The sequence below is a fragment of the Lepidochelys kempii genome, chromosome 14, assembly GCF_965140265.1.
Source record: "Lepidochelys kempii isolate rLepKem1 chromosome 14, rLepKem1.hap2, whole genome shotgun sequence".
Classification (NCBI taxonomy): Eukaryota; Metazoa; Chordata; order Testudines; family Cheloniidae; genus Lepidochelys; species Lepidochelys kempii.
This window is the reverse complement of record NC_133269.1, coordinates 28,244,011-28,388,189: the sequence shown is the minus strand read 5'-3', so window position 1 is coordinate 28,388,189 and position 144,179 is coordinate 28,244,011. Positions and strand designations below refer to the sequence as shown.

The 144,179-nt window shown below is 47.5% G+C and overlaps 3 protein-coding genes across 3 annotated transcripts; 2 read left to right on the top strand and 1 right to left on the bottom strand.

Annotated features, from left to right (window-relative positions):
* The first annotated feature begins 11,262 nt into the window (after window positions 1–11,262).
* LOC140898102 (uncharacterized) lies at window positions 11,263–21,529 on the top strand. The gene is made up of 3 exons (XM_073311555.1): window positions 11,263–11,296; window positions 19,824–19,937; window positions 20,266–21,529. The coding sequence occupies exons 1-3, from the start codon at window positions 11,263–11,265 to the stop codon at window positions 21,291–21,293; spliced, it is 1,176 nt and encodes a 391-aa protein (XP_073167656.1). The 3' UTR covers window positions 21,294–21,529.
* A 42,950-nt stretch (window positions 21,530–64,479) lies between these two features.
* On the bottom strand, window positions 64,480–114,067 carry LOC140898213 (uncharacterized). The gene is made up of 4 exons (XM_073311725.1): window positions 113,983–114,067; window positions 67,310–67,436; window positions 66,579–66,692; window positions 64,480–66,214 (listed from the first exon to the last, which is right to left on the bottom strand). Exons 1-4 carry the CDS (start codon window positions 114,028–114,030, stop codon window positions 64,593–64,595), a joined length of 1,911 nt encoding a protein of 636 aa, XP_073167826.1. The 5' UTR covers window positions 114,031–114,067; the 3' UTR covers window positions 64,480–64,592.
* On the top strand, window positions 90,908–137,065 carry LOC140898206 (uncharacterized). The gene is made up of 8 exons (XM_073311694.1): window positions 90,908–90,931; window positions 91,322–91,448; window positions 92,037–92,150; window positions 92,516–93,493; window positions 113,797–113,803; window positions 117,927–117,971; window positions 128,613–128,619; window positions 132,601–137,065. The coding sequence occupies exons 1-8, from the start codon at window positions 90,908–90,910 to the stop codon at window positions 134,032–134,034; spliced, it is 2,736 nt and encodes a 911-aa protein (XP_073167795.1). The 3' UTR covers window positions 134,035–137,065.
* Window positions 137,066–144,179: the final 7,114 nt, after the last annotated feature.

Sequence of the window (144,179 nt, the reverse complement as noted above, 5' to 3'; positions counted from 1 at the left end):
CCATCCCACGTTGATGTTGGTGAAACGTCCCTTGTGATCCACCAGAGCTTGCAGCACTATCGAAAAGTACCCCTTGCGGTTTATGTACTCGCCGGCTTGGTGCTCTGGTGCCAAGATAGGGATATGGGTTCCGTCTATGGCCCCACCACAGTTAGGGAATCCCATTGCAGCAAAGCCATCCACTATGACCTGCACATTTCCCAGGGTCACTACCCTTGATATCAGCAGATCTTTGATTGCGTGAGCTACTTGCATCACAGCAGCCCCCACAGTAGATTTGCCCACTCCAAATTGATTCCCAACTGACCGGTAGCTGTCTGGCATTGCAAGCTTCCACAGGGCTATCGCCACTCGCTTCTCAACTGTGAAGGCTGCTCTCATCTTGGTATTCTTGCGCTTCAGGGCAGGGGAAAGCAAGTCACAAAGTTCCATGAAAGTGCCCTTACACATGCAAAAGTTTCGCAGCCACTGGGAATCGTCCCAGACCTGCAACACCATGCGGTCCCACCAGTCTGTGCTTGTTTCCCAAGCCCAGAATTGGCATTCCACAGCATGAACCTGCCCCATTAGCACCATGATGCATGCATTGCCAGGGCCCATGCTCTCAGAGAAATCTGTGTCCATGTCCTGATCACTCACACGACCACGCTGACGTCGCCTACTCGCCCAGTATCGCTCTGCCAGGTTCTGGTGCTGCATATACTGCTGGATAATGCGTGTGGTGTTTAATGTGGTCCTAACTGCCAAAGTGAGCTGAGCGGCCTCCATGCTTTCCTTGGTATGGCGTCCGCACAGAAAAAAGGCGCAGAACGATTGTCTGCCGTTGTTCTGATGGAGGGAGGGGCGACTGACGACACAGCTTACAGGGTTGGCTTCAGGGAGCTACAATCAACAAAGGGGGTGGCTTTACATCAAGGAGTATTTCAGGCAGGACTTCACGGAGCGTTTCAATAAGAAATGATGCACCTAAGTTATTGTTCTTATTGGAACAAGGAGGTTAGTCTGGCCTCTGATTGATACATGGCTAGATTTACCTCGCTGCACCTTCAGTGTGACCTAGAGGAATGAGTCCCCTAGACGGGGGGGGGCAGTAAATGAGTACAAAACAAATCTGGTCTATTTCTTGTTTTGATCCACTCCATCTATCTTTTACATCTTTGGCTGGCAGCAGACGGTGCAGAAGGACTGCATGCCATCCACATCTCAGGGCTGCTCGGCAGAAGATGGTACAATACGACTGTTAGCCACCCTCATCTCTTGCCTGCCTGGCAGAAGATGGTACAATACGACTGCTAGCAATCCATATCGCCTGCCTGCTCACCATAAGATGGTTCAATAGGACTGACTGCAGGACTAAAGAGAATGACTTGATCAAGTCACTCCAAATTTAGTCCCTGAGCCCATATCTGCCCAGGCGCTCCTGGCCGACGTGGCCAGGAGCACCTCAGACATGACAATGACGGCTGCCAGTCCTATTGCACCGTCTGCTGCCACAAGGCAAGGGGTTGCTGCTACTGTGTAGCAATGTAGTACTGTGTCTGCCAGCACCCAGGAGACATACTGTGACAGTGAGCTGAGCGGGCTCCATGCTTGCCGTGGTATGGCGTCTGCACAGGTAACTCAGGAAAAAGGCGCGAAACGATTGTCTGCCCTTGCTTTCACGGAGGGAGGGAGGGAACGGGGGCCTGACAATATGTACCCAGAACCACCCGCGACAATGTTTTAGCCCCATCAGGCATTGGGATCTCAACCCAGAATTCCAATGGGCAGCGGAGACTGGGGGAACTGTGGGATAGCTACCCTCAGTGCAACGCTCCGGAAGTCGACTCTAGCCTCGGTACTGTGGAAGCACTCCGCCGAGTTAATGCACTTAATGCACTTAGAGCATTTTCTGTGGGGACACACACACTCGAATATATAAAACCAATTTCTAAAAAACCGACTTCTATAAATTCGACCTAATTTCATAGTGTAGACATACCCTAAAAGTTCAGAAAGATTTAGGAAGTCAATGACTGTGGACAGCATAATTACTGTTTTCTAAAACACTGAACTCACTCCATGAATTTCACTCCATGGATCTGAAGAAGTGGGTTTTTTACCCACAAAAGCTTATGCCCAAATAAATCTGTTAGTCTTTAAGGTGTCACCGGACTCCTCGATGATTAATAAAGAGGTTGTTTTAAGAATTGCTACATTGTATAGTTCATTTTATTTACTGTTTTTTAATCTGGTTTCTCTTATGTTGATAATCTGTCTTCATTTAATTGTTTATTGGTTTCTTTTATCATTTTTGATTACTTAAATAAAAGTCTCTTCATTTCATGGTCAAGTTCAATTGTTTATTTTGGGACATCCCTTAGTGTATAAGAAAAATAATTCTTAATAATTTTTTTTGTGTTTTTGTCCTGTGTGCAGTCGTATTAATAACCATAATCAATAAATCCATCTTTGTTTGGGTTTTCCTCAGCCACTCATATGAGAAGCAATTAATAATCCTTTCTAATTAATTGTTTCTCCCAGTTATCATTTTTGATCATTATTTGGTTATTTTGATCATTTTTCTTTGAATATTACTTGTCATTCTACCCCTTTCTGCCCCGCACCTCTGATAGTCTGCATCTCTGTCTTATGAACCATTTTCCTGGCCACTTCACAAGGACAAAGGAGCTGTTTAACTTTGCTCTGAGTAGCTACACATTGGCAGTGGTGTGGGCATTTGTAGGACTGAAGGGAAGGAGGAGGAGTTCCCTGACAAGGTTGGCGGCTGCTGAGCAACATTTGCCTCACGTGATAAGCACTTGCTGTATTTGGCACAACATCTGTGAGAGCCAGTGGGAGATCCTCACCAACAGCTGCTAGGTGCAGGTGAAGTGATTTTCTTTGTTACGAACAGCCAGAAAGGGTGCCTCTAACAGCTTCCCCAAGTAGTCAGGGACATGGGGCAGGGATGTGGTGTGCTCCTACTTTGATGTCAAAGTATAATGGTAGAATATGAATGTCCTACAACCCAGGAAATGAATGCAGTGTATCCGGGTAAAGATTTAATACAGAATTTATGTTATTCTGAGAGGCCGTACCTCAGTGAAATTTTTCAGCTGAGTTGTACACGATAAAACCTTTAGGGATTTAACATAACATAGGGCAAACTTAAAAGCAATGGAATTGTGGCAGAACATGCCCAAAAGGTTGTGCTGATGGATTTACAAAAGTGTGTAGATGGGAACTGTTGTTCTTTCCTTGGTGGGTGGCATGCGGGGGAGCGAAAGGAGACTCCCAGCGTCTTGTGTTTTCCACAGGCTTCAGGACATGGCTAGGTTCTGGTGCCAGACATGATCATAGTGCCACAATGTTCTACAACAGAGCTGTATCACATCCAGCATCCTGTCCTGCATGCCCTTTCCTTTGTCAGATGCTTCCTTGACAGCAGTGGACAGGATGGTAATTTCATGTGCACCTCTACAGGCTATCAATATACTGAAAAGTATTACCTTGAAGTGAGGCACCGAGAGGCAGAGATTTGTCTTTTCAAACATGCAGTGGGCACACCAGAGAGACATGCAACACTGCCCTTTACCAGGCTGTGCCCCCCACCACACACTACCCCTCCCAAACTGGTGCAGGAGTAGAAGGTAAACACCATCTATGCAGCAACACTGGGAAGGACTCAAAGGGGTGCAACTGGATGGGAGACAGAATTTAGATGGGGAAATGTTCTCTGGTCAACATGACTCCAGAGCAGTAGAAGACATGCAGGTAAACACACAGCCAGGTCTGAATGTAAGACAATGCACTGTGCGATAGCAGAAGTGGTATAGTTAAGGCAAAATATGGATGTTGGCACAAATCAATCCTTGGCTGAGTGCCCCCTTTGGGAGCTATGTCAGCAGCACAAGTATGTAGGTTCATTTGTCCCCCACAGCTGGCTCTACAGGTTGTGTCCTTCTAGCGGGGCCAGTGCTCTAACGTCCAGCCAAGACTTTCTGGCTCTTCCCCCACCTCGCCCCCTCCCACTGTCCCAGGTGAAACAGAGAAAAAACAGTCCTGCAGCAGCAAATTAGGTTAAATAAAAGCATAAAAGATCACCACACTTACCTTCATAGATCCAGTAACCACCTCAAACACACCAAGAAATCTCTTGTCTAGAGCCAAGCATTCAGATACCACAGAACATGCTCCGAGGAGAAAGTCTGGGATATCCACCATAACACTCTCAAAATTGCCTTCACCAAACCAGGACACTCCACCAGAGAAATAGATTACATCATGGAACAGGCCACCCAAATACCTTGAGAGAACCTGTTTCAATACAGAAATAAAACCCGCTCCAATCGCACACCCCTAGTTAAAAGAAAAGGAGTACTTGTGGCACCTTAGAGACTAACCAATTTATTTGAGCATGAGCTTTCGTGAGCTACAGCTCACTTCATCAGATGTTTACCGTGGAAACTGCAGCGGACTTTATATACACACAGAAATCATGAAACAATACCTCCTCCCACCCCACTGTCCTGCTGGTAATAGCTTATCTAAAATGATCAACAGGTGGGCCATTTCCAGCACAAATCCAGGTTTTCTCACCCTCCACCCCCCCACACAAATTCACTCTCCTGCTGGTGCTAGCCCATCCAAAGTGACAACTCTTTACATAATCAAGTCGGGCTATTTCCTGCATAGATCAAGGTTTTCTCACATCCCCCCCACCCCCATACACACACAAACTCACTCTCCTGCTGGTAATAGCTCATCTAAACTGACCATTCTCCAGGTTTAAATCCAAGTTAAACCAGAACATCTGGGGGGGGGGTAGGAAAAAACAAGAGGAAACAGGCTACCTTGCATAATGACTTAGCCACTCCCAGTCTCTATTTAAGCCTAAATTAATAGTATCCAATTTGCAAATGAATTCCAATTCAGCAGTTTCTCGCTGGAGTCTGGATTTGAAGTTTTTTTGTTTTAAGATAGCGACCTTCATGTCTGTGATTGCGTGACCAGAGAGATTGAAGTGTTCTCCGACTGGTTTATGAATGTTATAATTCTTGACATCTGATTTGTGTCCATTTATTCTTTTACGTAGAGACTGTCCAGTTTGACCAATGTACATGGCAGAGGGGCATTGCTGGCACATGATGGCATAGATCACATTGGTGGATGTGCAGGTGAACGAGCCTCTGATAGTGTGGCTGATGTTATTAGGCCCTGTGATGGTGTCCCCTGAATAGATATGTGGGCACAATTGGCAACGGGCTTTGTTGCAAGGATAAGTTCCTGGGTTAGTGGTTCTGTTGTGTGGTATGTGGTTGTTGGTGAGTATTTGCTTCAGGTTGCGGGGCTGTCTGTAGGCAAGGACTGGCCTGTCTCCCAAGACTTGTGAGAGTGTTGGGTCATCCTTTAGGATAGGTTGTAGATCCTTAATAATGCGTTGGAGGGGTTTTAGTTGGGGGCTGAAGGTGACGGCTAGTGGCGTTCTGTCAACACCCCTAGTTGTCAGCTACCACTCTACACTGGAACCCATGTGCAGTATCATCAAACACCTACAACCCATAGTCGATGGGGACATCAACCCAAAGCCTCACCAGGCTCTGCCAGAACAACAGATGCAAACTCTGCAGACATATCTCCACTGCTACAGTAATGAACACTCCCCCGTGCCCCCCACAAACACACCTTTCAAGATCCATGGCTTTCAAGATCCATGCCTATTACAACATGTGGTGTACCTCATCCAGTTCACTAACTGCCCCAATAGCAACTATGTGAGCAAAACCAGACAATCATTATGCTCTCAAATAAACTCACGTAGGAATATGATCAAAAAGACAAAAACACTTAGGTGAACACTTTTCACAAAGCGATCACTCCATATCTGACCTCTCAGTCCTCATCCTCAAAGGAAACCTGCACAACACTTTCAAAAGACAAGCCTGGGAGCTTAAACTCATAACTCTGCTGGACACTAAAAATCATTAACTGAATAGAGACAATGGATTTACAGCTTATTGCTACAGAACAATCTATAACCCACTTACCAACTCCTCATCATCTGTTTCCCCCTCTCCCTTCCTTTTCTCCTTATGATGGGAGAGGTGTTAACGGGCCACTTTACCTTGAATGGTCCTTTGAAAAAGTTGTTAACTACTTATGCTAAACACTCTGTTCCATGTTGTATTTAGCAGTGATGCTCTGAAGTTTCCCAGACCTGAAGAAGAGCTCTGTGTAAGCTTGTCTATCCCACCAACAGAAGTTGGTCCAATAAAAGATATCACCTCACCCACATCTCACACATATACCTTGACATGAATGAACATAACTCACAACTTTGGGCTAACATTCCTATATAATAGGTATAATATTAATGTGATGTGCAATACATATTAATATGGTGTGCAATACAGAGAACATATACATTGGCTAACAAAAGGAAGAAAGGTAGGTCTAGCAGCTAGATTGTTGGACTGTGACATAGACAGCAGATTTTTAAAAACCAAAAAGAAATACTTTTTCACACAATACATGATCAACCTATGGAGTTTGTTGCCATGGGATGTTGTGATGGCCACAAGTATAACTGGGTTAAAAAAATAACTCAAGAGTTCATGAAGGATAGGTTCCTCAACAGCTATTAGCCAAGATGGGCAGTGACACAACCTCTTGCTCTGGATGTCCCTGAACCTCCGACAGACAGCATCTCAGACTGGACTACAAGGAATGGATATCTTGAAATTGCCCTGTTCTGTTCATTCCCTCTGAAACAAGTGACACTGGCTACTGCCAAAAGATAGGATACTGGGCTAGATGAACTCACGTAGACCATTGGTCTGACCCAGTATGGCTGTTTTATGAGACCTGAGAGTTCAATTTTTGACTCAGCAACAGACTTCCTGTGTGAATTTGGGCACAGCTGTTAACCTATTCTGTGCCACAGTACACCTTATTTAAAGTGATGTAATAATCCTCTATCTCATAGAGGTGTTTTGACTTTGAACATAAGAGTATTTGGGGATTGGGGGAGCAAGAACTTTTATTTTACTTTGTATAGTAGCTATTTTTTTTTTACAGGCTATGATTCCCACCCACATTGTGTCTTTTGACCAGTTGGTTTAGAAGCTCTGCTTTAGCCTCAATAGTAGCAGTTCATTCTTACAAACACAGGAATCCTGGACTCAATCCCTACCAAGCAAGGAAGTTACCATCTCCTCAAAAAGAAATCAAAGCACTTTGGAGGTTCTTTAGAGATGACCCCTTCTCAGCCCTCCTTACACTGAGAACCTAGGGCCCCAGATCCTGGTGTGGAACCTTTGGGTCTTACCACGGTTCAAACAAACAATTATTATGACAATTCAGCCACACTTTCATAGATTCATAGATTCATAGATATTTAGGTCAGAAGGGACCATTATGATCATCTAGTCTGACCTCCTGCACAACGCAGACCACAGAATTTCACCCACCACTCCTGCAAAAAACTACACACCTATATCTGTGCTATTGAAGTCCTCAAATCGTAGTTTAAAGACTTCAAGGAGTAGAGAATCCTCCAGCAAGTGACCCGTGCCCCATGCTAAAGAGGAAGGCGAAAAACCTCCAGGGCCTCTTCCATCTGCCCTGGAGGAAAATTCCGTCCCGACCCCAAATATGGCGATCAGCTAAACCCTGAGCATATGAGCAAGATTCACCAGCCAGATACTACAGAAAATTCTTTCCTGGGTAACTCGGATCCCACCCCATCTAATATCACATCACAGGCCATTGGGCCTATTTATCATGAATATTTAATTACCAAAACCATGTTATCCCATCATACCATCTCCTCCATAAACTTATCGAGTTTAATCTTAAAGCCAGATAGATCTTTTGTCCCCACTGCTTCCCTTGGAAGGCTATTCCAAAACTTCATTCCTCTAATGGTTAGAAACCTTCATCTAATTTCTAGTCTAAATTTCCTGGTGGCCAGTTTATATCCATTTGTTCTTGTGTCCACATTGGTACTGAGCTTAAATAATTCCTCTCCCTCTCCGGTATTTATCCCTCTGATATATTTATAGAGAGCAATCATATCTCCCCTCAACCTTCTTTTAGTTAGGCTAAACAAGCCAAGCTCCTTGAGTCTCCTTTCATAAGACAAGTTTTCCATTCCTTGGATCATCCTAGTAGCCCTTCTCTGTACCTGTTCCAGTTTCAATTCATCCTTCTTAAACATGGGAGACCAGAACTGCACACAGTATTCCAGGTGAGGTCTCACCAGTGTCTTGTATAACGGTACTAACACCTCCTTATCTCCACTGGAAATACCTCTCCTGATGCATCCCAAGACCGCATTAGCTTTTTTCACTTTCCCCCTTGTTAATTGCTTTGCCATTGCTTCCTCTGCAATGAGAATAAATTAATTGAGCTGGAACTTCAGCTGCTGTAAATCAGCTGTGGTTCCAATGGTAACAGGGAATGATCACTTAGAATCATAGAATTTCAGAGTTGGAAGGGACCTTAGGAGGTCATTTAATTCAACCCCCTGCTCAAAGCAGGACCAGTCCTCAACTAAATCATCCCAGCCAGGGCTTTGTCAAGCCTAATCTTAAAAACCTCTAAGGAAGGAGATTCCACCACCTCCCTAGGTAACCTATGCCAGTGCTTCACCACCCTCCTAGTGAAAAAGTTTTTATAATACCCAACCCAAACCTCCCCCACTGCAACTTGAGACCATTTCTCCTTGTTCTGTCATCTGCTTCCACAGAGAACAGTCTATATCCACCCTTTCTGGAACCCCCTTTCAGGTAGTTGAAAGCAGCTAAAAAATCCCTCCTCATTCTTCTCTTCTGCAGACTAAATAACCCCAGTTATCTCAGCCTCTCCTCATAAATCATGTGCTCCAGCCCCCTAACCATTTTTGTTGCCATCCTCTGGACTTTTTCCAATTTTTCCACATCCTTTTTGTAGTGTGGGGCCCAAAACTGGACACAGTACTCCAGATGAGGCCTCATCTCTTGATGATTACCTGTTCTGTTCATTCTCTCTGGGGCACCTGGCATTGGTCACTGTCAGTAGACAGGATACTGGGCTAGATGGACCTTTGGTCTGACCCAGTATGGCCATTCTTATATTGCCATTGGATCAGAACCCCAACTGGTGTGAAAGGACTTCGGTCTACTAGAGGTGATGATGGGGCCAGATTGTGAATAGTAGGAAGCTGCACTGGAAACAGTCGAGCTTGGACAATTCATACCACATGAATATCTGGCCATTTGATTTTTAAACAGCCCCAGCAAGTAGAAATAATATTTAAAACAAACTAGAGTGGGGCCATTAAAACCTCTTCCCTTTAGCAGCCCCAAGAGGGCATTTCAGCCTTTTGACAATCCTCAAAACCTTGGTAATTTATTTCTCTGCCACCCACCATATCAGCCTGAATGGGTCTTGGGTCCATCAACAGCTGTGATAGCAGAGCCCCCATGCCAGATCCCCAGCCTGCGACTCCGGGTCTCCTTAAGGGGGAGTCTAAGGATCATGGTTATATCAATTTTTACCTTCTCCCCTCTCCCCCACACAGCAGATACAGATGAGAAGCAAATAGGGGAGGGTTAATTTACAAGGAGTGGGGGCTGCTGCTGGTGGGAATATACAATAAATTACTCCAGGGCTGATGGGCACCTGGTCCCTGGGGTACCCGTAGCTGTGGATGGTTGCAGGTGACACATTTCTCTGCGACTGTGTCTAATTTTTGGCTCAAGGCTCCTGCTATTTTCAGGAAGGAGAGCGGGCTTCTGGCTAGCGTCAGGCAGCGGAGGGGTTAAGCTGTGGTCCCAGCCCGCGCTGCTTGTTGCTAAGGGCGGGGAAGTTCCTCTGGATCTTGCAGCTCCGGGGCTGAGCTTCCCGGGTCAGACGCTGCCGCCGCCTCCATCGTGAGCCGGAGCCCGGGCTGAGCCGCTGCCGCTGCCCAGCGGGGTGTGTGCGGGGAGAGCCCTTCCCCAGCGCCCCTCGGGGCCCAGCCGGGGGGACTTTCTCCGGGGGCTGGAACCAGCCCCGGCCTCTGCCGACACCAGCCCCTGAGCCGGAGCCTGCAGGGGAGGGGAGAGACCCGGGGGAAGGGCCGGGGCCCGCAGGAAAGTGACTCTGCCCTAGGGTGACCAGACAGCAAGTGTGAAAAATCGGGACAGGTGGGGGGTAATAGGTCTCTATATAAGAAAAAGCCCCAAATATCGGGACTGTCCCAATAAAATCGGGACATCTGGACACCCTACTCTGCACCAAGGGCCCCTCCTCGCCCCAGCTCTGCTCCTGGGGGAGGGGCGGGGGTCTGCCAGTCCAGGAGCTGCTGCCCTCTCTGACCCCCCCAGGCTCTGCCCCCCTGAGCGCCTGCAGAAGCCGAGCCAGCGCCGGGAGGGAGAGTGAATGCCCCCAGGCAGAGGAAGTAAGTAGTGCCACCTTTATTAATAACAGCCCTAGCACAACCCCCCCCCCCCCCGCCCAAGTTCCAGGTTGTGGGAATGTGCTAATACACGCCAGGGGGGTGGGTTAGAAGCAGTCCAGGCACTTTTGATTAAGGGCAGTGGTGTATCGTTGGGTCTATCTTTAAAAATGAATATGCTGAAAGACTGAAAGGTGACTTTATTACACTGTATAACTACCATCATGAAGAGAAAATGTGTACTCAAGGGTTCTTTAGTCTTGCAGCTGAAAGCTTAGCACGAACAAGCAGCTGGAAGCTGAAGCTAGAGGTAATCAAATCAGAAATTTGTCACAAATATTTAATAATGAAGGTAATTACCACTGGTAAAAATGACCAAAGGAAGTAGTGGATTTTCCATCGCTTGATGTTTTCAGATCAACACTAGATGAACTTCCCGAAAATCAGGCTTTAGGTACATACTGGGATAATTTAATGGCCTGTGATATACAGGAGGTCAGTTTAGATGATCTAATGGTACCTTCTGCCCTTAAAGTCTCTGAATCTATGACTCTTAAATTCTCATCCCACAAATACTCTCACACGTTTAATATTAAAGCATCAGAAAGCTGCGAAAAGCAGCCTTTCAACAGTATCAATGCTCAAAACTGAACCCCCATGGTGCAAACTGAAGCCTCCCCTGTTGCCCTTCTCATGCGGACAGGCTGGAAAATAACATCCACATTTTGCTCCAGATTGTCCCATCAACCTGGGACATGGCTGCAACGGATCCAATGACCTTCGAGGAGGTGGCTGTGCATTTCTCCGAGGAGGAATGGGCTCTGCTGGACCCGTGTCAGAGAGCCCTCTACAGGGACGTCATGCAGGAGAATTATGAGACTGTGACCTCACTGGGTAAGGATTTCCGTTCCCTTGGTTATTAGACAATTTGAAGTCTCTGAAGCATCGGGGGGCAGAGTGAGGGTTAATGAAGTACTTTATGGTCTGGAAGTGTTCTGTGGGGCATATCACTATAGTAGAAAACAGTGAGGAGAGCTCTTCTTGTGTTTGAGGCATGGCCCTGGATCTCAGGAGAGATGGCTTCAGTTCCTGGCATAACCACAGGCTCCGTGTCTGAGCTCTTCTAACTCACTAAGTCTGTGGCTTTCAAAGGGACTCGGGAGAGCTAGACACAGATGCCCCATTAGGTATGTCTTCACTGCAGTTAGACACTTGGATAATAAAGTGGAGAGTGTGTTTATCAAATCTGCGGATAACACCAGACTGGGAGGGATTACAAGCACTTTGGAGGACGGGATTATAATTAAAAATGACCTTGACAAATTGAAGAACTGGTCTGATTTAACAAGATGAAATTTAGTAACGACAAGTCGCAGGGCAAGCACACCCCATCCCCCTGTTGGGGCAGGGTAGGGGCTGTTATAGCCCCGCTGCTGAGTTCTCCTGACCACCCTTAGCCTCAGGGTGTTGCAGCCTAATGGCCAGAGTCAATATAAGTGCCCCCTATTTTGGATGGGGGACTGCATGGCCTGATGGCCAATGGGGAGAAGTGGGCCATCACCTGGGGGTGGGTGGCAGCTGTGGTAAGGGGACCCAGGCCCTCCCTACTCCACTGGGTCCCAGCCCAGGGCCCTGGTGAATGTGCTTGCCACTGAGTCAGTGGGGATCTGACTGAAACATGCTGATTTATTGCTCATTTCAGCAACTAGACCACTGTGTATTTTCTCCGGGCTACTTCCTACTGTGTGTTCCTGTGGTGTCTGGGTCTCCAGCCTGTGAATCTCCCAGCCATTCCACGGTTTCCTGGGTGTCCAGGGGTAGCTGGGTATGTTTCTGGATCCTGGTGGACTTGGCCTCCACTGTCCCAGGCTCCAGTAGCTCCCAGGCGGGAGCCTGCTGCATACATCCTTCCTCTTGGCGGTCAGCCCAGACTGAGCAGGGCTGCTCCCTTTTATACCTGGTTTCTAGCCAGAGCAAGCCCAGCAGGGCTGACAGGGCATGGCTTACTTGGCCCATAGGATTGAGTTAACCCTTGCAGGCTCAGTGCAGGGCAAGTGCGCCTTGTCATACAAGTGAAGAGTACTCCACGTATGAAGGAAAAAATCAAATGCACAGCTACAAACTGGAGAATAACTGGCTACTCAGCAAAACTGAAGAAAAGGAGCTGGTGGTTGTAGTGGATCACAAATTGTATATGAGTGAACAGTGTGATGCAGTCGCTAGAAAGGCTAATATCATTCTGTAGTTTATTTACAAGAGTGTTGTATGTGAGACACAGGAGTTAATTGTCCCGTTTCTCTGCATTGGAAAGGCCTCAGATGGAGTTCTGTGTCCAGTTTTGGGCACTACACTTTGAAGTCTGGTCTACACTACAGACCTGTATCGATATAACTATGTCACTCAGGTGTGTGAAAAATCCACACCTCTGAGGGATGTCGTTATACTGACCTATCCCCATGTAGATGAGATTATGACATAGCTACTGCCTCTGGGGAAGATGGATTAAGTACGCTGATCGAAGAACTCTCTCTCTCATCGACTTGTAGCATTTTAACAAAGATGCTCTAGTGGCTCAGCGTTTTAAGTGTAGATGTGCGCTAAGAAAGATATGGACAAAGTAGAGAGAGTCTTGAAGACAGCCACCAAAATGATACAAGGTTTAGTGACCTATGAGGAAAGATTTTAAAAGAAAAAAAAAGGCATATTCAGCTTTGAGAAAAGAAGACGGGGGTGGGGGGATCTGATAACTCTTCAGATCCATTAAGGGCTGTCATAAAGGACAGTGACCCATTATTCTCGATGTCCACTGAAGGTAGGACAAGAAGAAGTGGGTTTAATCTGCAGCAAGGGAGGTTTAGTTTAGATATTAGGAAACACTTTTCAACTGTCAGGCAAGTTCAGCACTGGAACACGTTCCCAAGAGAGGTTGTGGGATCCCATCACTGGAGGTTTTTAAGAACAGGTTGGACAAACACCTGTCAGGGATGGTCTAGGTTTACTCAGCAGAGGAGGATGGGCTAGGTGGCCTATCAAGATCCCTTCCAGTCCTTCATTTGTATGATTCTACAGTTTCAGCCCAGGTGAGAGGAGAATGGCTGCTTCTCCCCTCTCAGGTCTGTGCTGTAGAGTAGGATGGGGTGGGGGGGAGAGGAGAAGTAAGGAGAGCCAGAGCCAGGCCTGTGTTACCTGCCAGATGGCTGCCTGCTGGAGTAGAGCTGGTCTAATGGGTGATTGGGAAGGGCAGATTGACCATTGATCAGCCAGGGGATGAGGGCTTAGTATGACCCCATGAGAGGAGACTATTACCAGCAGGACAGTGGGGTGGGAGGAGGTATTGTTTCATATTCTCTGTGTATATATAAAGTCTGCTGCAGTTTCCACGATATGCATCTGATGAAATGAGCTGTAGCTCACGAAAGCTTATGCTCTAATAAATTGGTTAGTCTCTAAGGTGCCACAAGTACTCCTTTTCTTTTTGCGAATACAGACTAACACGGCTGTTACTCTGAAACCTTTGCTCTCAGTGTGGCACTGGGGGCACATATCTAGTGATCTTCTTTCCTGGACTTGACTGGCATTTCCTGGGTTTATTTCTTCACATCTTCTCTTAGGAAAGTGCCATCTAGAGGCCCCAAAAAAGGATCACAGCCCCTGTGAGCTGGGCACTACACAGCCACATAGTGAGAGACAGTTCCCACCCCAAAGAGCTCACAGTAACAGGAAGCAATTGTTTTCTGCTCTGGCTTCTGTTGGTGAAGGATATGGGTGAGTTTGTGTGTATGTGGGTGGTGACCAAAGAATCTCTTGGTGCCAACTGGCAGAGGGCCCTGCTCTATATAGGGGTACTGGGATCCTCCTGCATTCAATAAAAGAATGTCATGTATGGTCTCTAATAAAAGCCTGTATGACACTGGTCATTATAACCATTGTGAGATGCATGTACAGAAAATATGTGAGGAGTTATGTGTATACAGTAACTCCTTGCTTAACATTGTAGTTATCTTTCTGAAAAATGCTACTTTAAGCGAATCAAATTTCCCCATAAGAATTAATGTAAATGGGGGGGATTAGGCTAAATTTTTTTTGCCAGAAAAAAGACATATAGTATACATTTTAAACAAACATTGTACACAGCAATGATATTGTGAAGCTTGGTTGAGGTGGTGGAGTCAGAGGGTAGAAGAGGGCGGAATATTTCCCGGGAATGCCTTACTGCTAAATGATGAATTAGCACTTGACTGAGCCCTCAAGGGTTAACACATTGTTGTCAATGTAGCCTCAGACACTACAAGGCAGCAGGAATGAAGGGAGGGGAGACAGAATGGCAGAGAGAGACAGACACACACCCTGTGTGAGAGAGAGAGATGCGCATTGCCCCTTTAAGTACACTGACCCCAGTGTAAGTACATTGCCCTTTTAAGTAGATTAGCAAATTGAGGCAGCAGCTGCTGCCAGCAAGCTCCCTCTGTCCTGAGCCCTGCTGTGTCTCCTCCACCACCCCCACTCTATGGAGATGGGGGGCAGGAGCGGAGGGAGGGGAACACCCTGACATTAGCACCCTTCTTCTCCTTCCCCCCCCCTCCACCCCGCAGAGCAAGCAGAAGGCTTCTGGGAGCAGCTCCAAGGCAGAGGGCAGGAGCAGCACATGGCAGTGGTGGGGAGGGACACCTGAACTGCCTGGCAATTGATAGCCTGCTGGGTGGCTGCCGCACAGGGAATTTAGGGGAGCAGGGAGCTGATGGGGGGGCTGCCGGTCCACCCTGGTTCCAAGCCCTCACCATCTAGCTCCAACAGACTGCTCTTTCTGCAAGCAGTGGACAAAGCAGGCAGCTGCCAAGCAGTGTTATAAGGGAGCATACTTTAAATGCGCATGTTCCCTAATTGATCAGCAACGTAACAACAAAACAACGTTAACCGGGATGACTTTAAGTGAGGAGTTACTGTATATACTAAAAAAAAAGTTCTCTAGGTCTGTAGTTAAAAATAGGTCACTCAAAGGTAGCATGTCTCAAGACAAACTCCTTCACATAGGGGTTAGAGACACTTATCTCCACAGGGGGAGGCACTGTATATTGTGTGTCATGCAATAGGACTCCATTAGCGTTCTTTGTCAAATGCTAATGAAGAGTTCGTAGAAGCTTCAGAAAGAAGCTAACCGGAAGAGAGAAGCAGCCTGAGGTGTACTCAAAGGTCTGTTCTGGTATAGTGAGGGTGCAAAGAGACACCCTGGCATCCTTCACCTATGAAGTAAACTCACTTGAGTTTGCTTCATGAAATGGGGATTTCAGTCAGGCTTGGCTGAAAGCACTGGGGAGAACTTTGTGTGAGGTGATGCTCTTTGGACAGGAGGATAACCTGTTAGTTAAGGTTAGAGTTTCATGATGTTGTTTTACATGTAACCATTTGTTCCCATCTCCCACACTGATTTTCATTTGAATCTCTATTCTTCCTTAAATAAATCTCATTTTCTTTTATACTTGAACTCACAGGCTGTATGGAATACAGGAGCAGTGGTCGAAAATAAAAACTGGCAAACTCTGGTAAGCTGTTCCTTTGGGAACAGAGGAACTGGGAATTCTCTGGGTATCAGTGATCAGTGGCTGGCTACTACAGGGGTATCACTGATGTGACTGGTTTCAGAGTAACAGCCGTGTTAGTCTGTATTCGCAAAAAGAAAAGGAGTACTTGTGGCACCTTAGAGACTAACCAATTTATTTGAGATAAGCTTTCGTGAGCTACAGCTCACTTCATCGGATGCATACTGTGGAAACTGCAGAAGACATTATATACACAGAGACCATGAAACAATACCTCCTGCCACCCCACTCTCCTACTGGTAATAGCTTATCTAAAGTGATCACTCTCCTTACAATGTGCATGATAATCAAGGTGGGCCATTTCCAGCACAAATCCAGGTTTTCTTACCCCCCCACCCCCATACACATAAAAACTCACTCTCCTGCTGGTAATAGCTCATCCAAACTGACCACTCTCCTTACAATGTGTATGATAATCAAGGTGGGCCATTTCCAGCATAAATCCAAGTTTAACCAGAATGTCTGGGGGGGGGGGTGGTAGGAAAAAACAAGGGGAAATAGGCTACCTTGCATAATGACTTAGCCACTCCCAGTCTCTATTTAAGCCTAAATTAATAGTATCCAATTTGCAAATGAATTCCAATTCAGCAGTTTCTCGCTGGAGTCTGGATTTCAAGTTTTTTTGTTGTAAGATAGCGACCTTCATGTCTGTAATTGCGTGACCAGAGAGATTGAAGTGTTCTCCGACTGGTTTATGAATGTTATAATTCTTGACATCTGATTTGTGTCCATTTATTCTTTTACGTAGAGACTGTCCAGTTTGACCAACATGCATGGCAGAGGGGCATTGCTGGCACATGATGGCATATACCACATTGGTGGATGTGCAGGTGAACGAGCCTCTGATAGTGTGGCTGATGTTATTAGGCCCTGTGATGGTGTCCCCTGAATAGATATGTGGGCACAGTTGGCAACGGGCTTTGTTGCAAGGTTAGGTTCCTGGGTTAGTGGTTCTGTTGTGTGGTATGTGGTTGTTGGTGAGTATTTGCTTCAGTTTGGGGGGCTGTCTGTAGGCAAGGACTGACCTGTCTCCCAAGATTTGTGAGAGTGTTGGGTCATCCTTCAGGATAGGTTGTAGATCCTTAATAATGCATTGGAGAGGTTTTAGTTGGGGGCTGAAGGTGGCGGCTAGTGGCGTTCTGTTATTTTCTTTGTTAGGCCTGTCCTGTAGTAGGTGACTTCTGGGAACTCTTCTGGCTCTATCAATCTGTTTGTTCACTTCTACAGGTGGGTATTATAGTTGTAAGAATGCTTGATAGAGATCTTGTAGGTGTTTGTCTCTGTCTGAGGGGTTGGAGCAAATGCGGTTGTATCGCAGAGCTTGGCTGTAGATGATGGATCGTGTGGTGTGGTCAGGGTGAAAGCTGGAGGCATGTAAGTGTCACGGCTAACCTGGTGGCTGAACTTTGTGACTTTGTCCTTTCCCATAACTATTTTACATTTGGGGACAATGTATACCTTCAGATCAGCGGCGCTGCTATGGGTACCCGCATGGCCCCACAGTATGCCAACATTTTTATGGCTGATTTAGAACAACGCTTCCTCAGCTCTCGTCCCCTAATGCCCCTACTCTACTTGCGCTATATTGATGACATCTTCATCATCTGGACCCATGGAAAAGAAGCCCTTGAGGAATTCCACCATGATTTCAACAATTTCCATCCCACCATCAACCTCAGCCAGGTCCAGTCCACACAAGAGATCCACTTCCTGGACACTACAGTGCTAATAAACAATGGTCACATAAACACCACCCTATACCGGAAACCTACTGACCGCTATTCATACCTGCATGCCTCCAGCTTTCACCCTGATCTGCTGATCTGAAGGTATACATTGTCCTTTCCCATAACTATTTTACATTTGGGGACAAAGTCACAAAGTTCAGCCACCAGGTTAGTCGTGACACTTACATGCCTCCAGCTTTCACCCTGACCACACCACACGATCCATCGTCTACAGCCAAGCTCTGCGATACAACAGCATTTGCTCCAACCCCTCAGACAGAGACAAACACCTACAAGATCTCTATCAAGCATTCTTACAACTATAATACCCACCTGCAGAAGTGAACAAACAGATTGATAGAGCCAGAAGAGTTCCCAGAAGTCACCTACTACAGGACAGGCCTAACAAAGAAAATAACAGAACGCCACTAGCCGTCACCTTCAGCCCCCAACTAAAACCCCTCCAACGCATTATTAAGGATCTACAACCTATCCTGAAGGATGACCCAACACTCTCACAAACCTTGGGAGACAGGCCAGTCCTTGCCTACAGACAGCCCCCCAAACTGAAGCAAATACTCACCAACAACCACATACCACACAACAGAACCACTAACCCAGGAACCTAACCTTGCAACAAAGCCTGTTGCCAACTGTGCCCACATATCTATTCAGGGGACACCATCACAGGGCCTAATAACATCAGCCACACTATCAGAGGCTCGTTCACCTGCACATCCACCAATGTGGTATATGCCATCATGTGCCAGCAATGCCCCTCTGCCATGTACATTGGTCAAACTGGACAGTCTCTACGTAAAAGAATAAATGGACACAAATCAGATGTCAAGAATTATAACATTCATAAACCAGTCGGAGAACACTTCAATCTCTCTGGTCACGCAATCACAGACATGAAGGTCGCTATCTTACAACAAAAAAACTTCAAATCCAGACTCCAGCGAGAAACTGCTGAATTGGAATTCATTTGCAAATTGGATACTATTAATTTAGGCTTAAATAGAGACTGGGAGTGGCTAAGTCATTATGCAAGGTAGCCTATTTCCCCTTGTTTTTTCCTCCCCCCCTCCCCCCCCCCCAGACATTCTGGTTAAACTTGGATTTATGCTGGAAATGGCCCACCTTGATTATCATACACATTGTAAGGAGAGTGATCACTTTAGATAAGCTATTACCAGCAGGAGAGTGGGGTGGGATGAGGTATTGATTCATGGTCTCTGTGTATATAATGTCTTCTGCAGTTTCCACAGTATGCATCCGATGAAGTGAGCTGTAGCTCACGAAAGCTTATGCTCAAATAAATTGGTTAGTCTCTAAGGTGCCACAAGTACTCCTTTTCTTTTTACTGATGTGACTGGGGCTTCAGGGCCTGGAGCACATCTGTTATCAACCTGCAAGGCAAAGGTAGGACTGGTGTATCCTAGAGGACACTTGACACGGTCTTTACCTCATCTCGAGTTTCCTAATTTATCTTCTCCATTGTTAGTAAATGATTCTCCCTCCCCAGGGTGTTCTCCCTCTTATCTTAGCTGGCACAGATATTCTGTCTTTTTAGCCTACTGACCTATTGTCTTATCTTATTTAGCAACAATCTGTTTACCCTCCCTAATCCCATCCTCCAAGTAATGGGGCCTCCCCCCATGTGTCAATTACTCATGTCAGGACAGGCCTCTGCTACCCAGATAAGACTCCCTCATGCTGGAGGCTGGTGATAACAAGGTGACTCACAGCCCTGGATGTCCTGAGATGCATTATGGGGGTGGGGTGGATTGGCTGAAAACTGGTTATACCCCAGATAGCTAAAGAGTGTAGCAATTCTGCTCAACTCACCATGGGAATAAATTAAGGGCGTTCTTTGGGCAGACTGGATGAACCCTTGCTCCAGATTAGTGTGTCACCATGGGCTATTGTATGATTTATAGCCCTATCTCTCTAGGATGGGGGTGGGGAGAGGAAGGAGCCTCTCTGGGCAGGCTATTCAAATCCTGGGTCTGGAACTACTAATAGTCCTGACCTTATGAACAAGATCAACACTTGTGTCCTTCCCCTCCACCACCACCCCCTGCCCCGATACAGGATTTCTAATTCCCAAGCCTGATGTGATCTCCCGACTGGAACAAGGGGAGGAGCCGTGGGTCCCCAATCTCCAGGGCTATGAGGAAAGGGAGATCCTGAGAGAAGCCCACATAGGTAAGGAAACAGCTAAACTGACTGAGAAACCAATTCTTGTATCCTCATGGCAGACGTCACTCACAGGTTTTCATCAAGCTTGCCTGACCCTTCAGCCCCTGCCTTCATCTATATTCAGAGGATGTAGAGGAAGGATGAGTCCCTCCTCTCTCTCCTCTGAGGAAAGGGTTTGAAAGGATAGGGTGGATTCAGCTCCTGACATTTCAATCTCCCCAGCAGTTGTGTGTTTGTTCCCCCATTTTCTCTTTCTCTTTCTGAGGTTTCTTTCCCCTCCCACTCTGCCCCAGCACAGGCAATGACTCCTGTCTGCATTCTCTCTCTGTCCCAGCAGGTAATGCGACACTGAGTAAGAACAAGGAGAATCCTCAACAGCAAGTTCCTGAGCAGGTAGATTTGCACAGGACGGTATCAGGGAAAGCCAAAGGGGATGTTTCCCAGAATCCTGATCATGTATATGCCTGGGATAGTCAGCACAGGCCAGAGAAGCAGCAGGGAAACCAGCCAAGGGAGAGACACAGTAAATCCACTCAGAAGAGAAGAGGGGACAACCAAATCAAAGATATTGCTCAGCAGAGAGTCCCCACAGAAGAGAGACCCTACACATGCAGTGATTGTGGGAAAAGCTTCCGGTGGAGATCAGCCCTTATTACTCACCAGAGAATCCACACAGGAGAAAAACCCTACAAGTGCCCTGACTGTGAAAAAAGCTTCAGACAGATCTCAGCCCTCACCTATCATCAGATAATCCATGTGGGAGAGAAACCCTATAACTGCCCTGACTGTGGGAAAAGCTTCAATCAGAGCTCACACCTTATTAAGCATCAAAGAATCCACACTGGTGAGAAACCCTATAACTGCCCCGACTGCAGGAAAAGCTTCAATCAGAGCTCACACCTCATTATTCACCGGAGAATCCACACGGGGGAGAAGCCTTTTAAATGCCTGGAATGTGGGAAAAGCTTCAGTGTGAGCTCACACCTTGCTGCACATGAGAGAATCCACAGGGGAGAGAAGCCTTATAGGTGCCCCAACTGTGAGAAAAGCTTTAGTCAGAGCTCATACCTCATTATTCACCAGAGAAGCCACACAGGGGAGAAACCCTTTAAATGCCCAGAATGTGGGAAAAGCTTCAGTGCAAGCTCAAACCTTGCTGCACATCAGAGAATCCACAAAGGAGAGAAGCCCTATAGGTGCCCCAACTGTGAGAAAAGCTTCAGTCAGAGCTCAGCCCGCACTAATCACCAGAGAATCCACACAGGAGAGAGACCCTACCGATGCAATCAGTGTGAGAACAGCTTTAGTCAGAGCTCAAACCTTATTTCACATCAGAGAATCCACACAGGACACAAACAGTAGAATTGTCCTGGCTAGGGATGGGCCAAGTGAATAACACTTTTGCCAATTCCCCTGAATCTCAGAAGGGTCAGGCCAGGCTGGAGTGGCCATGCAATGAGGACATGCATCAGTTACTAAAGCAGAGAATGAAACCACCTGTTAGGGGGCTTATTTCTTCACCCACTTACTTCCCTGGTCCTTCTCGCATGAACAGAGAGCAACAATACCCGAAGTCCAAAGGTGCAAACAATTTTATGTTTATTGGGGTGAACTTCCAGCAAGCATGATTCCACTTTCCTTCCTTAGTGTCCCCCTTCCCAGCTCTGACACCACAGAGCTTTACACCTGTGTCCCTGTTCCCATTCCTGCCCTTAGCCAAACATGATTCCAATTTCCCCACCCCCATTCCTATTTCCCCCATCCACCCACCCACTTCCTGATTGACTGCAGACTATACAGTAAAACTTGAGTTCTGCTTAGCTATACCTTAACCAATCATTTTCCTGAAATTTAACTAACCAATCCTAACATACTGTAACATGATTATTTAACCAATTATATCCCACCACCTTAATTAGTTTACTCCCAGCAAAATTAATTATACAGCAGACAGGAACAATCACAGAACTAGAAAAAGATTATACAGACAAACAGTAGCAAACTGGGAACTATAATAACAAAACAATACAGAAGTGAGGATTTCACATCCCAGCTATTGATAAGTGAGTTCTTGCCAGACAGGATGCTATCAAACTAAGTTTCCTTTTACATTTTCTAGGCACTTCCCTTTCTCTGGAGGTGATAGGCACTCTCAGGACAGGATTGTATTCCAACAGCCCAATAGCACCTTATTTCAATGCGACTAGTTTGGAATGTGAGGAGGTGACCGGTCACTTCCCAGATTATGGCTGCCTCTGCTGCTTAGCCAAAGGCCTTAGCCTAAGAATAGACCTCAGACTGTCACAGTAAGAGAAGGACTTTACACCGGCAGACAGTGATTTTGATTTTTCTTTCTTTTATACCTCTAACTAGCCAAGTGATAAGAATACACTTAAATGCTTAGCGTATAGGCCTTTACAGACAGGCCTGAATATCTATATCCTAACACTCCACCCCTTTTTTTTTCTTTTCCTTTTGGGATCCTCCTGCCCAAGTATCCCTGAAAAAGCATAGGACATATGGCGACACATTTCCTGATAGGGCCAGGCATCAAGGTGGAAGGTGTCGATATTCCATTTGTCCCACTGCCCCTTGTGTAGTATAGTGCCCTGCACCTTCTCTCGTACAGGCATACCACACCTATTCCAATTAGTGTTCCCGACTTCCCATTATAGTGGGCCCGAAATGGTTGGGTCCGCGTTGTCTAGTACACTGCAGGGTTTGGAGGGCTTACTACATTACTTATAGGTTATCTTCATATGCAACATAACACAAGAACAGTTAACAATACAAAGTTCACAGGAACACCGAGTCCTGACCACTGCAATATGGTCCAACATCCGAGACACCACCGAGACACTGCCTCTCCTCCTTCAACAGGGTCATGATCTTACGTGTCCAGTTGCTGGTAGTTGCAACAAGCTGCCCCTGGAGGTTTTACTTGCTTTTGTCCAAATCATAAGTCCACTGAATGTTCACAGAGAAATGGGATATTGTCCAAACCAGCTTCACCACTTGGTATGGAATCAGGCAGTATGCCCTGGTTTGATTATTCACAGCAATAAGATTCACAGATTCATTTGTGCACCAAAGTCCAGATAGCAGCATGTAGATGTGTGTAGTTTGGTTATGGGCTGGTGTAATTGTGCCCCCAGTAATATGTACGTTCCCAGCAAAACACCTTATACACAGTACCCCCAATTGTCCACCCCTTGCACAGGCCATTGATTCTGCTCCTCCATAGTCATAGGAGAGGGGCACATCCAAACATCTTCTGTTGATTTACACTATTTTACACACCTCTCCATTGATTCCCAGTGAGCTCCTTAATTTTCCCGCTGGCTCTAGCTTGCTTGTAGAGTGTCTGAAAAACAAAAGAAACAATTTCCACCCCCCTAGTGGGGACAGATTATTGCTTAATAATTAATAATATCACTTTCTTTTACAAATTTTCTTGCTAATTGCAGGAAAAACAGAAGAATTACCTCCAGGCTGTTCTTATTTTGTTCTATAGTCAGGCTAGTGAATTATCCCACTCACTGGTCATTTATGAAATTCATGAGATGGTGTACCTCAGTTTCCCCTCTTGTACAACAGACCATGTTTGCAATAGTTTCTCTGCTGTACCTAGTTTTAAGTTTATTCTCAGGTAATAGCTGAGACACAGCTTCAAATTTTAGCACAGTACACATCCTGGGAAAATGCACATTCCTTCCATATAGTTTAACCTCGATAACATTAGCCATATTAATTTTACACAAGGTGTAACTGCCTTCCCCATGCCCACAGAGTTTTCATGCACACCCACCAAAGCAACAATCTGATCCCCCAGAGCCATCCCAAGGCTCAGTGTTCCCATCAGCACCTTCCTAGAACTGAGTTGTGCAGAGGCTGAGGTAAGATTTCCATGCTGTGATGGAATTTGATTATTACTTTTTGAGAAGCTCTGAAACGCCTCTGTTCTGCTCCTACATTTACGTTGATGCTAGAAACCTAGAACCCCCTTTATCTTGTATACTGTTGTGACGGGATCCCCGGGGTGCAGCCTGGGACTGCTGTGCCCCTTTAACTCCCCAGGTTGGGCTGTCTCTCACAATGCTTTGCTAGTGACCAGCAGCAAACCCCTCCAGGCGCTGTTATCACTCAGTACAACTGCATGTGGAGCCCTACACCAAGCTAGATTGCATGAATGCTCCCAGAGTCACTCATGAATCACACAGAGAAAGGCACCAGCCAAATCCCCACCCCAGCTCCCAGCCTTGTACCTCAGGAATATACCATCTTGCACTGCTCAAGATGAGCAGTGCAAATTTATTAATTGGTTCACCACTTCATCAATGGAAAGTGGATATACACCAGCCTTTGTAAACCTGAGCAAATACCCTTACCAAATACTTCAGGCAAACTCACTGGTAAAGGTAAACAGTTAAATTTATTGACTACAAAAGATAGGCAAAAAGTCAGAATGGTTACCAAAACAAAATATATAAGTACACAGTCTAAACTCTCAACCCTATTAGACTGGGTAACATCTAGATTAAGCAGTTTTTCTCACCCCACTGGATAGTGCAGTTCATAGTACACAGGTTTCACCCTTGAAACCTGGGCCAGTCCTCTCTGTTGGAGTCTTCAGAGTGTCCTTGTTGCTTGCAGCATGGGTGGGGGCAGGAGAACAGGTCAAGCATGGGGCCCCTGTGTTCTGTTTTATACCCTTAATCCATGTGCTTGGAGAACTCAAGTCCAGGCATGCCTGCTGGGCATTGCTGAGTCCCCAGTCAAGGTTGAGCAATTCCCCTGGTGTGGCTTTGTGCAAGTGAATCATTGAATTATAACTTCACTGCTGGACAATGGCTGGTGATGTCTGTTCAGCATCCAGCTGGGCGTTAGTTACCTCTCTTATCATTGTCCCCGGAGAGCTAGTATCTGGGCCCTCCCAAGCCCACAGCATATTTTAGTGATAACCATACAATACAAATTTCATAACTTAATGATATACATATTTAGATAGAACAATGATTTTCAGAAGATCATAACCTTTCCCCTGATACCTTACATATCATGCTTTATATGCAAGATCACAATTTTATATATAAATGAGGAATATGAGGGTTACAGGGCACTCCCCCAAGGTATAGAATGTCATTAACTGCGACTTCTCATTTATTCTTGGTAGTGTCTTAAACCTGGATCCGCCATGGGAATTAGGCGTTCTGACACCCAGCAGTACAATCATAGAATCATGGAAGTGTAGGACTGGAAGAAACCTCAAGAGGTCATCTAGTCCAATCCCCTGCACCCATGGCAGGACTACGTAATAACTAGACAATCCCATACAGGTGTTTTTCTAACCTGTTCTTAAAAACCTATAATGATGGAGATTTCACAACCTCCCTAGGCAATTTGTTCCAGTGCTTAAGCACCCTGACAGTTAAGAAGTTTTTCCGAACGTCTAATCTAAACCACTCTTGCTGTAATTTAAGCCCATTGCTTCCTGTCCTACCCGCAGAGATTAAGGACAATACTTTTTTCCCCTCCTCCTTGTAATGACCTTTTACTTGAAAACTGTTATATTCCCCTCTATCTTCTCTTCTCCAGACTAAACAAACCCAGTGTTGTCAATCTTCCCTCATAGGTCATGTTTTCTAGACCTTTAAACATTTTTGCTGCTTTCCTCTGGACTTTCTCCAATTTGTCCACATCTTTCCTAAAATGTGATGCCCAGAACTGGACACAATACTCCAGTTGAGGCCTAATCAGCACGGAGTAGAGTGGAAGAATTATTTCTTGTCTTGCTTACAACACTCCTGCTAATACATCCCAGAATGATGTAACACTGTTGCAAAAAAGCAAACACTGTTGAGTCATATTTTGCTTGTGATACACTACGACTCTCAGATCGCTTTCTTCAGCACTCCTTCCTAGGCAGTCATTTCCCATTTTGTATGCATGCAACCGATTGTTCCTTCCTAAGCAGAGTACTTTGCAATTGTCCTTATTGAATTTAATCCTGTTTACTTCAGATCATTTTTCCAGTTTGTCCAGATCATTTTGAATTTTAATCCTATCATCCAAAGCTCTTGTAACATCTCCCAGCTTGGTATCATCTGCAAACTTCATAAGTGTACATTGTGTAACTTGTAGGCACCTAGCAAATGACAGGAATAATGCTGAGTTAGGGAGATTTGAAATAGGGGGTCTTCTGTGAGTCCCAACTCAGGTGAGTAACCTAACCACTGGGCCAAAGGTTATGAGGGTCAGCCTCCTCCTTCCCAGCTCCCATCTTTATTGTATGGAGTCAAGCCTAAGAATGCAATTTAAAAACTTGGTACGCTAGCCAGGGAGCTGCCTAAGGTAGCCCATGGGAGATGCCAATGAGAGGGGTGTGTCCTAAGTCCCACCCCTCTTAAGGAGATAGGCACTTAAACCCAGGCTGCTGATTCACAAACTGGACAAGATGCTATTCTGACTATGGAGCTCAGGCTGGTTGGCATTTCCAGAAGCTGCCTATCTCCACACCAAACAACAAGAGGTAGGGTATTCACCCAGGATCACAGAATCAAAGAAGATTAGGAATGGAAGAGACCTCAGGAGGTCATCTAGTTCAACCCCCTGCTCAAAGCAGGACCAACACTAACTGTAACATCCCAACCAGGGCTTTGTCAAGCCAGGCCTTAAAAACCTCTAAGGAAGCAGATTCCACCACCTCCCTAGGTAACGCATTCCAGTGCTTCACCACCCTACTAGTGAAATAGTGTTTCCTAATATCCAACCTAGACCTCCCCAACTGCAACTTGAGACCATTGCTCCTTGCTCTGTCATCTGCTACCACTGAGAACAGTCTAGATCCATCCTCTTTGGAACCCCCTTTCAGGTAGTTGAAAGCAGCTATCAAATCCCCCCTCACTCTTCTCTGCAGACTAAACAAGCCCAGTTCCCTCAGCCACTTCTCATAAATCATGTGCTCCAGCCCCCTAATCATTTTTGTTTCCCTCCTCTGGACTCTCCAATTTTTCCACATCCTTTCTGTAGTGGGGGGCCCAAAACTGGATGCAATACTCCAGATGTGGCCTCAACAGTGCTGAATAGAGGGGAATAAACACTTCCCTCGATCTTCTGGCAGTGCTCCTACTAATGCAGCCCAATATGCCGTTAACCTTCTTGGCAACAAGGGCACACCCCGACTCATACCCAGCTTCTCATCCACTGTAATTCCAGGTCCTTTTCTGCAGAACTGCTGTTTAGCCAGTTGGTCCCCAGCCTATAGTGGTGCATGGGATTCTTCAGTCCTAAGTGCAGGACTCTGCACTTGTCCTTGTTGAACCTCATCAGATTTCTTTTGGCCCAATCCTCCAATTTGTCTAGGTCACTCTGGACTCTATCCCTACCCTCCAGCATACCTCTTCCCCCCAGTTTAGTGTCATTTGCGAACTTGCTGAGGATGCAATTCATTCCATCATCCAGATCATTAATGAAGATGTTGAACAAAACCGGCTCCAGGACCTATCACTGGGGTACTCCGCTTGATACTGCCTGCCAACTAGACATGGAGCCATTCATCACTACCCGTTGAGCCTGACAATCTATCCAGCTTTCTATCCACCTTATAGTTCATTCATACAATCCATACTTTTTTACACTTGTTGGCAAGAATACTGTATCAAAAGCTTTGCTAAAGTCAAGATATATCACATCCACTGCTTTCCCCAAATCCACAGAGCCAGTTATCTCTTCATAGAAGGCAATCAGGATGGTCAGGCATGACTTGCCCTTGGTCAATCCATGTAGACTATTCCTGATCACCTTCCTCTCCTCCAAGTGCTTCAAAATGATTTCCTTGAGGACCTGCTCCATGATTTTTTCAGGGACTGAGGTGAGGTTGACCGGTCTGTAGTTTCCTGGGTTCTCCTTCTCTTTTTTTAAAGATGGGCACTATATTTGCCTTTTTCCAATCATCCGGGACCTGCCCCTGTCGCCATGAGTTTTCAAAGATAATGGCCAATGGCTCTGCAATCACATCAGCCAACTCCCTCAGCACCCTCAGATGCATTAGATCTGGATCTACGGACTTGTGCATGTCCAGCTTTTCCTTAACCTGTTCTTTCACCACTGAGGGCTGCTCACCTCTTCCCCATACTGTGTTGCCCAGGACAGCTGCATGGGACCTGACCTTGTCTGTGGTGACTGAGGCAAAAAAGCATTGAGTACTTCAGCTTTTTCCACAACATTTGTCAGTAGGTTGCCTCCCCCATTCAATAAGGGTCCCACACTTTCCCTAATCTTTTTCTTGTTGCTAACATACATTTAGAAACCCTTCTTGTTACCCTTCACATCCCTTGCTAGCTGCAACTCCAGGTGTGTTTTGGCCTTCCTGATTACTCCCCTGCATGCGTGAGCAATATTTTTATACTCTTCCCTAGTCATCTGTCCAGGTTTCCGCTTCTTGTAAGATTCATTTTTGTGTTTAGGCTCACCAAAGATTTTACTGTTAAGCCAAGCTGGTCACCTGCCATATTTGCTATTCTTTCTGCACATCAGGATGGGTTGTTCCTGAACTCTCAATAAGGCTTCTTTAAAATACAGCCAGCTTTCCTGGACTCCTTTCCTTCTCATATTAGCCTCCCAGGGGATCCTGCCCATCAGTTCCCTAAGGGAGTCAAAGTCTGCTTTTCTGAAGTCCAAGGTCCATATTTTGCTACTCTCCTTTCTTCCTTTTGTGCGGATCCTGAACTCAACCATCTCATGGTCACTGCTGCCCAAGTTGCCACCCACTTCTACTTCCCCTACCAATTCTTTCCTGTTTGTAAGCAGCAGGTCTAGAGGAGAACGGCCCCAGTTGGTTCCTCCAGTAGTTGCACCAGGAAGTTGTCCCCAACATTCTCCAAAAACTTCCTGGATTGTCTGTGCACCGCTGTATTGCTCTCCCAGGAGATGTCAGGGTGATTGAAGTCCCAGTTAGAACCACAGCCTGTGTTCTGGAAACTTCAGTTAATTGTCTGAAGAAAGCCTCGTCTATCTCATCCTCCTGGTCCGGTGGTCTATAGCACGCCCACCACGACATCACCTTGTTGCTCTTGCTTCTAAACTTAAACCAAAGACTCTCAACAGGCTTTTCTCCAGTTTCATACTGGAGCTCTGAGCAATCATACCGCTCTCTTACATACAGTATGTGGGAGGATGTGGGAGGTCTCCAGTTCGAGCCTCCCCTCTGCCTAATAAGGAGAAGGGATTTGAACAAAGAGTGTGATAATGAGTCTTAAGCCAAGGTGACAAGATCCAGGGCTCAATTCTCTAGCTCCAATGGTGCTTTAAATATTTATTTACAATAGAAGAGTTTCAACAAGAGAGATTGCAGAAGTCCCACAGCAGAATATCTCATGACTCAGTGGCTATGGTATCCTCGAGAGGCAGCAGATGCCTGTTCAAATCTCTTCTTCTCATCAAATCACGTGATTTGACCTAGGGGTCTTTCACAAGTCCCAGTCTGCGGATGTACCATAACCACTAGCCTAAAGGTTGTGAAGGAGAGCCCCCTCTACCTGGCTGTTTTGTAAGCGTGCATGCCCAGAGGAAGGAACATAGGGCCTAGAGCACTTTCACTGTAAAAACCTAGGTGCTGAGCAAGTTTAGCGGTCTATAGGGTTAAGTGGCAGCCAGGTGGGAATTTTGCAAATCACAGTGGTGCTCAAAAATGGGATTTAGGTACCACCCTGTGTTAATAACATTGATGCAGAGAGGAACAATGATGGGCTCAGTTAGATCTGGGCTCTGAGTCAGGATGGTGGATTGTTTGTGATTATCTTGCTTCAAATGATGAGGATCTGAGTTTCTCTCTCTCTCTCTCTAGAAAGGACAAGTGTGTGAAAACAGGTCTCTGTGGGATGAGGGATGTATCTGTAAGGATTTATTTTACACTGTACAATCTAGCAACTCTAATTTCTATGGGGGTTCTGATTTTTATTCTCTTTAGTTCCCATGAGTTCATACATCCAGAAGGCTTTACTAGATATCTGAGTTACTGATTTTTACCAGTAGAGTTACACACTTATACTGTCATGGTCTGCAGTTCTCCATTTGATACATGTATTCACTACACAGTCCAATAGGGAGGAGGTGAATTCCAGGACTAAATTCCACAGAGTTGATAATGTTATTGTACTTAGAATCCAAGTTCATTAAATACATGGTAGTTTTATTGCAATTAGCATGTTGTATTATTTTCAGAAACGGGTACTTAGCAAAAAATATCAAAGTTCACTTCAGACTCGGGACAGTGTAAATACATAGTAATGAATTCCCTGCAATGTAAAATAATTGATCAACTGAGTATGGGAGAAAAGCAACAGTAATAGATTTGATTTTAAAGTTAATTTGCCACTTATATGAAATACGGGTAAGGATGGGTGAAAAGAAGATCAGAGTCACCAGGCTAGACAGGAAATCCAGATAGCTTACCTGGAATTGGAGTATGATAGGATCACTGACTTTAGGTCAAGTTTACATCGTTAAGTTTTTTCTGGTATACATTTTTCTGCTGTAACTATACAGATGTAAATATAGTAAAAACGAGTGTCCACACTGCTTTGTTCATGCTGGCTTAAACAACTTCCCTAATGAATCATTGCATATGCACAGCTCTGTGCTTTTTCCAAATAAATTCACAGCATTCTAGACAGTTATTCCTGGAAGCAATGTTCCATAGCAGAGCTATATGCATTCTGGGAGTTTTCACATGGTTGCATTGTGGGATACCTTCCAGAATCTACTGGATTTCTGGTACTTCAGCTAAAATTTACATACTCCCATGGTCCAGCTCCTGAAAATCCATAATTCTTTTTAGAGAAACCAGTTCTAGTTTCCAACTGCTGCCAGGGAGCATGAAGGAAACATTGCTAAGGGTATGTTCACACTATGAAATTAGGTTGATATTATAGAAGTCAATTTTTATAAATTGATTTTATACAGTCGATTGCATATGTCCACACTAAGTGCATTAAGTTGGAGTGCGTCCTCACTACCATGGCTAGCATCGACTTACGGAGCAGTGCACTGTGAGTAGCTATCCCACAGTTCCCACAGTCTCCGCCACCCATTGGAATTCTGGGTTAAGCTCCCAATGCTTGATGGGGCAAAAACATTGTCGTGGGTGGTTTTGGGTACATGTTATCAGTCGCTCTCCCTCCATGAAAGCAACAGCAGACAATTGTTTCATGCCTTTTTTCTGCGCAGACACCATACCAAGGCAAGCGTGCAGCCCACTCAGCTCAGCGCACTGGCACTGATGCTGTTGTGTCCTGGGTGCCGCTGTCAGCAGACGGTGCAGTAGGACTGCTAACCGTCATCATACACCACTTCCGCTGCAACTCTGCTCTGCTGCTATTGTCTCAATAGCAAATTTCTCCATGTTGTCTGTCATGGGCTCCCGGGTATGTGTGTTCTTCCTTGGGAAATGTGCACGGTGCTAACTGTCATCCTCCACCGCTTCCACTGCAACTCTGCTCTCCTGCTTTCATGAATCCACCTCACACTTCCTCTCATCGTTCTCTATAAATATCTATTCTCATGGCATCTATCTTTAGCCACCACTTCCACTGCAATTCTGCTTTCCTGCAGATGCCATACCACAGCAAGCATGGAGCCTGCTCAGATCACTGTGGCAATTATGAGCACTGTAAACACCTCACACATTATCCTGCAGTATGTGCAGAACCAGAACCTGCAAAAGAAGGTGAGGACGCGATGGCAGCGCGGTGACAAGAGTGATAAGGACATGGATATAGACTTCTCTCAAAGCATAGGCCCTGGCAATTTGGACATCCTGGTGGCAGTGGGGCAGGTTCGAGCTGTGGAACACCGATTCTCGGCCTGGGAAACAAGCACAGACTGGTGAGACCACATAGCGTTGCAGGTCTGGGATGATTCCCAGTGGCTACGAAACTTTTGCATGCGTAAGGGTACTTCCATGGAACTTTGTGACTTGCTTTTCCCTGCCCTGAAGTGCAAGAATACCAAGATGAGAGCAGCCCTCATGGTTCACAAGCGAGTGGCGATAGTCCTCTGGAAGCTTGCAATGCCAGACAGCTACAGGTCAGTCGGGAATCAATTTGGAATGGGCAAATCTATTGTGGGGGCTGCTGTGAGCCAAGTAGCCAACACAATCACTGAGGTGCTGCTATCAAGGGTAGTGACTCTGGGAAAAGTGCAGGTCATAGTGGATGGCTTTGCTGCAATGGGGTTCCCTAACTGTGGTGGGGCCATAGACGAAACGCATATCCCTATCTTGGGACCGGACCACCTTGGCAGCCAGTACATAAACTGCAAAGGGTACTTTTCAATGGTGCTGCAAGCACTGGTGGATCACAAGGGACGTTTCACCGACATCAACGTGGGATGGCCAGGAAAGGTGCAGGACTCTTGCATCTTCAGGAACTCCGGTCTGTTTGAACAGCTGCAGCAAGGGATTTACTTTTTTCAATTTTGTTCAATATCTTCATAAATGATCTGGAGGATGGTGTGGATTGCACTCTCAGCAAATTTGCGGATGATACTAAACTGGGAGGAGTGGTAGATACGCTGGAGGGCAGGGATAGGATACAGAGGGACCTAGACAAATTGGAGGATTGGGCCAAAAGAAATCTGATGAGGTTCAATAAGGATAAGTGCAGGGTCCTGCACTTAGGATGGAAGAACCCAATGCACAGCTACAGACTAGGGACCGAATGGCTAGGCAGCAGTTCTGCGGAAAAGGACCTAGGGGTGACAGTGGACAAGAAGCTGGATATGAGTCAGCAGTGTGCCCTTGTTGCCAAGAAGGCCAATGGCATTTTGGGATGTATAAGTAGGGGCATAGCGAGCAGATCGAGGGACGTGATCATCCCCCTCTATTTGACATTGGTGAGGCCTCATCTGGAGTACTGTGTCCAGTTTTGGGCACCACACTACAAGAAGGATGTGGATAAATTGGAGAGAGTCCAGCGAAGGGCAACAAAAATGATTAGGGATCTTGAACACATAACTTATGAGGAGAAGCTGAGGGAACTGGGATTGTTTAGTCTGCGGAAGAGAAGAATGAGGGGGGATTTGATAGCTGCTTTCAACTACCTGAGAGGTGGTTCCAGAGAGGATGGTTCTAGACTATTCTCAGTGGTGGAAGAGGACAGGACAAGGAGTAATGGTCTCAAGTTGCAGTGGGGGAGGTTTAGGTTGGATATTAGGAAAAACTTTTTCACTAGGAGGGTGGTGAAACACTGGAATGCGTTGCCTAGGGAGGTGGTGGAATCTCCTTCCTTAGAAGTTTTTAAGGTCAGGCTTGACAAAGCCCTGGCTGGGATGATTTAATTGGGGATGGGTCCTGCTTTTGAGCAGGGGGTTGGACTAGATGACCTCCTGAGGTCCCTTCCAACCCTGATATTCTATGATTCTACTTCCCAGACCAGAAAATAACAGTTAGGGATGTTGAAATGCCTATAGTTATCCTCGGGGACCCAGCCTACCCCTTAATGCCCTGGCTCATGAAGCCATACACAGGCACCCTGGACAGTATTCAGGAACTGTTCAACTATAGGTTGAGCAAGTGCAGAATGGTGGTAGAATGTGCATTTGGACATTTAAAAGCACGCTGGTGCAGTTTACTGACTCGGTTAGACCTCAGTGAAACCAATATTCCCATTGTTATTGCTGCTTGCTGTGTGCTCCCCATATCTGTGAGAGTAAGGGGGAGACATTTATGGTGGGGTGGGAAGTTGAGGAAAATCGCCTGGCCACTGATTACGCGCAGCCAGACACCAGGGTGGTTAGAAGAGCACAGCTGGGCGCGCTGCGCATCAGGGAAGCTTTGAAAACCAGTTTCATGACTGGTCAGGCTACGGTGTGACAGTTCTGTTTATTTCTCCTTGATGAAAACCCGCCCCCTTGTTTGACTCTACTTCCCCGCAAGCCAACCACTCTCCCCCCTTCAATCACCACTTGCAGAAGCAATAAAGTAATTGCTGTTTCAAAATAATGCTTTCTTTATTAATTCATCACACAAATAGGGGGATAACTGCCAAGGTAGCCTGGGAGGGGTGGGGGAAGAGGAAAGCACCAGGTGGGGTTGGGGAGGAGGGAAGGACAAGGCCACACTGCACTTCAAAACTTATTGAATGCCAGCCTTCCGTTGCTTGAGCAGTCCTCTGTGGTGGAGTGGTTGGGTGCCCGGAGGGGCCCCCTCCCGCGTTCTTAGGCATCTGGGTGAGGAGGCTGTGGAACTGGGGGAAGAGGTGCGGCGGTTACACAGTGGCTGCAGCGGCCATCTGTGCTCCTGCTTTCTTTCCTGCAGCTCCACCAGACACCAGAGCATATCAGTTTGATCCCCCAGTAGCCTCAGCATTGCATCCTGCTTCCTCTCATCGCGCTGTTGCCACCTCTCATCTTGCTCCCGCCACCGCTCATCCCTCCTGTCCTCACGTTCATTTTCTGCTTTCCTGGACTCTGCCATTGTTTGCCTCCATGCATTCTGCTGAGCTCTTTCAGTGCGGGAGGACTGCATGAGCTCAGAGAACATTTCATTGCGAGTGCGGTTTTTTCGCCTTCTTATCTGAGCTAGCCTCTGGGATGGAGATGATAGGGGGAGTGTTGAAACATTTGCAGCTGCAGGAGGAAAAAAAGGGAGAGTAGTATTTAAAAAGATACATTTTAGAGAACAATGGTAGACTCTTTCACGGTGAACCAAGCTGTTAACATTACATAGCACATTGCTTTCAGTACAAGGTCGCACTTTGCCTCTTATATTGAGCCTGCCAATTTGGTGTGAGAGATCACACATGCAGGGCCGGGCAACAGAATTCGGCTTGCAGGCGGCCATGGTAAGCCACAGTCTTTCAGCTTCTTCAACCTTCATAACATGTGGGAATGGTTTCAAACAGCAGCACCCTCCTTTCCCATACCAAGCAAAGCCCTTTGTGTTGGCCATTTAAAAGCAGAGGCTGTGGTTTTTGGGTTAAGGTGCAGCACAAACCCAACTAACCCCCCGCGCCCCCCAGCAATTCTCTGGGATGATTGCTTCACCCCTCCCCTCACCATGTGGCTAGTATCAGGGAAGATCCCTGCCAGCCAAACGCGAACAGCTCAGCTCAGCGTGAACAGGCCCCCCCACTGCGTGGCTTACAGCAGGGATGATTTCTTTTCAGCCACAGGCAAACAGCCCAGCAGGAACAGCTACCTCTGAATGTCCCCTTATTAAAATCCCCCTATTTCAACCAGGTGACCATGAATGATATCACTCTCCTGAGGATAACACAGAGAGAGAAAGAATGGATGTTGCTTGAATGCCAGCAAAAACCGGGACCATACGCTGCCATGCTTTGTTATGCAATGATTCCAGACTACATGTTCCTGGCCTGATGTGGTAAAGTGTCCTACCATGGAGGACGGAATAAGGCTGCCCTCCCCAGAAACCTTCTGCAAAGGCTTTGGGAGTACCTCCAGGAGAGCTTCATGGAGAAGTCTCTGGAGGATTTCCGCTCCATCCCCAGACATGTTAACAGACTTTTCCAGTAGCTATACTGGCCGCAAATGCATCCCAAGTCTTCAGGGCAAATCAATCATTAAACACACTTGCTTTTAAACCCTGTATTATATTTACAAAGGTACACTCACCAGAGGTGCCTTCTCTGGCTTCATGGTCCAGGGTCCGCCTTGGGAGGGTATTGGCTCCAGGGTGATAAACAGTTCCTGGCTGTCGGGGAGAACGGTTTCTCTACTTGCCTGGTGTGCGCTATCCTCAACCTCCTCCTCATCTTCATCGTCCCCCAAATCCTCATCTCTGTTGTGTGAGACTCCCCGCTTGCAGGTGTCCATGGACGGGGTGGGGTAGTAGTAAGCCCCTCCCCACAAGAATTGCATGCAGCTCATCATAGAAGTGGCATGTCTGGGGCTCTGACCCAGAGCAGCTGTTTTCCTCTTTCATTTTTTGGTAGGCTTGCCTCAGCTCCTTAATTTTCATGCAGCACTGCTGCGGGTCCCTTTTGTAGCCTCTGTCCATCATGCCCTTGGAGATTTTTGCAAATATTTTGGCATTTCGTCTTTTGGAACTGAGTTCTGCCAGCAAGGATTCATCTCCCCATACAGCGATCAGATCCAGTACATCCCGTTCAGTCCATGCTTGGAGCTCTTTTGAGATTCTGGGACTGGATGGTCACCTGTGCTGACGAGTTCGTCATGCTGGCCAAACAGGAAATGAAATTCAAAAGCTCCCAGGGCTTTTCCTGTGTACCTGGATAGTGTATCTGAGTTGAAAGTGCTGTCCAGAGTGGTCAGAATGGAGCACTCAGAGATAGCTCCCAGAGGCCAATACTGTTGAATTGCATCCACACTACCCCAAATTCGACCTGGCGATGTCGATTTCAGCGCTAATCCCCTCATTGGGGAGGAGTACAGAAATCAATTTTAAGAGCCCTTTAAGTCGACAAAAACGGCTTCGTCGTGTGGATGGGTGCAGGGTTAAAATCAATCTAACTCTGCTAAATTTGACCTAAACTCGTAGTGTAGACCAGGGCTGAGTTAGCTTTACACGGTATCCTGATTGGCAAACAAAGCAGGTATATCTACCAATTCTAGATGGAGACTTCTTCTCCCCTCTCAGATACTTGGTCTGTCAAGTGTCCCCTGAAGTAGGGTCTAGGTCACTGTCATGTGGTCACTCACCACACTGGCACCTCCTGCTGGCCATTTCAGGATTTAGCTCTGGTCAGTGGGTGTGCCCGCCAGTGGTAGTAGCTCTCCTGTCATTGTCTCCGCCTGGAGATCCACTGCAGTTCCAGTCTCACTGCCTCTGCTTCGTGGCACAGCCCTCTGGCCGTGGCACAATCTGGGTCCCCCCCTTCTGGGAGACTGCTTCCACGACAGTCTAGACGCTCCTCGCAGCAGCTTGGCAGTCCATAGCCTGGCTGCCTCTTCAGCGGTGAGTATTAGGGGGGTGTCATGGAGTCCCCGGGCGATGCTCTGGAACTGCTCCCTACGAAGCTAGTCAGAACTCTGCGGGGAACCTCCTCTCTGTGAGCAGACTGTCTGCAGGACACACAGCTCACACAGCTTCCACCTTCCTGGGTCTGACCTTGGAGCATTCAGCATCCTCTGCCCCTCTGTGCGCTTCCCACAGCGAGTCCGCCCAGGCGGGGTCCTGGGAAAGCCAGCGGGTCCTGCACCCCAAATTTGCAGTCAGACATGACTCTTAACCAGCCAGTTAAACAGGTTTATTAGATGACAGGAACACGGTCTAAAACAGAGCTTGTAGGTACAGAGAACAGGACCCCTCAGCTGGGTCCATTTTGGGGGGGCAGTGAGCCAGATAACCATGTCTGCACTTCACTCCATGTCCCAGCCAGCCCCAAACTGACTCCCCCTCCAGCCCCTCCTCCTCTGGGCTTTGTCCCTTTCCCGGGCCAGGAAGTCACTTGATGGGGGGGGGGGGGAGAGATAGCTCAGTGGTTTGAGCATTGGTCTGCTAAACCCAGGGTTGTGAGTTCAATCCTTGAGGGGGCCATTTAGGGATTTGGGGCAAAAATTGGGGATTGGTCCTGCTTTGAGCAGGGGGTTGGACTAGATGACCTCCTGAGGTCCCTTCCAATCCTGATATTCTATGATTCTATGATTCCTTTGTTACCCAACACCTTTAGCTATCACCTTGCAGGGGGGAAGGACCCAGGCCATCAGTTGCCAGGAGACAGAGTGTCAGCCATTTATGTACCCTGGCCCTTTGCTCTGCAACAATTACACCCCCTTATCTCCCACCACCTAGACACTTAAATGCATAGGGGAAACCGAGGCACCCCTACAGGATTCAGAGGAAACATTAAGAACATTCCCACTTCATCACAGGGAGGGACCCAGGCCTGCCCACTACTCTGGGTCACAGCCCACGGATCCTGTAAACAACAGGTTCCTTCTGCCTCTCCTTTCTTTCTCCACCAGTCTGTCTCAATTCCCTGGCCACTTTCCCAAAGCCCCAGCACCTTTGGCTCCTGTCTCTGGCTCCTTCACCCTCTTCCCAGGGCCTTAGGCCTGCAAGTCCTAGTAGCCCTGTTCATGGTGCTAGTCTCTGCAGCCCTCTAGGAAGCCAATCCCCTCACTTGGGCTTCCTGCAGCAGACTGGCTTGTGCTGACCTGCAGCTCCCTTTTATATGGGCTGGCTGGGCCCTGATTGTAGTCCAGTCACTGCCCTAATTGACTGCAGCCACTGCCCTAATTGTCTGTTTCCTTGCAGCCGTCCAGACAGGGTTTTAACCCTATCAGGGCCAGTGCAGGGCAGATGCCCCGTCACAGTCACCCTGAACCATTCTTGTTCTAGAATCCAGCAAAGGTCCCTCAAAGCAGGGTCTAGGTTATCCCGAGGACTTCTGCCTCACAGTCTAGAACCTTTTCAGATGTTAATTGGGGAATTAACTTAACTAATTTACTTTGCTTAGCATTTATACCTTTTGTTTTCAAAGAAGTCACATGTCACAGTAATATGCCCTGTGGGCTTCTTACTACTGGTTTTCTCTAATATTTTAGAAGCGACTGCAAAGCAGACACAGACCAAAGCTAAATCAACTTTTACCCTCTCAACAATCATTCACTTAAGCTCTTAGCGTGATGCCATCCAGACTGGTCATTTTGACTCAGGTCAGCTTGTACCAAGTCCACTGGTCACATAATTTTACGTCTTCTCTACTTTGTGAGCTGGTTCTCCTGGCTGATATTCCAAGTTTTGATGTTGAAACATGCTAGCATATAGGCTTGTTTGTCATCCTGAGATAGAATTTTTGGGTTTGATTTTTTGATACTCTTATGTCTTGTAACCCTTCTGCCAGGCCGAGTTGATAGCAGCAAGGGCCAGGTTCAGTACACAGGGGTTCCCTCTCATCAAAGCAAATGCAAAACTGGCTCGAGCCCCCACCCAGTGACCTGGGAAAATCTTACACACCCCCTGGGCGCCTCAAAGAGGCAATACTTCCCCTCTCGCAAGCACAGAATCTCGGTGTAGCAGACAATCTTTAATAACATGAGGTAAATGACATCAGCATTAAATTGGGAAAGCACCACAACTAGGGTTCATCAACCAAACCATGAGCAAAGACCCACCCCAGCAAATTGGGCCACATCCTTTCCCTCGGGGTCTTGAGTCCCAGAACCCAAACGTCTCTTGAGTCCAGCAATCCAAAAATCACCCAAAGTCCAAAAAGTCCAACAACCCCAAAAGTCCAGCCTCAGAGTTCAAAAGTTCATCTGCAGAGTCTGTGTAAAATGTGCATGTGTGGGGGGAGAAGAGGTAAGGGGCACCTTACGTGACCTGAAGCTGACTGCCCCACAGCTCCACAGGGCATCACTCTGATCCGCTCCACAAGCCGCTCCACTCTGCCAGCCGTCTCACGAACAGCTCCCCTCCGCATCACACAAGCAGCTCCCGCCGTCCCATGAACTGCTCCACCAGCCCATCCACGAACAGCTCCACTGCGCTCTGATCTTCAGGCTTCCCACGACTTGACACAGTGCTCAGTGATTTCAGCTTGTAGTAGTGGGAGCCTTAGTGCTGGTGCACCATAAGGCCAAAGTGAATTCAACACTGTACCTGTAGCTAGACTCTTAGGGTATGTCTATACTATGGAATAAGGTCGAATTTATAGAAGTCGGTTTTTTAGAAATTGGTTTTATATATTCGAGTGTGTGTGTCCCCACAGAAAATGCTCTAAGTGCATTAAGTGCATTAACTCGGCAGAGTGCTTCCACAGTACCGAGGCTAGAGTCGACTTCCGGAGCGTTGCACTGTGGATAGCTATCCCACAGTTCCCGCGGTCTCCGCTGCCCATTGGAATGAAGGGAAGAAGGAGGATCCTGGGAACTACAGGCCAGTCAGCCTCACCTCAGTCCCTGGAAAAATCATGGAGCAGGTCCTCAAAGAATCAATCCTGAAGCACTTGCATGAGAGGAAAGTGATCAGGAACAGCCAGCATGGATTCACCAAGGGAAGGTCATGCCTGACTAATCTAATCGCCTTTTATGATGAGATTACTGGTTCTGTGGATGAAGGGAAAGCGGTGGATGTATTGTTTCTAGACTTTAGCAAAGCTTTTGACATGGTCTCCCACAGTATTCTTGTCAGCAAGTTAAGGAAGTATGGGCTGGATGAATGCACTATAAGGTGGGTAGAAAGCTGGCTAGATTGTCGGGCTCAACGGGTAGTGATCAATGGCTCCATGTCTAGTTGGCAGCCAGTGTCAAGTGGAGTGCCCCAGGGGTTGGTCCTGGGGCCGGTTTTGTTCAATATCTTCATAAACGATCTGGAGGATGGTGTGGATTGCACTCTCAGCAAATTTGCGGATGCTACTAAACTGGGAGGAGTGGTAGATACGCTGGAGGGGAGGGATAGGATACAGAAGGACCTAGACAAATTGGAGGATTGGGCCAAAAGAAATCTGATGAGGTTCAATAAGGATAAGTGCAGGGTCCTGCACTTAGGATGGAAGAACCCAATGCACAGCTACAGACTAGGGACCGAATGGCTAGGCAGCAGTTCTGCGGAAAAGGACCTAGGGGTGACAGTGGACGAGAAGCTGGATATGAGTCAGCAGTGTGCCCTTGTTGCCAAGAAGGCCAATGGCATTTTGGGATGTATAAGTAGGGGCATAGCGAGCAGATCGAGGGACGTGATCGTTCCCCTCTATTCGACATTGGTGAGGCCTCATCTGGAGTACTGTGTCCAGTTTTGGGCCCCACACTTCAAGAAGGATGTGGATAAATTGGAGAGAATCCAGCGAAGGGCAACAAAAATGATTAGGGGACTGGAACACATGAGTTATGAGGAGAGGCTGAGGGAGCTGGGATTGTTTAGCCTGCAGAAGAGAAGAATGAGGGGGGATTTGATAGCTGCTTTCAACTACCTGAAAGGGGGTTCCAAAGAGGATGGCTCTAGACTGTTCTCAATGGTAGCAGATGACAGAACGAGGAGTAATGGTCTCAAGTTGCAGTGGGGGAGGTTTAGATTGGATATTAGGAAAAACTTTTTCACTAAGAGGGTGGTGAAACACTGAATGCGTTACCTAGGGAGGTGGTAGAATCTCCTTCCTTAGAGGTTTTTAAGGTCAGGCTTGACAAAGCCCTGGCTGGGATGATTTAACTGGGAATTGGTCCTGCTTCGAGCAGGGGGTTGGACTAGATGACCTTCTGGGGTCCCTTCCAACCCTGATATTCTATGATTCTATGATTCTATGAATTCTGGGTTGAGATCCCAATGCCTGATGGAGCTAAAACATTGTTGCGGGTGATTCTGGGTACATATCTTCAGGCCCCCCTTCCCTCCCTCCCTCCGTGAAAGCAAGGGGAGACAATCGTTTCGCGCTTTTTTTCCTGAGTTACTTGTGCAGACGCCATACCACGGCAAGCATGGAGCCCGTTCAGGTAACCGTCACCCTATGACTCCTGGGTGCTGGCAGATGCGGTATGGCTTTGCTACACAGTAGCAGCAACCCCTTGCCTTGTGGCAGCAGATGGTGCAATATGACTGGTAGCCGTCATCGTCATGTCCAAGGTGCTCTTGGCCATGTCGGCTGGGAGCACCTGGACAGACATGGGTGCAGGGACTAAATTTGGAGTGACTTGACCAGGTCATTCTCTTTAGTCCTGCAGTCAGTCCTATTGAACCGTCTTATGGAGAGCAGGCAGGCGATACGGATTCATAGAATCATAGAATATCAGGGTTGGAAGGGACCCCAGAAGGTCATCTAGTCCAACCCCCTGCTCAAAACAGGACCAATTCCCAGTTAAATCATCCCAGCTAGGGCTTTGTCAAGCCTGACCTTAAAAACCTCTAAGGAAGGAGATTCTACCACCTCCCTAGGTAACGCATTCCAGTGTTTCACCACCCTCTTAGTGAAAAAGTTTTTCCTAATATCCAATCTAAACCTCCCCCCGCCCTTGGATTGCTAGCAGTCGTACTGTACCATCTTCTGCCAGGCAGGCAAGAGATGAGAATGGCTAGCAGTCGTACTGTACCATCTTCTGCCGAGCAGCCATGAGATGTGGATGGCATGCGGTCCTTCTGCACCGTCTGCTGCCAGCCAAAGATGTAAAAGATAGATGGAGTGGATCAAAACAAGAAATAGACCAGATTTGTTCTGTATTCATTTGCTTCCCCCCCTTCCCCGTCTAGGGGACTCATTCTTCTAGGTCACACTGCAGTCACTCACAGAGAAGGTGCAGCGAGGTAAATCTAGCCATGTATCAATCAGAGGCCAGGCTAACCTTCTTGTTCCAATAAGAACGATAACTTAGGTGCACCATTTCTTATTGGAACCCTCCGTGAAGTCCTGCCTGAAATACTCCTTGATGTAAAGCCACCCCCTTTGTTGATTTTAGCTCCCTGAAGCCAACCCTGTAAGCCGTGTCCTCAGTCGCCCCTCCCTGCGTCACAGCAACGGCAAACAATCGGGCATCTGAGAGTGTTGTCCAGAGCAGTCACAATGGAGCACTCTGATGGGGCTAAAACATTGTCATGGGTGGTTCTGGGTACGTATCATCAGGCCCCCGTTCCCTCCCTCCCTCCGTGAAAGCAAGGGCAGACAATCGTTTCGCGCCTTTTTTCCTGAGTTACCTGTGCAGACGCCATACCACGGCAAGCATGGAGCCCGCTCAGGTAACCGTCACCCTATGTCTCCTGGGTGCTGGCAGACGCGATACGGCTTTGCTACACAGTAGCAGCAACCCATTGTCTTCTGGCAGCAGATGGTGCAGTACGACTGGTAGTCGTCCTCGTCGTGTCTGAGGTGCTCCTGGCCACGTCGGCTGAGAGCGCCTGGGCAGACATGGGCACAGGGATTAAATTTGGAGTGACTTGACCAGGTCATTCTCTTTAGTCCTGCAGTCAGTCCTATTGAACCGTCTTATGGTGAGCAGGCAGGCGATACGGATTGCTAGCAGTCGTACTGTACCATCCGCGCCTTTTTTTTGTGCGGACGCCATACCAAGGCAAGCATGGAGGCCGCTCAGCTCACTTTGGCAATTAGGAGCACATTAAACACCACACGCATTATCCAGCAGTATATGCAGCACCAGAACCTGGCAGAGCGATACCAGGCGAGGAGGCGACGTCAGCGCGGTCACGTGAGTGATGAGGACATGGACACAGATTTCTCTGAAAGCATGGGCCCTGGCAATGCATGCATCATGGTGCTAATGGGGCAGGTTCATGCTGTGGAATGCTGATTCTGGGCTCGGGAAACAAGCACAGACTGGTGGGACCGCATAGTGTTGCAGGTCTGGGACGATTCCCAGTGGCTGCGAAACTTTCGCATGCGTAAGGGCACTTTCATGGAACTTTGTGACTTGCTTTCCCCTGCCCTGAAGCACATGAATACCAAGATGAGAGCAGCCCTCACAGTTGAGAAGCGAGTGACGATAGCCCTGTGGAAGCTTGCAACACCAGACAGCTACTGGTCAGTTGGGAATCAATTTGGAGTGGGCAAATCTACTGTGGGGGCTGCTGTGATGCAAGTAGCCCACGCAATCAAAGATCTGCTGATATCAAGGGTAGTTGACCCTGGGAAATGTGCAGGTCATAGTGGATGGCTTTGCTGCAATGGGATTCCCTAACTGTGGTGGGGCCATAGACGGAACCCATATCCCTATCTTGGCACCGGAGCACCAAGCCGGCGAGTACATAAACCGCAAGGGGTACTTTTCAATAGTGCTGCAAGCTGTGGTGGATCACAAGGGACGTTTCACCAACATCAACGTGGGATGGCCGGGAAAGGTACATGACGCTCGCATCTTCAGGAACTCTGGTCTGTTTCAAAAGCTGCAAGAAGGGGCTTTATTCCCAGACCAGAAAATAACTGTTGGGGATGTTGAAATGCCTATATGTATCCTTGGGGGCCCAGCCTACCCCTTAATGCCATGGCTCATGAAGCCATACACAGGCAGCCTGGACAGTAGTCAGGAGCTGTTCAAGTACAGGCTGAGCAAGTGCAGAATGGTGGTAGAATGTGCATTTGGACGTTTAAAGGCGCACTGGCGCAGTTTACTGACTCGCTTAGACCTCAGCGAAACCAATATTCCCACTGTTATTACTGCTTGCTGTGTGCTCCACAATATCTGTGAGAGTAAGGGGGAGACGTTTATGGCAGGGTGGGAGGTTGAGGCAAATCGCCTGGCTGCTGGTTACGCGCAGCCAGACACCAGGGCGGTTAGAAGAGCACAGGAGGGCACAGTACGCATCAGAGAAGCTTTGAAAACCAGTTTCATGACTGGCCAGGCTACGGTGTGAAAGTTCTCTTTGTTTCTCCTTGATGAAACCCCCCGCCCCTTGGTTCACTCTACTTCCCTGTAAGCTAACCACCCGCCCCTCCTCCCATCAATCACCGCTTGCAGAGGCAATAAAGTCATTGTTGCTTCACATTCATACATTCTTTATTCATTCATCACACAAATAGGGGGCTGACTACCAAGGTAGCCCAGGAGGGGTGGTGGAGGAGGGAAGGAAAATGCCACACAGCACTTTAAGGACAGCACTTTAAAAGTTGACAACTTTAAAATTTATTGAATGACAGCCTTCTTTTTTTTGGGCAATCATCTGTGGTGGGGTGGCTGGTTGGCTGGAGGCCCCCCCCACCGCATTCTTGGGCGTCTGGGTGTGGAGGCTATGGAACTTGGGGAGGAGGGCGGTTGGTTACTCAGGGGCTGCAGTGGCAGTCTGTGCTGCAGCTGCCTTTGCTGCAGCTCAACTATACACTGGAGCATACTGGTTTGGTCCGCCAGCAGCCTCAGCATTGAATCCTGCCTCCTCTCATCACGCTGTCGCCACATTTGAGCTTCAGCCCTCTCTTCAGCCCACCACCTCTCCTCCTGGTCATTTTGTGCTTTCCTGCACTCTGACATTATTTGCCTCCACGCATTCATCTGTGCTCTGTCAGTGTGGGAGGACAGCATGAGCTCGGAGTACATTTCATCGCGAGTGCGTTTTTTTTTTCTTTCTAAGCTTCACTAGCCTCTGGGAAGGAGAAGATCCTGTGATCATTGAAACACATGCAGCTGGTGGAGAAAAAAAAAGGATAGCGGTATTTAAAAAGACACATTTTATAAAACAGTGGCTACACTCGTTCAGGGTAATCCTTGCTGTTAACATTACATACATAGCACATGTGCTTTCGTTACATTTTTCCTCCCCCCACCGCGTGGCTACCCCCTCAACCCTCCCCCCTCCCTGTGGCTAACAGCGGGGAACATTTCTGTTTAGCCACAGGCAAATAGCCCAGCAGGAATGGGCTCCTCTGAGTGTCCCCTGAAGAAAAGCACCCTATTTCAACCAGGTGACCATGAATTATATCTCACTCTCCTGAGGATAACACAGAGAGATAAAGAACAGATGTTGTTTGAGTGCCAGCAAACATACACTGCAATGCTTTGTTGTACAATGATTCCCGAGTACGTGTTACTGGCCTGGAGTGGTAAAGTGTCCTACCATTAAGGACACAATAAGGCTGCCCTCCCCAGAAACCTTTTGCAAAGGCTTTAGGACTACATCTAGGAGAACCGCAAATGCCAGGGCAAATTAATCCTTTCACATGCTTGCTTTTAAAGCATGTATAGTATTTTAAAAGGTACACTCACCAGAGGTCCCTTCTCCGCCTGCTGGGTCCAGGAGGCAGCCTTGGGTGGGTTCGGGGGGTACTGGCTCCAGGTCCAGGGTGAGAAACAGTTCCTGGCTGTCGGGAAAACCGGTTTCTCCGCTTGCTTGCTGTGAGCTATCTACAACCTCATCATCATCATCATCTTCTTCGTCCCCAAAACCTGCTTCCGTATTGTCTCCATCTCCATTGAAGGAGTCAAACAACACGGCTGGGGTAGTGATGGCTGAACCCCCTAAAATGGCATGCAGCTCATCATAGAAGTGGCATGTTTGGGGCTCTGACCCGGAGCAGCCGTTCGCCTCTCTGGTTTTCTGGTAGGCTTGCCTCAGCTCCTTCTGTTTCATGCGGCACTGCTTCGGGTCCCTGTTATGGCCTCTGTCCTTCATGCCCTGGGAGATTTTGACAAAGGTTTTGGCATTTCGAAAACTGGAACAGAGTTCTGATAGCACGGATTCCTCTCCCCAAACAGCGATCAGATCCCGTACCTCCCATTCGGTCCATGCTGGAGCTCTTTTGCGATTCTGGAACTCCATCATGGTCACCTGTGCTGATGAGCTCTGCATGGTCACCTGCAGCTTGCCACGCTGGCCAAACAGGAAATGAGATTTAAAAGTTCGCGGTTCTTTTCCTGTCTACCTGGCCAGTGCATCTGAGTTGAGAGTGCTGTCCAGAGCGGTCACAATGGAGCACTCTGGGATAGCTCCCGGAGGCCAATACCATCGAATTGTGTCCACAGTACCCCAAATTCGAGCCGGCAAGGTCGATTTAAACGCTAATCCACTTGTCAGGGGTGGAGTAAGGAAATCGATTTTAAGAGCCCTTTAAGTCAAAATAAAGGGCTTCATTGTGTGGACGGGTGCAGGTTTACATTGATTTAACGCTGCTAAATTTGACCTAAAGTCCGAGTGTAGACCAGGGCTTAATATACCCAAAATTAGCTCTGACATTCCATAGCAGAGAGAGACAAAGGTGCAATTGATGTTTCAGGCTCTTATAAAGGGGCCCACACCACCAGGTACTAATACTTGTCTCAAACCTCTCTCAATTCACAGAGTTTTGGAACCCATATCCCTTGCCTAGAGAGTGCTACTTAGTTGATGGCGAGTCCCTCCATCATAACAAAAGGCCAAGTACAGTTCCACTGTCCTTGATTCCCATAATCAGGGCAATAACAATTTATTCTTCCTGCGCCAATAACAGAGACACTGGGGATCCCACAGCAGCCAAAGTGACCATTTGGGCAGCTATGGCCTCATTCTAGGCGGGGTGGGTGTGCCTATGCAAATGAGATCAGCCCCTGAAGTTCTTTTCCACAACTTGCCGCACCTCACCACCAGATGTCAGGGGTGGAGCTCATCCTGACTCTGCTTACATCTTAAACAAAGGGATTCTAAGACAGACTGTGTATCTACCTAGTCAGCTGGATGTTAGTACAATGGGAACAAATAAGAGCAGTTAAAATGTTACTCAAGAATACGCTTTAAGATTGCCTCAACCCCTATCTCAAGGCAAGGTCAAGCAACCAGTTAGGAGGGGCAAGGAGGGATGGGGGGCGGGAGGTGTAAGAAACACTAAAAGCCAAAGAAAAGCCTGGCCTTGGCCAAAACACAACCTCATTCTTTACCCCTCCCACGGGATACAAAAGAGGTGTGATGAAGACCCCAACTCATGACCCTCCCAAATGGAATATGACCATAAATTGTAAGGGGTGTGACTAGGGGCATGCATTGCAGGTATATTTTGGCCTGCTAAGAAAGAGGAGGGGGGAATAGGAGAATGGGGAATAGGAATGGGAATAGGGACACAGGCAAGGCTCTGTGGTGTCAGAGCTGGGAACGGAACAATGGGAAACAGGCTGTCAGCATGTAGAGCTATGGATATGCTTGCTTGGAACTAACCCCAATAAACATTGAATTGCTTGCACTTCAGACTTCGGTCTTCTGCTTTCTGACTACGTGACAAGAACCAGGGAAGAGGGTGAAGGGAAAGCCCTCTAACAAAACATACACACAGATTGAGCCATTATTAACCATTCCAGTACAGTTTCAGCACCTCCAGTAATTTTCCACATTATTTACCTAATGGTAAGAGAATCCTGCTCCCAGAATCCTCTAGCAGATTCAGACATACACCAAACTCATGTTTGCCACATCTATTCATATCAGTCACAGCAATCCGTAATAATTTGGCACCATCTCAACATCAGGCATCCGACAATTATTAAGGATTTCAATACTGGGATTCTTGTCACCCATTTGATGGTTCAAAGACCAAAGACAGCACGTATGGAACTGATCAAGTTTCTTAGTGGAACAGTGATATGTTGTCCATGTCTCATAACCATGTACGAATGATTGCCTGATAGGCGTTTAGCTTCATGCTGTATTCCCTGTTCTGCCACAGGCATGCTGGTTGATTTTAGCCAAATCTCTTCACGAGTCCTTGCCTCAGTTTCCCCATCTGTACATGGGATAATGATGTGTCTCTCCCTAAGAACCACAGATGAAAAGCGCAATGTAAGAGCTAGGTTAGTGCTGGAGGCAAAATGGGGATTTGGGGATGGAGGCTGAGAGCTCGCAACCCCCATGTAATAACCTCATGATGCCCTGAGGGGTCATGATCACCAGTTTGAGAACCCATGAACTAGATATTATTACCATTATTAGTCCATAGGAGTGTCTGAATTGCATACTGACAGAGAAATTACTAAATGACCACTAACAACTACCAATGACATTTCTCTCTCTCTAACAGAAAAGCTACGCAATTCACTGATTTAAAAAAACCAAAACATTGTTCATGCAAAGTTAAAGTTGCCCTGTGATCAGGGGTGCTGGAACAATGTGTATAGTGGGGGTGCTGAAAGCCACTTAACTAAACTGTAAACCCTGCATATGCTAAGCAAGGGTGACATTAAAGATATTAAAAATAGCATACTATATTACTGCTATTTGTTTATGTGGTTTGGAACTTTTCTCTCTTTACTAATTCTATTAATAAAGGTAGTTAAGGTTTTACTTTGCTGTCTGTGTGAGTGTCCTTGTTATACACCCCAGGATTCCCTACAAGATATTGAACTTGTTAGTTTTAATTCTGTTGTGGCTGATTCTGGGATAAGAACCTTATTTCACTCATCTCATTAATTAGTACCAATTGGCAACCATTAAAGAATCAGGCTACACCAGGAAATACAGAGCTACGTTTCATACCTATGCAACGTTAACTCTGGCATCTTTGAGCAATGCCCCGATACATGTGCAATACCTACTCACACACTCTTTGCACTGTAATGGCCAGAGGCTACCTACATCTGCCCTACACTCAACACTTTAGTCTACTCCACAGAAAGAACACCACATCTGCTAAATTTTACAGCCTCTTCAATCCCTTTAACAAAGCTTTCACCTTTATACACACAAAGCCATTAATTCATTCCAAGGCCAGAAGGAACCATTGTGATCATCTAGTCTGACCTCCTGTGTAAACACAAGCCAGAGAACTTCCACAAAATAATTCCTAGAGCAGATCTTTTAGAAAAACAGCCAATCTTGATTTTAAAATGGTCAGTGATGGAGAATCCACAACCGTCTTTGGTAAATTGTTCCAATGGTTAATTACTCTCACTGTTAAAAATTGATGCCATATTATGCCATCTAACCTTCATTAATCTCACTGATCACAATTGAAATTTGAGTTTTCCTGAACTGGATATCCTGGAGGGACACATAATAAGGCCATCTTCATTTTGCATTAATACTTTTTTCTCAGTGAATTAAAACCCTATATAGAATAAAACATCATAGAAGTTTGCTGCCATGCACCGAGAACGATCTTTCTCTTATATATGCTGACTTCTTGAGAGTATTTTAGTGAATAGTTTTGATACATTCAGAAAAAGCAATAGCCTTAGATAGATTAAAAATACAATGTCCTGACCTGGGTTTCGGGCATTAGTTAGGACAAGGGTTTATTTGTGACTAATTGCTTTGAACGAGGATGAATAGAATGGATCAGAATTTCTCAGAGGCCTTTATTTTGAGAAGACATGAGTGTGCAAAAGGGCTTTCCTGGGGTGAGAAGGCACCTTCAGGAAATATCTTTAAGGGTTTATTTTATATTGTATAAGGGTTTTATATTGTATAAGGGTTTATTTTATATTGTATAATCTAGCAGATATTATTGGCCTCTGTTTCTGTGTCTATATATAATGCAATAACTATCACTTTTTAATACCACATCTGCTCAGTTCCAAAATTTCAGGGAATGTTCTAGATATCAATGGACAGAACTCTAATAATTTGGGGGGAATCAGAAACCAAAATGGGGACACAGAGCCCCTGCCACCTGTTTAGCACATCCACCAGTTCAAGCACCTATGGAATAATATGTAAACCAAAGAACCAGTTGCTAGCTTCTTTAAAACCTTCCAGTTTAACAATAACCCTGTTCATCTTCCCAAAAGAATTTAGCAGGTTGACACCCTGAGTGACTTACATCCCAGAAAGAAAGAATAATAATGGGAGGATGGTGGGACATGGGGTAAAGAAGGTATACATCTAGCTCTTGATGTGGGGATAATGGGGGACTGTGGTATGGGGGTGCACACAGAACCCCAGATGGGGGAGATTTGAGGACCCCTGGCATTGGGGAAAAGGGGACCAGGAGCAGACATAGCCTTTAGTATTGGAGGAATGGTTGGGAAAGCAAATAGTAGTGCACACAGAGCCCATAGCATGGGGAGGGGAGAATGGGGGGATGATGGAATGGGTGAAGAGATAAATGGGGGGCACAGAACCCCTGACAGGGAGAGCAGTTGGGAGAATGTGGGGAATGATGGAAGTGCACACAGCTCTGGGCATGGGGTAAAAATGGAGAATGCTTGCATGGAGGGAGGGGGGAAATGGTGATCACACAGAACTTCTGCGGGGGAAGACTGAAGGAAACTGGAGAGAGGAAAAGGGGCACACACAGCTACTGAAATAGGGGAAGGGAGGACTGGGGGACAGACAGAGTCAGTCATGAGGGTTGAATGGGGGACCCTGGCATGGGAGGAAATGGAGGAAAGAGAAAATGGAATGAACAGAGCTACTGACATGGAAGGGGAATTGGGGACTCTGGCAGCAGTAACAGGAGAAGTGGGGAAACAGGGACACACAGAGCCCCTGCTAGGGGAGGTGGGGGAGGTGGCTTAGGGGAGATTGAAATGGAGGAAGGACAGCAGACAGAGCCTCTGGCAGAGGGGAGATTGGGGGACTTTAAGGGACTCCCTGAAATCAGTGGAACCCTTTGCCAGAGGATGTTGTGAAGACCAAGACTATAACAGGGTGTGACATTACACTCTATATTCTTTATGGAAATATGCTTATGATATGGATATGACATACCTGAGATGTACTTTATGCAAGATAGCTCATGTAAGATATCATTGGGAAAGGTTATGATTTACTGAATGTGATTATCCAATTTGTATGCCTATATCATTTCTGTATCTGAAGTTAGGAATATTGACTATGCATCTGAATTGCAAATAGGTTACTTTGGGTGTCATCCCCAACTAACCCTTCAGGTACAACAATGGAAAAGCCAGACAGGGCTAATGGCCCATTAGCAAAGACAATGGACTGTGAAAGAGCTTAGTCCTCCTGTGGATGCTCGAGACAGCCTACGGGTAATGGCTGCCACAGCCCTGCAGAGACATGGTTCCGAGTCACCTGGTAAGGGACTGTCCCCCTCCACTTTTGGAATGCCAGTGTTTTACCACTGGAAGACAAAGGGTTCCTGCCTTACACAAGAGCTATAAAAGGCAGGGGAGTGACATCATCGAGGTCCTCCTCCGACTCCCCACCCAAAGAGACACTGAAAAACATCTGGAAGCAAGAACTGAACTGCAGGGGCGGGGGGCGGGGGAGGGTGGGATAAGGGTTGAGCCCAAGCTGGAAGGGCATCTAGCTTGTGAGTAATAATACCTGAGGTATCAAGCTGCAGGCCAGTGCAGCTGCCTTTTAAGAGTTCTGCAATCTGCCTGCAATAATATCTAGGGTGAAAAATTACTATTTGTAACCAATTTCTTTAGTGAAACAAGCTTAGTTTGCGTGTTTGGTTGTAGTTGCCTAGTCATCTGCTTTCTTCTGTTTACTACCTTTCAACTACTTAAAATTCACCTTTTGTAGTTAATAAATTTATTTCTTGTTTATAATATAACCCCGTTTGTACAATTCATAATTGGGTGTGGGAGGGGAAAAGGTCGTGCATACCTTCTTCCACATTGAGGTAGGAGACGGATTTCATAATATATCTTTGGATCTGCACACCAACGGAGGTGGACACCTGGTTGCTGGGGCAAGTCCCTTAAACTGTGTCTTCCCAGAGCTAATCTCTGGGTCGTTCTGCAGCTGGGTGTGGCCTTGCCTGTGTGTATGTGCTGGAGGAGGCTTAATAGCCTGGCTCAGCAAGACAGGTAAAAAGGATGCCCAGGCTGGTAGAACAGGCGGGCTCAGTGGTATCTCAGCACATCAGGTGGTATCTTAAAGGGGGGCAACCCATTATACAGGGTTCAAAAAACCAACTAGATAAATTCATTGAGGATAGGTTCAACAGTGGTTATTAGCCAGGATGGGAAGCAATGGTGTCCCTAGCCTCTGTTTGCCAGAAGCTGGGAATGTGCAACAGGGGCTGGATAACTTGATTACCCATTCTGTTCATTCCCTCTGAAGCACCTGGCATTGGCCACTGTCTGAAGGCAGGACACTGGGCTAGATGGACCATTGGTCTGACCCAGTATGGCCATTCTTATGTTATTATTCACTATTGAGTGATTATTTATTTGGAATACATTGACATCCTTCTCCCATTTATACCCATAATGCTACAATAACAAATTCCCATATTTTAATCTATACCTTTTAACATTTTATTTATAAAATCTGATTTCCCAATACATTCTATCCAGGCAAACTGGTACTTACTTAAAAAAAAAATGCAATTTACACTCTTGGTTAACAGTTCTGTTTGTAAGAGCACAGGTTTACTTAAATTCCATTTCTTATATATATGGCAGCTGTCTTTGCAACACCAGTGCTATGGTTTTACAAGCTGTAGTTTCCCCTTTTCCTTTGGCCTGCCCATGAAACATCATGGGTACTTTGATTTAGTTTGGTCAACAGTCAAATGAAGTATTATGAACAAGAAGTTTTATGTGGTCAACAATGTGACTGCATAGGGGGATAATCACATAAACATTTACAAAGGATTCTTTCTCCTATAGAATAAGGGACACTGAAATTGATTTTGAAATAAAGAAACATTTATTTAAGTAATCCAAACTAACAAAAGAAACCAAAAAGAATTAAATCTACACATACCATGCAAATGCCATATACCAGATAAAGCAGGCAAATAAAATGAGTAATACAATGTAGCAACACTTTTAAAAAAATCTCATAACAAACCATGGTTAACTATATTGAGGAGACTGGTGTTTTAAAACTAGTGTGGCAAAGCTCTGTCCTTGTCTCCATGGGTCCCGCGTTTCCTGGCAGATTTTGCTAGCCTCCGAGGCTCACTGTGACCCTCTACGTAACCCTTCTATCTCTAGAGACAAGGGTCACAGTCTACTGAGCCATTTTCATCATAAGACAGCAAGGGAGGTGAGGAGAAGCTATCCTCCCTGGCATAGTCTTTGTTGTCTCCCAGTCTCAGTGATTAATCGGGTGGGGGGGGTAAAGGGGGGAGCCCAGGCCTGCCGTCTACTCCAGGCTCCAGCCCAGGGACCCTAATAGGATCAGCTATAGTAGCTAACCTTTTAGAAACATGACACCTACAATTCCCTGGGCTACTTCCCCACAGAAGCCCCCACTTCCTCAAGCTCCACTTCACCTTACCTCAGGGCCTCCTTCCTTGTGCCTGATATGGTGTGTACTACTCAGCCTCTCCAACAGCACAACTTCCTCCCACAGCTCCTGACATCCACACCCACCTGACTAACTGGGAGGCTTTTAACTAGTTTCAGCCAATCCCTGATTGGCTTCAGGTGTCCCAATCAACCTAGCCTTCTCCCTGCCTGCTGGAAAGTTCTTAATTAGCCCCAGGTATCTTAATTGACCTGGAGCAGCTGCCATTTAACTTATCCTGGTACCAGGGATTTGTTTAGCCTGGAGCTAATATATCTATCTTCCACTACTTTTCTATAGCCATCTGGCCTTGCTTGCCTCATCACACTAGGTATAAAATTGAAAGAGCTATGAGCATTAACCACAATTAAATTCAATTAATTATTTAGGATACTAACAATATCAACAGGTTAAAATTAGTTAAAATTAACTAGTAGCTAAGCATTATTAACAGAATTCAGCAGCTAAACTTAATGAAATAGTATCAGATAAATAAGCTCAATAAAGTAAACAGATCATAGCAACTATAATTCAACTTGATATTACAATTTTAAACTAAAAATGAATTTGGATTAAATGAGAGAGGTTGAAGAGGACAACAGAAGTGAAAGCAGGGCCATCTTAACCAAAACTTGCAATAACAATACTATTAATTATACTTACGTTTTAAGAAGTTGGTATTCTGAGCCTAACCATGATCCTTAAAGCAAATTGACAGTCATACAATTATGACAGCTCAAAATTAGGCAGTATTTAGACACACGTGTTGAACTGGAAATGGTTACAATAACAGGTACAAAAGCTGGGGTAAAAGAATCACTCAATGTGATTTTTATACAACAGTGCAGAGCAAGAGAATTAACCCTGATATGGTAGAGTTAATAGTCAATTTCACAACTGTGAAAGTTCAGAAATCAGTTTGATTAACCAAGATACTCAAATTAAATGTAATGAAGCAGGTTGAGGGAGTTTTCTTAGAGAGCTGATAGGAAGGCAGTGTACTGTTTGGAGATTTTTGTGTTTCAGTTAAATGGCAGAAGAAAGAGAGAGATTATTAAAAATAATTCCATACACCAACGGGGAAACATGCTAACTGTCAGCTATCGAGAGAGAACTATCACAAAGTACCCTGTTTTGTATTTAAAATAAACAAAGTAAAATAGTAGCTAGTGAGGTTCCTAAACCAAGACTGGAATGAGGCCAGTGTGGAGTGTAAGTCTTTAGCACATTAGATAACAATGTAGTTAAAAACACACCATGCAACTGAAGTTAGCTTTAAAATATTCTAAAGTTTAGAACCCACACAAATAAAGATTGAAGTGATATTTTGAAGTTAGACAATAGCTCTTCTCAATCCCACACACAGTGTAATGTTACAAAGGAGAGAGATCTAAGAATGTTCCTTTCTCTAGTAGGTAATTCTCACTCACACGTACAAAGACAACAGAGCTGCAGGATGTAAGTGTCAGATACAGGGCAGAGCAGAACAGTGATCTAACAAAGCTGATCGTTTTGAGTAGTACTTAACATGAGGAATTGAGTTGAAGCAAGACAACAAAAGAAAATTAACCATTAAACAATGAATTTCCATAAAGATATGATCATGCCATAACTACAGTTGTGACTTAGTTATGTTCTCATCAAACCAGTAATTTGAAGGTAGGTAGTTTTTCTAACAGTATGCCAGATAATTTAGTAAACCAAGTAAAGTGAGATCAGTACTATACATGTGCCATGTGAACAATAACTCTGGCAGTTCATGGGAAAGTATTCAGTTAAACCAGCAGCAAAACAATTTTAGTTACAATGGTGTCATATTCAAATCCTCTAACCCATTCCAGTTTTGTTTTTAGAAGAAACAGAACATTCTGAAACAGTTTTAAGGCTGGACTTTTGCTATTTCTATCAGAATTCTTTACTTTTGTACCATTTGAAATTAGGATCTTTTTCATAGTTGGATGGAAGTTGTTGGGTTTATATAATTTGGGTACTTTTCAGTTAAGAGCACCTACCAGCCCAAGAGTCTGGTTTTAGGGAACAGAACTGAACTTCAATGGGTTCAGTGTTCTAGGAAGCAATAATTATGCTCTCCAATGCCAAATTCCAACTTCCCTGAAGCACAGAAATTCCCTATAGAATTTTAGCAATAACAATTGATTTCCTAAACCTTTTTAGCAGCTGGAATTTCTGTAATCTTCTTCTTTATGGCAGGATTTAAGATTTTATCTTCAGGGAAACTTTAATACCCACCTCACATGTGGGTGCCCTAACCACCAGTCTTTAGGGTCATTTTCACTGTCTGTCTTGACCTAACGACTCTTGGTATTTATACACAGTGAAACTACTTCACTAGGACAGATTGAGAAACCCACATCAGAATATCTGAGAGTGGAGAGTCTAGGGCACTCCCCTGAGAGGTGGCAGATCTCTGTTCTAAACCCTTGGCTTTATTAGGTGGGGAGGGGACTTGAACTGGTCTCCCACATCCTGGGTGAGTACATTAACCACTGGGCAAAAGGTTATGAGGGAGATTTACCCACTGAAGAGTTAGGCAGCCTCTGAAAGTGTCTATTGGACTGGGCCCTATCATCATAGCATTGTCTCACTTCCGTGACTCATGACTTGGAAGCAGAGATATGCGCCTATTTCCATAAAAGGGATGGGCTTAGGACATACCACTCTTGTCAGTATGCCATACTAGGTAGCTTATATGGCTCCCCATGTAATGTGCGGGGATTTGGGGATTCCATTCTAAGGCACTCCTTTCTCCTCATTCATTTTATAAAGGGGCTTGGTCACATAATTCAATCTTTGTGGTCCCACTGTTGTTTCTCTAGTATTCTACATACCCAAAAGTTAGGCGTTACAATACTCAGTGTCACAATGCTTAAGTCCTTTGGTGGATTCCAGTCTAAAAATACTATCAGGGATGAATGAGAAGTCACAGCAGACAAGAAAAAGAGGGGGTTAGGTGTATAACATCAAACTTAAACGAAGGGGCTGAACACAAAACATTCAGATTTCCCAACAAGTTATAATCAAGTCCCATCGTAACACGGGAATCTTATCTCAGCCTCTCGCTCTGCATGGGCTCTGTTCTAGGAAGGACATTTCATTCTCTGCTTTAATAATGTTGCATGTCCTCATTACATGGCACTGCAGCCGTGCCAAACCCTCTAAGATTTGTAGGAATAAGCAACAATATTATTCTCCTGACCCATCCCTAGCCAGCACAATTTTACAGTGTGTATCCTGCATGGATTCTCTTACATCTAAAGAGTGATGAGTTGTGCTAGAAGGCTTTCCTGTACTCGGGGCACTCTTCCCCATAGCTTCTCTGAGGTTTAAGGGTTGAGCTCTCACTGAACATTTCTCAGATTCAGGTAATTTAAAAGGTTCTTCCCTGTGTGGATTCTCTGACGGGCAACAAGGATTGACCTCCAACTGAGGCTTTTCCTGCACTTGGCAATTCATAGCAGGTCTCTCACCTTTGGGTTCTCTGATGTGATAGAGAGTGTGAGCACTGACTGAAGCTTTTTCTACTTGCACTGCATCTGTTGGGTTTCTCTCCTGTGTGCAAAAAGAAAAGGAGTACTTGTGTCTCCTTAGAGACTAACAAATTTATTTGAGCATAAGCTTTCGTGAGCTACAGCTCACTTCATTGAATGCATTCAGTGGAAAATACAGTGGGGCGATTTATATACAGAGAGAACATGAAACAATGGGTGTTACCGTACACACTGTAAGGAGAGCGATCACTTAAGATGAGCTATAACTATAGCTTTTCCATATGGCAGGAACCCTTTGTTCCAAACTCAGTTCAGCTTGTGGAAAAATACAGGTACCAAAATGGAGTTCAGTGTCATGTGATCTGGTCACACGCCTTTGCATGCCCTGTTGAGTCATAGCAGCCATTACCCATAGGCTGTCTGAAGCATTCTCAGGAAGGATAACCAGGTGTGGGGGATAAGCTTCTCCAAAGGCCTATTGTTTTCCCTAATGGCCCATTACCTTGAATAGGCCCTTCACAACCAGCTATCTAGACTGGAAGCATCTTGCAAAACGGATGTCACCCAGGTGTAACTGTATTTGAAATACAGATACATAGTCAATATTCAAAACATCAGATACACAAATGATACATGCACACAAATAGGATACTCATAGTCAGCAAATCATAACTTTTCTCTAGACACCCAACAATAAATATCTTGTAAAAGATGCAGCATAATTATGTCATGATCATACCACTATGAAGAATATGGGTTTCAGGGTCACACTTAGCACCCACTATCAGCCATCTCCCCCTATTCCTCCCCAGTGCCTCCCATCTGCCAGCGGCCCCGCCGATCAACTCCGATCAACCCCCTCCACCCACCCTCCCATAATTATGCTGCGATCAGCTGTTCTACAGCATGCAGGAGGTGCTGGTGGGGAGGGGGAGGAGCGAGGGTGGGAAGAGGCAGGGCAGAGACTTCGGGTAAGGGGGCGGGTGGGAGCAGGGCCTGGGGTGGAGTGGGAGGTGGAGTGGGAGCACGCCTGGGGCCTGAAGGAAGCTGGTGCCTGTGACCCCGTGTCTCACTCACCACAATCCTCTCCACCAGAGCTGCTTTGCAGCAGTGCAGCTCCAGCATGTCCTGCCCTCTCTGCTGTGCAGTGATGCACATGGACAGGGGAGATTGGCATGAAGGATCCTGAGCTACTGGACCTCATCCTGCACCCACCAGGGAAGGAGTTGCGGGGGAGACAGCCTGTTAGCCAGGGACTGCCCTGCTCCACCTACACGAGCTCCAGGGCTCAGGACTCCCTGGGCGATATTGTGGACCTCCCCCCATTCTCAAAATCACCCATGACTCCTGCACATGCAGGGTCAGGAACTGGGGGAGGAGACCCGGGATGGTGTATGATAAACACCCGCATCTTAGAGGTCCCAGATCATGTGGAATAAAGATCCGTATATGGGTTTGTGGATTGTGTGGGACAAGATCTCCACCCAGTGGTCGGGACGCTGTGAGGAGGCAGGAGAATCTCAGTTCCAGCCCAGCAGGGGAATGCTTGTATCTTTTCTCTCCCCTGGAGCTGCTCCGGGATCACCTTGAAATCAGGTTATTTGTGGCTCCATGCATTCACCTCCCTGTGCACCCCCCCCTTCAATGAGTCCGAGGGGGTCTGTGCACCAGGGAGAGAGGGGACAGGGTAACTCCTGCTGCCCTTGGGTAAAGGACAGAGGCATGGTGGGGAGAGCAGGGTTAATGTCCCACCTTCCCACATAAGCAGGGCTGGCCTTATCATGAGGCGAACTGAGGAGGCTGCGGGGGGCGCCACTAGGATCCAGAGTGTAGAAAATTGTGTCTGCTGCTGGGGCATATGTATTCTCTCTGCTCTAGATGCACAGAGATAGTGGAGTGCTGTGCTGGAGGAAGGAGGGCATGAGAGACATAATAGGCAGGCAGGAGAAAAGGTGAGAGGGAATAACAGAAAGCAGCAGGAGCTGCAGGGAGAGAGAGGAGGGGGAGCCTCTTATGTCCGTCTCTAGCACCCCCAGGAGCCTGGATGGATTAACACCAAGCTTCTAAGGGAGCTTCCTGTTTCCTGCTGCTTCCCTGAACCCACTTGAGGAGAACAGGCAGTCAACTGAAGTAGTAGGAGCCAGTTAGGCCCTTAAGACACTGATATGTTCCCTCACTCAGGCCCTCCTACCAGCCTGCTTGTTTGTCCCCTTCAATTGAGTGTTGAGAGCCACTATAGCTGGCACAGAACAGCAGTCATGAGTGAAAGAAGAAAACACCCCTCTGGGGCAGCATTCAGAAAAATAAAGAAAGCAAAGGAAGCTTCTCTATCTAAGCAGGAAGGAGGTCTCCTGAGATACATAAACACAAAATGTTCATGGTGAGCCTTCCGGCCCCAGTGAGGATGTGAGTGGTGAGGAGATACCTGATCTTCCAGTTAGTCAGAGTGCAGGTGACCTGGCAGCTATTGCAGCATCCATACCTCCATCTCAAATGGATGTAACCATGCTCATTCCTGAAGAAAATTGTAGATCAGAGAAGAGTGTGGTGGAGGCGCAAGAAACAGCTGCAGCTCAGTTTAGTTTCTGAAGTCTAGATGATCCAGGACTGTGGACCCACTTGAGCAGTAGCCCGAGGGACTTCCTTGTACTGCATGGGCCACAGCAAGGGAAAAACTTCATCTTCCCCAAAGACAATGAAAATAGAAGTTTCCATCCAACACATTACTGGTGTGAAATCCCCAATGGTGACAAATGGAGAGGCCATGGCTTATGTACTCAAAACCCCAGAATACTTTTTGTTTTTGTTGCAAACTCTTCCAGTCTAATGTTCCAGGCACATTGGTTCTACAGAAACAAAGGACTGGAAAAATCTGGCTAGAAATCTGGCATGCCACAAAGGGCAGCAAATCACCAGAGAGCATTCCATAGGTGGAAAGAGCTTGAGATGAGACTAAGGTTAAAGGCTACCATAGATGATCAAGAGAAGATTGCATCAGAGTCTCTTTATTGGTAAAATATTCTGAAAAGGCTCATTGCCATTGTGAGAATGCTTGCTACCCACAACTTAGCACTGCATGGCACTTCAGATCAGCTGTATGTGTCAAATAATGGAAACTTCCTTAAAATTGTGGAGCTGATAGCTGCGTTTGATGCTGTATTCCAGGAGCATCTAAGAAGAGTCACCACCCCAGAAATGTACGCACACCACAACCTTGGAAAAACAATTCAAAATGAGATCATACAGTTACTGGCAACAAAAGTCAAACAGAAGATTGTGGCAGATCTGAAGTCAGCAAGATATTACTCTGTTATTCTGGACTGCACACCTGACATCAGCCACATGGAACAAATGACTTTAATGGTGCATTTTGTAACAACAACAGAACCTAGTGAAAATGTCCCTGCAGTGGTGACGGTGAGAGAGCATTTTCTAGAATTTATTGACATTGATGATACTACAGGTGCTGGTATGACAAATGTGCTTCTTAAAAAGCTGGAAGATACGGGAATTGCGATTGCTGACATGAGAGGTCAGGGCTACTACGATAATGGTGCCAACATGAGAGGAAAGAACAGAGGAGGGCAGAAACGGATCTGAGAGTTAAACCCTCGAGCTTTTTTTATCCCATGCAGTTCTCATTCATTGAACTTGGTGGTCAGTGATGCAGCCTCAGCTCCTAGTGAGGCTGCTGAATTTTTTAATGTAATTCAAAGCATCTATGTAGTTTTCTCTGCATAAACTCATTGATGGCAAATTTTGAAGCAACATCCGGGAGCATCCTCTCTGACACTGAAACCTTTGAGTGCCACATGATGGGAAAGTCCAGTGGAGGTGATAAAGCCTATCAAACACCAAATTGGGAAGATAGTTGCCATTATGGAGGATAATGCTATGACAGGAACTGATCATGGGAGAACAGTGGCAGAGGGAAATGGAATCACCAGAAACACACATAATTTCCAATTTCTGTGTGGCTTAATGTTGTGGCATGACATAATGTTTGAAATAAATGTTGTAAGCAAGAGACTCCAAGGTGTTGACCTTGATATATCTGGAGCAATGGAACAATTGGACAAAGCGAAGTCATACCTACAGTCTTACTGGTCAGATGAGGGATTTCAAAACGTTCTGAAGAGTGCACAGAAGTTCGCAGAGGAACTTCACACTGAAGCTATTTTCCCACTCATTCAAGAATACAAGAGTCACTGAAGAAGAAAACATTTTGATTACGAGGCATGGGATAACCCCATAAGAGACCCCAACCAACAATTCAAAGTTGAATTCTGTAACCAGGTGCTAGATTGTGCAATACAGTAAGTTGAACAACGTTTCATGCAGCTCAAGGAACACAGAAGTACATTTGGGATGTTGTATGATATTCCAAAACTCCTCACTATACCTGAAGAAGACCTATACCAGCAATGCAGGGCACTAGAGACAGTGTTGACACATAATGACGTGTGCGATATTGATGTGAGTAATTTAGGTGATGAACTGAAAGCCCTTTCAAGATACATTTCAGCAGGATCAACTCCAAAGGCTGTTTTGGAATATATGTGCACAAATAAGATGATCACCCTCTTTCCAAATGCTTTTGTGGCTCTGTACATACTTCTAACATTTCCTGTAACAGTTGCCAGTGGAGAACGCAGCTTTTCCAAGGTGAAGTTAATAAAAACACACCTACGCTCCAGAATGACACAGGAGAGGCTGGTCAGCCTTGCAACCATCTCAATAGAGCATGAACTGGCCCAGACTGTGGACCTTCAGCAGGAAGTAGTTCAAATCTTTGCAAGCAAGAAGGCACAGAAAGACCACTTTGATTATTCAAACAGATAAAAACGCCAGTGTTTACTATGCAGACAAGAAAAGTTACATTTGCTGTTCAGGCGTTTGAAAGTTAAGTGTTACTTAAAATTTTTGAACAAGGCATTTTAAGTTGTTAGTTCTCCTTTATTGGGGTAGGTAGCAGAGCAGTACAATGAGAGGTGTAGAACAGGAAGAAGGCAGAATTGAGACCTTTCAAAATTTTGGCAAAGTGAGGGGGCATGGGGGCATCATTTGAGCTCCCCACCTCAGGTGCCAAAATGTTGTAGGCCAGTCCTGCACATAAGGGATCCAGGGCAGAGTGGGCCCCACACTCCCCGACTCTGAGGGACGCCTTTGGCTGCCAAAGGCTTCAGGAGACCATAGCAGAGAGGGCCCCGCACTGTCCTGGAATCCCTGGGAGGTGCCCTCCCCCGTGGAGCATCAGGGACGCAAGTGGCGGCAGCTCTCATTTCCTCCACCCCCCAGGTCCCTTTGCTTCACGGGCGCAGCTGTTTGACTTCTGCTGGTGTCAATGGGGTTGCTCTAACAGACAACAAACCCCCCAGATGCAGAGATAGAGCCCAGGAGCTGAGATGGGGGGAAATTCTCATTGAAACAGTTTTCTGTCAGAAAATCCCATTAAAACTAAACGGTCACCTATTTGTCACAAAGTGTTACGTTGTCTCATTGCACACAAAGAGGAGACACTTTGATCTAGAAAATTCGATAAGATGCTTCAGTCTGTGCTAAGCAGTTGCTGCTCTTGACAATTTCAAAAGAGCAAAATACAAAGAAAAGAATATTTCAGGTAGTATTTTATGTCATAATCTGATAGGACAGCTCATATTATGCACTGCTGCTACTAGTGACATTCTGAAATGGATCCTCACAGCTCCCCATTCTCCACCCATGGTGAGGTGGGTAGGAGAGGATTGTTATCCTTACTTCACAGAGAGAGAAACTAAGGCTGAGAAAGGTGAAGTGACTTGTCTTAGGTCACACAGCCAGTCAGTGGCAGAGTTGGGAACAGGACCCAGGAGTCCTGACTTTCAAATTAACCGTCACATCTTGAATTTCATATGCTGACTGATCAGAATAAAGTGCTCTCAAATGAGCTACAGACCAACAATTGTTCATAGTAATTATTCAGCAAGTATTTTAGAAGAACTAGAACCTTTGAGAGAATCATGAACTGCTCAGAGACAATTAATGGGGAGAAGCAGCAAGATTAATCAAATATAGATGATTGGTTGTGACTTATTTGCCTGGTTTTAAAAGAGAACAAAAGAACCTGATTCTCCTCCCTGTCAATAGCCCTCTGCTCGGCCAATCAGCATTGAGACTCTGAGAGGTGGGAGGCTGAGGGGTGTCACCTGATGTCCCAAAAGATGGCCCAGGTCACCACCAGAAGGGATCACAACCTCTACCGCCCCCCACCCCCACCTGCTTGGTGGGGGGAGGTAAGCAGATGAAAAAGAAGCTAAAGAGGAGAATGAAGGGAGGGAAAGAGAAAAAGGGAAACCAAACCCTAAGGTCCCCAGTGATTCTAAGGGACAAAATCCTCGATAGGAAACCAAATTCTGCCATCTCAACCTAGTGCCCACTTCTCATGTACAATGTCACCTGAAAGTGAGAACAGGCATTCTCATGGCACTTTTGTAGCCGGCGTAGCAAAGTATTTACATGCCAGATATGCTAAACATTTGTATGCCCTTTCATGCATTGACCACCATGCCAGAGGACATGCTTCCATGCTGATGATGGTTTCTGCTTGATAAGGATCCAAAGCAGTGCAGTCTGACATATGTTCATTTTCATTATCTGAGTCAGATGCCACCAAGAGAAGGTTGATTTTCCTTTTTGGTGGTTCAGGTTCTGTCATTTCCCAAACAGAGTGCTGCTCTTTTATGACTTCTGACAGCAAGTTCCATATCTTGTCCCTCTGAGATTTTGAAAGGCACTTCAGATTCTTAAAGCTGGGTCGAATGCTGTAGCTATCTTTAGAAATCTCACATTGGTACCTTCTTTGTGTTTTGTCAAATCTGCAATATAAGTGTTCTTAAATCGAACAACATATGCTGGGTCATAATCCAAGATGGCCATAACATGAAATATATGGCAGAATGCAGGTAAATCCATGGAGCAGGAGACATACAATTCTCCCACAAAGAGTTCAGTCACAAATTTAATTAATGAATTATTTTTTTAATGAGCGTCATCACTATGGAAGCATGATTGTCTTAGGGATTCGCGGAACAAAAAGTAGAACTGAGTGAACTTGTAGGCCCTAAATTTTTGAAATTGTTTTGGTTTTGAGTGCAGTTATGTAACAAAAAAAATGTACATTTCTAAGTTACACTTTCATGATAAAGAGATTCCACTACAGTACTTGTATGAGGTGAATTGAAAAATACGGTTTCTTTTGTTTATCTTTTTTCTGCTACAAATATTTGTAATAAAAAATAATACTATTAAGTGGGCCCTGTACACTTTGTATTCTCTGTTGTAATTGAAATCTATTTGAAAATGTAGAAAAAACATCAAAAAATATTCATAATAAATTTAAATAGATATTCTATTATAGTTTAACAGTGTGATTAAAACTGCAATTAATCATGATTTTTTTTAATCAAGTTAATTTGTTTTGACTTAATTGTGTGAGTTAACTGCGATTAATTGACAGCCCGAGTTTGAGCTCTAACTGAAACTTTTCCCACAGTGGAGGCACTTATAGGATTTCTCTCCTGTGTGGATTCTCTGATGTGAACTGAGTTTTGAGCTCTGACTGAAGCTTTGCCCACACTCAAGGTATTTTTATGGTCTCTCTCCCACGTGTAGTCTCCAGTGAGAAGTAAGAGTTGACCTCCGATTGAAGCTTCTCCCACAGTCCAAGCATTTATAGGGTCTCTCTCCAGTGTGGATTCTCCTATGGTTAATAAGGCCTGAGTGCTGACTGAAGCTTTTCCCACAGTCCAAGCATTTATAGGGTCTCTCTCCCGTGTGCAGTCCCCGATGGGCAACAAGATTTGAGCTCCGATTGAAACTTTTGCCACACTCCAAGCATTTATAGAGTCTCTCTCCCGTGTGCAGTTTCTGATGGGTAACAAGATTTGAGCTCCGACTGAAGCTTTTCCCGCAGTCTAAGCATTTATAGGGTCTCTCTCCTGTGTGGATTCTTCCATGATTAATAAGGACTGAACGCTGACTGAAGCTTTTCCCACAGTCCAAGCATTTATAAGGTTTTTCTCCCGTGTGGGTTCTCTGATGTACAATAAGGGCTGATGGTGCACTGAAACTTTTCCCACACTCAAGGCATTTATATGGTCCCTCTCCCGTGTGCGTTCTCCCATGGTTAATAAGGATTAAGCGCTGACTGAAGCTTTTCCCACAATCCAAACATTTATATGGTCCCTCTCCTGTGTGGATTCTCCCGTGGCTAATAAGGCCTGAGCGCTGACTGAAGCTTTTCCCACAGTCTAAGCACTTATAGGGTTTCTCCCCTGTGTGGGTTCTCTGATGTATAATAAGGGCTGATCGTACACTGAAACTTTTCCTACACTCAGTGCATTTATGTGGTCCCTCTCCTGTGTGTATTCTTCCATGGGTTATAAGAACTGAACGCTGACTGAAGCTTTTCCCACAGTCCAAGCATTTATAAGGTTTCTCTCCGGTGTGGGTCCTCTGATGTGTAATAAGGGTTGACGGTACACTAAAACTTTTCCCACACTCAGTGCATTTATATGGTCCCTCTCCTGTGTGGATTCTCCTATGGCTAATAAGGTGTGTGCGTTGACTGAAGCTTTTCCCACAGTCCAAGCATTTATAGGGTTTCTCTCCTGTGTGGGTCCTCTGATGTGTAATGAGGGCTGATGGTGCGCTGAAACTTTTCCCACACTCGAGGCATTTATATGGTCCCTCTCCTGTGTGGATTCTGCTATGGCTAATAAGGCCTGAGCGCTGACTGAAGCTTTTCTCACACTCCAGGCACTCATATGATCTCTCTCCCATGTGCAGTCTCCGATGGGTAGTAAGATTTGAGCTCCAATTAAAGCCTTTCCCACAATCCAAGCATTTATATGGTCTCTCTCCTATATGGATTCTCCCATGGTTAGTAAGGACTGAGCGCTGACTGAAGCTTTTCCCACAATCCAAGCATTTATAGGGTTTCTTTTCCTTGGGATTTGTCTGCTGGGCTGTGGTTTCCTTGGGATTCTTGCCTCCTCCCCCATATTCAATGGATTCATCCACTTTCTTCCTTCGGTGGTTTCCCAGGTTCCTCTTTGACCTGTGCCAATTACTCCAGGCTTTTCTCTGTTCCAAGCACTGGGAAAAATTCCCTTCAGCTCTTCTCAATAACCTCCCCTGAAGTTCTATTTTCTCAGGACCTTCCTGCTGTGGATTCCCCTCCTCGTTCTCACTCTTTGTCTCGTCACCTGCTGGGGGAGAGAGAGAATCCAGGCAGGAGTCATTGCCTGGGCTGGCAGAAAGGACAGAAAGGGGAATAGCAAAGGGGGAAAACACAACACAATAACTTTGGGGAGACTATGAAACTGGATTCTGCCACCACATCCCATCCAAACACTCACAGGGAAGTGACATCAGGGAGAAAACTCCTGACAGCTAACATGGTGGGTGGGAAGTCGTGAGCGATATCTGCCATGATTATACAACACCTGCTGACAACAGCCTACCTAGGGGAGATGAGGAAGAACTGAGGGCCCTCATGCCATATTTTGGGGATTTTCAGCTTTTTCCTTCATTTGCCATATACCTCCTGTGTCAGTGTTACTGACTCCTCACCTGTGCGGCTGCCTCTTTGGATGTTGCTTTCCTTGGGGGCCTGGAGATCTGGGACCCACAGCTCTTCCCCTGCTTCCAGCCGGGCTATCAGGTCAGGTTTGGGAATGGAGAGTCCTGCGCAGGGGGTGAAATCAGGCATGATCAGAGTGCACTGAGGATTGGTGCAGTATTTGTCACAAAGGGCACATAATGAGATTAAACTGACCCCATGATTTGCTGGGGGGTTGTGGGGTCTGAACAGATGGGAACATGGTCACTGAGCCCCCTTGAGAGAGGCAGATGTCTGGGGCAGGGGGAGTTGTCAACCCCTCTCTAGGAGCTTTCAGGATCTGTGGGCTCTGGGGGACTTGCTGAGGCACACACAGCTCTGGTGTTAAACCCCTGCCTATGTCTGAACCTACAGAGATCAGAGCCCTCCCCACACATAGAGCTAGTCACATGAAGGGAGGTGCACAGAGATTCTGTGTGTGAGTGAGAATTAATGCAGATAGGTTAACACATTGCTTCTGTCCCTGTGAAAGCTGGAGGTAAGGGGATGAATTAGCATGTCCATTAGGTTCATGACTCCCCTATCCTGTTGGAGGAGGTATGGAGGTGAACGGCTCTCTCACACTGGAGCTCTGGACTATGTGACACATTCCCCTCTAATGTACCTGACCAGGGAAGAACCTGACCAGATTCAGAAATGCAGACCCCTGGCTTCAAATAGCTGAGGGGACAGGAGTCCTTACCCAGCGAAGTCACCGTCTCATAATTCTCCTGCATGACGTCCCTGTAGAGGACTCTCTGACCGGGGTCCAGCAGAGCCCCCTGCCCCTCACTGAAATATACAGCCACATCCTCGAAGGTCACCGGCATCTGAAACAACAAATGTTCCCTTCTTAGCACCTGCTGTCCCAGTCACAATCCTAGTATTTATGGGGGAAGAAGCACAGAAATAGGGCAGCTCTGGAAAGGCCAGAGGAGCAGAATCCCACCCCCACCCTGTTCAGAGTAGCCAGGAGTCTCCAGGGAACAGACAGAAGGGGAGAGCTCCTTGTCCATCCCAGCAGATGGAGGAAGGAAGGGTCTTTTCATTTACCACATACCTATGAGGCACAGGCTGACATGGGAAGCAGAGTTCTGGGCAGGGGACAGGGACAGGAATCCCAGCAACTGTATTTCAGCAGAGTCTTTGCCTAGTGGGTTTAGCCTCCAGCACTTTGGTCTGTTTTCCCAGCCCTAGACTGAGCATGGCCCACTAAGTTTATCACACCCTGTCCCCTCCCTGCCCCTCCCCTCCACAACAACCCTCCCCCTTCACGACAACCCTCCCCAGCAGCTCCCCACAAACTTCTGCAACCTGAGCTGGATCCACCACAGCCATTTCCCTTCCCCAGCCCCTACAACAATGGGATGATCTGGAGCAAAATGTGATGGTTACTCTGCAGACTGTCAGGATAAGAAGGGCAATTGGGGAGGTTTCTTAATTAGCGCTAGTCCATTTCACACCCCGATTCCCCCCAGGCTCTTTCCCTGCAGACAGACATTCTAGACCAGGGGTTTTCAGATTTTTTTACTGGTGACCCCTTTCACATAGCAAGCCTCTGAGTGTGACCCCGCCTTATACATTAAAAACACATTTTTATATATTTAACACCATTATAAATGCTGGAGGCAAAGCGGGTTTGGGGTGGAGGCAAACAGCTTGCAACCCCCCTATGTAATAACCTCATGACCCCCTGAGCGGTGCTGATCCCCAGTTTGAGAAACCCTGCTCTAGACTCTGCCATGCTGGGAAAACTCTCAGTTATGTTATTACAACACAGACCTGACCCTTCCCACTGGGACTAAACACATGAGGCATTTTTAAACCCTCCCAGGAACAGAGTCTCTGAGCCAAAAGATAAAAAAGAGCAGAATCAAAGGAGCCATTTTGGGGGATCCCCTTGACACTGTCCCCAGGGCAGCACATTCCCCCAGCATCATGGGGACTAGGCAGAGGCAGGAACTGGCTTTCTCTGTCTCTGTTCCTCACCTTGTCCCAGGAAAGTCAATGTGCCCTGGGATACTGCAGGGAATGGAGCTGGGCAGGGTTGGGAGCCAGGAACCTTTCTCCCCACTTATTGCTCCTGCTGTCTCTTTCAGTCTCTCCACTCTCCCTTCTGCATGGAAGAACTGGTTACTGATCGGCCATTCCTGTGGGCATTTCCTCTCCAATAGCTACTGCCACTGCCAACAGGAATGTGGGCCTGGATGTGTCGGGGACATCAGCTATGGGACTCGCAAACCCCTGGGGAGCAGAGATAGGCAAGGAGGGGCCGTTTGTGCAGAGTCACTTTCCTGCCCGGACCCAGCACTTTTCCCTAAGTCTCTCTCATCAGCTGGAGTCTCCAACTCAGGATCTGGCGTCATAAGAACATAAGATCGGCCATATTGGGTCAGACCAAAGTCCATCTAGCTCAGTATCCTGTCTTCCGACAGTGGCCAATGCCAGATGCCCCACAGAGAATGAACAGAACAGATAACCATCAAGTGATCCATCTCCTGTCGCCCATTCCCAGCTTCTGCAAACAGAGGCTAGGGACAACATCCCTGCCCAACCTGGCTAATAGCCATTGATGGACCTATCCTCCATGAATTTATCTAGTTCTTTTTTGAACCCTGTTATAGTCTTGGCCTTCATGACATCCTCCAGCAAGGAGTTCCACAGGTTGACTGTGCGTTGTATGAAAAAATACTTCCTTTTGTTTGGTTTACATCTGCTGCCTATTAATTTCATTTGGTGACCTCTAGTTCTTGTGTTATGAGAAAGAGTAAATAACACTTCCTTATTTACTTTCTTCACATCAGTCATGATTTTATAGACCTCTATCATAACCCCCCTTAGTCATATTTTTTCCAAGACGAAAAGTCCCAGTCTTATTAATCTCTCCTCATATGGCAGCCGTTCCATACCCCTAATAATTTTTGTTGCCTTTTTCTGAAACTTTTCCAATTCCAATATGTCTTTTTTGAGATGGGGTGACCACTGCAGGCAGTATTCAAGATGTGGGCATACCATGGATTTATATAGAGACAATATGATATTTTTTGTCTTATTATCTCTTCTTATCTATCCCTTTCTTAATGATTCCCAACATTCTGTTTGCTTTTTTGACTGCCGCTGCACATTGAGTGGATGGTTTCAGAGAACTATCCACAATGACTCCAAGATCTCTTTCTTGAGTGGTAACAGCCAATTTAGACGCCATCATTTTATATGCACAGTTGGGATTATGTTTTCCACTCTGCATAACTTTGCATTTATCAACATTGAATTTCATCTGCCATTTTGTTGCCCAGTCACCCAGTTTTGAGAGATCCTTTTGTAGCTCTTTGCAGTTACATAGTTTTGTATCATCTGCAAATTTTGCCACCTCACTGTTTACCCCTTTTCCCAGATCATTTATGAATATGTTGAGCAGCAGCAACTTGCTCCCCTCTCCAGTTCCAGCTTTATCGTCCTTGAGTGCTCCTTTATCATCTCGATCATCTATTTCAACCCACTGGATGTTTAACAGGCTTCCTGCTTCTGATGTACTTAAAAAAATTTTTGCTATTACTTTTTGAGTCTTTGGCTAGCTGTTCTTCAAATTCTTTTTTGCCCTTCCTAATTATAGCTTTACACTTCATTTGCCAGAGTTTATGCTCATTTCTATTGTCCTCACTAGGATTTAACTTCCACTTTTTAAAGGATGCTTTTTTGCTTCTCACTGCTTCTTTTACTTTGTTGTTAAGCCACCGTGGCACTTTTTTCATTCTCTATGTTTTTTAATTTGGGGCGTACATTTAAGTTGAGCTTCTATTATGGTGTCTTTTAAAAGTTTCCGTGCAGCTTGTAGGGATTTCACTTTTGGCGCTGTATGTTTTAATTTCTGTTTAACTAACCTCCTCATTTTTGTGTAGTTCCTCTTTCTGAAATTAAATGTGACAATGTTGGGCTGCTGTGTTGTTCTCCCCACCACCGGGATGTTAAATTTAATGATATTATGGTCATTATTACCAAGTGGTCCAGCGATATTCACCTTTTGAACCAGATTCTGTGCTCCATTTAGGACTAAATCAAGAATTGCATCTCCTCTTGTGGGTTTAAGGACTAGCTGCTCCAAGAAGCAGTCATTTAAGGTGTCAAGAAACTTTATCTCTGCATCCCATCCTGGGTGTTATATACCCAATCAACATGGGGATAGTTGAAATCTCCCATTACTGCTGAGTTTTTTATTTTAATAGCCTCTCTACTCTTCCTGAGCATTTCATAGTCACTATCAGCATCCTGGTCAGGTGGTCAGTAATGTATCCCTACTGCTATATTCTTATGATTAGAGCATGGAATTACTATCCATAGAGATTCTATGGTACAGGTTGGTTCATTTAAGATTTTTACTTCATTTGATTCTATGCTTTCTTTCACATATAGTGCCACTCCCCCCCCACACCTGCACGACCTGTTCTGTCCTTCCAATATATTCTGTGTCAGCAGAGACCAGGGCTGGTTCCAGCCACCGAAAAAAGTCCCCCTGGTTGGGCAAAGAGGAGTTTTAATGATGGTCTGTTCCAGCACAGACCCCACTGGGCAGCAGCAGCCTCTCAGCCCAGGCTCCCAGATCACAATGGAGGCAGCAGCATCTACCCCAGGAAGCTCAGCTAGCTCTAGGGTTGCAGTATCCTGAGTACAAAGAGAGACTGACACCAGCCTCCTCTGCCTTAGCGATTACCAGAGCCCTCTGGTTGGGGGCAGCTAATGACCGAGCCTCCCTGTGCTGCCCCTGCAGCCCCCAGGGACAGTCAGGCCCACCTGGTCTCACACTGGAACTGGAGAAACAGTTCAAATCTGGTTTTTGTACTGGAACTGGAATTGAACCTGAACCATAATTTAGTTTTACCAGCTGAACCTGAACTGAACTGAAAAAAGTGGGAGCGGGCAAGGGAAAGAGTTAAAATAAAGATTCAGCATTTTTTAAGCTCAATATTGTTGGAAAAAATGGACAGTGATCTTATTTTCATTTTAAGAGAAGACAACAAATTAGCCAATGGGCTGCTGATTGCTCCCAGAATGGCCTGCCCCAGGATAGTGAGAAGAGAATGAGCATAGAGGGGGGCCAGTCCACAAGGGCAGGGAGGGAGAGGGGAAGGTTGGCAGCTGCCTGCACACCATGGGAAGCAGAAGGGGGGCCCATAGATAGAGGAACCATCTCTGAGATGCCCTCCTGGGAAGATAAGAGTTGGGATGCTCCCCAGGCCTTGAAGTTCATAATAATTCTTCAAGCCCAGGGGCAAAGGTAATGGCTCCCCAACCTTCTCCCAGGGCTTCTCATAACAAATCTTTGGTGGCCTCAGAGTGTGGCCACCAACTCTTGCTGATGGCTACTCTGACAATTTTTCCTAAAATACTGAATTAACTTTAGGAAAAACAAATAAATACTGTATGCACATGTCCAAATCATTGTAATTTATTGATGTAGGGTGAGTTTTTTTGCAAACGCAATAATAAAATAATGTACAGTTGTCTCTATTTTTTACTGGACCTAAACAGAATAGAAACAAAAATAATGTGTTTTGCATGCTATTGTCTTTTGTTGTTTTATCTTTTGCTTGTTGGGGTTTTTTTTAGACTTGCTAGCTAGTCAGTCTGCTACTGAAAAGTGATATTTGTATGTTTGTTAATATGATTTTTCACAGAAGCACACTAGCTAGCTAGTTGGGAAGCAGTGAAAAGTGATACTGACAAGCATTCAAATATCACTTTTCACAGCAGATTTACTCAGCCCTGGCAAGCTGGGAGACAAATAAAGCCCTGGATGGGGAGGTGGGTAGGGAGGCATCCGGGGCCAGGGGTAACAGATGTGGGGCTGGAAGAGGCAGCGGGGGCCAGAGGTGTTGGGGGTCTGTGTGAAGGGCCAGGGGAGGAAGCGGGAGCCAGCGGTGATGTTGGGGGTGGGTAAAGGGCCAGCACCCAAAGCCTGAGGTCCAGGCTGGCACCGGAAACCCTGCAGCTAGGGACCGTAGCCCATTGCTGTGTAGCTAAAACCCGAGGCCAGAGGACACACCGGGAATCAGGGTGATAGGGGGGAGGAGGTGAGAGCCTGGGGCCAGAGCCCAAAGCTCCAGGCTGGATCCTGGGGTCCTGGGGTTGGAGCCCAGGGCCCAGGAATGGAGCTCACTGCCACGCAGCGAGATCCCAGGGATGGATGAGGCAGCAAGGACCAGGGGTGACAGGCAGGGGTTATGAGCCCAGACTGGCACCTGCCGCAGCACAGCTGGGACCAGAGCCTGGAGCCCTGCCACATGGCTGAAGCCGAGGGCCAGATGAGGTAGTGGGTGCCAGAGTTGATGCGGGAGAGGTGAGCCTGAGGCCAGAGGATGGAGCCTGTCCCTGTGTGGCTGAAGCCTGAAGCCCCACGGCCAGAGCCTGCTGCATGGGCTGAAGCCGGAAGCCCAAGCCCCACTGCCCCCAGGAAGGTGGGGAACTCAAATTGGTTGCCTGCTTCTCCAGCGTTTCCGGCTCCAGAGGGGGACAGGGCCCAACCCCTGCTGGAAGCCCTGGGGGAGGGGCCGCTGCTTCTTCCCTCAGTCACCACCCAGGAAGCTATGGCTGCTAGAAAAGCCCCTGGTAGCCACATTTGAGAAATGCTGCCTTAGGCCTCCACCTATCATTGCCAACCTGTGGGGCATCTCCTCCCTCCAATTGCCCAACTTACAGCAGGGTTCATACTCCAAACTCCCTTCTCCATTGAAGCCATCTGCAGGGCCCACTCCCAACTCCCACCTTCCAGGGCACTGTCTGATACACACCTCCAACCGGCCACCCCATCTCCAGAGCTGTTCTTTCTCTTCACCCATCCTGGCTGGCTCTGGCAGGCTCAGATTCAGAGCCAAGTTCTGCCTGAGCGGCAGGCCAGTCTGTCTGCAACCCAGTGTGTTCCTGGTGGTCCCTTGGTCCAGCCCTGCTGCTGCAGTGAGCACTGAGCTCAGTTCTGAGCCTGCCTGAGAGACACTTGGAGCTCAGGGATTTCTGACAGGACGTGGCCACCTCGTGCCATGAGCTTCACCTGACAGAAGCAGAATGGAGGGCTGGTGAAGGCATCACAATTCCACTGAAACCTGATAATTTGACAACAAAGATACTTTAGCATGAACGACCATGGGTGACTTTATGGTGCTTGGTTAAAATGCCAACTGGAAATATCAAAATTTTCTTCTATCTTCACTGTTTAATTAATCCTTACTAGCTTCAATGGAAAAATGAGAAAAAAAAATCTGTTGGAACTGATGACAGTCTCTCCTCTATACACCCTGATCCTAGATAGCAATTCCCACTGTCAGAAGAGGACAAAGTCAAGGCAAATTTCATTTCACCAAAACGTGAATGAAGATGGAAATGCTTGAGTTAGAAATAATGATGTCATCGAATCAACCTCAGACACATCTTTAATTTAAAGATGAAATAGAAATTCTGAACGCTTGTGAAATCTCCGAAAAGGAAAAGATATCTGATCAAAGGAAAGTCCCAGAAAGGATTGGGCCAATACTTGATTCATTCACAGATGAGCCACATGTCAATAAGAAAGAAAACAGAGCAAACTACTGGGAATGATTAGTCTTCTTACAGTGGGTACAGCAACACCCATTTTTTTCATGTTCTCTGTGTATATTTATCTTCCTACTGTATTTTCCACTGCATGCATCCCATGAAGTGGGTTTTAGCCCAGGAAAGCTTACACCCAAATAAATTTGTTAGTCTCTAAGGTGCCACAAATCGTCCTCGGTTTTTTATGCCCAAACTGTATCAAGGAGCAAAATGGGACTGGCAGGGCGGTGTGGGCAGATCTCACTGAGCAGCCTCCGTTCACACCAGCATGGCCAGGGACAGCGAACACAAAGCAGCAGACAGTGTGGGCAGCGGGTGGTAACGTGACCCCGGCTCCCATCTCGCTCTGACCCCCCAGGTGTCGCTGTCCCAGCGCTCTCCACGGCGCGCGCTGGCTTCACCGGCCCCGCAAACACCGGGAGCTGGCGGCAGCTTCCCCGGGCCCAGGGCAGGGAATCGCAGCCAGCCCCGCTGGGAGCAGCCTGGGGCCAAACCCTCCCCCTGCAGCCAGGATGGCACCGGGGGGCACCGCTCCCTGTGGGGATGGGCAGGTCTCTCTTACCTTCCCTCCAAGCGGTGCCCTCCCCGGGAGCAGGGGCTGGGGCCCGGAAAGCGGGGTCCTGGCCAGGCTGGGGTCTCTGTACCGGGGGAGGCTCCTGAGGAGCAGGGGGGAGTGTTGCTGCTGGAGATTCCCCTCTCCCGGCTGCAACCAGGGCTCCGGGGTCCCCAGCAGCAGCGGCCGAGGCTTGTGGATCTTGCAAGGAGCGCGGGCTCCCCACAGCACCCCAGATTCAATCACTGCAGAGTGCGATTCACTAATTACTTCCTGCTGCCACAGGACTCAGTAGTGACCCCAGCCAGCAGTGATCACTCCCAGAGCCACATCCCAGCTGCTGAGCTCCTGGGTCCTAGCGATCAAGGGGCTGCCCTGCAGCCCCCCTTCCCCCCCGCGCCCCAGATTCTGCCTCCTGGGGCCCCACGTCCTCTGGGCAGGGGCAGCTTCTCTCAGTATTAAGGGGGCATCATGCATAGAATCCACTATGTCAAAGGGCAGAAAGGAGACGTCCACATCCTCGGGAGGGGGCAGAAGGAGTTTCCATAAAGACTGGGCATTGTTCTGGAGTCCGTAATACCATCAAGAACAAGGGAGTGATGGGTCCTGGTCCTAGAGAGGCTGCACAGAGCGTGGAACAGCTGGAGAACACATTTCTCAGGGCACCCCACCCTAGACAAAGGAAAGTAGTTTCCCCCGAGAAGTTACCGCTGTAGGATTTTGAAAGACCATGGAAATGTATTTACATTAGTACTGTCAATTAATTGCATTTAACACATGTGATTAACTCAAAAATAATTAATTGGGATTTAAAAAATTATTCGTGATTAATTGCAGTTTTAATCACACACTTAGAGAATAATAGAATACCATTTGAAATTTATTATAAATGTTTTGGATGTTTTCCTACATTTTAAAATATATTGATTTCAATTACAACACAGAATACCAAAAAAAAAAAAAAAAAAGGAGTACTTGTGGCACCTTAGAGACCTAGAGATGCATCCGATGAAGTGAGCTGTAGCTCACGAAAGCTTATGCTCAAATAAATTGGTTAGTCTCTAAGGTGCCACAAGTACTCCTTTTCTTTTTGCGGATACAGACTAACATGGCTGCTACTCTGAAACATGACAGAATACAAAGTGTACAGTGCTCACTTTATATTATTATTTTATTACAAATATTTGCACTGTAAAAAAGATTAACAAAATAAATAGTATTTTTCAATTCATCTATACAAGTACTGTAGTACAATCTCTTTATCGTGAAAGTGCAATTTACAAATGTAGATTTTTTTATTACAAAATTGCACTCAAAACAAAACACTGTAAAACTTTAGAGCCTACGAATCCACTCAGTCCTACTTCTTGTTCAGCCAAAGTCAAATAAGTTTGTTTACATTTATGGGAGATAATGCTACCCGCTTCTGATTTACAGTGTCACCTGAAAGTGAGAACAGGTGTACGGGTGGCATTTTTGTAGTCAGCGTCTCAAGGTATTTACATGCCAGATATGCTAAACATTCATATGTCCCTTCATGCTTCAGCCACCATTCCAGAGGACATGCTTCCATGCTGATGATGCTCATTAAAAAAATAATGTGTTAATTAAATTTGTGACTGAACTTTTTGGTGGAGAATTGCAAGTTTCCTGCTCTGTGTTTTACCGGCATTCTGGCATACATTTCATGTAATAGCAGCTTCAGATGATGACCCAGCACATGTTATTCATTTTAAGAACACTTTTCACTGCAGATTTGACAAAACACAGAGATTTCTAAAGATAGCTACAGCACTTGACCCAAGATTTAAGAATCTGAAGTGCCTTCCAAAATCTGAGAGGGACGAGATGTGGAACATGCTGTCAGAAGTCGTAAAAGAGAAATACTCCAGATGCAGAAACTACAGAACCAGAACCAACAGAAAATAAAATCAACCTTCTCTTGGTGGCATCTGGCTCCGATAATTAAAATGAATGTGTGTCAGTCCGCACTACTTTGGATCGTTATCGAGCAGAACTGGTCATCAGCATGGACGCATGTCCTCTGGAATGCTGGCTGAAGCACTAAGGGATATATGAATGTTTCGCCTACCTTGCAGCGCTGGCAAAAAAGTGCCATGTGAGCACCTGTTCTCACTTTCAGGTGACTTTATAAATGAGAAGCAGGCAGCATTATCTCCTATAAATGTCAACAAACTTGTTTGTCTTAGCAATTGGCTGAACAAGAAGTAGGACTGAGTGGACGTGTAGGCTCTAAAGATTTACATTGCTTTATTTTTGAGTGCAGTTTTTTTGTACATAATTCTACATTTGTAAGTTCAACTTTAATGATAAAGATATTGCACTACAGTACTTCTATTACGTGAATTCAAATACTATTTCTTTTGTGTCTTTTTTACATTGCAAATATTTGTAATAAAAATGAATATAAAATAAGCACTGTACACTTTGTATTCTGTGTTGTAATTGAAATAAATGTACTTGAAAATGTAGAAGACATCCAAAAGTATTTATATAAATGGTATTCTATTATTGCTTAACAGCACAATTAATTTTTAAAATTTTTGATAGCTCTAATTTACACCTTGTTTAAACAGACCCATCAAGCTAACCAGGGGGAGGGGTGGCCCCATCAATAGCACCAGAGGGGGCAGAAACTAAACTATTTGCATTTTAGCTGACAGCTCCTGCAGGGGAAAAAGCAGCAGGACCTGTAGCCTTCGAGACAGACTCCCTTTCGCCTGCCTCAGGAGGTTACTGTCAGAAGAATCCATTGCAAAGGTTCACTGGACTCTGAAAGAGACCAATCCAGGGCTGTGTTTAAACTGGACTGTTTGGTGATTCCTGGGAAAGTAACAAACTATTGCACATTGACTTCTTAAAGGAAGAATACCCTTAACATTCTTTTGACTGATCCAGGACAAGGCTGGATGTTCAGAGCCCCTTTTCTTGAAAACCTTCCAGGCCCCAGCAGGGTGTGAAGTCACCTCACCGGTTGTTGAGGAAGGTGAGGGGAGGTGGGTGGAAGTCCAGGGTATTGCAGGCAGGCAGCAGAATCCAAAGTGTTGGCTCAGGGCTGCCCAATACATAGAGTGCATGCTAGATGCTGACTGTGGGCCTCCCAGGCAGAGGGTCACAGAGGCCAAGCACTGTGAGGCACTCAGGGTTACAGGGTTAGAGCTGACCCAGCACTTCACCAGTCTGGGTTGGGCCCCAGGATGTCACAAAGCCTGAAACTGAAGAGTCATTTTATCTAAGTGTTACTATTTCCAGGTCTGCAGGTCACATCTCAGCCCAGACAAAGCTCCAGACAAGCCCCAGAAACTGGATTTCAGTTTTAAAGGTTCCAACACCACAAACAGAGAAGGAAAAGGAACAATTTGTGGCACAGTCAGAGAAAATGTAACTAACCCCATACACGGTTTGTCTGAGGGACTCAGGGTGTTTTGTCCAGATGAATTAAGACAGAGCACAGAGGGTAACAGAGAGGAGAGGAGAGAGTGTTTGTTTTGGGGGTGCTTAGCCATTTACAAATCTAAACTCATTACTGCCACTGGGACAAGCCAAGGGGACCCGCTGAATTCCACAGAGATGGGTCAGGGACAGGTTTGCTCCATCAGAGACCCCAGAGTCTAAAAAGACTGAGGGTATGTGTACACTGTAAATAAAGTCTTGCGGCAGGGAATCTGATAGCACAGGACAATTGACCTGGGGTGGAAGCTAAAATAGAAATGTAGATAGTTGGGTTTAGGTTGGACCCCGGGCTCTAAATCCTGGCAAGGGGGAAGGAGCTCAGACCCCATGCTTCAGCCCCAGCATTTACGTTGCTATTTTTAGCCCTGCACCCCAGCCTCCCCCATGACCTGGAGTCAGCTGCCACATGCCCTGAGACTCATTGTATTGTTTTGTTTGTGGTGGTGGTGGTGTTTTTTTGCAGTGTAGACATACCCTGAATAATGTAAAATTCCTTCCATTTGGGAGGAGAACTACTACACTGAGTAATTACCATAGATGAGGTATAGAAGAGAGAAAAAGTCTGGAGCACTGGGCCTGGTGCAAGATCTGAGGCCTGAACCAGAGGCTGTGAACCAAAGTCAGGCCATGTGTTATGGAATACGGACTCTGGACTTCAGAAAAGCAGACTTTGACTCCCTCAGGGAACTGATGGGCAGGATCCCCTGGGAGAATAACATGATGTGTAGAAAGAATAGTAAATATGGCAGGCGACCAGCTTGGCTTAACTGTGAAATCCTTGCTAATCTTAAACACAAAAAAGAAGCTTATAAGAAGTGGATGATTGAACAAATGACCAGGGAAGAATATAAAAATATTGCTCGGGCATGCAGGAGTGAAATCAGGAAGGCCAAATCACACTTGGAGTTGCAGCTAGCAAGAGATGTTAAGAGTAACAAGCAGGGTTTCTACAGGTATGTTAGCAACAAGAAGAAGGTCAAGGAAAGTGTGGGGCCCTTACTGAATGAGGGAGGCAACCTAGTGACAGAGGATGTGGAAAAAACTAATGTACTTAATGCTTTTTTTGCCTCTGTCTTCACGAACAGACTACTGCACTGGGAAGCACAGTATGGGGAGGAGGTGACCAGCCTTCTGTGGAGAAAGAAGTGGTTCAGGACTATTTAGAAAAGCTGGACAAGCACAAGTCAATGGGGCCAGATGTTCTGCATCCGAGGGTGCTAAAGGAGTTGGCGGATGTGATTGCAGAGCCGTTGGTCACTATCTTTGAAAACTCATGGTGATCCGGGGAACTCCCGGACGACTGGAAAAAGGCTATTGTAGTGCCCATCTTTAAAAAAGGGAAGAAGGATGATCTGGGGAACTACAGGCCAGTCAGCCTCATCTCCGTCCCTGGAAAAATCATCCTCAAGGTCCTCAAGGAATCAATTTTGAAGCACTTAAAGGAGAGGAAAGTGATCAGGAACAGTCAGCATGGATTCACCAAGGGCAAGTCATGCCTGACTAACCTAATTGCCTTCTGTGATGAGATAACTGGCTTTGTGGATGAGGGGAAAGCAGTGGATGTGTTATTCCTTGACTTTAGCAAAGCTTTTGATATCATCTCCCACAGTGTTCTTGCCAGCAAGTTAAAGAAGTATGGGCTGGATGAATGGACTATAAGGTGGATAGAAAGCTGGCTAGATCGTTGGCCTCAATGGGTAGTGATCAATGATTCCATGTCTAGTTGGCAGTCCATGTCAAGTGGAGTGCCCCAAGGGTGGGTCCTGGGGCCGGTTTTGTTCAGTATCTTCATAATGATCTGGAGGATGGTGTGGATTGCACCCTCAGAAAGTTTGCAGTTGACACTAAACTGGGAGGAGTAGTAGATACGCTGGAGAGCAGGGATAGGATACAGAGGGCCCTAGACAAATTAGAGGATTGGGCCAAAAGAAATCTGATGAGGTTCAATAAGGACAAGTGCAGAGTCCTGCACTTAGGATGGAAGAATCCCATGCACCACTACAGACTTGGGACTGAGTGGCTAGGCAGCAGTTCTGCAGAAAAGGACCCAGTGGACGAGAAGCTGGATATGAGTCAACAGTGTGTCCTTGTTGCCAAGAAGGCTAACGGCATTTTCGGCTATATAAGCAGGAGCATTGCCACCAGATTGAGGGATGTGATTGTTCCCCACTATTCAGCATTGGTGAGGCCCCATCTGGAGTACCGTGTCCAGTTTTGGGCCCCACACTACAAGAACGATGTGGAAAAATTGGAAAGAGTCCAGCGGAGGGCAACAAAAATGATCAGGGTGCTGGAGCACATGATTTATGAGGAGAGGCTGAGGGAACTGGGATTGTTTAGTCTGCAGAAGAGAAGAATGAGGAGGGATTTGATAGCTGCTTTCAACTACCTGAAAGGGGGCTCCAAAGAGGATGGATCTAGACTGTTCTCAGTGGTAGCAAATGATAGAACAAGGAGTAATGGTCTCAAGTTTCAGTGGGGGAGATTTAGGTTGGATATTAGGAAAAACTTTTTCACTAGGAGGTGTGGTGAAGCACTGGAATGGGTTACCTAGGGAAGTGGTGGAATCTCCTTCCTTTGAGGTTTTTAAGGTCTGGCTTGATAAAGCCCTGGCTGGGATGATTTATTTGGGGATTGGTCCTGCCTTGAGCAGGGGGTTGGACTAGAAGACCTCCTGAGGTCCCTTCCAACCCTGATATTCTATGATTCTGTGATTAAACCAGATGTTCACATATTCACTGCCTAGTATGTGAACTTGACAAAGTAGTTGCTAGTGTACCAGGCACTAGAGATTTACATAAATATATCCCAGGGTCCAAAAGGCTGTGGAAGCTGTGTGAGTTGGGGTGTGTGAATACAGGGCGGGTACATATGTAGTGGCTGTAGGCTGGGTGTCTATTAGGGCCCAGGGTTCTGAGCTATATGATGGGTTGGGATGTGTGTCTAGGATGTGCGGGGTTCTTTTAGGGGCAGAGGGGAGGGGACAGGGGGTGGATGGTTTGGCAGAGGGACATGGGGTGCAAGGGGCGCTGGAGCTGTTACTGTACTTGGATTTAATCTTGATTTTTGCTGCCTGTCATATGCTGGTTTTGTGCTTTATTGGAAGTGCTTTATTAACTTTGTGCTTTTTTTGATTTTGTGTTAATTGGCAGTTTGTTTAGTTAAGAGCCAAATTGCTTTTGTTATTTTAACAAAGACTGTGGCTCATTCAGATGCACAACAGTCACAGGAAGAGTGACCCGCCCTTCTTCGCCCAAAAAATGCTTTAAAAATGTTTCCAATATTTTAATTGTATTTATTTGATTGGGTTTTGATTGGACTGGGATGTAAATAGGAGCTTGATTGGCTAGGGAAAATGGTGTACTCAGTTTTGGTCAGCTGTTTATTTTCCTTTAAATAGTAGTGTGTATCTGCTGTTGTTTCATTTTGTTTGCATGTGCAAATGGCTAAATTTAAAATATAATACAGTCCATCCCCCAATATAAAGTATTTAGTTATTAGTATTTAACCAGTATTTTCTCTAGAAGTTTGCACTTGTTTATTGTTATTTTCGTTAATATTAATCATATTACTAGTTTATTTATTAGCTTGGTTTTTTTCCCTCTTGAGTTCCTGTGAATAAATGTTGCACCAGTGAGCTGCCATAGATGAAGTTTAAAACCGATCTGTCTGTATAGATTTTTATTCTCCTTTTGAGGATAGCAGAGATTGTTACGAATTACACCTGAGAGGACACGCACACAACTGCTGAGAATTATACCTTGTAGGACACGCACACAAATGCTACGAATTACACCTGGTAGGACACGCACATAAATGCTGCGAATTATACCTGATAGGACACGCACACAAATGCTACGAATTACACCTGATAGGTCACGCACACAAATGCTGCGAGTTATACCTGATAGGTCACGCACAGTTCGAATCTAGGCTGAGGCACATAAACAAAGTCCACAACTGCAGAGTTCCCAAAGACACTAAGTTTATTACGCTCGAGCGTGGTGCGCCCCTGCTAGCCAGGAGGGGACCCTGAATACCGATTATACAAAGGTTATATACTTTTTAGCAAAGCATTTTGCCCTCATGCATCAGAAACCTTAGCCAATAAACAAACCCTTGTCTTATCTACCACCTATCCCTGCTTGGTGCATTCCTAGTGCTATACCAGTATGTTAATTACACAGCATGGTCCTAAAGCCATGCATCAGTAACCTTTATTATCAGGATGGGAGGCCTCACATCAAGGCCAAGAGACAGGGAGTTAGAGACTGACAAAAACCAGATACTGGGAGTCAAGGCAGGCTGGAGACAAGGAGGAGGATTTTCACAGGGATTCAGTATCTAATGATCACTCCTCCTGGTGTATGATGTGCTGGCATTTAGACAATGGTGGGCCCCAAACCAAAATGGAATCACATGTGCTAACTTTTCCTTAACAAGATGAAGCACACATTTAAGTGCATATTGTTTTACAAAAGTCAGTAGTTGTGCCCACAAAAGGTATAGCGCAGTCCCTGCCCAATTTCCTGTCTAGCCCACCTTAGCCCCCCCACTGGGAAGAGGCTGGAGCCACCCCTGAGGCCTACGGGGCACCTGATAACAGTTTTTCAATATAAAAAGGATGGTGATCTATTGTTTGTCATGTCCACTAAAGGCAAGAGAAGAGGCAATCAGATTAGCAAGGGAGATTTAGGTTAGAAAAAATCTTCCTAACTGTAGGGATAGTTAAACACGGGAACAGGTTACCTAGGGAGGCTGTGGAATCCCTGTCATTAGAGGTTTTTGAGAACATTTAAGTCAAATCCCTGTCAGGGATGGTCTAGGAGGTTGTACTTGGTCCTGTCTCAGCACAGGGGGGATGGACTATATGACCTCTCGAGGTCTCTTCCATCCCTACATTTCTAGGATTCTATGTAAATCAGGAAAACCACAAGGAGTCTGGTGGCACCTTAAAGACTAACAGATATATTTGAGCATAAGCTTTCAAGAGTAAAAACCTCACTTCTTCAGATGCAAATCAGGAACTCCTCAGCTGTGCTCTGTAGAGAGGTGACTGGTCACCTGGTGCCAACTCTCCTCTTTGTTTCTAGATTCATTGAATCATACTTACAGGTGGCTAAAAATATGTGAAATATGTTATTTACATTTCTTCTGCAGCCTGGCAATTGCTCTGGTCACCACGGTGGTATTGGAAGGAACCTGTTCCAAGGAACAGTCTCTGCGGGGTTGTCCACACTAGGAGGTATGTTCTCTTTTACTGTAAAATTCTTGTGTAGACAAGGCAAGTGGCCATTTCACCTCAGTGTAACTTGTTCAAAGGAATTATATGGGATGAGGTTTGGGAAGGGAGTGTTTGTGGTCACCACAATGAGCAACCCTGAGGGGAAGCTACGCCTTCCCTCATCTCCACAAGGATTGCACAGTGAGATCACTCGCTCGTGTTCACTGTCACATTGTAGAAATCCCATCCTTTCTCCTAGTGTGGACACAGACTAAACAATGAGCCCTGGTCTATACTACGAGTTTAGGTCGAAGTTAGCAATGTTAGATCAATTTAACCCTGCACCCGTCCACACAATGAAGCCATTTTTGTCGACCTAATGGGCTCTTAAAATCTATTTATGTACTCATAGATTCATAGATATTTAGGTCAGAAGGGACCATTATGATCATCTAGTCTGACCTCCTGCACAACGCAGGCCACAGAATTTCACCCACCACTCCTACAAAAAAACCCCTCACACCTATATCTGTGCTATTGAAGTCCTCAAATCGTAGTTTAAAGACTTCAAGGAGCAGAGAATCCTCCAGCAAGTGAGCCGTGCCCCATGCTACAGAGGAAGGCGAAAAACCTCCAGGGCCTTCCAATCTGCCCTGGAGGAAAATTCCTTCCCGACCCCAAATATGGCGATCAGCTAAACCCTGAGCATATGGGCAAGATTCATCAGCCAGATACTACAGAAAATTTTTTCCTGGGTAACTCAGATCTTACCCCATCTAATAACCCATCACAGGCCATTGGGCCTATTTACCATGAATATTTAATTATCAAAACCATGTTATCCCATCATATCATCCGATGAGGGGATTAGTGCTGAAATCAACATTGCTGGGTCAAATTTGGGTTAGTGTGGACGCAATTTGACGGTATTGGCCTCCGGGAGAAATATCACAGTGCTCCATTGTGACCGCTTTGGACAGCACTCTCAACTCGGATGCACTGGCCAGGTACTCAGGAAAAGCCCCACAAACTTTTGAATTTCATTTCCTATTTGGCCACTGTGGCGTGACCATGCAGAGCTCATCAGCAGAGATGACCATGGAGTCCCAGAATTGCAAAAGAGCTGCAGCATGGACTGAACGGGAGGTACTGGATCTAATCACTGTCTGGGGAGATGAATCCGTGCTATCAGAACTCCGTTCCAAAAGATGAAATGCCAAATATTTGAAAAAATCTCCAAGAGCATAATGGACAGAGGTTACAACAGGGACCTGCAGCAGTGCCGGGTGAAAATTAAGGAGCTCAGACAAACCTACCAAAAAAACCAAAGAGGCAAACAGCCACTCCGGTTCAGACCCACACACATGCCGCTTCTATGATGAGCTGCATGCAATTCTAGGGGGTGCCTCTTCCACTACCCCACCCCTGTTCGTGGACTCTTGCAAGGGGGGAGTCTCACGTGACAGGGATGAGGATTTGGGGGATGAGCAAGATGATGATGAGGAGGAGGAGGAGGAAATCATTCTCCCCGACAGCCAGGAACTGTTTATCACCCTGGAGCCAATACTCTCCCAACCCTCCCAAGGCAGGGTCCCGGACCGTGAAGCTGGAGAAGGCACCTCTGGTGAATGTACCTTTGTAAATATAATACATGGTTTAAAAGCAAGCGTGTTTAATGATTAATTTGCCCTGAAGACTTGGGATGCATTCACGGCCAGTACAGCTACTGGAAAAGTCTGTTAACGTGTCTGGGGATGGAGTGGAAATCCTCCAGAGACATCTCCATGAAGCTCTCCTGGAGGTACTCCCAAAGCCTTTGCAAAGGGTTTCTGGGGAGGGCAGCCTTATTGCATTCTCCATGGTAGGACACTTTACCACTCCAGGCCAGAAGCACATAGTCTGGAATCATTGCATAACAAAGTATGGCAGCGTATGGTCCCAGTGTTTGCTGGCATTCAAGCAACATCCGTTCTTTATCTCTCTGTGTTATCCTCAGAAGAGTGATATCATTCATGGTGCCCTGGTTGAAATAGGGGAATTTTATTAAGGGGACATTCAGAGGTGGCCGTTCCTGCTGGACTGTTTGCCTGTGGCTGAAAAGAAATCATCCCCGCTGTTAGCCAAGCGGTGGGGGGAGAGGCACATGCATCCGATGAAGTGAGCTGTAGCTCATGAAAGCTTATGCTCAAATAAATTTGTTACTTTCTAAGGTGCCACAAGTACTCCTTTTCTTTTTGCAAATACAGACTAACATGGCTGCTACTCTGAAACCTTTAAAAGTGTTTGTTGTGAAACCGGAAACATCCCACAGTCAGGAGAGAAGCAATGCCAAGTGTGAAATACTAGTATATTACAGGAGGTGTCATCCTCTGCCCAACACAAGAAGGTCTACAGATATCAGACAAGCCATTATGGATGAAAGCCTCTATTGATTACTTGCCCTCACACCCATGAAGAGGAGTTGGAGCCCAAACACTCATCCCATCAGTTTGAACTCTGGGGGAAGGGAATAACAATTCCTGGTCAAAACTTTCTCTCTCTGCTGCTTAGTGGGGGGGAGGGGGGAAAGGGAGAATGGTTTAGACACAAAGTGAGAGAGCCACAGCTTGGGCTAGTCCTAAAGGACTCACAGTACAGAGCTTGCTTATCATAGAAGCTTCTATTACCTTTTGAAACTTATGATTGTAACTCGTTTGTGTATGTACTTTTGCCTGCTTTAACTTTTGAAATAACTCATATTTCCTTCTCTTAGCCAATAATTCCTTAGTTAATTTAGTATAGGATTGGCTACAAATGTTGTCTTTGGTTTGAGATCTGACGTGCAATTGACCTGGGGTAAATAACTGGTCCTTTGGGATTGGGAGAAACCAGAATATTGTTGTGATTTTTGACACAAGGGACCATCTATCACAAAGGTAGGCTTGTCTGGGTGGCAAGACAGACTTAGGAGACTGTCTATAACTCCATAGTAAAGCTGTTATACTGCTTGAGGAGTTCACACTTGATGATTGATGATATCAAATTGTAGAACATACAACCAGTTTGGGGTTTGTGCCCTGGTTTGTAACAGTCAGCCCTGAGGTCAGTACTCATGTTCCTGAGCTGCTCTTGACAGCCTAATTTACAATGGAAAGAGACTAATAAAGAAATAACAACACCTTCATTCAGGAGGTTATATACAATAGCCCTGCAGTTTAACACTGTAGAATGCCTTTCCAAATAATAAAAATATCTTCCTTTGTGTCCAAGTTTAAAATAGAGATTTCACAATGGCAGAAAATTGTGAGAGTGAATTTGCTACATGTGGCCTAAAGGATGGGGAAGGGCGGGGGAGCAAATTGTGACAGGTGTTTCCCCATTCATCACAACTTGCTACATCTGGACCAGAGGATGGGGAAAGGTAGAGGCAGCAGACTGTGACAGGGATAGCTCTCTCCATCACAACTTGTGACCTCTGGGCCAGGAATTGGGAAAGATAAAGGATAGGGAAAGGGGAAGAGGTAGCAAATTGTGATGAGACTTCCCCATCCATCAGAATTTACTCTCTCCCCTGAAGAGTAGGAAAGGCAGAGATAGGAAAACAGTGACAGGTGTACCGCCAGCCATCACAATTTGTTACCCCTGCACCAGGAACGGAGAAAGGTTAAGAACCAAACTGTGATAGGCATACCCCGATTCATCACAACAAGCTACATCTGAATCAGAGGATAAAGAAAGGTCTGGACCACGGACAGGGGTGAGGGATTCTTCCTAAAGTGGGGAGACCACAAGACCCTGCTCCTTAATTCATGTGGTGGGGGTGGTACCGAAGAGTTCGGACTGTGTGAGGGGGTTCAGGGCTGGGGAAGAGGGCTGGAGTACAGAGGTGTGAGGGCTCCCGCTGTGGGTGCGGGCTCTGGGATGGGGCTGGAGATGAGGGGCTCAGGGCTGGGGCAGAGGGTTGGGGTGCAGGGGTTGAGGGCTCTGGGGTGGGGCCGGGATGAGGAGTTTGGGGTGCAGGAGGGTGCTCGGGGGCTACGGTGGGGAGAGAGGACTCCTCCCAGCACCTGGACTGTGAGGGGAAAGGTGCCTCTCCTCACCGTGGCAGCTCTGGAGTTGGGGCTGCAGGATAGATGTCCTTCCTCTGGCCCCAGCAGGTCTGGGCTGGGGGAGGGCCGTCGTGGCTGGGGCCGATCTGGCTGCATCAACCCAGCAGGTCTGGGTGACCTGTGTGCAGCTGGGTCTGGGCCGCTCCAGCCACGCTTGGGACTGGCCCGGGCTGTGCCGCAGCAGAGTTGAGGCCAGGGGAGGGGCGCCCCTCCCCTGGACTGGGTAGGTTCCTTGAGCACCTGCACAGTGCTAAATAGGTTGCTGCATGGCTGCGTGCCTGAGCAGCTTACAGGGAACTTAGGCCAGGTCCGTGGTGAAAAGTGGACAGGCAAAGCCCATCCCCTTTCAAAAGTGGGAAGGCCATGGCCCTTTGGCCCCTCTGTTCCAGCACCCCTGAAGGGGATGGGCAAAGGTAGAGGTAGCAGATTGTGACAGGCATAACCCATATCCATCACAACTTTCTTCCCCTGGACTAGGCGATAGGGAAAGGTAGAGGATGGAGAAAGATGAGAGGTAGAAAATTGTGTTGGGAATGTCCTCATCCATCACAGTTTGTTACCCCTGGACCAGAAAGTGGGGAAAAGTGAGAGGTACCAAACTGTGGTGGGAATGCCTCCATCCAGCACAACTTACTGCCCTGGGACTGTAGGATGGGGAAACGCAGAGGCAGCAAATTGTGACAGGGCAGCAAAAGGGAGAAATATGTTAATAGTACCTACCAGGAGCTACTAGCAAACAGTGCAGGCAAAGTTACACCGGCAGAGTGAGGAGCAGCAGGTAGCCCTGTGTGGGAAGAGGGGAGAACTGGAGGGTTTTTTCCTACAGCCCAGTGATGGCTTAATTTGACCCTACAAGTAACCAGAAGAAGCTGGTGGCACAGCACTGAGATCCCCATGGCCCGAACTAAGGGAGCAGCCCTCGCAGCCCAGGACAAGACTCGCAGACAGAGAGCCTGCTGTAGAGAAAGGAGACCCAGTGCCCGCCATCTCGCTAGGACCCCGAGGCGCCGAGCAGGGCGATCCCCGGGGTCACGCAGCCTGGCCGCAGGAAGCGAATTGCAGTCTCTGCAGTGACTCTGTTACGGTGCAACCCACCTTCCTTGCAAGACCCCAGAGCCCTGGCTGCAGGTGGGGGAGGTTTCCTATCTAGGGAGGAACATTCCTGCTGCTCCCCGAGAGACTCTCCCAGTACAGACCCCAGCCTGTCCCGACCCCCCTATTGGGACCCAGAGCCCTGCTCCCAGGCAGTGCCCCCTGTGTACAGAAGTTGAGACCTGCCCCTCTTCCCCTCCCCAGGGAGCGATGATCCAGGTTGCAGCCTGTCTGCAGGGGCAGGGGGATGCCCCAGGCTGCTCCCAGCTGGGCTGCCTGCGATTCCCTCACTGGACAGAGGAAAGCTGGCTGCCAGCTCCCATGGTTTGCAGGGTGTGTGAGGGACTGGGGCTAGGATAGCAACATCTGGGGAGCCAGAGGGCTGTGGGAGCCGGAAGGGGGCTCTGAGAGCCAAAAGGCATTGAGGACCGTGAACAGGGGTGTGTGAGGGGACAGGAGGTGGGTGAACAGGGATGCAGGAGGCGGGATGGGGTCATGGGGATGTGGGGCCACTGAAGGAAGGCTGAGGGAATACACAGAAATTGGGGACAGCGGGAGAATTCTGGGGAACAGAGCTGGAATAGAGGGAAACTGAGGGGGGGATAAAGGGAAGGAAAGGGGGGATGTGGGGAGAGGGGCTGTGGGGAGGCTGGAGGGAGAATATGAGAGCAAGTGGAGACTGACTGGGGAAGGGAGAGCCAGAGGGTAGGAGAAGGGAGGGGGATGGTGAGAGATAGGAATCTTTTCCCCTAGAAATAGTCAAACAAGCACTGCGTGTGGGTGAGCCTGGGACCTACCCCTAAGGGCTCAGAATTTACAAGGCAAATATCCCCCTCCCCACACACACACACCCTCCTCACAATATATTACTTAAGACAATCTCATAATTTTGTGGGTCTGACTCCTGAATGTTAAATGCTTGTGGCTGACAGAACTGAAGAGGGCCCTGCTCTGATTTCTGTGCAAGATTCTGTGTCAAACCAGAGTCACTGAGAGCAACAGCAGGCAAGGAGTCCAACTTATATTTACTTTGTTTTCTTTTTCTTTTCAGTTCAGGTTCAGTCAGTAAAACAAAATTAGGGTTCAGGTTCGGTTCCAGTACAAGTACAAAATACGGTTTTGAACTGGGTTTGTGGTTCCAGCGTGAGTCCAGGTGGGCAAATGAGATCAGCATCAGCCTGGCTGCCCCTGGGGGCTGCAGGGGCAGCACAGGGAGGCTCAGTCATTAGCTGCCCCCAGCAGAGGGCTCTGGTAATTGCTAAGGCAGAGGAGGCTGGTGTCAGTCTTTGTGCTCAGGTTACTGGAGCCCTGGAGCTAGCTGGGCTTCCTGGGGTAGACGCTGCTGCCTCCATTGCGATCTGGGAACATGCTGCTGCCCAGCGGGGTCTGTGCTGGGACAGACCATCACTAACATCCCCTCTGTGCCCAGCCGAGGGGGGACTTTCTCCTGTGACTGTCATCAGTCCCCTAGGGCAGCCCCGGGCTGTGCTGCCACCAGCTCCTGAGCTGGAGACTCCAGGTGATGAGGGAGAGCTTGGAGAAAGTGCTGGGGATGGCAGGAAAGTGACTCTGCACAAATGGCCCCTCCTCACTCCGTCTCTACTCCCCATGTGTCTGTGAGTCCCAGAGCAGCTGCCCCAGGCACACCCAGGCTAACACCCTTGTTAGCAGTGGCAGTAGGTATTGGAGAGGAAATGCCCACAGGAATGGCAGGACAGTAACTGGTTCTTCCATGCAGAAGGGAGACAGGAGAGGCTGAATGCGGCAGCAGGAGCAATAAATGGGGGGGAAGGTTCCCAGCTCCCAGCCCCGCCCAGCTCTACTTCCTGCAGAACCCCAGGGCAGATTGACTTTCCTGGGACAATTTGAGGAGCAGAGAGAGGAAAAGCCATTTCTTGCCTGTGCCTAGTCCCTGTGCTGCTGGGGAAATGTCCTGTCCTAGGGACAGTGTTAGGGGGGATCCCCCAAAGTGGCTCATTTGATTCTGCTCTTTTCTAGAGTTTGGCTCAGAGACTCTGTTACTGCGAGGGTTTAAAAGTGTCTTGTGGGTTCAGTCCCGGTGGGAGCGGTCAGGTCTGTGTTGTAATAACATAACTGAGGGTTTTCCCAGCATGGCAGAGTCTAGAGTGTCTGTCTGCAGGGAAAGAGCCTGGGGGGAATTGGGGTGTGAAATGGACTAACACTAATTCAAAAACCTCCACAATTGCCTTTCTCACCCTGGCAGGCTGCAGAATAACAACCACGTTTTCCTCCAGATCATCCCATCTTCCTAGGGGCCAGGGAATGGAAATGGCTGTGGTGGATTCAGCTCAGGTAGGGGATGTTTGGGGGAGCTGCTGGGGAAGGTTCTTGTAGAGCAGGGAAGGGCAGGAAATACACAGAGTGAGCCAGGGACAGAGACAGGCTGTGTTAAACATGCTGGGACATGCTCAGCCTAGAGGCTGATTTATGAAAAGGCCCATTTGTGCTGGGAGGGGGGTGTAAATGAAAAGAACCTGCCCTCCTCTGTCTGCTGGGAGGAACAAAGAGCTCTTACATTGTCTCTGTTCCCTGGAGCCTCCTGGCCACTCTGAGCAGGGTGGGGGTGGGATTCTGCTCCTCTGGCCTTCCCAGAGCTGTCCTATTTTTATGCTTCTTCCCCCATGAATAGTGGGATTGTAGCTGAGGCAGCAGGTGCTGAGAAAGGAACATTTGTTGTTTCAGATGCCGGTGACCTTCGAGGAGGTGGCTGTGTATTTCACCGAGGGACAGGGGGCTCTGCTGGACCCCAGTCAGAGAGCCCTCTACAGGGACGTCATGCAGGAGAATTATGAGACTGTGACCTCGTTGGGTAGGGATTTCTTTCCCCTCAGCTATTTGAAGCCCAGGGGCTCTGTATTTCTGAATCTGGTCAGGTTCTTCCCTGGTCTGTGAGATTAGAGGGGAATGGGTCACATAGTCCAAGTGTGAGAAAGCCATCACCTCCATACCCCCTCCAACAGGATAGGGAAGTCATGAACCTAATGGACATGCTAATTCATTCCCATCCCTCCAGCTGCCGGGGGGGGGGTAGAAGCAGTGTATTATGCTATCTGCATTAATGCTCACTCACACACAGGATCTCTGTGCACCTCTCTTCATGCGACAAACTCTCTGTGTGGGGAGGGCTCTGTTCTCTGTGGGTTCAGTCATAGGCAGCGGTTTAACACCAGAGCTGTATGTGCCTCAGAAAGTCCCTCAGAGAACAGAGATCCTGAAAACTCCCCCCGCTCACCAAGATATTGGCCTCTCCTAAGGGGGCTCAGTGACTATGTTCCCATCCCATAACCTCCAAGAAAGTCATGGGTTGAGTTTAACCTCAAGAGTTTAACCTATTGTGAGAAATACTGCCCCAGTCCTCAGTGCACTCTGATCATGCCTTATTTCACCCTCTGAGCAGGACTCCACATTACCAAACCTGACCTGATTGCCCGGCTGGAAGGAGGGGAAGAGCCATGGGTCCCGGATCTCCAAGCCTCCAAGGAAAGGAAGATCCCAAGAGGCAGCCGCACAGGTGAGGAGTCAGTGACACTGACACAGAAACTATATAGCAAATGAAGGAAAAAGTTTAAAATCCACAAAATGTGGTGTGAGCCCCCTCAATTCTGCCTCATCTCACCCAGGTCAGGCTGTGGTCAGCAGGTGTCATGTCATCATGGCAGATGTTGCTCATGGCTTCACACCCACTCTGTTGGCTGTCAGGAGTTTTCTCCTCATCTTCACTTCCCTGCGAGTGTTTGGATGGGATGTGGAGGCAAAATCCAGTCTCTCATTCTTCCAATGGTTATTGTGTTGAGTTTTTCCTTTTTTGAATTCCCCTTTCTGTCCTTTCTGCCAGCCCAGGCAATGACTCCTGCCTGGATTCTCTCTCTCTTCCAGTAGGTGATGAGACAATGAGTGAGAACGAGGAGGGGAATCCACAGCAGGAAGATCCTGAGCAAGTGGAACTGCAGGGGACCTTTTTGAGAAGAGCTGAAGGGAATTTTTCCCAGTGCTTGGAACAGAGAAAAGGCAGGAATAATTGGCACAGGTCAGAAAGGAAGCTGGGAAACGGTCGAAGGAAGAAAGTGGATGAATCAATTGAATGTGGAAGAGGAGGAAAGGATTCCAAAGAAACCACAGCCCAGCAGACAAGTCACAAGGAAAAGAAGCCCTATAAATGCTTGGACTGTGGGAAAAGCTTCAGTTACCCCTCAGTCCTTATTAACCACGAGATAATCCACACAGGAGACAGATTTTATAAATGCCTTGAGTGTGGGAAAAGCTACAGTCAGCGCTCAGCCCTTATTACCCATGGGAGAATCCATACGGGGGAGAGACCCTATAAATGCTTGGACTGTGGGAAAAGCTTCAGTGTTAGCTCACATCTTATTACCCATCGGCGGGTACACACAGGAGAGAGACCGTATAAATGCCTTGAGTGTGGGAAAAGCTTCAGTCGGAGCTCACATCTTATTACACATCAGAGACTGCACACAGGAGAGAGACCATATAAATGCTTCAACTGTGGGAAAAGCTTCAGTCAGCAGTCAGTCCTTATTAATCATGGGAGAATCCACACTGGGGAGAGACCCTATAAATGCTTGGACTGTGGGAAAAGCTTCAGTCAGAGCTCACATCTTATTACTCATCAGAGAGTGCACACGGGAGAGAGACCATATAAATGCTTTGAGTGTGGAAAAAGCTTCAATCATAGCTCCCATCTTATTAAACATCAGAGAGTGCACACAGGAGAGAGACCGTATAAATGCCTTGAATGTTGGAAAAGCTTCAGTGACAAATCAAAACTCATTACACATCAGAGAATCCACACAGGAGAGAAACCGCATAAATGCTTGGATGATGGGAAAAGTTTCAGTTCCAGCTCATACCTTCCTAAACAGTGGAGAATCCACACGGGACAGAATCTATAAATGTCCCTAAATCCTCTGAGGTGCTGGGTTACTGGAGATCAAATGTGAAGGGACCAGGAGGGATGGGTTATGGGGAGGAAACTGGGGGATTGAATGGTTGGGTCTGGTGGATGTGGGATGCAGAGGGTGCTGGGGAAATCAAGTGTTAGGGATCACGGGATAAGAGAGGAGAGTACAGGGAAGAGAGGTGCTGCCTCTTATCACTCACCCCCTCTGCCCCTTTTCCCTGCCCCCTCTACATTCAGAAAGCACCACTGAGAGGGACTGATTTCCACATTGTCTTTTGTGGGAGGCGTAAAGGCTTCAGGATCCCACCTCTGCCTGCATAGCATCAGCTTCTGAGGGTCTCTCTGTGATGGGAAACGTGGTTGGGATTAACTAGCAAATCTCCCCTGACCCTCCTGCACTTTTCCTAGTCTAGACGGACCCCAACCATTTTATATATTCTGATCCCCCCATTAGCAGAGTGATTGTTAGAGTCACTGAGTTCCACAAAGTCTCACATTGCTCCAGGTTATGCCAAAAACATTTATTTTTTGTACACTGACTCCCTTTGAGATCAGATTTAAATAGATTCTAAAAGTCCTGGAGCAGGGTTAGGAAAATGTGGTGTTTGGATTCTGTGGTATTTGAGGATAATGGGATGAGTTGGAGGGATTCCCTCCTCCTCCCTTCATTGTCATGCTCCACCCTGACACAGCAGCCTCTGTCCGAGCCTTGGATAGTTTATCTTCTCCCCATTCTACTGTCCACCTCCCAGCACGGCACTTCCACCAGTGTTCTTTACTCTCCATGCTTAGGAATCACACTTTGATTTTTTTGATCCTGACTCAGACTCGTTCGGGCTAGAGATGAAAGTGTCCCAGACCTGGAGGTGATATTCAAATGAATCCCAAAGCTCTGTTTGAGCTTTCTGACCTTAAATCCCTGTTTCCATCTATTAATAAAGTGGCTTCTGGGCTTTTTCTAGCCAATCCCAGAACATTTGGAGATGGGCAGATTTTAGCTTTGGTTTGTTTTTGTTCCTTTTTTTTCTTTTTTGCATTAGGACAATGCTGAAACTTTTGTAAATGACACAACCAAATAATGAGGAGGTGCTGAGTACTGCAGGTTTAGCCAGTTCAGAGGAAAATGGATACATTTGTTTTCCTTCTTTTGGGAGTTATGATTCTGTGGGATTTCACTTTATGAACCTGAAAGTGTTTTGTAGCCCATCTTGTAGTGTTGACTTGTCTCTCTTCCTGATGGCTGTTTGATCACATGCTTTGATATTAGTTTAGTTTGACAGGATGTAGCACAGTTTTACTGAGGACTTTACGAGACAAATGATCATTTGCAGGAAGGGTCCTTTTTTATTTTATTTTAACCTTTCTTTACCCTTTCTCAGGAGATTTTTGTGTGTTTGAACAATGAAAATTATCACTATCTCTCAGCACAAACACTAAGGGCGAATGCTAGATTCACACTCGGAGAGGCCGAGGGGGCATGGAGTTACTTTCTGATCCCTGCAGAAACATGAGATGCAGTCAGGAGGGGGAGAGGGTGGGGAAACAGTGCTGGGAAACTGCAGACTTTTCTCGAGAGCCAGAGAGCTGATGCTGAGAACTGTAAACTTGCTGCGCCAATGACAGAGAGAGACAGGAATTGCCCTGTGAGTGCTGGGTGAAGCCATCCCTGAAATCTAAAGGGCTACAAATGATGCCCCAAGAGGAATGATGAGGGGACAGCATCACCTGATTGCTGAGAGGATGAGCCTGAACAAAGACAAGAAGGAATTTGGGGAAGCCAACATGTCTGAGCCAGCGTTGAAGCCAGACTGACCCCCATCATAGAGGCCAGAGGGAGATGAGGAGCCTGACAGCCCAGCTGGTCACCCCCTCCCCATCTAATAGTGTCCTGCATGGGGACCACAGAGACTGTCTGCCCCACTCACCCCACACTGTACCCCTCTAATCTCAGCTTCTTGGATTTCCTGCTCTCGGAGTGTTTGCTTTGTGACTGGGTCCCACCATCTCTCCTGGGTTCTCTGCACTTTTCTACCAGTTTGTAAACGTTGCTCGGTTGTTTGTGCTTGGAGGATTTGGGTGCAGCAATGTGCTGGACTGGGGATGTAAAGTACCGTGCTGAGCTAGGCTGGGGGTGGGGAAAGGAGTCTGTCTTTGTTCGTCCCTTGGAATAATAAAGTAGAATTTAGTTTCTCACACTCCCAAGTGAAGTTTGTCTTGCACTAAATATCCAGCAGATTCAGAGTGGAAATTAACAGTAAAAGCAGTGCTAACACGGTCTGGTACAGAAATGCACAGTGAGGTCAGACATAGAACCTCACCTCTGCCTTGTCATAGCCTCAACTGCAGCTGGTATACTCATCTATATAATATGGCTAAAGTGATTTTAATCTCGGAATTGTGTTTCAGCCCAAGACCCCAAGTCTGTCAACCTTTCCACCTGCCTAATTCTAACTCAGACCCATTTAAATCAATGGGGACAGTAGTAAAATTAAACATGCGAATAAGGTTTTGCAGGACTGGGAGTTTAGATTGGTAGGTTTGGGAGTCTCTCTCCGTTGATACTTGGCCTGCTCCTCCTACCACAACTTTCCCCAAATTCATTCTTGTCTGGCTACAAAATAATTGTATCTCAGTTAATACCATGATTATTTGTAATACAGCAGCAGGCAGATGCTCCACAGAAGACCAAGGCCCTATTGTGCTAGGTACTGTATATACACATAATGAGAGACAGCTCCTAAGGGAAAGAGCTTACAGTCTCAATATGCAGAACAGCCAACGTAATTATTTTGTAAATGGCAGGAGTGATCCTGAAATCTGAAGGGCTATGAGTGATGCCCCAAGAGGAATGATGAGGGGAGAGGGCAGCACCTCCCGAATGCTGAGAGAACAGGGCTCTGCACTTCAAACAGGTACAGTATTCACCTTCTGTTATGTGTGAAAAACACAGATTGTTCTTGCCCAGAATTAAGCACTTACTCCTAGAGTGCAGAACACATTTTTCTGAGAAAAGTCAATCTATTACTGGCTTTAGCAATAGTCATTAACAGTAGGTCGGTTAGCACCGAATGTCAGAGCCTGCCATGTAGTGATACCACTGAAAGCCCCATACTGTTCTGATTAAGGTATTTTAATGCTTTTGGGCCCAGATTATATTCAACTGATTTTTAAATCATTAAATTAGATTACCCATTAGATTTTGGGTAAGTTTTTCAAAAGTATCTTTTCCAAATGACGTAAGGTTGGGTTTTTAAAGGAATTAGGCACCTGAGGATGCAGATAGGGGCCTAGTGGGATTCTCAAAGCAGGTTAGCACCAGGGGCTAGAGGCACAAACAGATTTAAGTGCTCAGCTACTACTTTCACTTTAGGTACCTGAATCTGACATTTAGATGCCACCAATCCTCAACCACCCCCCACTCAGCTGTTGCCTAACTCAGAAGGTGTCTAAAGATCCTGTGCACCTAAATTTCTGTCATTTAAATTCCCCAAGTGCCAACAAATCTGATACTGGGCATGCTCACAGCTGCCTCAGGCTAGGCGCAGAGATCCCTATTTCATACCTAAGCACCAGCACACTCCTCATACTAAGTTTTCCCTGGCCTATCTCACATGTGGCTGCCCCACTGCCCACTCAGGTTTGTCCCAGGCCTGTGCCCCATTTCTGGGGGGGGGTGGAGGGGGTGTCAAATTTGATGTTGCAACCCACATGGCACAATGTCAGTGGCTCAGTTTTGGCTCCAGAGCCTCCCCTTCCGTCCCCCGGTCATAACCATGGTGGGACATTCAGGCCCATCCAGAGTGTGCAGAGCACCAGCCCTAGAACCAGACCAGCTGGTGCTTCACTGCCAACATCCAGGTGCAGCATGGGAAGCTGTTATCAGTGCCTACATGGGGGAGCCATCCAGGAGAGGGGCAGGGGGCACTTGAGGGATTTTGCCTACAGCCCATTGATGGGTTAATCCAGTCCTACAAATAACCAGAGGAACCTGATGGCAAAGCACTGACAGCTACATGGCCCGAGTTAGGGGAACAGAGCTTGTAGCCAGTGAGCCTGGTGTAGAGACAAGAGACCATCTCTGACAATCAGCTTCCTGTGCCTGTTACCAGAGTGAATCACACACAGAATCAGTGTCACTGAGAAACTTGTCCCCTGTCACTTATCTAGGACTAGGACCCATCGCCCCCATGTCCAGCTGATACTGGGGACTGTCTCAAACAAGCCCAAGTCTTCACAGAAACCACCCCACTCCCCCATGCCAAATGCTCCCAAATGCCAAATCCACGTGAAACCCATGCAGTCCTGCCACCAGCTGCAGCGCAGAAGTAAGGATGCTAATACCATACCTTTGAGGAGAGAACAACTCTTACAAGTGACCACTTTTGCCAACTTCCATGAGTGGTCGCTCTTGGCAGGTTTTACTGTAATTTCTTAAATATTCAGCGGCTGAGGCCCCTCCTCTTGGTGATCTCCTGAACCACTTCCTCTGCTTTGCCTTCCAGGTGCTTGGACATGTTGCCTAGGGGAGAGCAGGGGATGGGGTCGCCAGAGCCATGCCCAGTGCAGTCACTCACTTCAGTCCCCAGCAGCAGCCATAGAGCCACCGCCAACTGCGCCATGTTTAAAGGTCTCAGTGCAACGAGGGAAGCCCAGGCAGCCCAGCCCCTTTGGGGCCCAGCCAAGTGCACACCCCACATGGGGGAGGAGCGCAGAGACCCCCGCTGCCGAGCACACGCTTCACCCAGGGGAGGACAGGGCAGCGGTAGAGGGGACAAGCCAGCCTGGGCTGAGGGAGCAGGTCTGACCCCCAAAATATGCCCCCAAACCATCCAATCACACTGTGCCTATCCAAAAACATCCACCCATGGCACCTCATTACCACCCACCAGGACCCATGGCTCCTCCATACACCCCCACGGCACATCCACCCACACCTATACACTCCCAATTCACACCCACCAGAACCCATAGCTCTAAATAGACCTATTGCCTCCCCCTCCACCCCAAGTCACACCCACCCTCTGTGTAGCCCCCATTCCCCACGAGAATCCTGGTTCCATTCATACCCCTCCACTCCAGCACCCCTCGTACCCCATGTCCCTCTGCCAACCCATCCACCCCCTGTCCCCTCCCCTCTGCCCCTAAAAGAACTCAATACATCCTAGACACACATCTCAGCCTATCATATAGCTCAGAACCCTGGGCCTCCATTGGCACCCAGACTACAGCCCCTATGCATGTACCCTGCCCATATCCAATCCCCCTCCCCCCCCATTGACTCACAGAGCTTCCACAACCCCTTGGACCCTCCATAACTTACTCTCCCCCCACCTGTCAGGGCAGGTACGGTTAGCCATGGCCCTGAGAGCGGAGCCAAACACGGCTCAAAGACGTCCTGGCAGGAGACTCAGTGTAGCCAACTGCTTCAACAGGATGCACTGACCCTCCCTCCGCTGCCTGATTGGTGCTCCCACTTGTCTATTGCACCTCCCAAGTCTCTGATTGGTGTGCAAGGGAACTTCCCACCTCCCCCTATTGCACTTGAGCCATCCAAGTCAGAGTGGCTTCCTCCCAGGAAGGGTGTTTAAATGTGCGTCCGCTGGTCGCTGATTGGCCCGTGCAAAGAGCAACTGGTGCTGTGATTAGAGGCCAGACCAGGAGCTACCCTCCTTGCTAGGCTGTGCCATGTGGGTGAGAGTCCTGGATCCCTTGCCATATCCTCAGGTATTCCTCAGCCTCTGTGCAGGAGGTTGAAGTAGGTTGTAGATACCCACTGCCAGCAGCCACCGCCCTCTCCCCTCTGCCTTCAAAGATGGGTGGCCGGAAAGGGGTGACTGCTTTGACCTTTGCACTGGGAGGGATGGCTATGGGGGGCTAAGGCAAATTGTGGGGTGGCTACACCTCCCCAATGCTGCCCATGTGTGTGTTGTTTCAGTGTGCTGTCCAGCTCTGCGCAGATAGCTGGTTCAGCAGACATCGATAGCACTAAGTGCTGAAGGCTGTAACGTCGTTGGCTTTGTAATGCTGCTTAGGCTGCCCAGTGTTTCTTCCCCTGGTTATTATTAACAGCAGCTATGGCACCCTGCTCTTTCAGCAGCCTTCGATGTTACTCATCAAGAAAGACCACAGGCCCGGTTCAGTGACAAAGGCACTGGGCCAGATTTGTTGCCCCCTAGGCACGGTCCCAGCACCCTGGCTCCATGATTACAGGTACACTGACACATGACTACGTAGTAGCCAGGAACGTCTCAATCAGTGACCAGACTTTCCACTGCCCCCTCGGCCAAACAAGGATTCAAGGCAAAGTACCCTGACATTTGTAGCCTGAAACAAACAACTAGAATACACAATTTATGCCCCACATTATGGGTGTCATGACAGCTGTTCATTACCTCCCCTTCCTCCTGCGCTCTTGGACAAAACATCCCTATCCATTGTTTTGTCAACCCATCCTACCTTGTACTACATTAGGATGTACCTGTACTAGCTGGAATATATTTACATAAATCTCTAGTGCCTAATACATTAGCAACAACTTTGCCAAGTTCATGTACTGGGCAGTGAACTTGTGAGCATCTGCTTTAATACACGGCCTGACTTTGGTTCACAGCCTCTGGTTCAGGCCTCAGCTCTTGCACCAGGCCCAGTGCTCCAGGCTCTCTCTCTACTATACCCCATCTGTGGTAATTACTCAGGGCAAAAAGAAAAGGAGTACTTGTGGCACCTTAGAGACTAACCAATTTATTTGAGCATAAGCTTTCGTGAGCTACAGCTCACTTCATCGGATGCATACTGTGGAAACTGCAGAAGACATTATATACACACAGAGACCATGAAACAATACCTCCTCCCACCCCACTCTCCTGCTGGTAATAGCTTATCTAAAGTGATCATCAAGTTGGGCCATTTCCAGCACAAATCCAGGTTTTCTCACCCTCCACCCCCCTACACACAAACTCACTCTCCTGCTGGTAATAGCCCATCCAAAGTGACCACTCTCTTTACAATGTGTATGAAAATCAAGGTGGGCCATTTCCAGGACAAATCCAGGTTTTCTCACCCCCCCACCCCCATACACACACAAACTCACTCTCCTGCTGGTAATAGCTTATCCAAAGTGACCACTCTCCTTACAATGTGTATGAAAATCAAGGTGGGCCATTTCCAGCATAAATCCAAGTTTAACCAGAACGTTGGGCAGGAGGGGTAGGAAAAAACAAGGGGAAATAGGCTACCTTGCATAATGACTTAGCCACTCAGTAATTCTCGTCCCAAAATGAGGGAATCTTACATTGTTCAGTAATTAGAGAGGGAACAAATCTGTGAACTTTGAGGAGACTTTACAGCAGCATTTGATAAATAAGGGGAAATGAGGAAAAATATGAGAAGATTTACACAGGGCCGTCCTTAGGCATACGCAGCATACACAGCTGTGTAGGGCACCATGAAATTTGGGGCACCATGAAATTTGGCGCAAGGGCCAGGGCCAGCCCTAGGGGGGTGTGGGGCCCCGGACAACTCCCTCCATCCCACCTCTTACCCTTCCCTCTTGCTCCGCCCCCAGCCCACCTCTTCCCCCAGTGACCCACACTCAGCGGCGGAAGCGGAGTAACCTGGCCCTAGCCTGCTCTACTCCGCTAACTCCCAGCCGCCTTGCTCCGCTTCCCACCACCGGTGAGTGCGGGGAAGCTGGGGAAAGGACGCCCCCGCCACTCACCGGCGGCGGGAAGCGGAGCGACGTGGCCCCAGCCCGCTCCACCTCCCTTGCCCTAGCCCCGGCCGTGTCGCTCGGGGGGTTAGGGAAAGGGTCCCCACCCCACTGGCGGCGGGAAGCGGAACCCCGCAGCTGGGAGCTGGCGGAGTAGAGCTGGTTGGTCCCGCGTCACTCCGCTTCCCGCCACCTGTGAGTTGGGGAGGAAACCTTTCCTTAAACTCCCTGCCCCGCCCCGAGCGATATGGCTGGGGCTAGGGCGAGGGAAGCAGAACGGGCTGGGAGCGCATCACTCTGCTTCCCGCCGCCTGTGAGTGCGGGGGGGCATCATTTCCCCAATCTCCCTGCACTCACTGGTGGTGAGAAGCGGAGCAACGTGGCTGGGAGCTGGCGGAGTAGAGCTGGCTGGGGCCGCGTCGCTCCGCTTCCCGCCGCCGGTCAGTCTGGGGGGAGAATCCCTTCCCCCAAACCCCTTCCTCGAGCGACACACCCAGCCCCCACTAACCCTCTGGGGGCCCCAAAAGTGCCCCCCCAGCTCCTGCCTCCCAGACTTGGGGGTGCGGGGCGGGGAGGCCTGGGCACCCGAATGGCTAGGGACGGCCCTGGATTTACACAAATTGGCTAAGCAGACAGGAAAAAGCAAAATCTGAAAGATCTCATATCAAGTGGGTATTTAAAGCAAAAACACACAATCTTTATGCAGAGATTATATTAGTAACCCATCTACAGAGAGAAAGGGATCAGCCCCTGAGGGGGATGCAGTAAAATTCAGTAAGTGAAGAAAGGGGGAAATCTGTGCAGCAATATTTGATGATTGGAGAGAAAGGGGATAAGATTGGAGGGTAGAATATCTGCATATTAAACAATTATATGGTAGAGCAGGAAAATTGGAGGGGATTTATAACAACTTTACCCTCAAAAAATTACAATAAAAGCATGTTCTTGTTGCCGGCACCCAGTGCCCAGAGGCAAAACAACAGCAGGGGTTCGTTGCCCGGTATGCGTCACCCAATAAACACAACAGGGTGGAGAAGCAGAAAAGTTTATTTGGAATTCCAAAGAAAGGTACAGGGAGAGAAATCTCAAATCCTGCACACCAGAGCAGGTCATTACACACACTTTTATATTCCTTAATGCTACTGCACTACACATCAGCCAATCAAAGCTTTGCGCAAATACTCTGCCTTCCTTATATGGGTTGCAACAATGTTTATTTCCTACAACCTCTAACAAGCATTCCTAGCAACTTAAACAACCAGCAAATTCTGTCTGGCCTTGTAGCTGTCTCTCCTGTTATCTTTAACTTGGCATCAGCAAACCTTACACTATGAGGCATTATCTACAACTGCAACATTGTTTTAAGGGCAAAAGAGCTTACTCAAACCAGCCAGGCCTGAGTTCTATTAAGGGGGGTTGAAAAGAAGCCCTTAGGCCTACAGCAGGGAGACTTCCTCGACCCTTATGGCCTTCCATCCCCTCGACTTAACTAGTGGCCATACCCTGGGGTCTCCAACATTCTTAAGGGTGCAAAGTCAAGCAGTCTCAGTTAGGCATTGTCAGAATCAAGGATGTCTGGGCCTTGTTAATTCAGCCCCCTTGTGTCTGTGCCTAATTATACAATCTTTTGTGACATAGGATCACACACTGCAGCACTCATTAACACAGGTCCTGCCTCTTTCAGGGTATGTGGACACAGCAAAAAACCCCCCAAAAAACAGCCCCAAAAAGAAACAAATACCACTGCAGCAGAGTCTCAGAGCCTGGGAGCAGCTGACTCAGGGTGGTGCAGGAGCTCAGGCTGCAGGGCTAAAAATAGCAATGTAGAGGCTCTAGCTGGAGCCTGGGGTCTGAGATCCTTCCCCCTTGCCAGGATTTAAAGCTCAGGCTCCAGCCCAAAGCCAAACATCGACATTGCTACGTATTTAGCCCCAAAGCCAAGTTAATTGCCTTAGTCTCTCAGATGTGTTGTTGTGGGTGTTTATTTGCAGTGGAGAAGAACCCTCAGTCTTTCTAGTCTCTGATGGAGACACATGTCTCTGAACCATCTCTGTGGAATTCAGCAGCACCCCTTGGCTTGTCCCAGTGGCAGTAATAGGGTTAGATTAAATGGCTAATCACCCCCAAAATAAACACTCTCCCTTCTCCTCTGCGTTACCCTCTCTGGTCTGTCTTAATTACTCTGGGCAAAACACCCTGACTCCCTCAGACAAAACATGTGTGGCATTAGTTACATTTTCTGTCTGCAGGGACGTCCCTAGACGGGTGTGGGACCTGGGACATAGGCGTAGCAATGTCGATGTTTGGTTTTGATTATCACTATAAAAGATTTTTTTTTCTCCTGCTGATAATAGCCCACCTTAATTGATTAGTCTCCTTACAGTTGGTATGGCAACACCCATTTTTTCATGTTCTTTGTGTAGAAAAATCTTCCTACATACAGTGGAAAATACAGTATCCGATGAAGTGGGTTTTAGCCCACGAAAGCTTATGCCCCAATAAATTTGTCAGTCTCTAAGGTGACACAAGTACTCCTCATTTTTTTTATACTCAATAGAGTCACCTTGGCTATTCAGTGGGCGGGGGGGAGTTGTTAAACCATCAGCTCAACAGGGTGAGTCAGCTCTATTGTATTCGCAAAAAGAAAAGGAGGACTTGTGGGTGTTTACCACTACAAAAGGTTTTCTCTCCCCCCACCCCACTCTTCTGCTGGTAAACACCCATTTTTTCATGCTTTGTGTGTATAAAAAGATCTTCTATACTTTTCACAGTATGCATTCGATGAAGTGAGCTGTAGCTCACGAAAGCTCATGCTCAAATAAATTGGTTAGTCTCTAAGGTGCCACAAGTACTCCTTTTCTTTTTGCGAATACAGACTAACACGGCTGTTACTCTGAAACCTGTCATTGTATTCAAACACATCTCAAACATCCCAGTTTTTAATAGAAGCCTTTTTTTTTGCTTTTATTTTAAATACATTTTTGCGGGGGGGAGGGTTCCCCACAAGATTCTACTACAGGCATTTCAACTTTTTTGCTGTAAATGGGTCTCTTTTAGACAAAGACACAAGAACTATTCATGAACTATTTTTTTTATTTAAAAGACATACAGCCCCTTGAAAACAAACCAAGATGCGCCATCAAAACTTTTATGTTACTTAAGGGCCACACAGACCTTCTAACAGAAACACAGATAGTCACAAAACCCTTTTCAATAGATATTTTTATTTACAGCTACCAAATTTTATATTGCATGTTTGTCCCCTCACCATTCTCTAACTTAATCCTTTTAGATTTCTTACAAATAGTCTTTTTCTTAAGCAGGGTTCTGTAACTTTTTCTGCGGACCAGATGGTCAATATAACGCTGTAAGCAGGCATCTTCCATAGAATATCAGGGTTGAAACGGACCTCAGGAGGTCATCTAGTCCAACCCCCTGCTGAGAGGAGGACCAATCCCAATCTAAATCATCCCAGCCAGGGCTTGGTTAAGCCGGACCTTAAAAACCTCAAAGGAAGGAGATTCCACCACCTCCCTAGGTAACGCATTCCAGTGCTTCACCACCCTCCTAGTGAAAAAGTTTTTCCTAATATCCAACCTAAACCTCCACCACTGCAACTTGAGACCATTACTCCTTGTTCTGTCATCAGCTACCACTGAGAACAGTTTAGATCCATCCTCTTTGTACCCCCTTTCAGGTAGTTGAAAGCAGCTATCAAATCCCCCCTCATTCTTCTCTTCTGCAGACTAAACAATCCCAGTTCCCTCAGCCTCTCCTCATAAGTCATGTGTTCCAGTCCCCTAATCATTTTTGTTTCCCTCCGCTGGACGCTTTCAATTTTTTCACATCCTTCTTGTAGTGTGGGGCCCAAAACTGGACACAGTACTCCAGATGGGGCCTCACCAATGCTGAATAGAGAGAAACGATCACATTGTTGGGGACACTGGGGCATGGCCACTAGGTAACTCGAGGGGATGGAAGACCACAAGTGTTGATGAAAACCCCTCGCATTAGGCCCAGGTGTCCTTGGCCCCCCCTCCCGCCTGGAGGCACGCGCAGCAGCTCCTCATACTAGGCCCAAGTGTCCTTGCCCCCCCCCGCCTGGAGGCACACACAGCAGTTATGCTGAGGATCTGCAACAATATGTTGCAGAGACAGATTGCCTGAAACTAAGCAAGGCCAAACAGGGCAGATATGGAAGAACAATGCTGAATAAAGCAGCTTTATTATAGTTTAACAAATGATACAGAGAACCAGGGAACTAGCTGGGAACAGGATTGGCTGTCTGTATGGATACTTAGGGCAGCTTGCTATTGGCTAAGTATGCTGGGGAAAAGGATATATAAAAGCCTGTGTAACTTCCTGCTCTGTGTGCAGGATTTGAGATTTTATTCTCCCTGTACCTTTTTGCAGCTGCAAATAAACTTTTCTGCTTCTCCACCCCGTTGTGATTATTGGGTGTAGCACACCGGGTAACGAACCACTCAAGCTGTTGTTCAGCCTCTCGGCACTGGGTGCCGGCAACAATATCCCTCAATCTGCTAGCAATGCTCTACTTATACAGCCCAAAATGCCATTGGCCTTCTTGGCAACAAGGACACACTGTTGACTCATATTCAGCTTCTCGTCCACTGTAACCCCTAGGTCCTTTTCTGCAGAACTGCTGCCTAGCCATTCGGTCCCTAGTCTGTAGCGGTGCATGGGATTCTTCTGTCCCAAGTGCAGGACTCTGCACTTGTCTTTGTTGAACCTCATCAGATTTCTTTTGGCCCAATCCTCTAATTTGTCTAGGGCCCTCTGTATCCTATCCCTACCCTCCAGCATATCTACCTCTCCTCCCAGTTTAGTGTCATCTGCAAACTTGCTGAGGATGCAATCCACGCCATCCTCCAGATCATGAATGAAGATATTAATGAAGAAACTAGGTTCACCGGGAGAAGGAGACCAAAGCCCTGAGGTAAGTGGGGAAGTGGGATACCGGGAGGAAGCACGAGCAGGAGCGCGCTAGAGGGCAGGGGTCTGGCCTCATACTGAGAAAGAGGGACGATCAGCGAGTTATCTCAAGTGCCTATACACACATGCAAGAAGCCTGGGAAGCAATCAGGAAGAACAGGAAGTCCTGGCACAGTCAAGGAATTATGATGTGACTGGAACAACAGAGACTTGGTGGGATAACTCACATGACTGGAGTAGTGTCATGGATGGATATAAACTGTTCAGGAAGGACAGGCAGGGCAGAAAAGATGGGGGAGTTGCACTGTATGTAAGGGAGCAGTATGACTGCTCAGAGCTCAAGTATGAAACTGCAGAAAAACCTGAGAGTCTCTGGATTAAGTTTAGAAGTGTGAGCAACAAGGGTGATGTCGTGCTGGGAGTCTGCTACAGACCACCGGACCAGGGGGATGAGGTGGACGAGGCTTTCTTCCAGCAACTCACGGAAGTTACTAGATCACAGGCCCTGATTCTCATGGGAGACTTCAATCACCCTGATATCTGCTGGGAGAGCAATACAGCGGTGCACAGACAATCCAGGAAGATTATGGAAAGTGTAGGGAACAATTTCCTGGTGCAAGTGCTGGAGGAACCAACTAGGGGCAGAGCTCTTCTTGACCTGCTGCTCACAAACCGGGAAGAATTAGTAGGGGAAGCTAAAGTGGATGGGAACCTGGGAGGCAGTGACCATGAGATGGTCGAGTTCAGGATCCTGACACAGGGAAGAAAGGAGAACAGCAGAATACGGACCCTGGACTTCAGAAAAGCAGACATTGATTCCCTCAGGGAACTGATGGGCAGGATCCCCTGGGAGAATAACATGAGGGGGAAAGGAGTCCAGGAGAGCTGGCTGTATTTTAAAGAATCCTTGTTGAGGTTACAGGGACAAACCATCCCAATGTGTAGAAAGAATAGTAACTATGGGAGGCGACCAGCTTGGCTTAACAGTGAAATCCTTGCTGATCGTGAACACAAAAAAGAAGCTTACAAGAAGTGGAAGTTTGGACAAATGACTAAGGAGGAGTATAAAAATATTGCTCAGGCATGCAGGAGTGAAATCAGGAAGGCCAAATCACACCTGGAGTTGCAACTAACAAGAGATGTTAAGAGTAACAAGAAGGGTTTCTTCAGGTATGTTAGCAACAAGAAGAAAGTCAAGGGAAGTGTGGGCCCCTTACTGAATTAGGGAGGCAACCTAGTGACAGAGAATGTGGAAAAAGCTAATGTACTCAATGCTTTTTTTGCCTCTGTCTTCACGAACAGGGTCAGTTCCCAGACTGCTGCACTGGGCAGCACAGCATGGGGAGGAGGTGACCAGCCTTCTGTGGAGAAAGAAGTGGTTCGGGACTATTTAGAAAAGCTGGACGAGCGCAAGTCCATGGTGCCGGATGTGCTGCATCCAAGAGTGCTAAAGGAGTTGGCGGATGTGATTGCAGAGCCATAGGCCATTATCTTTGAAAACTCAAGGCGATCCGGGGAAGTACCGGACGGAGAGACTGCCGAGACTCATCAAGCCCTCGGATCGCTACCCCTTCCTGCTTCTCCACGTGGGCACCAATGATACTGCCAAGAATGACCTTGAGCAGATCACTGCGGACTATGTGGCTCTAGGAAGAAGGATAAAGGAGTTGGAGGCGCAAGTGGTGTTCTCGTCCATCCTCCCCGTGGAAGGAAAAGGCCGGGGTAGGGACCGTCGAATCGTGGAAGTCAACGAATGGCTACGCAGGTGGTGTCGGAGAGAAGGCTTTGGATTCTTTGACCATGGGATGGTGTTCCATGAAGGAGGAGTGCTGGGCAGAGACGGGCTCCATCTTACGAAGAGAGGGAAGAGCATCTTTGCGAGCAGGCTGGCTAACCTAGTGAGGAGGGCTTTAAACTAGGTTCACCGGGGGAAGGAGACCAAAGCCCTGAGGTAAGTGGGAAAGCGGGATACCGGGAGGAAGCACAGGCAGGAATGTCTGTGAGGGGAGGGCTCCTGCCTCATACTGGGAATGAGGGGCGATCAACAGGTTATCTCAAGTGCTTATATACAAATGCACAAAGCCTTGGAAACAAGCAGGGAGAACTGGAGGTCCTGGTGATGTCAAGTAACTATGACGTGCTCGGAATAACAGAGACTTGGTGGGATAACTCACATGACTGGAGTACTGTCATGGATGGTTATAAACTGTTCAGGAAGGACAGGCAGGGCAGAAAAGGTGGGGGAGTAGCACTGTATGTAAGGGAGCAGTATGACTGCTCAGAGCTCCAGTACGAAACTGCAGAAAAACCTGAGTGTCTCTGGATTAAGTTTAGAAGTGTGTGCAACAAGAGTGATGTAGTGGTGGGAGTCTGCTATAGACCACCGGACCAGGGGGATGAGGTAGATGAGGCTTTCTTCCAGCAGCTCACGGAAGCTACTAGATCGCATGCCCTGATTCTCATGGGTGACTTTAATTTTCCTGATATCTGCTGGGAGAGCAATACAGCGGTGCATAGACAATCCAGGAAGTTTTTGGAAAGCGTAGGGGACAATTTCCTGGCGCAAGTGCTAGAGGAGCCAACTAGGGGGGGGCGCTTTTCTTGACCTGCTGCTCACAAACCGGGTAGAATTAGTGGGGGAAGCAAAAGTGGATGGGAATCTGGGAGGCAGTGACCATGAGTTGGTTGAGTTCAGGATCCTGACACAGGGAAGAAAGGTAAGCAGCAGGAGACGGACCCTGGACTTCAGGAAAGCAGACTTCGACTCCCTCAGGGAACGGATGGCCAGGATCCCCTGGGGGACTAACTTGAAGGGGAAAGGAGTCCAGGAGAGCTGGCTGTATTTCAAGGAATCCCTGTTGAGGTTACAGGGACAAACCATCCCAATGAGTCGAAAGAATAGTAAATATGGAGGCGACCAGCTTGGCTTAATGGTGAAATCCTAGCGGATCTTAAACATAAAAAAGAAAGCTTACAAGAAGTGGAAGGTTGGACATATGACCAGGGAAGAGTATAAAAATATTGCTCGGGCATGTAGGAATGATATCAGGAGGGCCAAATCGCACCTGGAGCTGCAGCTAGCCAGAGATGTTAAGAGTAACAAGAAGGGTTTCTTCAGGTATGTTGGCAACAAGAAGAAAGCCAAGGAAAGTGTGGGCCCCTTACTGAATGAGGGAGGCAACCTAGTGACAGAGGATGTGGAAAAAGCTAATGTACTCAATGCTTTTTTTGCCTCTGTTTTCACTAACAAGGTCAGCTCCCAGACTGCTGCGCTGGGCATCACAAAATGGGGAAGAGATGGCCAGCCCTCTGTGGAGATATAGGTGGTTAGGGACTATTTAGAAAAGCTGGACGTGCACAAGTCCATGGGGCCGGACGAGTTGCATCCGAGAGTGCTGAAGGAATTGGCGGCTGTGATTGCAGAGCCATTAGCCATTATCTTTGAAAACTCGTGGCGAACAGGGGAAGTCCCGGATGACTGGAAAAAGGCTAATGTAGTGCCAATCTTTAAAAAAGGGAAGAAGGAGGATCCTGGGAACTACAGGCCAGTCAGCCTCACCTCAGTCCCTGGAAAAATCATGGAGCAGGTCCTCAAAGAATCAATCCTGAAGCACTTGCATGAGAGGAAAGTGATCAGGAACAGCCAGCATGGATTCACCAAGGGAAGGTCCTGCCTGACTAATCTAATCGCCTTTTATGATGAGATTACTGGTTCTGTGGATGAAGGGAAAGCAGTGGATGTATTGTTTCTTGACTTTAGCAAAGCTTTTGACACGGTCTCCCACAGTATTCTTGTCAGCAAGTTAAGGAAGTATGGGCTGGATGAATGCACTATAAGATGGGTAGAAAGCTGGCTAGATTGTCGGGCTCAATGGGTAGTGATCAATGGCTCCATGTCTAGTTGGCAGCCGGTATCAAGTGGAGTGCCCCAAGGGTCGGTCCTGGGGCCGGTTTTGTTCAATATCTTCATAAATGATCTGGAGGATGGTGTGGATTGCACTCTCAGCAAATTTGCGGATGCTACTAAACTGGGAGGAGTGGTAGATACGCTGGAGGGGAGAGATAGGATACAGAAGGACCTAGACAAATTGGAGGATTGGGCCAAAAGAAATCTGATGAGGTTCAATAAGAATAAGTGCAGGGTCTTGCACTTAGGACGGAAGAACCCAATGCACAGCTACAGACTAGGGACCGAATGGCTAGGCAGCAGTTCTGCGGAAAAGGACCTAGGGGTGACAGTGGACGAGAAGCTGGATATGAGTCAGCAGTGTGCCCTTTTGCCAAGAAGGCCAATGGCATTTTGGGATGTATAAGTAGGGGCATAGCAAGCAGATCGAGGGACGTGATCGTTCCCCTCTATTCGACATTGGTGAGGCCTCATCTGGAGTACTGTGTCCAGTTTTGGGCCCCACACTTCAAGAAGGATGTGGATAAATTGGAGAGAGTCCAGCGAAGGGCAACAAAAATGATTAGGGGTCTGGAACACATGAGTTATGAGGAGAGGCTGAGGGAGCTGGGATTGTTTTGCCTGCAGAAGAGAAGAATGAGGGGGGATTTGATAGCTGCTTTCAACTAACTGAAAGGGGGTTCCAAAGAGGATGGCTCTAGACTGTTCTCAATGGTAGCAGATGACGGAACGAGGAGTAATGGTCTCAAGTTGCAGTGGGGGAGGTTTAGATTGGATATTAGGAAAAACTTTTTCACTAAGAGGGTGGTGAAACACTGGAATGCGTTACCTAGGGAGGTGGTAGAATCTCCTTCCTTAGAGGTTTTTAAGGTCAGGCTTGACAAAGCCCTGGCTGGGATGATTTACTGGGAATTGGTCCTGCTTCGAGCAGGGCGTTGGACTAGATGACCTTCTGGGGTCCCTTCCAACCCTGATATTCTATGATTCCATGACTCGAAAAAGGCTAATGTAGTGCCCATCTTTAAAAAAGGGAAGGAGGAGGATCCGGGGAACTACAGGCCTGTCAGCCTCACCTCAGTCCCTGGAAAAATCATGGAGCAGGTCCTCAAGGAATCAATTCTGAAGCACTTAGAGGAGAGGAAAGTGATCAGGAACAGTTAGCATGGATTCACCAAGGGCAAGTCATGCCTGACTAATCTAATTGCCTTCTATGACGAGATAACTGGCTCTGTGGATGAGGGGAAAGCAGTGGATGTGTTGTTCCTTGACTTCAGCAAAGCTTTTGACACCATCTCCCACAGTATTCTTGCCAGCAAGTTAAAGAAGTATGGGCTGGATGAATGGACTAGAAGGTGGATAGAAAGTTGGCTAGATTGTCGGGCTCAACGGGTAGTGATCAATGGCTCCATGTCTAGTTGGCAGCCGGTATCAAGTAGAGTGCCCCAAGGGTCGGTCCTCAGGCCGGTTTTGTTCCATATCTTCATAAATGGAGGATGGTGTGGATTGCACCCTCAGCAAGTTTGCAGATGACACTAAACTGGGAGGAGAGGTAGACATGCTGGAGGGTAGGGATAGGATATAGAGGGACCTAGACAAATTGGAGGATTGGCCCAAAAGAAATCTGATGAGGTTCAACAAGGACAAGTGCAGAGTCCTGCACTTAGGACGGAAGAATCCCATGCAGTGCTACAGACTAGGGACCAAATGGCTCGGCAACAGTTCTGCAGAAAAGGACCTAGGGGTTACAGTGGACGAGAAGCTGGATATGAGTCAACAGTGTGCCCTTGTTGCCAAGAAGGCCAATGGCATTTTGGGATGTATAGGTAGGGGCATTGCCAGCAGATCGAGGGACATGATCGTTCCCTTCTATTCGTCACTGGTGAGGCCTCATCTGGAGTGCTGTGTCCAGTTTTGGGCCCCACACTACAAGAAGGATTTGGAAAAACTGGAAAGAGTCCAGCGGAGAGCAACAAAAATGATTAGGGTACTGGAACACATGACTTATGAGGAGAGGTTGAGGGAACTGGGATTGTTTAGCCTGCAGAAGAGAAGAATGAGGGGGGATTTGATAGCTGCTTTCAACTACCTGAAAGGGGGTTCCAAAGAGGATGGATCTAGACTGTTCTCAGTGGTAGCAGATGACAGAACGAGGAGTAATGGTCTCAAGTTACAGTGAGGGAGGTTTAGGTTAGATATCAGAAAAAACTTTTTCACTAGAAGGGTGGTAAAACACTGGAATGTGTTACCTAGGGAGGTGGTGGAATCTCCTTCCTTACATATTTTTAAGGTCAGGCTTGACAAAGCCCTGGCTGGGATGATTTAGCTGGGGATTGGTCCTGTTTTGAGCAGGGGGTTGGACTAGATGACCTCCTGAGGTCCCTTCCAACCCTGATATTCTATGATTCTATATTGAAGAAAACCGGCCCCAGGACCGACCCTTGGGGCACTCTGCTTGATACTGGCTGCCAACTAGACATGGAGCCATTGATCTCTACTCGTTGAGCCCAATAATCTAGCCAGCTTTCTATCCACTTTATAGTCCATTTGTCCTACCCATACTTCTTTAACTTGCTGGCAAGAATACTGTGGGAGATGGTGTCAAAAGCTTTGCTGAAGTCAAGGAACAACACATCCACTGCTTTCCCCGAGCCAGTTATCTCGTCATAGAAGGCAATTAGATTAGTCAGGCATGACTTGCCCTTGGTGAATCCATGCTGACTGTTCCTGATCACTTTCCTCTCCTTTAAGTGCTTCAGAATTGATTCCTTGAGGACCTTCTTCATGATTTTTCCAGGGACTGAGGTGAGGCTGACTGGCCTGTAGTTTCCCAGATCCTCCTTCTTCCCTTTTTTAAAGATGGGCACTACATTAGCCTTTTTCCAGTCATCTGGGACCTCCCCCAATCACCGTGAGTTTTCAAAGATAATGGCCAATGGCTCTGCAATCACATCCGCCAACTCCTTTAGCACTCTCATTGCAGCTCATCCGGCCCCATGGACTTGTGCTCGTCCAACTTTTCTAAATAGTCCCGAACCACTTCTTTCTCCACAGAGGGCTGGTCACCTCCTCCCCATGCTGTGCTGCCGAGTGCAGTAGTCTGGGAGATGACCTTGTTCGTGAAGACAGAGGCAAAGAAAGCATTGAGTACATTAGCTTTTTCCACATCCCCTGTCACTAGGTTGCCTCCCTCATTTAGTAAGAGGCCCACACTTTCCTTGACCTTCTTCTTGTTGCTAACATACCTGTAGAAACCCTTCTCCTTACTCTTAACATCTCTTGCTAGCTGCAACTCCAAGTGTGATTTGGCCTTCCTGATTTCACTCCTGCATGCCTGAGCAATATTTTTATACTCCTCAGTCATTTGTCCAATCATCCACTTCTTGTAAGCTTCTTTTTTGTGTTCAAGATCAGCAAGGATTTCACTGTTAAGCCAAGCTGGTCGCCTGCCATATTTAGTATTCTTTCTACACATCGGGATGGTTTGTCCCTGTAACTCAATAAGGATTCCAATTTGGTCATTTCCTTTAAAACACTGTCAGGGTCTCGACCAAATTGCACAGCATTTACCAAGGTCACCTCTTGTGCTAAATTTTCTTGGGTTAGGCACAGACATTGGAAAGCATAACCTATGGCAATAACAGTGTTTAATAAGCTTTCCAAACACAGGTCAGTGCATAGGTCCTGAAGCTTGCAGTTTATATCCTCTGAAGTCCAGCTCACACAGTCAGAGTGCCGTTGGGATGGCCCGTCTATGACACAGCCCTCACAATCTTCAAAAAGCTTTTCCCTAAGGCAGTGATTAAGGACAGCATAAACAGCAACACATACAATAGAACACATGACTTTTTAACACTCACAATGTGGCACTGTCTCAGTTCCATGCCAAGCCTCCTCCTTAAATCCATATAACCATCATCCTTTGCGTCCTCGTCAACGATTTGTTCCGGCATTGAGCAAAAACAAGATGGGCCCAGTTCATCTTCGTTATCTGATGCAATGCTGTCCAGGGCCTCTGGGTCCTCCAGAAAGGCATCGTTGAGCTGTCGAAACATTTTCAGAAAAGAAACAACTATAAGCCCACACTGCTTGTTTTTAGATTTACACAGCTATGGGTCAGTCCTAACCCCATTACAGCCCATCCTTGATCGTCACTTCTTAATCGTTCATTTACCTGAGCGACATCTTTTCCATTCACCTTGTCCACCGGTGACTCCCATGAGCCGTGGTCACTTTCCTCCATAGGGGTGGTCTTTCTCACTAGTGGTTGGGTTTCGAGGTCAGGTTCCAGCATATCCATCAACGGCTGAGCTAAAGGGCTCCCCATGGTGCTCCCTCCTCCTCGGAACTGTCACTGATGTAGCACTTCCTCCAATGGTGGTCGAAGGACGTTGGAGCTAAAACAAAGTCCAAAGTTCTCACGGGGGTGGAGAAGGAGTCCATGTTTCCTCTCAGCCTTTCCACGATTTCTAAAACGCATTCTTGGAACGAAATGGTCAGAGGAGCCAGAGGGGGTTGGGAGTCGGAAGGGGGATGAAGAGAGGCAGGGGGCTCTGAGAGCCAGAGGGCATTGAGGGGGTGAACGAGGGGAGGAGAAGGGGGACTGAGGGAATACTCAGGAATCAGGGGGAGGTTTCTGGGGCTCAGGGGAACAGAGCTGGAATAGAGGGAAATGGGGGGGGGATAAAGGGAAGGAAAGGGGGGATGTGAGGAGAAGGGTTGTGGGGAGGCTGGAGGGAGAATATGAGAGCAAGCAGAGACCGGCTGGGGAAGGGACATCCAGAGGTAGGGGAAGGGAGAGGGATGGTGAGAGATACAACGGCAGCTCCCCCAGACCATGGGGTAGGAGAGGGGGAGGGGGCTGCCCGCCTAGCAGCTAGTGGTGAATCTTTGTCCTTAAAAATGGTCAAACAAGCATTGGGAGTGGGCAGGGGGCTTCCCCCTAAGGGCTCAGCATATACAAGGCAAACACTCCCCCTCCCCCACCACACACACACCCTTCACAATTTAGTTTTTTATTTTCTCAAGACAATCTAATTATTTGGGGGTCTGACTCCTGAATGTTAAATGCTTGTGGCTGACAGAACTGAAGAGGGCCCTGCTCTGATTTCTGTGCAGGATTCTGTGTCAAACCAGAGTCACTGAGAGCAACAGCAGTTAAGAAGTCCAACTGAAACTTTTTTTTTCTTCCTATGTTCAGTTCAGGTTCAGTCAGTAAAACAAAATTAGGGTTCAGGTTCGGTTCCAGTTTAAGGACGAAATCCTGGTTTGAACTGGTTCTCTGGTTCCAGTGTGAATCCAGGTGGGCAAATGAGATCAGCAGCAGTCTGGCTGTCCCTGGCTGGCTGCAGGGGCAGCACAGGGAGACTCAGTCATTAGCTGCCCCCAGCAGAGGGCTCTGGTAATTGCTAAGGCAGAGGAGGCTGGTGTCAGTCTCTCTGTGCTCAGGATACTGCAACCCTAGAGCTAGCTGGGCTTCCTGGGGTAGACGCTGCTGCCTCCATTGTGATCTGGGAGCCTGGGCTGAGAGGCGGCTGCTGCCCAGTGTGGTCTGTGCTGGGATAGACCATCACTAACGCTCCCTTTATGCCCAGCAGAGGGGGGTACTTTCTCCTGTGACTGGAATCAGTGCTCTAGGTCTGCCCCAGGTTCTGCTGTGACCAGCTCCTGAGCTGAAGACTCCAGGTGATGATAGAGAATTTGGAGAAAGTGCTGGGGATGGACAGGAAAGTAACTACTCAAACGGCCCCTCCTCACTCCATCTCTGCTCCTAGCTGTTTTTGAGTCCCAGAGCTGCTGTCCTCAACACACCCAGGCCCACACTCCTGTTAGCAGTGGCAGTAGTTATGGGAGAGGAAACGCCCACAGGCTACAGGAATGGGAGGACAGTAACCAGCTCTTCCATGCAGAAAGGAGACAGGAGAGACTAAATGGGGCAGCAGAAGCAAGAAGTTGGATGGAAGGTTCCTGGCTCTCAGCCCTGCCCAACTCCATTTCCTGCAGCACCCCAGGGCAGATTGACTTACTTGGGAAAAAGGTGAGGAGCAGAGAGAGGAAAAGTGAGTTCCTGCCTCTGCTTATTCCCCATGCTGCTGGGGGGAATGTGCTGCCCTGGCGACAGTGTCAGGGGGATCCACCAAAGTGACTCCTTCAATTCTGCTCTTTTCTAGCATTTGGCTCAGAGATTGTGTTCTTATGGGGTTTAAAGTGTCTTGTGGGTTTAGTCCAGGTGGGAGAGGTCAGGTCCGTGTTGTAATAACGTAACTGAGGGTTTTCTCAGCATGGCAGAGTCTAGAGTGTCTGTCTGCAGGGAAAGAGCCTGGGGGGAATTGGGGTGTGAAGTGGACTAACGGTAATTCAGAAACCTCCCCAATTGTCCTTCTCACCCTGACAGGCTGCAGAATATATATATATGTAACCCTTCTGCCAGGCCAAGTTGATAGCAGCAAGGGCCGGGTTCAGTACACAGGGGCTCCCTCTCATCAAAGCAAATGCAAAACTGGCTCGAGCCCCCACCCAGTGACCTGGGAAAATCTTACACACCCCCTGGGCGCCTCAAAGAGGCAATACTTCCCCTCTCGCAAGCACAGAGTCTCGGTGTAGTAGAGAATCTTTAATAACATGAGGTAAACAACATCAGCATTAAATTGGGGAAACACCACAACTAGTGTTCATTAACCAAACCATGAGCAAAGACCCGCCCCAGAAAATTGGGCCACATCCTTTCCCTCGGGTTCTTGAGTCCCAGAACCCAAACGTCTCGAGTCCAGCAATCCACAAATCACCCAAAGTCCAAAAAAGTCCAGCCCCAGAGTTCAAAAGTTCATCTGCAGAGTGTTACTCCCCAGTCTGGCTAAAATGTGCCTGTGTGTGGGGGAAAGAGGTAAGGGGCACCTTACGTGTCCTGAAGCTGACTGCCCCACAGGGCTCTGCTCTGCTACGCTGTCTCACGAACAGCTCCGCTCCACCACGACCAGCTCCGCTCTGCACAGCTCGCTGTCTCACGAACACTCCACCAGTCTATCCACGAACAGCACCACTGCACTCTAGATCTTCCAGCTCCCCACTACTTGACACAGTGCTCAGTGATTTCAGCTCATAGTAGTGGGAGCCTTAGTGCTGGTGCACCATAAGGCCAAAGTGAATGCAGCACAGTACCTGTAGCAAGACTCTTAATAGACCCAAAATTAGCTCTGACATTCCACAGTGGAGAGAGACAGAGGTGGAATAGGTGTTTCAGGCCCTCACAAAGGGACCCATGCCACCAGGTACTAATACCTGCCTCAAGTCTCTCCCCATTCACAGAGTTTTGGAACCCAAGTCCCTTGCCTAGCGAGTGCTACTCAGTTGATGGTGAGTCCCTCCATCATAATAAAAGGCCAAGTACAGTTCCAAGCACAGTTCCCATAATCAGGGTAATAACAATTTATTCTTCCCGCCCCAATAACAGAGACACTGGGGTTCCCACAACAGCCAAAGTGACCATTTGGGCAGTTATGGCCTCATTCTAGGCGGGGTGGGTGTGCCTATGCAAATGAGATCAGCCCCTGAAGTTCTTTTCCACAACTTGCCACACCTCACCACCAGATGTCAGGGTGGAGCCCATCCTGACTCTGCTTACATCTCTATATATACACTATATGTTCCATTCTATGCATCCAATGAAGTGAGCTGTAGTTCACAAAAGCTTATGCTCTAATAAATTGGTTAGTCTCTAAGGTGCCACAAGTACTTCTGTTCTTTTTGCGGATACAGACTAATACGGCTGCTACTCTGAAACCTGTCAGAAAAGCTTCAGTGACAGATCACAACTCATTACACATCTGAGAACCCACACAGGAAAGAAACCGCATAAATGCTTGGATGATGGGAAAAGCTTCAGTTCCAGCTCATACCTTCCAATACATCCCAGAATCCACATGGAACAGAATCTATAAATGCCTTGACAGCTCTTTCCCTCTAATTTTTCCCACACATGTGCAGAATGAATTTTGTTTTGTGCACCAATATGGAGGTGTTGTGTGACAGGGGAGGGGTAGCTCAGTGGTTTGAGAGCTGGCCTGCTAAACCCAAGCTTGTGAGTTCAATCCTAGAGGGGGCCATTTAGGGATCTGGGGCAAAAATTGGGGATTGATCCTGCTTTGAGCAGGGGGTTGGACTAGATGACGTCCTGAGGTCCCTTCCAAGCCTGATGACTCACTGGTGTGGTGCCTCCTGCTGGTCATCTTGGGAATTAGCTCTTCACCTGCTCCAGACCCCCCTCTGCAATGCACCTGCCACTGACCCCATCTCCCTCCTGGACCCTGGTGTCCTTTACCTTAGGGTTCTGCCCCAGCAGTACCCCCATGCTCTGGGTCTCCCCTCCCAGGGGAACCCCCAACTCTCTAAACCCACCTTGTCTCAGTGGCTACTACCAGTCATCATCTAGCCCCTGCTCACCGGGGTGGACTGCAGTCTGTAAACCACTCATCACGAGCAAGGGGGGTCAGACCAGCTGCCTCTGCCTAACCCCGAGCTGCACCTCTACAACCTCACAACATGTTTTAGCATGGCCCATGGCCTGGGGATTTGCTATGCTAGAGCTCCCTTTGCCTTTCCCCAGCACAGCTCTGCTTCAGGTACCTTGCTCTCAGGCAGCTAGCCCTTCTCCCTCTAAGGCTAGAGAGAGACTCCCTACCTTCTGGCTCACAGCCCTCTTAGGAGGGCCAGCTGGGGCCTGATTGAGCTGGCCACACCTGTGGTCAGCTAGTCACTCAGGTGCTCTCACTGCTTTTCCCAACCACAGCCACCTCCAGGGCTGCTTTTAACCCCCTACTGACCGGAGTGGGGCAGTTGCCCCACTACACCTTCATATTGGTGAACAAAACAAAAGTCATGTAGCGGGGTGGGATTGAGGGGTTCGGAGTGTGGGAGGGGGCTCAGGGCTAGGGCTGAGGGTTGAGGTGCGGGGGGGGGGGGGGGGGGGTGAGGGCTCCGGCTGGGGGTTTGGGCTCTGGGGTGTGGCTGGGGATGAGGGGCTCAGGGCTGGGGAAGAGCGTTAGGGTGCAGGGGGTGAGGGCTCTGGGGTAGGGCCAGGTATCAGGAGTTTGGTGTACAGGAGGATGCTCTGGGGCTACGGCGGGAAGAGAGGACTCTCCTAGCTCCCTCTCCCCACAGCAGCATCTGGGCTGAGGGGGAGAGGTGTCTCTCCCCAACCACGGCAGATCAGACGGGGGCTGCATTCGGGCCACCCCTCCCCTAGTTGCAGCAGGTCCAGCTGGGGCTGCGTTTGGGCTGCCCTTCCCCTGGCCGGGAGGGTTCCCTGAGCACCATCACAGTGTTAAGTAGGCGGCTGCATGTTCGCGCAGCTTACACTGAACTTAGCATGACAATAGAAAAAGTTTCATTCAAAGATCAAACTTTGTTTCACATCAGCACAAGGGAGAATCCATAAATATTTGGATTGTGGCAAAAGCTTTAATAACTGCAGAAACAGGTAGTCTGAGCTCACACATTACTCCCCATCTGACAAGTCACACAAGAAAGAGCTTGAATGTGGGGGAAGCTTCATTTGTTGCTCGCACAGCATCAAGCATCGGCAGATCCACATGGAGAAGACCCCTCTCGGATGTCCTTAGCATGGAAAATGCTTTCCTTGGAGCTAACAACACACTGGACATCAGACACTCCTCCACACAGGAGAGAAATTCTCTCAGTGCCTGACTAGGGCTAGCCATAGTGAAAACTGCATTTCCTAATTCCCACACACAGTAGTGGCATTTGGCTCTCACGTATCCAGCTGCCGATCTCTGGGGGCAGGTTCCAGCAGCAGCTGACCCGGAGATGATCAGTAAGCCTCCGGTTAGCCTGGTCTAAGCAAACTGCTGTCCTCGCTGCTGTAGGCCTGGCTGCTGAACTGATGGGCCTTCCTGCCTCCTGCTAACCTGTGGGGGAAGGGAGAGTGAAACTCCTCCAGAAGCTCCTTCGGCCTGGATGAAGTTCCCCCCTCCCTTCCCTTCCAAGACATGATGCCCCTTCCGTGGAGACTAGGAGAAGGATACTTGGTCCAAGTCCTTCATTCACTTGGGACACCTGCCCCACCCCCCATTTTTCAGGAACCCCTGGACTGGGCTCCCCCACTTACCTGGAGCTGGTCCCAGTAGGGTGAGTGTCCCTGGGGGCTAGCAAAACTTTCCCTCCCTAAATCCCCTGAGGTGCTGGGTTACAGGGGATCAAATGTGAATGGACCAGGAGGGATGGGTTTGGGGGAAGAAACTGGGGGATTGAATGGTTGGGTCTGGTGGATGTGGGATACAGAGGGTGCTGAGGAAATCAAGTATTAGGGGATCATGGGGTAAGAGAGGAGAGTACAGGGAAGAGAGGTGCTGCCTCTTATCACTCATCCCCTCTGCCCCTTTTCCCTGCCCCCTCTGCATTCAGAAAGCACCACTGAGAGGGACTGATTTCCACACGGTCTTTTGTGGGAGGTGTAAAGGATTCAGGATCCCACCTCTGCCTACACAGCACCAGCTTCTGAGGATCTCTCTGTGGTGGGAAAATTGGTTGGGATTAGCTAGCAAATCTCCCCCGACCCTCCTCCACTTTTCTTAGTCAGACTAACCCCAACCATTTTATATAGTCTGATCCCCCCATTAGCAGAGTGATTGTTAAAGTCACTGAGTTGCCCCTTTGGGGAGAGATTGTCTCATTTCCACATAGTCTCACATTGCTCCAGGTTATGCCAAAAACATTTATTTTTTGTACATTGACTCCCTTTGAGACCAGAATTAAATAGATTCTAAAATTGCTGGAGCAGGGATAGGAAAAAGTGGTGTTTGGATTCTGTGTTATTTGAGGATGATGGGATGAGTTGGAGGGATTCTCTCTTCCCCCCTTCACCGTCACGCTCCATCCCAACACAGCAGCCTGTTTCAGCCTTGGATACTTTATCCTCTCCCCATTCTACCTTCCACCTCCCAGCACGGCACTTGCCACAATGTTCTTTATTCTCCATGCTTAGGAATCACACTTTGATTTTTTTGATCCTGACTCAGATTCCTGAGAGCTAGAGATGAAAGTGTCCCGGACTTGGAGGGGGAATTCAAATGAACCTGAAAACTCTGTTTCAGCTTTCTGAGCTTAAATCCCTGTTTCCATCTATTGGTAAAGTGTCTCCTGGTTTTTTCCAGCCAAGGCCAGAACATTTGTAGTTGGATAGATTTTAGCTTTGGTTTGTTTTTGTTTCTTTTTTTGCATTAGGACAATGCTAAAACTTTTGTAAATGACACAACCAAATAATGAGGAGGTGCTGAGTACTGCAGGTTTAGCCAGTTCCGAGGAAAATGGATACATTTGTTTTCCGTTTTTTGAGAGTTACGATTCTGTGGGATTTCACTTTATGAACCTGAAAGTGTTTTGTAGCCCATCTTGTAGTGTTGGCTTTTCTCTCTTCCTGAAGGCTGCTTGGTCACATAGTTTGATTTTAGTTTAGTTTGACAGGATGTAGAACAGTTTTATTAAAGACTTTACGAGACAAACGATCATTTGCCAGAAGAGTCTTTTTTATTTTATTTTAACCTTTCTTTACCCTTTGTCATGAGATTTTTGTGTGTTTGAACAATGAAAATTATCAATATCTCTCATAATGAATACCGAGGGTGAGTGCTAGATTCACACTCCGAGAGGCTGAGACTGAAGAGGGCATGGAGTTACTTTCTGACCCCTGCAGAGATGTGAGATGTAGTCACATCTCCGCTCCGGGAGAGAGAGGGGAAACAGAGCTGGGAAACTGCAGACTTTTCTCTTGAGAACCAGAGAGCTGATGCCGAGAACTGTGAACTTGCTGTGCCAATGCCAGAGAGACACAGGAATTGCCCTGTGAGTGCTGGGTGAAGCCATCCCTGACATCTAGAGGCTACAGATTATGTCCCTAGATGAAATATGAGGGGAGGGGACAGCGTCTCCCGATTGCTGAGAGGATGAGGCTGGGCAGAGACAAGAAGGAAGTTGGGGAAGCCAACAATTCTGAGCCAGCCTTGAAGCCAGGCTGATCTCCACCATAGAGGCCAGAGGGAGATGAGGAGCCTGATAGCCCAGCTGGTCACCCCATCCCCATCTACCAGTGTCCTGTGTGGAGATGACAAACAGTCTGCCCACACTCTAATCTGAGCCCCTTGGATTCCCTGCTCTCAGAGTGTTTGCTTTATGACTGGGTCCCAGCATCTCTCCTGGATTTTCTGCACTTTTCTACCAGTTTGTAACTGTTGCTGGTGTATGTGGGATTTGGGCGCAGCAATGTGCTGGGTTGCGGATGTAAAGTACCAAGCTGAGCTGGGCTGGGAGTGGGGAAAGGAGTCTTTGTTCGTCCTTTGGAATAATAAAGTAGAATTTAGTTTCTCACACTCCCAAGTGTAGTTTGTCTTGCATTAAATACCCAGCAGATTCAGAGTGGAGATTAACGGTAAAAGCAATGCTAACATGGTCTGGTACGGAAATGCACAGTGAGGCCACCCATACAATCTCAACTCTGCCCTATCATAGCCTCAACTGCAGCCACTATACTCACAAATTTATATATGTATAATATGGCTAAAGTGATTCTGGTCTCTGAGCTGTGTTTCAGCCCAAGATCCCCACTCTCTAAACTTTACCACCTGCTTAATTCTAGCTGAGACCCATTTAAATCATTGGGGCTATAGGTAGTAGTAAAATTAAACCTGTGAATAAGGTCTTGCCACACTGGGAGTTTAGATTGGTAGGTTTGGGAGTCTCTCTCTGTTTATACTTGGCCTGTTCCTCATATCACACTTTCATCCAAATTCATTCTTGTCTGGTTGCAACATAATTGTATCTCAGTTAATATCATGATTATTTGTAATACACCAGCAGGCAGAGGCTCCACAGAAGACTACAGCCGTATTGTGCTAGGTACTGTATATACACATCATGGGAGACAGACAGCTCCTTAGGGAAAGAGTTTACAGTCTAAACATGCAGATCAGCCTATGTAATGATTTCGTAAATTTCAGGAGCAACCCTGAAATCTAAAGGGCTATGAGTGACATCCCAATAGGAATGATGAGGAGAGGGGGCAGCATCTTCTGATTGCTGAGAGAAGGAGGCTCTGCACTTCATTCACTTTCTATTATGTGTAAGAAACACAGATTGTTCTCCCCCAGAATTACAGCGCTTACCCCTAGAGTGCAGAACACATTTTCTGAGCAAAGTCAATCTGTTACTGGCTTTAGCAATAATCATTAACATTGGGCCTGTTCAGACATTTAGCATCGACAGTCAGACCCTGCCTTGTAGTGATACCATTCAAAGCTCCATATTATTCCGATTAAGGTATTTTAGTGCTTATGGGCCCCTATTATATTAAACTGATTTTTAAAGCCCATTAGCTTTTGGATAAGTTTTTCAAAAGCATCTTTCCCAAAATGACTTAGGGTTATATTTTTTAAGGTATTAGGCACCTGAGGATGCAGATAGGGGCTGAGTGGGGTTACCAAAGCAGGTTAGGCACCAGGGGCTAGATGCATAAAAAGATTTAGGTCCCCAGCTGCTACTTTCACTTTAGGTACCTGAATCTGACATTTAGGTGACATCGATCCTCAACCGCCCCCCAACCCCCCCAGTCACTCAGCTGTTGCCTAACTCTGATGGTGTCTAAAGATCCTATGCACCTAAATTTCTGTCATTTAAATCATCCAAATGCCTACAAATCTGGTGCTGGGCATGCTCCCACTGGCTCAGGCTAGGCGCACAGATCCCTATTTCATACCTAAGCACCAGCACGTGCCTCACACTATGGTTTCCCTGGCCTGCCTCTCATGTGGCTGCCCCCCTGCCCACTCTGCTTTGTCTCAGGCCCATGTCCCATTTCAGGTGGGGGGAGGGGAGGCTAAATTTGGTGTTTTAACTCCATGGCACAATGCCAGTGGCTCAATTTTGACCCCAGATGCTCCCCTGCCTCCCTCTCTCGCAACCAATGTGGGACATTCGGGCCTATCCAGAGTGCGTAGAGCAGCAGCCCTGGAACCAGACCAGCTGGTGCTTCACCACCAGCATCCAGGTGAAGCATGGGGAGCTGCTGTCAGTGCCCACAGGGGGAGCCAGCCAGGAGGGGGGCAGCGGGGGACTGGCAGGGGGCAGAAATGGCCGGGTGTTGCCTAGTGCCCAGTGACGGGTTAATCCAGCCCTGCGAATAACCAGAGGAACCTGCAAAGCACTGACAGCTACATGGCCCGAGTTAGGGGAGCAGAGCTTGTAGCTCCGGCCCAGGGCTAGTAGCCAGTGAGCCTGGTATGGAGACAAGAGACCGTCTCTGACAAACTGCTCCTTGTGCCAGTCTGTGATCAGAGTGACTCACACACAGAGTCAGTGTCACCGAGAAACGTGTCTCCTGCTGATCCCGGTTCTGGGCAGCCTGTCAAGGACCAGGACCCATGTGTATCCCTGTTAATACTGGGGACTCTGTGGAACAACGCCCAGTCTTCATAGAAATGCCCCTTCTCCCCCCATCCTGGGATCTGCACGTCTCCTTTCTGCCCATTGATACAGTGGCTTCTGCACTTGATCCCCCCTTAATGCTGAGAGAAGCTGCCTGTGCCCAGGGGAACTGGGACCCCCAGAGGCAGTGTCTGGGGCAGGGGGCTGCAGTGCAATCCCTTGATCGCTAGGACCCAGGAGCAGCTGGGATGCGGCTCTGGGAGCGATCGCTGGGGTCACTCAGTCTGGGCAGCAGGAAGTGAATCGCTCTCGCTGCAGTGACTCTGGGGCTTTGTGAGGAGCCCACGCTCCTTGCAAGATCCCCGAGCCCCGGCGGCTGCTGCTGGGGACCCCGGAGCCCTGGCTGCAGCCGGGAGAGGGGAATCTCCAGCAGTAACATTCCCGCTGCTCCCAGGAGCCTCTCCCGGTGCAGAGACCCCAGCTTGTCCAGGACCCCCCTTCCCAGGCCCCAGGCCCTGCTCCCAGGGAGGGCACCGCTTGGAGGGAAGGTAAGAGAGACCTGCCCATCCCCCCAGGGAGCGGTGCCCCCCGGTGCCAGGCTGCTCCCAGCGGGGCTGGCTGCGATTCCCTGCCCTGGGCCCGGGGAAGCTGCCGCCAGCTCCCGGTGTTTGCGGGGCGGGTGAAGCCAGCGCGCGCCGTGGGGAGGGCTGGGACAGCGACACGTGGGAGGATAAAGGGGGGTGGGAGCCGGAAGGGGGCTGAAGTGGGGCAGGGGGGGATTGAGGCATGAAATGGGATGTGTGAGGGGTAGGAGGGGGCTGAACAGGGATGCAGGGGGCGGGATGGGAGTAGGGGGCAGTGGTTGCGTTGCAGGGAGGATGAGGCAATGCCGGAGAGTCAGGGGGCGGGAGGAGGATCCTGGAGCGGGTGGGAACAGGGGTGGGATAGAAGGAAAATGGTGCGGGGGGGCAGTGAGAAGGGGAGAAAGTGGGGGGGTGAGACTTGGGGGGCTGGAGGGAGAATGGCGGTGCAAGCGGAGACTGGCTGGGGAATGGGGAGAGAGGCTAGTGATAAAGGAGAGCGATCGTGAGAGATACAATGGCAGCTCCCTCACCGCATCGTGCGGGGGGCTGCCCTACCCATCAGCCAGCTGGGGATTTTGTTTTCAGAGGAAATGGTCACGCTGGCGGGGGAGCAGGGGACTAACCCCTAAGGGCTCCAAAGTTACAAGGCAGATAGCCCCACAGAACTGGCCCCCAACAGACACACTCTTTCACTATTTTCTTAAGCCAAACTCACGATTTCTGGTCTCTGGCTCCTGACTGGGACCGTCTGGGGTGGCAGGATGGACCAGGGCCCCTCTTGGATTTCTGAGCAGGATTTATGGCTCAGAGTCACCGCCAGAACAGCAGGGGTAGATCCCAGTGAGCTAATGAGATCAGCCTGGGACTGCTGGAGCAGAGTGGGGTACTCAGTCGTCAGCTGCTGCCACCAGAGGGAGGAGAGGCTAGTGTCTGCCTCTCTCTGGCCTGAAGAAGCTATGTTGACTGTTCTCCAGCATATAATGTTTATATATGTTTCTGATATTTATGTTCGTTACTATAGATTCAACCAAGTCAACTGAATTTAGTCTTACTGGCCTGTAATTGCAAGGATTGCCTCTGGAGATTACCTTAGGTATCGTCCAGTCTTCTGGTACAGATGCTGATTTTAGCAAACTATTACATACCACAGTTAGTAGTTCTGCCATTTCATATTTAATACAGTGTTACTGAAGCTGTGTCAGTCCCAGGATACAAGTCCCAGATACAAGGTGGGTCAGATAATATCTTTTATTGGACCAATTTCACCTTGAATGGTCTCTTGAAATATGTGTTATCTACTAATGCTAAACAATCTGTTCCATTTTGTATTTAGCTATGACACTCTGAGTACATTTCCCAGACCTGAAGAAGAGCTCTGTGTAGCTCAAATGAGTATCTCTTTCCCCAGCAGAAGTTGGTCCAGTAAATATATTACCTTGCCCACCTTGTCTCTCTCAAGACATCTAGACAGACTTGTGTGTAGTTCTGGGGAGGAGCCGGTGGTGGTGGTACATGTAGGTACCAATTACATAGGGAAGGACAGGAAAAAGGTCCTGGAGGCCAAATTCAGGCTGCTAGGTAAGAGATTGAAGTCCAGGACTTCCATAGTAGTGTTCTCTGAAATGCTTCCAGTTCCATGCACAGGGCCAGTTAGACAGGTAGAACTGCAGGGTCTCAATACGTGGATGAGACAATGGTGTAGGGAGGAGGGGTTTAGATTTATTAGGAAGTGGGGGACCTTTTGGGAAAGGGGGAACCTATACAGGAAGGATGGGCTCCACCTAAACCAAAATGGAACCAGATTGCTGGCACTTACAATTAAAAAGGTCATAGAGCAGTTTTTAAACCAAGAGCTAGGGGAAAGCTGACAGGTGCGGAGGAGCATGTGGTTCAGACAGAGACATCACTTAGGGGAGGATCTATAAATGGAAATTCCCTATGTCCTAGTAAGGAGGAGAGGATGGAAGATGATACAATATGGGAAGGATCAGATGAGAAACAGTCAAATGAAAAAAAAGTCCCATTCAATTACACCACATCATGGCAGACAGCTAGAAAGTGACAATTATTTTGTTTATATGCAAACGCTAGAAGTCTCAATAATAAGATGGGTGAACTTGAGTGTCTGGTATTAAATGAGGATATTGATACAGTAGGTATCACAGAAACTTGGTGGAATGAAGATAATCAATGGGACACAGTAATACCAGGGTACAAAATATATCAGAATATCAGAACAGGTTGTGCTAGTGGGGCAGTGGCATTATATGTGAAAGAAAGCGTAGAATCAAACGAAGTAAAAATCTTAAATGAACCAAACTATACCACAGAATCAAGTAATTCCATGCTTGAACAACAAGAATATAGCAGTAGGGACCACCTGACCAGGATGGCGATAGTGACTGTGAAATGCTCAGGGAGATAAGAGAGGTTATAAACATAAAAAACTCAATAATAATGACAGGTTTCAGAGTAGCAGCCGTGTTAGTGTGTATTCGCAAAAAGAAAAGGAGTACTTGAGACTTAGAGACTAACAAATTTATTTGAGCATAAGCTTTCGTGAGCTACAGCTCACTTCATCGGATGCAATAATAATGGGGGATTTCAACTATCCCCATATTGACTGGGTACATGTCACCTCAGGACGGGATTCAGAGATAAAGTTTCTTGACACCTTAAATAACTAATTCTTGGAGCAGCTAGTCCTGGAACCCACAAGAGGAGAGGCAATTCTTGATGCAGTCGTCAGTGGAGCAGGTCCAAGAGGTGAATATAGCTGGACCTCTTAGTAATAGTGACCATAATATAATTAAATTTAACATCTCTGTGCGGGGGAAAACACCACAAGCAGCCCAACATGATAGCATTTAATTTCAAAAAGGGGAACTATACAAAAAATGAGGAAGTTAGTTAAACAGAAATAAAAGATACGTGCCACAAGTCAAATCTCTGAAAGCTGCATTGAAACCCTTTAAAAAACACCATAATAGAGGCTCAACTTAAATGCACCCCAAATTTAAAAGACACAATAAAAAGTGCCACAATGGCTAAACAACAAAGTAAAAGAAGAAGTGAGAGGCTAAAAGACATCCTTTAAAAAGTGGAAGTTAAATCCTATTGAGGAAAATAGAAAGGAGTATGAATTCTGGCAAATGAAGTGTAAAAATATAATTAGGAAGGCCAAAAAAGGCCAAACATAGGGTCAGGTAGAGAGGAGGAAAGATCTGAAAAACCCACTGGGACTTGCTCAGGCTAAGGCCTGATTTGTGAACAGGCCCATTGGGAGGTAAACATTCCCCCATTTCTAAAACAGGAACATCCCTCCCTCCCACCAGACAGGGCTGGGAAAACAGACCAGAGTTCCCCACCAAGAGTCTAGGCAGAGACTGCGGGGGAATACAAAGGAAAGGTGCTGGGATTCCTGTCCCTGTCCCCTACCCAAAGCTCTGCTTCCCACATCAGCCTGTGCCTCATAGGTTTGTGGTAAATTAGAAGACTCTGCCCTCCTCTGTCTGCTGGGAGGGACACGGAGCTCTCACTTTCTTGCCAACCCCTGAAGCTTTCTGGCTGCTCTAGCAGAATCTCACCCCCATCCTGCTCAATCTGTTCCTCCTCCCCCCCACTGAGCTAGCTTGCTTTCTTCCTTCCTTCCCATGAATAGTGGGATTGTGACTGTGGCAGCAGGTGCTGAGTAGGGAACATTTGTTGTTTCAGATGCCGGTGACTTTCGAGGATGTGGCTGTGTATTTCACCAAGGGGCAGGGGGCCCTGCTGGACCCCAGTCAGAGAGCCCTGTACAGGGAAGTCATGAAGGAGAATTACGAGAATGTGACCTCACTGGGTAAGGCTTTCCTGGCCTCTCTGTTATTAGAAGCCATGGGGTCTTGCATTTCCAAATCTGTCAGGTACATCTTTGGTGAGATAGACTGGAGGTGAACGAACCCTATAATCCACAGCTGCTATGTGAGAGAGACTTTCAATGAGATAGGGATGTCAAAACCTAATGGACATTCTATCTCATCCCTACCCCTCCAGCTTTCAAGGGGGCAGAAGTCATATATTGTTTTGTCTGGATTATTTCTCAGGCACACACAGAATCCCTGTGTGACTGGTTCCTCCTGGGGTGCTACCTGGAACTGGGGTACCACTGAGCCCTCTGACCCACAAGGCCTGGGCTCCCTCTCACACTGTGCTACTGTGAGAAGTTGTAGACCCACTCCTGGTCCCACACTTCCACCAGCGTCCACGCAGGCAGGGACACACCCCGCTGCAGTTACATGCAGGCTCTCTGTCCAACCCCTGCATGAACCAACAACAGAAATGCTACAACCAGGATAACTCCCAGCTCCCCAGACATGCACCCCTCTGGACTATGAACCCAAAATTATACCATATTGTGCTGCACAGGGAATTGTACAACATAAGGTCACAGCGTTCGCCTCCCCCCTCAGTGTGGGGAGGAAATGCAACAAACTTGTGTTAAATCAAGCTGAGATTTTTTTCCCAAGACACTTCACTTAAAGGCACACTGGATTTAGATTAAAACGTAAAACAAGTTTATTAACTACAAAAGATAGATTTTAAGGGATTATACGTGATAGCAAACAGATCAAAGCAGATTACCTAGCAAATAAACGAAACACAAACTAAGCTTAATATACTAAATACGTTGGATATGAACATGGGTGCCAGGTTTGTATAATTTTTGGTGGTGCCCAAGCAGAGCCGTCCGGTCCACAGGATGGACCGGGGCAATTGCCCCGCGTCCTGTGCTTTGGGAGGCCCCGTACTTCGGGGGGACGCAGGGTCCAGGGCAGCCTGGGGAGCTAGCGGGGAGCCTGGCACCAGCAGCAACGAGCACGGCCAGGCAGGTCTGCATCTGCAAGCAGGCACCCTGCCTCAGGTGCAGCTCCCATTGACCGTTGCGGGGGAGGAGGAAGGCAAAGGAGGAGGTTGTAGGAAGCAGGAGAGGCAGTGGGGGAGGGGAGCTGTCTGGCACAAAGGGGGGGCTCTCTGGAGAGGGGTGACGGGGGCATGGGTCTTTAGGGGGAGCACAGGGTTGTGTGGGTCTCTGTGGGGTGGGGAGGAGTGATGGACGGAGCCACTGCAGCCTGTGTCTGCTCTGCAGGGGTGGGGTTGCTATAGCCCTGCCAGGAAACCCCCTCTGTACTCTGTATTTTATGCCAGCTCCGGGGTGCCCATTGCTGCTCCTTTCCCCCACCCCCAGCTCTATCTGTCTCTCCCCACAACCCCCCGGCTGTGTCTGTCTGACAGTGACAGACTCCTGCTGCTCTCTCTCTGCCCGGGGCTAAGAGCCACTGTCTGTGGCTCCCTCCCCCTCCCTGCTGTGGAGGTGCGGCCAGGCAGCTCTGGCGCCGCCCCCAGCAGCTCCTGTTGGCTGGGTCAGCGCTGAGGGAGGAGGAGGGACGGAGGCAGCATGTGGGGCTGCCCTGCCTCTGCTGGGACTCTCCGCACAGGGGACGGGGGGAGCTGCCTGTGGGGAGGCAGGGGAAAGTGAGGTGAGAGTGCCCCGTGTTGCTGACCCATGGTGAGGGGACCCCCAAAGGACAAGGCCTGGGGCCCAAACATTGGTGGAGCCGGGCCCACCATCATGAATATTGATGGAGCATGGGCACAGCGAGCCCATATAACTCGTTACCTATGGATATGAATTAGCAGATTCTCACCCTAAATGATGGTACAGGCAGACTTGTAGATTCTTAAGGCACAAGCTGCATTAGCTGTACAGCTTGTGTTTCTCAGGTCTTCATACACAAGCTAGAAATCCCTTTAGCCTGGATCCAGCACTTCCCCCAGTTCAATCTTTGTTCCTCAGGGGTTTCCAGGAGACTTCTTGTATGGGGAGTGCAGAACAGATGAATTCACTCCCTGCCTTATATAGCTTTAGCATACGGTGGAAACCCTTTGTTTCAAAACTTGGTTCCCAGACTGGTTTGTGGACAAATACTGACATCCCAAGATGGAGTACAGAGACATGTGGTCTGGTCACATGTCCTTGTAGAGTTATAGCAGCCATTGCTTACTGGCTGGCCAAAATGCCCACAGGAAGGTTAAGCTATTCCATGGTCCATTGTCTTTGCTGATGGACCATCAGCCTCGCATGGCTTTTTCATTGTTGTACCTGAAAGGCTGGCTGTGGGTGTTTTCCAGAGCAAGCCCATTTGAATTACAGATTCCTAGTCAATAATCAATACTTCAGATTCAAAAATGATACATGCATACAAATTGGATATTCATACTCAGCAAATCATAACTTTTCCAATGACATCTTACATGACCCATCTTGCAAAAAAAGAATATTAATTACGCTATAATTATATCATAATAATATCACTATGAAGAATATGCGGTGCAGTGTCACACCCTCTTCACCTCCTTTCTTGGGACTAGCTTCAGCCATGAGGAGGGGTCTGGGCGCTGCAGGTTTAGAAATAGACAGGGGGTTAACTCTAGACCTGTGTGTGTGTCAGCAAGGCCCGGAGAGTGCACAGATCCTGCAAACTCCTATTGAGGGTGTAACAATTCCTCTCACCTCCCCAGACAAGGGGATTCAATGTTGAACCCCAAGGGGGTTCAATGACGATGTTCCTGTCCTCTTGGATTCCATGTTCCCCCAGCACAGCACAGGCACAGGTTCAACTCCAGGAATGTCCTTCGTGATAAATACTCTCCCTATTCTCCATGCACCCTGATCTTGTCTCTTTTCACCCCCTGAGCAGGATTTCCCATTCCCAAACCTGACCTGATCACCCGGCTGGAACGATGGGAAGAGCCGTGGGTACCCGATCTCCAGACCTGCCAGGAAAGGGAGATTCTGAGAGATACCCACATAGGTAAGGAGTTGGTGAAACTGACACAGAAACCATCTGGCGATTGAGGAAAAACATTGAGAATCCCAAAAATGTGGTGTCAGTGAACACATCAGTTCTGCCTCATCTCATCCAGGTCAGGGCTGTACTCAATATATATCATTCATGGCTTTCCACCCGTCCTGCTAGCGGCAGGCATTTCCTTCCCTGTGAGTGTTTGGATGGGATGTGGAGGCAGAATCCAATTGTTCAGTCTTTGAAAATTTATTGTGTTGGATTTTCCCTTTCTGCTATACCTCTTTTTCCCCACCATAGACAATGACTCCTGCCCAGATTGTCTCTCTTTCTCCCAGCAGGTGATGAGCAAGAGAGTGAGAAAGAGGAGGAGACTCAACATCAGGAATTTCCTGGGAAAGTGGAACCACAGGGGACCTTTGGGAGAAGAGCTGAAGGGAATTTCTCGCAGTGCTTGGAACAAGGAAAAGCCTCTGGAAATCAGAACTGGTCAGAGAGGCTATTCAGAAAACAGCCTACCAAGAAAGTGGCTGAATCTATTAAATATGTGGGAGGATGCAAGGATCCTGAGGAAACCACAGCCCAGCAGACAAATCACAAGAAAGAGAGATCCAATCAGTGCCTCAAATGTGGGAAACAATTCATTCTGAGATCACACCTTCTTACACATCAGACAATCCATATGGGAGGGAAACCCCATAAATGCTTTGAGTGTGGGAAGAGCTTTAGCCACAGCTCATACCTCACTGCACATTGGAGGACCCACACTGGAGAGAGACCCTATATATGCTTGGACTGTGGGAAAAGCTTCAGTAACAGCTCAAACCTCACTAAACATCGGAGAATCCACACAGGAGAAAGACCATATAAATGCCCAGACTGTGGGAAATGTTTCATTCAGAAGTCAAGCCTTGTTACACATCAGATAACCCACACTGGAGAAAGACCCCATAGGTGCTTAGACTGTGGGAAAAGCTTTAGCCACAGCTCATACCTCATTAGACATTGGGGGACCCACCTGGGAGAGAGACCCTATAAATGTCTCGAGTGTGGGAAAAGTTTCATTCGGAGCTCGCACCTTAGTAGACATCAGAGAATTCATACTGGAGACAAACTTCATCAATGCCTCCACTGTAGGAAAAGTTTCATTGAGAGACCAAACCTTATTAGACATCAGGTAATCCACACAGGAGAGAGCCCCCATAGGTGCTTGGAGTGTGGGAAAAGTTTCACACAGAGATCAGCTCTTGTTACACATCAAGCAATCCACACAGGAGAGAGACCTCATAAGTGCTTGGACTGTGGGAAAAGTTTCATTCAGAGAACAAACCTTATTTCACATCAGACAATACACACAGGAGAGAAACCACATAAATGCTTGGATTGTGGGAAAAGTTTTGCTTACAATTCAGGCCTTATTGTGCATCAGAGAATCCACACAGCAGAGAAGCCCTATAAATGTTTGGACTGTGGAAAAAGTTTCAGTCACAAATCAAATCTTACTAAACATCAGAGAATCCACATGGGAGAAAGGCCATATAAATGCCTGGACTGTGGGAAATGTTTCATTCAGAAATCAAGCCTTGTTATACATCAGACAACCCACACTGGAGAGAGACCCCATAAGTGCTTGGTCTGTGGGAAAAACTTTAGCCACAGCTCATACCTCACTAGACATTGGAGGACCCACACGGAGGAGAGACCCTATAAATGCCTTGAGTGTGGGAAAAGCTTCATTCAGAGCTCACACCTTATTAGACACCAGAAAATTCATACTGGAGATAAACCTGATAAATGCCTCCACTGTGGGAAACGTTTCACTGAGAGAACAAACCTTATTAGACATCAGGCAATCCACACAGGAGAGAGCCCCCATAAATGCTTGGAGTGTGGGAAAAGTTTCAATCAGCGATCAAACCTTATTATACATCAAAGAATCCACACAGGCTATAACCTTCATAAATGCCTTGACTGCGGGAAAAGCTTCAATATGAGCTCAGAGCTTACTAAACATCAGAGAATCCACAAGCGTGAGACCCTAGAAATAGCTTGACTGTGGGAAAAGATTCAATCTGAGTTCATGCATCAGTGAACCATACAACAGAGAGACCTTGAAAGTGGGGGAAGCTTCTATTGGTTGCTCCCATAGTATCAGGCATCAGCAAATCCACACAGGGAAGAAACCTCTGAGACGTTCCCAGGGTGGAAAATGCTCCAAGTGTAAATAACACCATATTAGACTGGTCTAAGCAAACCCAAGGCAGAGGATGGGAAGCCCCAATCAGCCCCATCTCCCTGCTGCAGTCTTGGTTGCTGAGCGAATGGGCCACAGGTGGGGGAAGGAAGAGAGAAAAACTTCCCCAGCTGCTCCCTCGGCCTGGCTGAAGTTTCCCCCTCTCCCATCCTTTCCAGATGGGATTCCCCTTCCATGGAGATTAAGAGAAGGACACTTGGGCTTGGCCCTACCTTCTGTCTAGACACCTTTCCCACCCCCGCATCTTCCACCAGCCCCTGGGCTGGGCTACTCCAATTACCTTGAGCTGTTCCCTGGAACGGGGGTGTCCAGAAAGGCTGGTAACTCCTTCCCTCCCCAAATCCCCCAAGGCACTGGGATCTGTGGGATATTGAGGGACCAGGAGGATCGTTTTGTGCAAGGAACTGGGGATTAAATGTTTGAAGCTTCTGGAACTAGGAAGCAGAGCAAGCTGGGTGCTGGGGCTATTGAATGTTTGAGGATCATGGGTTAAGGAGAGAGGGAGAGCACAGGGGATGGATTTCCACAGGGCTTTTTGTAGGAGGCCCAGAGATCCCACCTCTGCCTCCATAGCATCAGCCTCTGAGGTTCTCTTTATGGTAGGAAATGTGGTCGGGATTAGCCAGCGCATCTCTGTGACCCTCCATCAGATTCCTAGTATAAACTGACCCTGAGCATCTTATCCCCCTGTTAGCAGAGTGATGGCCAGTCCCTGAGTTCCCCTTTTGGGGCCAGATTGTCTCATTCTGGGAAATTCTCACATTAGTTCAGGCCGAGGTGAAAACCATTTATTGTTTGTACATTTTCTACCTTATGGACCAGAATTAACTAGATGTTAAAAAATTGGAGCAGTGACAGTAAATGTTGTTCTAGCTTCTGTGCTATTCGAGGGTGATGGGGTGAGTTGCAGGGATTCCCTCCTTCCCTCATCACTATCACACTCCACCTTTGGCACAGTAACTCTGTCCAAGCAATAGAGAGTTTTATCCTCTCCCCATTCTACCCCTCTATCTCCCAAAGGGTCACTTACCACAGTGGCCTTGGCTCTCCATGCTTAGGAATCACAGTTTGATTTCTATGATCCTAAATCAGACTCCTGAAGGCTGGAGAAGAAAGTGTCACAGACCTGGGAGTGGGCAGGGAAATCCCAGTGACCCTCAAAGCACAGTTTGACCTGTCCAGTCTTATAGCCCTGTTTCCATCTATTGATAAAATTGCTTCTGGGCTTTTTCTAGGCTACTCCAGATCATTTGTAGATGGGAAGTTTGGGTGGGTTTTTTTTTTTGTCTTTCTTTTAGCATAATGATGCTATAACTTTTGTAACTAATACACCCAAATAATGAGGCAAGAAGTAAAGCAGGTTTAGCCACTTCAGAAGAACATGGGTACATTTATTTTCCTGATTTTGAGTCTTAAAAGATTCTCTGAGATTTCAGTTTATGAATGTGAAAGTGTTTTATAGCCCAACATGTATTGTGGGTTTTTCTTTCTTTGTGAAGGCCGTTTGGTCACATACTTAAATATTAGTTTAATTTGACATGATGTAGCTCAGATTTGTTGAAGACTTCATGAGACAAATTATCATTGCCAGAAAAGCCTTTTTAAAAAAAATATTATTTTAACCTGTCTAACCCTTTGTCATGAGATCTTTTGTGTGTTGGAACAATGACAATGATCAATATCTCTCAGCACAAACACTGAAGGTGAGAGCAAGATTCACAGACTGAAACAGGGAAAGAAGTTATTTGCCTTATCCCTGCAGTGATGTGAGAAACAGTCAGGAGGGGGAGAAGGTGGGGGGATCAGAGCTAGGAAGCTGCTGGGTTTGCTCTTCAGAGCCAGACAACTGAGGCTGAGAACTGTGAACTCCCTGCATCAGAGCCAGAGAGAGACAAGAATAGGTCTATGAGTGTCATGTGAAGCTGCCCCTGAACTCTAAAGGGTCATGAATGACACCGCACAAAGAATGATGGGGGCAGGGGGACAGTCTCTCTCGATTGCTGAAATGATGAAGTTGGGTGCAGGCAAGAAGTGAGCTGGGGATGTCAACAGACCTGGCCAGCCTTGAAGCCAGGCTGACCCCAATCATTGAGGCCAGAGAGATATGAGGAGCCCTAAACCTGGCTGGTCATCTGTTAGGATGTCGATATTCAGGCCTGTCTGTAAAGGCCTATACTCTAAGAATTTAGGTGTATTCTTATCACTTAGCTAGTTACAGAGGTATAAAAGAAAGAATCAAAATCACTGTCTCCTGGTGTGAGGGCCTTCTCTCACAGTGACAGTCTGAGGCCCTGTTCTTAGGCTAAGGCCTTTGGCTAAGCAGCAGAGGCAGCCATAAGCTAGGAAGTGAACGGTCACCTCTTCACATTCCAGATTAGTCACACTGAAATAAGGGAATCTGGGGCTATTAGAAAGGTGATCTGATCTATCACCTCCAGAGAAAAGGAAGAGCCTAGAGGATGTAAAAGGAAGTTCAGTTTGATAGTTTTCTGTTAGTTAAGAACTCACTTCACAATAGACACAGCTGGGAAACCCTTATGTCTTTATAGATGTAGTTGTGAAATCCTCACTTCTGTATTGTTTTGTCATTATAGTTCCCACTTTGCTATTGTTTGTCTGTATAATCTGTCTGCTTCTGTAATTGTTCCTGTCTGCTGTATAATTAATTTTGCTGGGTGTAAACTAATTAAGGTGGTGGGATATAATTGGTTACATAATCATGTTACAATATGTTAGGATTGGTTAGTTAAATTTCAGGAAAATGATTGGTTAAGGTATAGCGAAGCAGAACTCAAGTTTTACTATATAGTCTGCAGTCAATCAGGAAGTAAGGGGGGGGGGTGGGCATGTGGGTGTGTGAGATGGGAACAGGGAATGGGGGTAAGAAAATTGGAATCATGTTTTGCTAAAGGGGGAGATGGGAACAGGGAATGGGGGTAAGAAAATTGGAATCATGTTTTGCTAAAGGGGGAGATGGGAATGGGGGTAAGAAAATTGGAATCATGTTTTGCTAAAGGGGGAAATGGGAACAGGGAATGGGAGTAAGGAAGTTGGAATCATGTTTGGCTAAGGACAGGAATGGGAACAGGGACACAGGTGTAAGGCTTTGTGGTGTCAGAGCTGGGAAGGAGGATACTAAGGAAGGAAACTGGAATCATGCTTGCTGGAAGTTCACCCCAATAAACATCGAATTGTTTGCACCTTTGGACTTCGGGTATTGTTGCTCTCTGTTCATGCGAGAAGGACCAGGGAAGTAAGTGGGTGAAGGAATAAGCCCCCTAACACCAGCTGCCAACTAGACATGGAGCCATTGATCACTACCTGTTGAGCCCAACAATTTAGCCAGCTTTCTATCCACCTTATAGTCCATTCATCCAGCCCATACTTCTTTAACTTATTGATCCATCAATGGGTATTAGCCAGGATGGGCAGGGATGGTGTTCCTAGCCTGTTTGGCAGAAGCTGAGAATGGGAGACAGGGCATAGATCACTTGATGATTACCTGTTGTGTTCATTCACCTGGCATTGGCCACTGTTGGAAGACAGGATACTAGGCCAGATGGACCTTTGGTCTGACCCAGTACGGCCATTCTTATGTTCTTATAAAACAAGTTTATTAACTACAGAAACATTTAAGTGATTATAAGTGATAGCAAACAGATCAAAGCAGATTACCTAGCAAATAAACAAAACTGCAAACTAAGCCGAAATTACCAGATAGATAGGATTTGAACTAGCAATATCTCACCCTGACTGATGATACAAGCAGGCTTGCAGATTCTTAAGGCACAAGCTGCATCTGCCTTGCAGCTTGGGCTCCCCTTCCCCGATCCCAGTCCTTTGTCTTCCAGAGCTTCTTTCAGGTGTTGAGTTGTGGGGGAGTGAAGACAAATCATGATGTCACTCCCCACTTTATATAGTCTCTCCATATGGAGGGAACCCTTTGTTTCAAGCTAAGTTCCAGGCCCTGTTCGTGGAAAAACGCAGGTACCAAAATGGAATATAGTGTCATGTAGTCTGCTCACATGCCCTTGCATGTCTTGCTGAGTCATAGCAGCCATTACCCATAGGCTGGTTAAAATGTTCCCCGGTGAGGGCAAACCTTTTCCATGGTCCATTGTCTTTGCTGATGAGCTATTAGCACTGTCTAGCTTTCTCACTGTTGTACCCGAAAGGCAGATACAAAATGGTAAGTGCAGACAAACAGAATAATCATATTCAGCAAATCAAAACAAAACTGAAGCCACAATCCCAAAGAAAGAAAACAAAGTATAGAGCTCTATTTCAAAATATGTGTACACTAAAGATAGGAGATCAGGTGTGGGTGCTTCTTACCCTCCTTGCATCTCTCGATTCCAGCGGTGCCAAGCCAGGATCGGTCACTCAATTCCGCGGAAAGACGAATAAGGGACAAGGCTTAGGGACCCTCTTAGCTGCAGAAGCCTTGGGAGGCTGTCACTTATCTGACCAGCAGATAGATAGTGAAAAGCACTCAAAAATCATGGTGCTGTAGGTCCCATACTTATACCTCTGTACTCCTTTATTCTCTTTCTCCTTTCTTATGCCAAATTGGGGCCGGTCTGTCTGGGCGACGCCAGCTCTCGCAAGAGTAGTTTACACTTGCAAGGGAGAGAAACAATAAGTTTTGACTACTGGACATTCCTTTTATTAGGGTAAATATTTTCCCACCTAGGATGTTGGTGTGTGTGCATCACGCTATTTAGTAGGGGCTAAGAGCCATGTCTGTCACAGCTTCTCTGTCTGCTGGGAGCCTAATCCTTGTATCTGTTCCCAGAGGCACATTGTAGCACCACAACTGTGCTTCTCACAGCTTCAAAGGCTGTGCTGGAATTGATGTTAAGTGCCCTATTGTTTTGGCTCCCTTGTGTTCCCAGCAATGCTGGTCTGAGAGGGGGGGCTGGCTGTCTGGCTACAGATTGGAATAACTGGAGTAATGTTCCTTTTGCACAGAGCCTCAGCTCTTTGGAACCTCTGCAAACACTTGAGCCACGTGTTTAACTCCATCAGCAGGAGTAGCCTTGGATCGCAGTGGGAGGGCTCAGGTGCATATGTGTTTGCAGGATGGACGCTCAGGGCAGTCCCTGATGCCAGGGCAATGGGGATGTGAAGTGCCGCTGTCTGGATTTGGGAGCCTGCCTGCACACCGCACTCACTAGGTGCTGGGTGCATGACTGCAAGGCGCTGGGCCGGGGAAAATCAGCCCTGGGTGGTTATTTTGAGTAGAAAACCAGAGCCACTTCTGGGGTCTTTCAGCTTCTAATGCCCTTTCCCTTCTGCAGCTGGATTTCAGCGTATGATAAAATCCCTCTCAATGCCAAGTCAGTGCCATAAATCACTGGACTGGGTGCAGGAATCAGTAGGCGACGTTCTCTGGCCTGGGTTATGCCAGGGCTCAGACTAAATTATTCTTCCCAAAACTTTTAAAAGCTGAGCCCCCTCCTCAAGGCAAAGAAACCAATCTTGCCCCTCACCCGTCAGCAATGTGTTAGCGACCCCACCCCCCATTTTCTTGTATACATCTTCAAACCCCACCCTTCCCACCATGGCTAGCCCTTCCCCACACTTCAGGAGACGCTGGAGTAGATGATCCTAACCGTCCCCTCTAACCTTAAGACATGAGGGACCCCATCTTGGAGCATCTTAAAAATCACAGTTCCCAGACTCTGAAACAGGGGCTGCTTTGCCGGGCTCACCTTTCTCCCTCCGTCAGGTTGGCCGATGGGGATAATGAGCCTGGAGATCTCATTCCCGCTGCTCTGAGTGGTGACCATGTGCACACGACCCAACACAGCTCTTACTGTGTCCCAGGAACGTCTTCATCTTCTGGGAGCCTCATGGCAGCAGTGGGATGATTTAACGGAGTCCCTTAGTCATGGGGCCTTTCTCTCTTTTTTGTTTCAGAGCCAGCGTCCTGGAATCATCTCCTGGTGCGTGGAGTGGTGGCAGTGGTGGGAGTGCCAGTCTCACTATACGAATGTGGGTTTTGGAAAGGTAGAGGGAAAGTGTTTGCCTACTCGCGACTCGTCTTCAGGAAGCTGCTAACTCATCCCTCCCAGCAGCCTGGAAGTCCGCAGGATTGACAGGAATCTGAGCTCCCCGCAGTGTGTGACAGGGACGGGGACCAGGCCCAGGGAACCAGAAACAGGAATCGAGACCCAGCCCTGGAGAATGGGGAAGGAGACCTGCTAATGGAGGACAGACGCTTGACCCAGGAACCCAGAGAAAGGGATCCATTAGGTGGGGACACGGATGTGGCCCAGGAAACTGGACTAGCATTGCCAATCCTCCAGGATGACCGGGAGTCTGCAAGAATTAAAGATTAATTGTCATGTGATAAAATCTTCAGGAATATGTCCAATTAAAACTGGCAACCCTAAACCGGAGTGGGGGGAGGGACCCATTAAATGGAGACAGACTTGGGCTGGGGAACCAGCTAGAAGAGCTGATCCCTCTTACGATGCCCCTCAGTGGTGGGGACTAGACTAGGCGAAACTTTTCATCTAAATCTATTTTAGCTTCAGCAGTTTGCGAATTCATATCCGGTCTGCTGAATTGTTCACGTCCAGACCCTCCCCCAAGTTCTTAAAAAGTCGAAGCATTTAGTTTAGACACTTTCCAAACAATCCATTTTGATTTTTCAGTTTGAAACAATTTTTTGTTTAAAAATGTCCTTCAGTTTTATTTTAAAAATTCAAAAAGTTACAAATCTTGAATAGTTCCTGTATTTTTTGGGGGTTTTTTTTTAAAAGCTTTTTGGTTCATCAGAAATTTGGAAAAATTTTAGTTTTGTTCAACCTGAAACCAGTTTTTTTCCATCTCTTTTTTTGGAATTGTCAGCGACCAAAAAAATTCTGTTTGCCCAGCTCTTGGGGCGGGTGAGGATTTTAGTGGTTATATTGTGGGTCTCTGAGTCTCCTTGTTGCTCAAAGTTTTCTTACTGTAACAAATTGATTTGAGATGAGGGCAAGATGGGCAAAAGCTTCCTAAAAGTGTGGGGGGGCTGCTGGCACCCAAACTGTGGCCCAGCCCCTGTGCCACCCCTTCTCCTCGAAGTCCGGCCCCCTCAAAACATCCCTTTCCGAAGCCCCCCCTCATGCCGCCTTTCTCCCTGAGCTCCCACTTCACGCTGCCCCTTGCCCCCAAAACACTGCCCCCCTCCCGCTCCCTTCTCTCCCCCTTCATCCAGTCGCTCACACTTATGGCCAGTGAAAACTGGTGGGCCCTGGTCTCCCCTGTTCCAGCACCCCTGGATGAGAGTGGGAGAGGATGAAGAACTCCTTTCAAATAAAACTCCCCCCACCTCAAAAAAGCACAATTTGCCACCAACAACAAAAAAAGGGGCAGTCACGCTGTGTTGTGTGTTACATTCCCGTCCTGGGGCGGTTTATGTCTTTGAGAATGTGAACCCTGTAGGCCTGGGTGTTTCTCTGCGTAATGTGACCTCAGTGCTCCTCACGAGAGCCATTGTTGTAAATGTTTCAGGAGCAGACATATTTATCATTCATGGACAGACAGACATTTATTCATAATTAGAACTGGTCAAAAATAGCAGGGGTGGAGAGGGTCATGAAAATGGAAGAAGAAACCAATTCCCCCCGGCCCCATATTCTTCAAACTTATTTGCAAATGTTTATAATGATCAAATTTCTGTTTAGTTTTGGTGGGAAAAACTCCATGTTCTCTCTCAAGTGGGCAGGGAAATCCAAAATGTTTTTTTTAAAAAGGGAACTCTTTTCAAATGATCAAAGTAATCCAAAGTGGCATTTTTAGTTCAAAGGTTGCATTGTGAGGGTAAAACTGTTTTGAACCAGCTCTATTACTGTATAACAAGATGAGTTTATTTTTCATGATGCATTGTTTGGGCCACGTTCCACGTGGTATTTCAGTTTTTGCACCACTCTTCTCTTCTTGCGTCTGCCCCTCTCATAAGCTGTGGCCTTAATCTCAGCCCTGGAAACACTTTAACGTGCACGTTTAAACGTTTTAACGTTTAACTTTAATTACTGCTGTGAATAATTCCATTTCAATGGGACAACTCTGAGGTTGGGTTTACAATACGGCACTATATCGGTGTAACTACGTCATTTATTTAATTTTCTTTCTTTTACATGTGAAAGTTATTGAGAGCTTAAAGCAGGTAAAATACATGAACAGGTTCGGACAGTCCAAGTTTATCCGTGCACAGTGACAGCAGAGATGTGGTATCTGCTAGTTTTCCATAAGTCTCTCAGGGTTACCCAGGATAACTTTGGGGAATCTCTCTCTTGCATCAGGAATGTTCCCTGAAAGTGTCCAAACAGCTCAGAGATGCAGAACCATTCCCTGGATCCATTCTTACAGCTGTCTTCCCCGGAAAGCAGTCTGGCAAGTGTTCCTGTCAGCTCTTTGCTAAGTTATCTGCCAAAACACTAGAGTTTTCAGGTGCTGAAGTAGCCCTTTGAATCATGGTGAAATTATCCTCCCCCCCACCACCAAAATTTGAAATGGTGCCCCTGAGTGCACGGTACCCTACCATGCTCCCCCAAGAGGAGCTGCATAAACAGGCAACTCTGCAAGTTCTCTGCATGCCTCTGCAAGAGACCCCCATGCCTCTCCATTTCCTTGGCCACATGTATCCTGTCCCCATGCTGGCGGCTAATCCAGAAAAAGAGGGAAAGAGCTCATCACTGCGACCACCTGAGGGATGTGTTGGGGTGAGATCAGCTGGTCAAAACAGGCAATAGGGACAGAATCGGAGACTTGAAGCTCCTCGAGTGACCTCTGACCTTTCCAGACCTGCCCTTCAATCAGACACAGTGATTCTAAAGTTTAATGTGATAGTAACTAGACCCATTTTAAACCCTTCACCACACAAGACAAAGCCCGTAGGATTCATCATGAGCAATTTATTTCTCCTCCCCTGGATTCCTGCAGCCACCAGCCACCTTGGAGCTTTCCCTCGTCTCTCCCAGGCTGGGCTCACTTGATTGCAGGAGCTCAGCGGAGGGTCCAGCTTTCCTCTTTCGCTTCCATTCTTCACGTCTTTGAGTGGCTGCATTTGCAACTGAGCAGCCTGATGGAAACACTGAGTCCTCTGTCCAAAGACTCCCTGAGAACAGGGGGAGGTTCGCCTGAACTCTCAGGAGTGGAGGCTTGGCCCATAGGGTTACCATATTTGAACGTTCAAAAAAGAGGACACTCTGGGGGCGGGGGGGGGAGTTGTAGCCCTGCCCCCTATCTACTCCCTCCCACTTCCTGCCCCCTGACTGCCCCCCACAGAACTGCCAACCCATCTAACCCCCGCAGCTCCTTGTCCCCTGATTGCCCCCCCCAGGACCCCGCTCTCCATCTAAGCCTTCCTTCTCCCTGTCTCCAACTGCCCCCTCCTTAGACCTCCCCACCCTAAATGCCCCCCTAGAACTTCCCCCCCAACTGGCCCCTGACTGCTCCAACCCCTATCCGCACCCCCGCCACCTGACAGACCCCCGGGTCTCCCACACCTATCCAACCTCTCCCTGTCTCCTGACTGCCCCCGCAGAACCCCCGACCCATCTTACCCCCCCTGCTCCCTGCCCCTGACTTTGCCCCCAAACCTTCGCCCCATCCAACCCCCCCTGCTCCCTGTCCCTTGTCTTCCCCGACCCCTCTCGATATGCCCACCCCCTGTCAGGCTCCCCCCAGAACCCTTGACCCATCCAACCCCTCCTGCTCCCTGTCCCCTGACTGCCCCTTGGGACCCCATGCCCTTCTCTAGCCCCCCGGCCCCCGTACCCTGCTGTTCAGAGCAGTGTGTCTGGGGTGCGGAGCCAGACACAGTGCCGCGCTACCCTGCAGAGCGCGCACCTCCCCCCGCCGTCCCCAGAGTGCTGCATTGGGAGGGAAATCCCGGCCCTTTGGAGAGTTTTACAAATTCCTCCCGGAGGGCGATTTAAAACCCAAAAAGC

What these genes read in the sequence shown, in the direction of transcription:
- LOC140898102 (XM_073311555.1), top strand. Translation starts at nt 11,263, where the DNA reads ATGCAGGAGAATTATGAGACTGTGACCTCACTGG. An exon ending in TGAGACTGTGACCTCACTGG is followed by an intron (nt 11,297 to 19,823) that starts GTAAGGATTTCC and finishes GCCCCGATACAG; the next exon opens with GATTTCTAATTCCCAAGCCT. An exon ending in CCTGAGAGAAGCCCACATAG is followed by an intron (nt 19,938 to 20,265) that starts GTAAGGAAACAG and finishes TCTCTGTCCCAG; the next exon opens with CAGGTAATGCGACACTGAGT.
- LOC140898206 (XM_073311694.1), top strand. Translation starts at nt 90,908, where the DNA reads ATGGCTGTGGTGGATTCAGCTCAG. An exon ending in CTGTGGTGGATTCAGCTCAG is followed by an intron (nt 90,932 to 91,321) that starts GTAGGGGATGTT and finishes TTGTTGTTTCAG; the next exon opens with ATGCCGGTGACCTTCGAGGA. An exon ending in CCCAAGAGGCAGCCGCACAG is followed by an intron (nt 92,151 to 92,515) that starts GTGAGGAGTCAG and finishes TCTCTCTTCCAG; the next exon opens with TAGGTGATGAGACAATGAGT.
- LOC140898213 (XM_073311725.1), bottom strand. Translation starts at nt 114,030, where the DNA reads ATGGATTTAAGGAGGAGGCTTGGCATGGAACTGAGACAGTGCCACATT. An exon ending in AACTGAGACAGTGCCACATT is followed by an intron (nt 67,437 to 113,982) that starts GTGAGTGTTAAA and finishes TTGTTGTTTCAG; the next exon opens with ATGCCGGTGACCTTCGAGGA. An exon ending in CCAAAGAGGCAGCCGCACAG is followed by an intron (nt 66,215 to 66,578) that starts GTGAGGAGTCAG and finishes TCTCTCCCCCAG; the next exon opens with CAGGTGACGAGACAAAGAGT.